Here is a 118,608-nt window from a genome sequence, read left to right on the forward strand (position 1 = left end):
TTCAACTTTAGCTTCTTCAGCATCAGTGGTTGGGGGTAGACTTGGATTACTGTGATATTGAATGGGTTTGTCTTGGAAATGAACCAAGATCATTCTGTCATTTTTCAGATTGCAACCAAGTACAGCATTTTGGACTTTTTTGTTGACTATGATGGCTTCTCCATTTCTTCTAAGGGATTCTTGCCCACAATAGTAGATATAATGGTCATTTGAATTAAATGCGCCCATTCCTGTCCATTTTGGTTCAATGATTCCTAAAATGTCAGTGTTCACTCTTACCATCTCCTGTTTGACCATTTCCAATTTACCTTGATTCATGGACCTAACATTCCAGGTTCCTATGCAGAAGAATTGATGCTTTTGAACTGTGGTGCTGGAGAAGACTCTTGAAAGTCCCTTGGATAGCACGGAGATTAAACCAGTCAATCCTAAAAGAAATCAACCCTGATTATTTACTGGAATGACTGATGTGGAAGGTGAAGCTCCAATACTTTGGCCACCTGATACAAAGAGTTGACTCACTGGAAAAGACCCTGATGCTGGGAAAGACTGAAGGAAGGAGGAGAAGGGGAGGACAGAGGATGAGATGGTTGGATGGCATCACCAACTCAATGGACATGAGTTTGAGCAAACTCCAGGAGATGGTGGAGGACAGGGAAGCCTGGCGATCTGCAGTCCATGGGGTTGCAAGGAGTCAGACACAACTGAACGACTGAACAACAACTCACATTCTACCATATACTTGAAATAATCTCTAGGTCACCGACAACACCTAGTACAATGTAATTACTATGCAAATAGTGGCAGGCCATGTGGCAAATTCAAATTTTGCTTTCTGGAACTTTCTGGGTTTTCAAATATTTTCCACCTGCTATTGGTTGAATTTGGATGCAGAACAATGGATATATCATATATTACATGATAAATGTATAAATCAATTTTCACACAACAACAGAATCATACCACAGGGTTCAAAAGAGAAACTTCAGGAATTGAATTAATCAGATGTGAAAGAGAGAGGGTATTTCAGAATGAGGAACTGGCAGAGAACAGAGGCAGGAAAAGGGGTGGGGAGTTGTAAGAGGGAAACAGGGAGTAGGTCATTTTTGCAATAGCCTATATTTGTAAGAGTGTAGTGGTGCACAAAAGTTAGGTAAAGATGTGGCCAGAATGTGGAGTTTCTTGGAAGCGTTTGTAAACCTTACACTGTAAACGATGAAGTCTTTATATCCACTAGGATTCCTTAGTTTGAGGCAACAAGAAACAACTGCAGCTAACCCAAGTAAAAAGAGAAAGAGACCAAAAAGGAAAAAAAAAAAAAAATAGGGTGATAGATGGAGAGAGAAAAAGAGAGACGGGGGAAGGAGAAAGGGAGTGTGAGAAAGAGAAGAGAAAAACAGAGAAACAAATTCAATAGTTTTGAGATAGGTTATCAAGTAAGTGACCAGCCCAGGAAACTGGTAGTTCTGAGCATCTCAATGATATGAACTGATAGAGCAGCTCTTTAGAGCACTCAGTTCTTAACTTACCTCCTATTTCAGTGTGTCTCCATGCAAGATTCCAGTTTCTAGGACAGTATGGGTAACCTAGGGTTTCCTTAGTGTTTCCCGTTTCCCCTCTGTGACCCGGGAGGCGAGATTCTGCGCTTGCAGCTCAGGATAATACTGGCAGCAGAGGTAGTTTTCCAAAGGAAGGGACGTCGAGCAGATTTTGAAAAACGGAAAAAAAAAAAAAAAAAAAAAAGGTCCAGTCTGGATTCCTGAGGAAGTATGGAATGACTACCATGCAAAACCTAAAAATTCCCTTATTGAAACTAATTCTTCAGACTAGACATCTAGTTAAATTCAGTTCGGTAGCTCAGGCGTGTCTGATTCTTTGCGACCCCACGGACTGCAGCACGCCAGGCCTCCCTGTCCATCACCAACTCCCGGAGCTTACTCAGACTCATGTCCACTGAGTCCGTGATGCCATCCAACCATCTCATCCTCTGTCCTCCCCTTCTCCTCCCGCCTTCCATCTTTCTCAGCACCAGGGTCTTTTCAAATGAGTCAGTTCTTTGCATCAGGTGGCCAAAGTATTCAAGTTTCAGCTTCAGCATCAGTCATTCCAATTAACATTCAGGACTGATTTCCTTTAGGATGAACTGGTTGGATCTCCTTGCTGTCCAAAGGACTCTCAAGAGTCTTCTTCAATACCACAGTTCAAAAGCATCAATTCTTCGGCGCTCAGCTTTCTTTACAGTCCAACTCTCATATCCATACATGATTACTGGAAAAACCATAGCTTTGACTAGAGGGACCTTTGTTGGCATAATAATGTCTCTCTTTTTAATATGCTGTCTGAAAGTGAAATCGCTCAGTTGTGTCCGACTTTTTGCGACCCCATGGACTGTAGCCTACTAGGCTCCTCCGTCCATGGGATTTTCCAGGCAAGGGTACTGGAATGGGTTGTCATTCCTTCTGCAGGGGATCTTCCCGACCCAGGGATGGAACCTGAGTCTCCCGCATTGTAGGCAGACGTTTTTACCATCTGAGCCACCAGGGAAGCCCAATATGCTGTCTGTGTTGGTCATAAATACGTACCAATTTAATTAAACTTCTCGAATCGATTATTTCATCCCAATGAACTAACATTTTCGTTTTCAGTGACCTGACGTTTTTGAGCGTCCTACAACCTTTATCTTCTTAGATAATAATTACTAGATTGGACCCATTACTTTTGCGGTGAAACTGAGATCAACCATTCCTTATGGAAGACCGGCAGAAAATGCTGAAAGAAATATAAGAAAACGACGACACCGCAAGTCCTACAAACTAGCCGAGGGACCCCAAGCTGCAGCGGTCCCTTTCTTGAGTTAACGGTCTAGGTGCCCTGATACTGAGTTACCAGGGTCAGCGAAATCGATTGAGCTACGGGTCCCTAAGGGGTAAGTAGGCCGAACTGCATACTGGAAAATGTAGTTCCGCGAGGGAAGGGACAGAATGGCGAGCGGCGCACACGCGCAAAAGGAGCTCAGGGCAACAAAGACGGCGACGTGCGCGCACGCGCCGGATAAAGTGTCGGGAGGGCTGCGCTTGCGCTCCCGGCCGCCGCTCTGAGCTACCGAACAGCCAAGAGGACAGAGAGAGGGAGGGGCAGGAGCCACCGACCGCCGGAGGAGAAGGGGTTGTGCTCCTGGACGAGCGAGGAGAAAGGGGCGGGGCCGGCGAGCAGCGCGCGGAGGTGCACAGCTCCTGGGACCGGGGCCGCGCGGGGGTCTGTGGCCCTTGCCGTCCCAGTGGCTGCCGCCGTCGCTTGGCCGCCGTCGGTCTGCGGGAGGCGGGTTATGGCGGCGGCGGCAGTGGGAGCTGTGAATGAATTCTCCGGGTGGACGAGGGAAGAAGAAAGGCTCCGGCGGCCCCAGCAGCCCGGTGCCTCCCAGGCCTCCGCCCCCTTGCCTGGCCCGCTCCCGTCCCGCCCCCAAGCCGGCCCCTCCGCCCCAATCGCCGCATAAACGGAACCTGTACTACTTCTCCTACCCGCTGTTTGTAGGCTTCGCGCTGCTGCGCCTGGTCGCCTTCCACCTGGGGCTCCTCTTCGTGTGGCTCTGCCAGCGCTTCTCCCGCGCCCTCATGGCCGCCAAGAGGAGCTCCGGGGCCGCGCCGGCCTCGGCGTCGCCCCCGGCACCGGTGCCAGGCGGGGAGGCCGAGCGCGTCCGAGCGTTCCACAAACAGGCCTTCGAGTACATCTCCGTCGCCCTGCGCATCGATGAGGACGAGAAAGGTAAATGGGGGGCTGGGGGGGAGGGGGCGGCGGCGCCGGGAAGAAAGCGATGCGGCCGAGGGAGGGCAACACCTGCGTCCCTTTCCTGACGGAGCCAGCGGGCGCCCCCGAAACTCATCTGCCCTGCGAGACCGCTTCCTCGGGGTTAGACCCTCATCCTTTATGAGTCTCAACTGAAAAACTCCTCCCCTTTCAAGCACGCTAGCCGCTGACTTTGTTTCAGACGCTAGCCTGCACCTACGTTTCTGTATGACCCGAGTCCCTGTGAGACACCTGGGCGTGCTGACAGTGACAGCTGTCCTGGAGTGACCACACACAGGCTTTCTAGCGCTGTAAACACTGAGTGGCTTGCTCTGAGCCAGGTTTCCAAAAGGTTTTGATACCGAAGAAGCTGTTCCTTGTTACAGGCTTTTAGTGAAAGCAGAGTACTGTCGTGTCAGAAAAAAGAGAACAAATGGTGACTTAATTTTGAAAGGAACAGCTGCATATGATTACAGCTGAATTTGCACTATTTTTTAAGTTTCACGACAGTTATTTTTATCAGTATAATGACTTCTAAGTATTTTCAATAAAATTCTGTTTTAGTATAAAACTTTTGCCCATGGTTGATTTGATTTCATCTAAATGAATATTCCAAGTATTCCATTCAAAATTTCTAAATTGAAATATTGAGTGAATAGGGTTAGTTTATACATACTATTTTACAGTAAAATGTAAAGATTTCTGTTTCTGGATGAAAGCAAGGGTACCACATTCTTCAGATTTATTTAACTTTTTTTTTTTAGTCTTTTTATATGCCAGGCACTATTTTCTTGGCTTTGCATGTGTAATCTGTTTAATCCTCAAAATTACCCCCTGAGGTAAAGATACTGTTGGGCTTCCCTGATAGCTCAGCTGGTAAAGAGAATCCTCCTGCAATGCGGGAGACCTGGGTTCGATCCCTGGATTGGGAAGATCCCCTGGAGAAGGGAAAGGTTACCCGCCCCAGTACTCTGGCCTGGAGAATTCAGGGTCGCAAAGAGTAACACGACTGAGCGACTTTCACTCACTCAATGACAAACTTTTATGGAAGATGATAAATGAAATGATAACATTTTGAAAATCCCTCCTTTCATTTCTAACTCCAGTTTGCTGAGATCTTTTCCCTCTAACTACTCATTTGCATTGTTCATTAGTATAAAAAAAGCAATCTGCAGTTCATTTGTAGTGTCTCCACTACTAACTCCACAAACTGTTCTAGATTTTCAGTTTCATTGAAATCTATTTCCTTTGTGGGCCCTTGGACTGGAAAGTAGGATATAAGGAAGGAGGCAGGTATTCATGGGCTTGGAGTGAAAGGACAGAGAGGAGGCTTCAGAAAGTTGAAGAAAGGAGACACATTTAAGAAAAGAATACTGTGTGTTTTTGGAGGGAAATTTTTTATTAACTACTTTATTTACCACCTTTAAGGAAGATCCAAGATCACCTGAGGAGGATGAAGAAGCATATACTATTACCCCTGTCTAGAGAAGCACTGTTTTATTGCACTATTTTATTATAATAGAGTCCTCTGAAGTTTACTAATCTAGGTCAAAAGTTGAATAGAGGGATATATTTGAGGGTAGATCATTTGTTGTATTTGAAAAGAGAATGCCAGTACACACAAGGAAATTTTGTTAACACTGGGTGATGGGAGTTGGGAGGTAGCAAGAGAGATCAACGAAAACTTAGGCTTTAAAAAAAGGTCCTAGACTCTTAAAATTAAAGAGAAATCAGTTCCATGTGAGGGGTAAGTGATGAAAGTGGAATTCAGACCTTAGATTTCATGCTGGTGATTTATCTTTGGGTATCACATATATGCCTCTATTATATTTAAGTCCTCTTAAAATATTTAAGTATAAATATTTTCAGCATCTATGTACCACATATGTCACTCTTTTTCAGCAGGTAATGTTTCTATTCAAAGGTTTTGCTTTATTTATACTTTAGTTTCTAAAGTGGACATCAGAATAGGCAATGATATGTCTTTAGTTTGAGTTCTACAACTGCTGCATTATATTCCAAAGGAAATTGGTTCAGACTGAAGCAAATTAGTTATATTCATTTTCCTTTAAAAGTGAAGTAAAACTGAGTTTACATTGTTGTGGTTCTCTTTTATTTCAGATTTTCTCTTGAGTATATTGAAATTTTTTATATTTTAACCTTAATTCAGTAGATGCAGGAGTTCACATTTGAGGTCTGTTTGCCTCTCCGGCATCCTTGACAATACAGAACTCAATTCCAGGAGAATTTCATTCTCTCTCTTTCCTCCTGCATCAAAATACATATGAACAAATAGAAATGAATTGAATAGATAGTCTTCACAAGTTTCTAACTCTGTGGTTAGCCCCTGAATCATTAAGGAGCTAGTAACGTCCTGCATTCCCTTTCCTTGATAACTTGACTTAGTTTATAAATATACTGAAAGCCACTTTATTCCAGCAGGTGAAGTGGACTATTTCAGACTGTCATGATATTAGGTAATCGACATATTTGGTGCTTTCAAATAATAAAGGCCAAATAAAATCTTATTTTAACAAAGTAATGTGTAAATGTTGTTTATGTGGTGACTATTTTGAATTTTATTTTTTTATGGCATACTTAACTGTGATGCTGAACTTTCATAAAGGCCTAGATTATCTAAAACCATGCTATTTTTGAATAGAAAAGAACAGCACAGCAGATTCTATTCACCTAATAAAAGATGTGAAGTTTGTTCATTAGAGCATTTATTGAATACCAGTTAATTTGCTCAGCTCTGCATTCTGGATGTTAACTTGAGAGAAAATTACTTCCTCTCCAGTGAGATGTGTTAAGATGTTTCTTATGTGATTAATAAAAGTGTGTATTCTTTAAAAGATGTGTTTATTCTTTCATATATATCCTTCTTTTTTTCCCAAGGAGTTAAATGATTTGTAGATGTTTTATTTATTGTTAAACATTTTGGAAAACTGATAACCTATGATATCAGCTGTATATCTGGAGAAACTGGAATTTAAAGAGTGAACGCACAGTAGCAGAATTAGGAACAGAGTTTAGGTGAACAGATTCATAATTTCACACTTTTATTTTATACTAAGCAGGTTCTCTTGGAGAAGGAAATGGCAACCCACTCCAGTGTTCTTGCCTGGAGAATCCCAGGGACGGGGGAGCCTGGTGGGCCACCGTCTATGGGTTGTACAGAGTCGGACACGACTGAAGCGACGTAGCAGCAGCAGCAAGCAGGTTCTCTATTGTGTAATTCCAAGGGCCCCTTGGATACTTAGGGGAGAAAAGGAGGTTGTAATAGTGGTTCTTCGGATTAACATGAACTAACATGCTTTGCATGGCTCCTACAGGTAGACAGGTAGACAAGCCTGGAATCTCCTGTAATACAGTAGTACAGATTCTCTAGGTGTGGTTCAGTTACCTCAGATATGTAGGACTTGACAGACAGCAAGGGCCCAGTGTGTTGTATGAGAGAGAGAGAGAGTCAGTTTCTCAAGATAAGATAGGTCTGCATGCAGCATCTGTCATCAAGGATAGAAATTTCGAGTCAGTTTATATTTAAAAGAGTTTTTTTTAAACTACTGTATAATTTTATAATTTCATATAAACCAACACTGTTCTTTATTTAAAACACACACAAAATACTTGCTTATCCACATCTATTTTCAGAAGGTGAAGCTAGAGGATAGAAATCAGAAGTATCAGATCTGGAGATCTGGTATATTTTCTTTTACTCTTAAAAACTATGAGACATCAGTTTGAAAGGATTGATTTCAGGCAATTTTTTGGGGCCTCATTTTTGGTTTAAATGATTAGAACAAGGAAAGAATTATTCTGATGGATTGACATTCTGATAATATCATACTTTTCCCAGAGAATAACATTACTTTTTATTAAATATACAATAAACATTTCATATTTCCCTGCAAGAATATGGAGTGACATTTGCACTAAAGCCCAAAAGGCAGCCATTCTTAGGAACTTCCTCCCTTGTTCTGTTTTTAGGGTTTTGTTTTTTTCATTATAGTTTATATCCTTCCTAATGTAAAATACAGTTAACCCTGTAAAACTCACCTGGTAACTAGATTCCTAAGATTATTGTTACTCATCCTGATGACAGTTGTCAGTAAATAAGTATTAAATTACCAAAGAAGGATCTTTCCTAACCCTTTCTGCCTTTTTTCTGCTAGCTTATTCTCTGTGCTCTACCCAGTAATAGTTGGATTTTTCACTCTGGCAAAGTATAGATTCTCTGTTTTTCTACTAATTTTCCTCTCTCTTGACCTATATAATAGTAGTGAAGGTATTAATAAGCTGACCTAGCTTTTTTTTCGGCTCTTGCTTTGTGAATTAACAACTGCTCATGCTTGATACCCTGTAGAATAAAACATCTTTGAGCACGCTCAAACTCAGCAGTTTGTTCTGGTAAATAAGGAAAGAAAAATGTCAAAATTGAGGTTTTCTTGGGACTAGTAAATGTTTTACAGCTATATAGATATAGCATAGACAGATTATGCTTGTTCACATCTTTCTGCTCTTTGGCAGATATTTGATGCTGAAGTGGAGATACTTGGTGCTTAACTGTTGTTGTTCTTAAGTGAATTTTGCCAGGGCCTTTCAGTGAACTATCACTAGAGCACACACCTGTGGCTTAAAAAGTGGCATGTATTACTTATTGTAGCCAGGAGAACACACACCATGGGGAACCATCCCTTACTTACCTCAGGAAAAGGCAACTGGAAAGAATGTACAGAACTTGGGCTTGTGCTCAGTGATTTTTGAGGAGGAGTTATGGAAGCAAGGTTTTGCTCTGGATTGGATGCTTTCAGGAATAGTGGATAATTCTGTAATTAAGTTTCTTAAATTTGATACAGAAGGGGAGACTAGAGTGAGGATGAAGCTATGGTTGGTTGAGAGGCACTCGTTAGCCTGAAGAGAAGGATGTTTGGTGTTTCATGGCTTGGGCAGTATTGATGTTTTGTGTGTGTTTAGACATGATTGCAGAGTAGTCTTATTTTTATCTTCATTCATCATGATTACAGAGTGGACCTGTCTCATGTTCTATGAAATTGTTTATATTAAGTATAACACCAAGGCACAGTTGTAATGTCAAATCATTTCCTTGTTACACTAAGGCTTAGTTGATGGTACTAGCTCCTGGATGTCAGGGGCTGCTTTTTGTTGTCTCAGTTTTGAGGGTCTAATTTCATCCTTTTTAAATTGCAGTGCCTCTTACCCAAGTAGACATTTGAATTCTGACTGTACAGGGTCCTGGGCAAGTTACTTACTACTACACTGAGATAATGTTTGTGAAATACTCAGTACTTGTTCATAATAGATCCTCAGAAAATAGGAACTACTATTATTAATTTTACAGTTCTTTTAAGGTTACAGCCTCTAGAGGTTATGCTTGAACATTGTTAAACCTTGATATCTAGTTTTTATTATCTTCCTTTTAGGAAACAGTGGTCTAAATGTGATTTGGGGAAGAAGGAGAATTATCTAAAGAGTGATATAAAAATATATTTGTTAATTATGACTCTTAGTTCAGAAAAAACAAATCGAAGTCTCTTCTTAGCCTCACTTAGTATCCTAGCTTTTTATTACAAAAGAGATAAAATGAATTTTTTGTTCTTATGTACGTACTCATAGATGAATACAGGCTTTTTTGGGGGATTGCTTGATTGATTTTTGGTTATGCTGGATCTTCATTGCTGCGTGGGCTTTTCTCTAAGTGTGGCCAGTGGGGGCTACTCTCCAGTTGTGGTGCATGGGCTTTTCTCATTGTGGTGACTTCTCGTGTTGCAGAGCACAGGCTCTAGGGAGCTCCGGTTTCAGTAGTTTGAGCACATGGGCTCCGTATTTGTGTCTCCCAGGCTCTAAAGCACAGGCTTAATAGTTGCGGTACAGAGGTTTAGCTGCTCCAAGGCAGGTGGGATCTTACTGGATCAAGGATCGGACTTGTGTATCTTGCATTGACAGATGGAATTTTTGTTTTTTGTGCCGCTGAACCACCTGGGAAGCCCAGAATGCAAGCTCTTGATAGAGAATTTGGGAAATACCGATAATGCACAAAAGTTAAAATTATGCACCATCCATCCATAGTAAATACGAAAGATTTTTTAAAGAAAATAAGTTGAAATTCTTAAGGTTAAAGAAAATGTCCAAAAACTGTAATGATTTCTTTACACAGGGTTGAAAACCTTTCCAGTTAAGTGGGGAAAAAAATAAATCTTCATTTCAGAAATAAACCTTGATATTTGAACATGAAAGCAAATATGGCCTTTTTGCTGAATTAAAACAATAGAAAGGATCCTTTCTGTGATAGTGAACGATGAGAGAATGAACCTGGGAGCTGTCAGTCTGATGCTTCATGGCCTCTATAGTTCATTGTGGATCAGCACACATTAAAATCTACTGTAAGGTCTTTAAAGATTCCTGTTACTTTCAAATGTACACTTGCAGGTTGCTAGCAGAAAATTGTGTAGGAAAATGGATATACTTATTTCCTGGAGTTGTTTGTAGAATGTTGCTTAAGAAGGACTAAATAGATGAGTAAAAACAGTGGGCTTTAAGAGCAAAAATACAACTGTGCATACAGTTCTGCAGTAGAAGGATTTATATTTATCAACAGATTTACTAAGTATGCCAAAAGTAATTTTTAAGTATCTCTTTTATTAAAATATTATCCCATGCCCTGTTTCATTTGATCTTTGCCACAACTTGGAGTTAGTAAAAGAAGTGTCATCTTGTTTTTAGGTAAGGAAACTAAAGCTCAGAGAGATTGGCTGACTTTCCCAAAGTCAGAGAGCTCTTAAATGATGGAGCAAGGACTTAAATCTCTATCTTCTAACTCACATAGTTGCAGACTGACATCCTCTCTACCCAAGCTGCTCTTGTTTTGATCTTCTCAGTGGCAACCTGGGTATTACTAACATGTGAAGAAAAAGATGCAATAGATAATCCACAAATTAGTCCAGTATTCATATCTTCATTTAAAGATGGATATCATCAGTCTTTTTGTTGCTTGTACAATAACACACATCAAAAATTAAAATAATGCACAAATATAGAAAGTGAAAATCTTCTGTAACCTTATCCTTAGATGATTTACTGATAAGTTTCCTGACTTTGTCTAGTTACATAAGCATAAATATTTATTCATTAGAAGAAAATGAATCATGTTGCATAGAAACTCATCTGTAACCTTTTTCACTTAATGTGTAGGGACTCTCCATTTCAAAATACTTAATCTTCCTCTTGTATTTTTTTTTCAGTTTTAAGTACACTTTTATTAAAGTATACATGAAGTACACACTTTGTGTATTGCTTAATGAATTATTAAGCTGAACATAGCAGTTTGAAACCTCACCAGGTCAAAAACTAGAATATTGCTCTGGAAGCCTGCCTTTCTCATCCTCACTTCTGCTCACCACCTTTCCACACCCTGCACAAAGGTATCTTCAGTTCCAATCTTCTTACACCATAAATCAGCTTTATAAATGAAATCATACAGTTGACGTTCTTTTTGTGTATGGCTGCTTTTGCTCAACATTATGCTTGTCAGGGCGCTTCCCTGGTGGCTCAGATGGTTAAGAATCTACCTGCAGTGCAGGAGACCTGGGTCCGATCCCTGGGTCGGGAAGATCCCCTGGAGAAGGGCATGTCAACCCACTCCAATATTCTTGCCTGGAGAATTCCATGGACAGAAGAGCCTGGTGGGCCACAGTCCATGGGGTCACGAAGAGTCAGACACTACTAAGCGACTTTCACTTCACTTCATGCTTGTCATATTAATCTTTGAGGTTACTTTTGGCAGTAATTGTTCATTTTCATTGCTGTATACAAGGGGTCAACAAACTGCCTGTAATGGATCATTTAGTAATTTTTTTTATTGTGGTAAAACATAGATAACAAAACTTGGCATTTTAATGATTTAAAGTGTGGGAATCAGTGGCATTAAATACATTCACAGGGGACTCTCTGGCAGTACAGTGGTTAAGATTCCATGCTTCCACTACAGGACGCATGGTTCGATCCCTGATGAGGAACTAAGATCCTACATGCCACATGGCCAAAAAAAACAAAAGAAAAATACATTCACAGTATTGTGCAACCATTACCACTATCCATTTCTAGAGCTTTACATCCTCCCAAACCAAAACTCAGTACCCATAGAACAATAAGTCCTCATTTCCTCTTCTCTATTCCTCCCTCGCCCCAGTCCCTGATAGCCTCCGTTCTGCGTTCTGTCTGTGATTTCGCCAGTTCTGGGCACCTCATATAAGTGGAATCACATAGTATCTGTCCTTTTGTGTCTGACACTTCACTTAGCATTTCAGCATCTATAAGCAATGCTGAGGCATGTAACAGATTTCATTCCTTTTTTAGTCTGAATAATATTCCATTCTACGTGTATGCCATCTTTTGTTTATCCATTCATCTGCTACTGGATATTTGGGTTGTTTCTATCTATTGTTGATAATGCTGCTCTAGGGACTTCCCTGGTGGTCTAGTGGCTGAAATTCCGTGCTTCCAGTGCAGGCGGCGTGGGTTTAATCACTGGTCTTGGAATTAAGATCTTGTATGCTGTAAGGGGTAGCTAAAAAAATAAATAATAATAATATAAATATTGGTATACAAGTTTCTGAGCCCCTCTTTCAGTGCTTTTGAGTATCCACGTAGGAGTAGACTTGTGGGATCATATGTTAATTATTATGTTTAATTTTTTGAGGGACTGCCAAATTGCTTTCCACAGCAGCCTTGCATTTTTACATTCCCAACACCAATGCACAAGGGGTTTTAATTTCCCCACATTGGTTAGTTTCAAGGTTTGTTTACTTTGTAAAATAATGGCCATGCTATAATTAATGCGAAGCGGTATCACATCATAGTTTTGATTTGCATTTCCATAATGACTTAGGATGTTGAGCATCTTTTCATGTGCTTATTGTCCATTTGCATATCTTCTTGGGAAAAATGTCTATTAAAGTTCTTTGCTCATTTTTGCGTTCATGTTTAAGAATTTATTTATGGCTTCACTGGGTCTTTGTTGCTGCACCTGGGCGTTTTCTAGTTGCAGCAAGTCAGGAGCTGCTCTCTAGTTGTGAGTGGGTGGGCTTCTCATTGCAGTGGTTTCTCTTTTTGCTGAGCATGGGCTCTAGGTGCTCGGACTTCAGTAGTTGCCGTACGTAGGCTCAGTTGTTGTGACTCCCGGTCTCTGGAACACAGGCTCAGTAGTTGTGGTGCATGGGCTTAGCTGTCCCTCAGTGCGTAGGATCTTTGCAGAGCAGGGATTGAACCCATGTCCCCTGCATTGGGAGGAGGATTCTTGACCACCGAACCACCAGGGAAGCCCTCATTTGTCTTGTTGTTGTTGAACCATTGTTCAAGTGCTCTTTCACAACTATTCAACACTCATATATAGGGGGTGTGATCCAGTAAAGCTTTATATAGAAAACCAGGAAGCTGACTGTATTTGACCCTTGGGCCACTGTTGTCCATAGATTATGTAGTTCCTAGATTATGAGCCATACTGTGTATGTAGTTCAGATTACTGGCTAATAGTTTCAGCTACAACTGCAACGATTGATCGTAAGCTTCTGCCATCCCATTCTTCTCTTGATTTGATGTAGTCTTGTTGGTTGGGTTGGAGAAGGCAATGGCACCCCACTCCAGTACTCTTGCCTGGAAAATCCCATGGACGGAGGAGCCTGGTAGGCTACAGTCCATGGGGTCACGAAGAGTCAGACACGACTGAGCTACTTCACTTTTACTTTTCATTTTCATGCATTGGAGAAGGAAATGGCAACCCACTCCAGTGTTCTTGCCTGGAGAATCCCAAGGATGGCAGAGCCTGGTGGGCTGCCATCTATGGGGTCACACAGAGTCGGACACGACTGAAGTGACTTAGCAGCAGCAGTTGGTTGAGTCTGAATGTTATTGGGGCCCATATAGAAGAGAGGGAAATGTATAAGGGAAACCAAGAACTGCTGAAGCATCCTGAAGGCCTTTTGTGTGCTGGAGATCATTCTAAGTTTTGATTTTTCTGCCATGATTTAGTCAAAAGGGGGAATTCCCTGGCAGTCCCATGGATAGGACTTGGTGATTTCACTGCCGGGACCCAAGTTCAGTCACTGGCTGGGGAACTGAAATCCTACAAGCTGTGTGACGTGTCCAAAAAGAAAAAAATAATTAAAAATTTAGTCAATAGGATGGTCATTGAAGGTTATAGGCTGTAGATTCCCCTAACTTAAGGGATTTAAGTGATTTGAATGTTGGTGTCAGTCCGTATGCAAGCTATCCTTTTTCACTGATGCAAGGGCCCAATCAAAATTTAGGAATCTTTGCCACTAATTCTCCTGGGCATGCCCTAGAATTCATTTTTTGTCAACTTAGTTCCATGAGTCTGGTTACATCGCCTTCAGAATCGATGACAGGCTTCCCTGGTAGCTCAGCTAGTAAAGAATCTGCCTGCAAACGTGGAAGACCGTGATTTGATTCCTGGGTCTGAAAGATCTCCTGGTGAAGGGATAGGCTACCCACTCCAGTATTCTTGGGCTTTTCTGGTGACTCAGATGGTAAAGAATCCGCCTGCAATGCAGGAGACTTGGGTTTAGTCTCTTGGTCACATTCTCATTCAGAATTGATGATGGGCTTCCCTGGTAGCTCAACTAGTAACAAATCTGCCTGCAAATGTGGGAGACCGTGATTTGATTCCTGGGTCTGGAAGATCTCCTGGCGAAGGGATAGGGTACCCACTCCAGTATTCTTGGGCTTTTCTGGTGACTCAGATGGTAAAGAATCTGCCTGCAATGCAGGAGACTTGGGTTCGGTCCCTGTGTTGGGAAGATCCTCTGGAGAAGGGAAAGACTACCCACTCCAGTAATCTTGATGGAGAATTCCTTGAACAGAGGAGCCTGACAGGCTACAGTCCATGGGGTCTTAAAGAGTTGGATACGACTGAGCGAGTTTCACTTCACTTAAAGCAGAGAAGTGCCCCAGATGGTAGACTCACCTCTTTGACGTTTCTCTTTTTCATATTTTGGTAATTTTCAAAATAACCATCCTAATGGGTCTGAAATGATCTCTCCTTCCAAATTTTGATAATTTTCACTGTTTTGAAAACTCTATGATCTCTTCAAACGGATGTTTTTAAAATATTTTTCTAGTTTTTCTCTTCTAATCTTATTCTTGTAATTAAAATTTTAGCTCTGGTATTATTATTATTATCCAACACAAAATAAATGTTCTTATATCTAAATGTTAGAGTATTGCACTTTTAATTACTGAGGTATAATTTACATACAGTAAAGTTTTAGGGATCTGTATAGTTCAGTGAGTTTTGACAAACAGTTGTGTAAACTGTCGATACAGTCAGTTATGGAATGTTTTGTCACCCCAGAAGCCCCCTTGGGTCTCTTTCTAGCTGATCCCTTTGCACTCCCCTTTGCTATTGGCAGTCAACAGTCTCATCTGTCACTATAGTTTTGTCATGTAAATGGCATCATACAGTGTGTAGCCTCTTGTGTCAGGCTCTTTTCACTTAGCATGTTTTTGAGATTCATCTCTGTTCCTACATGCATCAGTATTTTGTTCCTTTTTATTGCTGAGTAGTATTCTGTGTATGCTGCTGCTGCTGCTAAGTCACTTCAGTCGTGTCCGACTCTGTGCAACCCCATAGACGCCAGCCCACCAGGCTCCCCCGTCCCTGGGATTCTCCAGGCAAGAACACTGGAGTGGGTTGCCATTTCCTTCTCCAATGCATGAAAGTGAAAAGTGAAAGTGAAGTCGCTCAGTCGTGTCCAACTCCTAGCGACCCCATGGACTGCAGCCTTCCAGGCTCCTCCATCCATGGATTTTCCAGGCAAGAGTACTGGAGTGGGGTGCCATCGCCTTCTCCAATTCTGTGTATGGATGTACTTTAATTTGTTAATCTGTTCACGAAATGGTGGACATCTGGGTTGTTTCCAGTTTTTAGCTTTTATGAATAAAGTTGGTGAATATTCATGCACAGGTCTTTGATGTTTTAATTTGTTAAGGTAAATATGTAGAAGAAGAGCTAGATCATGTGGTAACAATATGTTAATGTTGTGAGAAACAACCAGACTCTTCAAAATGGCCATATGATTTTATAGTCACCCCTGCAAATGTATGAGAAATTCATTATACTTTGTCTTGTAATTTTTTCCATTCAAAATTAAAATCTTGTAGTTTTAATTTGTAGTTCCCTAATAGCTAATGATGTTGAAGATCATTTCTTGTGCTCTCTTCTTTGGTAAAGTATATGTTTTGATATTTTGCACACTATTTTTTAATGACTTTTTAAAATACCATTGTAAGAGTTCTGTGTATATTCTGGTTACAAGACCTTTATTAGACGTATTGTTTGCAAATATTTTCTCCCTGTCAGTTTTTGGCTTGTCTGTATATTGTCAACTCTGTCTTTTGAAGGGCAGGAACTTTTAATTTTTATGAAGTCTGGTTTATCAATTTTTCTTGTTAAGGTTTGTGTTTGGCCTAAAGCCAAGATCACAAAGAATTTTGTCTGCTTTCTTTTATAAATTTTATATTTTTAGGTTTTACATTTGGGTCTATAACCCATTTTAAGTTAATTTTTGTATGTCATGTGAAGCTTTTTTGCTTATAGATACCTGTTATTCCAGTGTCGTTTTTTAAAAAAGCTCTTTCTCCTTTGAATTACCTTGTCATCTTTGTCAAAGTCAGATCAATAATGTCTGTAAGGGTCTATTTCTATATTTCTATTCCATTGATTTATACATCTCTCCTTTCTCCAGTGGTCTTGTACTTTTAGATAAGAGATAATCTATGCATTTTCATTTTCTACTATCATACTGACATCTGAGATTCAAATAAGGCAGTAAATCAACTTCCTATTACCAAAGAATATTAGGTAATTGAGTAATTATTGAGCATGTGAGTTCATTTGTACAGAATCAGTCATTTCACTTGCCTCCATGTAATGTGGTAAAATTCTTAAAAGATTTTGTTCAGATGTTGCCAGTGAGACAGTCATACACTGTTAATAGGAGTATAAGTTGGCACAAGCACTTTCAAAAACCATTTTGTTGATTTCCGGTTAATGGAGAATATGTGATGAACCTATGACTCATCAATTCTACTTCTTAAGCATATATATATATATATATATATATATATATATATACACACACACACACACACACACACACACACACATATATATATACACTCTAGAGAAACTGACACATGTATATAAAGGGACAGGTACAAGACTGTTTACTGTAACATTATTTGAAATACTGGAAAACTGGAAACCTACATATCTTTTCATAGGAAATAGTTAAACTATAGGATAGGATACTATACAGAAGTCAAAATGAATGAATTGGATCTCTGTATGGCTACATAGATCTCAGAAACAATGTATATGTTTAAAATAAAGTGATACAAATAAAATAGGAATAATAGAAAAAATGTACAAGTAAGATAGGCACTCAGTTCTTAATACTGATTTCTGGGAAGGAAAGGAGCATGGACATAGGAAGAGGAGCAACAAAGGGAACTTCTGTTGCATCTGTTAAATTGCACTTTATTTTTAAAATTCTAAGGCAAATGTGACATTATTATCAATATTCCTACCACTCAGAATGCAAACGCTATTTTACTGATTTTTGTAACTTGCTTCTTTTTTAAATTATAAAACCAAAAATGTAAACAGATTCTTTTAACAAAAAACTGGAAAGTAAACACCTACATAGTTTGAATTGACTTAAATGCTTAATAATTTCTTCGTGTGTCATTATCAAGTACTTATCGAGCACTTATTCTGGATCAGACACTGTAAAATACTAATGGCACCATAGTAAGAAAGAAAGTACCCTAAGGGGCCGGATCTAGTTAGTGATTTATTTGAGGGCGGCGGAGGAAGGTGGTCGGAGGTACACACTGGTAAGGGGACAGCATTGCTTTTTTTGAAAAATTTTTAATTTATTTATGGCTGTACTGGGTCTTCATTCTTGAGCAGGCTCTCCTCTAGTTGCGGTGAGTGGGGGCCACCTGCTCGTTGTGGTGCGCAGACTTCTCATCCCGGAGGCTTCTCTTGTTGTGAAGCACGGGCTTTAGGCGCTTGGCCTTCAGTAGTTGCAGCACTTCAGCTCAGTTGTTGCAGCTCCTGAGCTCTACAACACAGGCTCAGTAGATGTGGCGCACAGGCTTAGTGGGTCCACAGCATGTGGGATCTTCCTAGGTCAGGGATCAAACCCGTGTCTCCTGAACTGGCAGGTGGATTCCCCACCACTGAGCCACCAGCGAAGCCCAACAGCATTTCTTAGTTATTGTGTGTGATGTTTATAATAAGACTTCATCTATTCTTTGTTATCAAGAGAGTCATGATATTTTATTGATTTTGACATTTCAAATTACATTGAAGAATAGCATGGGAATTTTTAATTAAATAGGGACATGAATTAGGAAAAACAAAAAGCAGTTCTTATGGATGATTTCCACCTTTGCTTTACTGTATCTCTGTATTAGCCACTTATGAGGCGTTACAGATTCTAGTTCAGTTCAGTTCAGTCACTCAGTCATGTCCGACTCTTTGCAATTCCATGAATTGCAGCATGCCAGGCTTCCGTGTCCATCACCATCTCCCGGAGTTCACTCAGACTCATGTGAGTCCATCGAGTCAGTGATGCCATCCAGCCATCTCATCCTCTGTCGTCCCCTTCTCCTCCTGCCCCCAATCCCTCCCAGCATCAGAGTCTTTTCCAGTGAGTCAACTCTTTGCATCAGGTGGCCAAAGTACTGGAGTTTCAGCGTTAGCATCATTCCTTCCAAAGAAATCCCAGGGCTGATCTCCTTTAGCATGGACTGGCTGGATCTCCTTGTAGTCCAAGGGACTTGCGAGAGTCTTCTCCAACACCACAGTTCAAAAGCATCAATTCTTTGGCGCTCAGCCTTCTTCACAGTCCAACTCTCACATCCATACATGACCACTGGAAAAACCGTAGCCTTGACTAGCAGACCTTTGTTGGCAAAGTAATGTCTCTGCTTTTGAATATGCTATCTAGGTTGGTCATAACTGTCCTTCCAAGGAGTAAGCGTCTTTTAATTTCATTGCTGCAGTCATCATCTGCAGTGATTTTGGAGCCCAAAAAAATAAAGTCTGACACTGTTTCCCCATCTATTTGCCATGAAGTGATGGGACCAGATGCCACAATCTTATATTCTGAATGTTGAGCTTTAATTTTCAAAACCAATGAAATTTGCATATACTTGCTGGACTGGAAGAAGCACAAGCTGGAATCAAGATTGCCATGAGAAATATCAATAACCTCAGATATGCAGATGACTCCACCCTTGTGGCAGAAAGTGAAGAGGAACTCAAAAGCCTCTTGATGAAAGTGAAAGAAGAGAGTGAAAAAGTTGGCTTAAAGCTCAGCATTCAGAAAACGAAGATCATGGCATCCAGTCCCATCACTTCATGGGAAATAGATGGGGAAACAGTGTCAGATTTTATTTTTTGGGGCTCCAAAATCAATGCAGATGGTGACTGCAGCCATGAAATTAAAAGATGCTTACTCCTTGGAAGGAAAGTTATGACCAACCTAGATAGCATATTCAAAAGCAGAGACATTACTTTGCCAACAAAGGTCTGCTAGTCAAGGCTATGGTTTTTCCTGTGGTCATGTATGGATGTGAGAGTTGGACTGTGAAGAAGGCTGAGTGCCGAAGAATTGATGCTTTTGAACTGTGGTGTTGGAGAAGACTCTTGCGAGTCCCTTGGACTGCAAGGAGATCCAATCGGTCCATTCTGAAGGAGATCAGCCCTGGGATTTCTTTGGAAGGAATGATGCTAAAGCTGAAACTCCAGTACTTTGGCCACCTCATGTGAAGAGTTGACTCATTGGAAAAGACTCTGATGCTGGGAGGGATTGGGGGCAGGAGGAGAAGGGGACGACAGAGGATGAGATGGCTGGATGGCATCACTGACTCGATGGAAGTGAGTCTGAGTGAACTCCGGGAGATGGTGATGGACAGGGAGGCCTGGCGTGCGGCGATTCATGGGGTCGCAAAGAGTCGGACACGACTGAGGGACTGAACTGACTGAACTGAACTGTTACCACTTTAAAGAAATATTCTATACATATTTTGATCATGCTGAATTTTTAGGTCCTTTTAGAGCTTAATTTTGAATCAAGAGTAAATGCTGTCATGTTTCAAAGAAAATAGAAATGTGTTAATAAATGGCCACACTTGCGACCTTTTATGCCAGTTCTCATGGTACTGTCATTTGTGAAATAAAAACTAACTCTTGAAAGGATCACCCAACAATGAACATATTACATCATATTTGAATACAATTAGGTTTAACAGTGCTTATTTTTCTCATTATTATTGAAATCATGTTTAAAACCATTTATCTAAAGTAAAATCTTGAGGAGTCAAGTTTATTTCTCTAACACACTATTATAATGGTTTTAAGCATCAATACCATGAGATGATAAACAACAAAAGACTCTCTGCTCTGAAACTGAGAAACATTGAGGTATGTATTCCTCTCATGCAGAGCCACATATTCATTAGAATGCTAAAGTACTGAGAAGTCACAGGATAACAGTTTTCTAGCTTACTTGATCACAACCCCACCCCCTTTTTTCATCCCTGTATCTCCTAAAAAGAGCATGCTTTGGAAAATGTTTAGTGTATTCTTATGTTAGGCTTCCGGAGAAGGAAATGGCATCCCACTCCAGTACTCTTGCCTGGAAAATCCCATGGACGGAGGAGCCTGGAAGGCTGCAATGCATGGGATCGCTGAGGGTCGGACACAACTGAGCGACTGCACTTTCACTTTTCACTTTCATGCATTGAAGAAGGAAATGGCAACCCACTCCAGTGTTCTTGCCTGGAGAATCCCAGGGATGGGGGAGCCTGGTGGGCTGCTGTCCATGGGGTCACACAGAGTCGGACACGACTGAAGTGACTTAGCAGCAGCAGCAGCAGCAGGTTAGGCTTCGCTGGTGGCTCAGACAGTAAAGAATCTGTCTGCAGTCTAGGAGACCCAGATCTTCCGTGGGTCAGGAAGATCCCCTGGAGAAGGAAATGGCAAGTCACTTCAGTATTCTTGCCTGGAGAATCCCATGGACAGAGGAGACTGGTGGGCTACATAGTCCATGGGGTCACACAGAGTCAGACCCAACTAAAGCAACTTAGCGCATGCATACATACACACACACGCACATGATTTATACAAATTATTATTTTTATTTTAAAGTAGGACAAAAGGACCAAGCTGTGGAATGGTATAAGAAAGGTATTGAAGAACTAGAAAAAGGAATAGCCGTCGTAGTTACAGGACAAGGTAAGGTTGTATTTACATTTATTTAGTGGCATCCCAAATTATATTCACATGATTGCCCTGATTTCTGATATGTTTATCTGAATAAAAGTATTTAACAGATTTTTAAATGTTACTGTTACTCTTTCTAGACTTACAGTTAATGCTTTATTACCTGTGCTAAAAATGAAGTTACAACCAAATATGCTTAAACTTGATTACCTATAGCAGTAAGATAAAAAATGGTATATTACTTGTGTCCTCCTTGGAACCACGATTCATGATATTTTAACCCTATTTGTAGCCCTGGCTTTGAAACCTCATTCTTTCCTCGCTGTCAAGGCAGGGAAGGAGTAGTTAATCCACAGATCCCCCTTTTGCACTGTGGGTGATGCTTGACTGTGTGTTAGAATATGAGCTGTAATTTTTTTTTTTATTTACACATGGTCTTTTAAAATCAAAGTAGTTATTTTTCATCTTTTCTGTCACATCAAATTAAAAATCAGAGTCTAATATTACCATTAAATATACAGACAACAATTTCTGCACACATACTGTGTACTGAAGCATCATTTTATGTGCTTCATACTTATCATCTCTCTTAATGTCACCACAGCCCTACACTCTGAAGCTGCTACTGTTATCCTTATTTTTCAGATTAAAAACCTTAAGTGGGAAGAAGTAACTTGCCTGAGATCTCATAGGCATGAAGAGGTAGAGTCAGGATTTGAACTCAGGCAGTCTGGCTTTAAAACCTGTATTATTAAATAAATACTGTGCATGAATGTGTGATATGTGACACTATTAAATGAGTAAAGTACTTCGGCTATCATAGCTCTGATAAATTCAAAAGCAGAAATTATAATACATGGGCTAAGAATCTTAGCCTTAGGGATCAATCCACCCAGTAGATATTTTATCTGGCTGACTGATTCTATAATTTATATCAACTAATCTCCAATAACTACAATGTGTCCAATATTTACCATGATTTTTTCTGTCTCCTTTTTATTTTGACTATTTCTCTAGCTACTGGTCTCCTATATAAAAGAGAGCAGGGAGGTTGGGTCTTGGAGACTTTCATGAGTTTATGAGCATCACTTTATAAATTATGTACAAAAATTTTTGTCAAATGTATAGAAGAAGAGATCAAAGAAAATGAGTTATGAGAAAAATATTTCATTGAATTGAAGATGCCTTCGATTGTACCACTAAGAGAAAAAAATGTCAATTAAACTATTAACACATTCTCTTCTTATCACATACAATTTTAATTTTAACCTTATTCAGTTTGCTGTCTTGATCTTATTTAGTTATAGCTATAATAGAAATATTAATATTTATAACCAAGTTTTTGTATGCAGAGGCAATGACAAGCTATGTTGTGACTGCAGTCTGGCTAATAGCATTAATAGGTTGGCACTGGTGTTAAAACACTTCACAACTTCAGAGATTTTTTAATGTAGGGGAAAAAAATATGTCTCATAAGCCATGAAATCCATGAAATACCACACTAGGTCTGATACTCTCATAAGGAACTATAACTGATTTTTTTTAAGATATTATTTGAAAATGATATTTTCTTAATTTCTTTATAAAGACAATGACTTCTCTTGAGATTAGTTGTTATGATAACTTATCTTGAAGCAGTGTTAGTAGGTAAATGTAGATATTTTAATTATTTTTTTCTACTTTTTCTTTCAGGTGAACAGTGTGAAAGAGCTAGACGCCTTCAGGCTAAAATGATGACTAATTTAGTTATGGCCAAGGACCGTTTACAACTATTAGGTATCAGTTAATGAATTGTATGACTGCAATGAGATACATTTGAAATCTGTGTTTAGTGAAATTCTGAATATAGTTAGAAATAAATCAGTGATCACACTGGATCAATGGTCACACAAGAACACACTTGAAAATATGTTCTAGTCTTTTTTTAACTCATGAATATTTTAAAATACAGAAAAGAGCATATTGAACTAATTATCTATCACTCAACTTTGGTAATTATCAGTTTATCATTGGCCTTGATTCAAGATTGGCAAACTGTAGCCTATGGACTCAGTTCAGTACACTGCCTGTTTTTATAAGTTGACACAAAGCTGCTCTCATTTCTTTGTATATGATCTGATTGCTTTTGTGCTGCAGTGACAGAATTGAGGTGTTGATACAGAGATCATGTAGCCTGCAAAGCCTCTTAATATATAACTTTTGAAAATATTTTAATATTTAGTCTCTGGCTCTTTACAAAAAATGTTTGCAAACCCCAGTTTATATCCCTGCCCACTTTCCCCAGCTTCATATTACTATTTTGAAACTATTTCTTCATATCTTTTTATTTCATTTATAAATATTTTGTATTGTATCTCAGAAGATAAAGATGCTTTAAAAATAAAATTCCCAAAGTGAGAAGAATGTACCTTCTTATGTTTCCCTTCTTTCCTTCTTTCCTGTGTATCATTTTTATTTTTCACTTTGCTTTGTACTTGGAACCTTCAAAACGAAAATTCATTTCATTATAGGTAATGAAGGTAATAATTCCTCCTCCTGAGGAAGCTGTATTAAATGGGGTCATGGACATGACCACCGGGGGGAAAAAATTGCCAAAATACCATTATCACACCTAAAAAAAAAAACAGTTCTTTTAATACAAACAAAAGTAATAGCCAAAAAAGGTCAGTTTCTAGATTTAATATATAATGTGCAGTCAGTATCTCATAATTTAATAACTGCTACTGTTTTTTTATAATTTAATTGTTTGAATCCGGATCTCAAGAAGATCCATACTATATGTCTTTTTTTAATATACACATCTGGTTTTTTCTTTTTCTTGGGATTTATGAACCAAATCTTTGCCACATAGTTTTTCCTGTAGTCTATTTTGCTGCATGTATATCCATGTTATCTTTTAATGTATTCTTATCCTCCCTATAAATTGATATTTGAATATAGAGGCTTAATTGGATTGAAAGTAGACTTTTATTTCTTAATGCTAAGACTGCTTGATAGGTGGTTTGTGTTTATGCATCAGCAGTTCTTAATGATGTTAGCAGCAGTTGACTTGTGCCCAGTGACGCTGTAATTGTCATTCTTTCTGTGTTTATCCATTGGAAAAGGACTATAATGAGACACTTCTCATTTTCTATTTGATGGTATAGGCTTTAAAAATAGGTTACGGTAAATCTACCCTTCAAAGTGGAACTAAAACCCACCCTTGGGGTGGTTGTTTCTATCATCGCTTGAAGTGATACAGATAGTATAGAAACTTGGCAAACAGGCAGACTTTATCTGTTGCTCTGCAACTTTGATAAGTTATTTAAGATGTCTTTTTTATTTCATTTGTAACATGAGGCTGATAGATAATTATTGTCTCACCATATTTGTGACCAATAAATTGTTGAGTAAGCAAGTACTTAGAAATGCTGATTTTTGTTCATCTCCTTACCTGTGTGTATCACCATCACCACCCCTGCTTTTGAGTAGTATATATACATTTGTATTTTATTCATTCAGTCATTCATCCATTCATTCTTATATGGTCTGTTGTGTTTATAAATTTTCCCCCCACATTGTTGAAAAAGAAGCCCTTACTGTTTTCAGATAGCTAATAAGACAGTGTTCCCCTGGCTCCTGTGGCTGACAGGTTCGCCTTCTTAAGCGAGGGTTAGTAGTGTTATAGTACATCAAGGGTTGTTGTAGTAAAATAACTACCTAGTTGTTCTAATTGGTCCTTTCTATGTGTTTTAGCTGTAACACCTTATTGTATATATACAGAGTATCAATATATGGGATGTAGATGGTTTGATTATGGAACATTTTATAACTTGTTTCAAATTGAACAATGGCTGGTTTTTAATCTTTTATTGTAAGTTGTGATATGGTAAAACATTAGAAACAGCTCATCAGTTTGTAGACTTCTCTTTAAATGCAGCTTTGTAATTTCTTATTTGTGTTATTAGAAGAATGGACAAAACGGATATATAATAGTAATATAACATGAAGCTAGGTATTAATATAATTAATATTTGGGTGCTCTTGTTGTCTATTATCAAAAATACGATATGTCCATTCATGAAAGATGTTACTTTAAAAAAGAGAGGGTGGGATAAAAGACATCATCAACATATTCCTGTCTTCTGAGAATGCAGAATTTCTGGGAGTTATATACAAAAGACAGTAAAGAAGTTTGCAAAAGTGCACAGTAGAGTGTATTTGAGTATCATGTGCTATTTAAAAAATGGAGCTTTTCAGAGGTGGGATGGCTGATAGGTACCCAAATAGGATGAAGAATGATATTGGGAGTTCCCCACACAGACTGGTTTGAGAGGATATATCTTCTCTGATGGAGGTGGGGAAGAGTTCCTATGTATAATATATCTTTAATTTAGTCAAAGTGAACCTTAGAGCAAAGGTTAAGTGTAAAACCTGTTATAAATAGAAAGGTAATTTTGGCAGTGACTTCTTGGTATACTTGGCAGTTGCTCTTTTTAAAAAATTTAGCTTTATTCAGTGTCCAGTTATTAAATCTTTACTCTGTACCAGATACAGTGCCAAGGGATATAAACTGAATTTATTTCTTAACTTGGGAAATATTTACTGGGTGGTTATCACATTGTAAGCACTTAGGATATAGACAAGGATCCCTGTGTCATAGAGTTTATATTCTAGCAGGAGGAATAATGACAGTAGGCAATAGACATATAGAATAAACAAGTTATAGCATGTGTTGGATGGTGATAAATACATGGAAAAAAGAAAGCATAAAATACAGTACAAGGGTTTAGGAGTAGCTGAGAGGTGGTCTGAATTTTTAGCTTTAAATAGGATGGTCAGGGTATGCCTCTTTGAGAAGCTGACATCAATTAGTCTTGCAAGTGTCTGGGAGAAGAAAGTCTGCGGAGAAGTAAGAGCTGATGCAAAGCCTTAAGAAAACACATCTGACATGTTTGAGTTTCCTTGGTGACTCAGACAGTAAAGAATATGCCTGCAATGCAGGAGACCTGGGTTCAATCTCTGGGTTGGGAAGACCCCCTTGAGAAGGAAACAGCAACCCACTCCAGTATCCTTGTCTGGAGAATCCTCATGGACAGAGGAGCCTAGTGGGCTACAGTCCACGGGGTGGCAAAGAGTTGGACATGACTGAGCACACAGCTAAGAGACCAGTGCGCCAGAGCAAGGAGAATATAGTAAAGATCGAAGAGCTGATGGTGGAGGTGGGGAGGGGAGGGTCTTGACAACAGGCAGGGTTTTAGAGGGCATGATGAGGATCTGAGCTTTTACCACGTGTGAAGTGGGGTACACTTAGAAGGATTTTTAGGAAAGGAATAACATCATCTGACCTCCGTATAAAAAGGATCCCTGGTTGTGATGTTGCAAGAGTATGAGTAAGACAGCTGTTATGGTAAATTGGGGGGAAATGGAGTCTTGGATTAGGGTGATACCAGGAGTAACCATCAGGTGAATTAGTATTATATTTGAAGGTTGAGCAAACAGATTTACTGATAGATTGGATAAAATATTCTGTTTAAGGCTCTTGTTGATACAGTGGAGGAGGCATAAATAGATAAATCATCACTGCAGGATGGAGATAACGTATGTATTTTGTGGAGATGGGAAAACACGTGTCTGAGAAGTCTTCCTGGAAGAAGTAAAACCTGAAGTGGGGATTTAAAAAGATAAATAAAAGTTATTAATGTTTGGGAGTAAGGATATTCCAGGAGGAACTAACAGCATGAACATAGACTGAGGGACAAGGAAAACCATGGTGCTGATGGAGATGTGAATTTGGGATTGCTCAGGCATGAGAGATGTAGGCAGACCTTGCTGGTCATATCAGGGAGCTTCAGTGCTGATCTGGGGGCAGCAGGAAGCTGCTAAAGGGTTCCCTTCTAAGTAGATCACTGAGATGATTGTGTGGGGGTTGCCCATGAAGGGATCAAGAAGCAAGGTGACTTGTTTCATGTTACATCATTGGTTAATCTATGACCTTTAGTCATTCTAAAAGAAAGCATTAAACTAAGTTTACTTTCTTAAAAAAAAAATAAACTGGAGCAGATTTGCATTAGCTGTGTCCTGCTATTGTATATGTGTACGTTTTCACACATATAAATGTAAACCCTACAAACAAGTTCTGTGATTTTTTATTCTTAGTTTATCAGAACTAAGGATTTGTTTCTGTTTCTTTTTGCTATATAATAATGTTTACGTGACCTTTTTGTAAACATTGAAGAGAATGTTAAAGAGTGTTAATTGATAAATAAGACATTTACAAATCAGTTTTTTCTAATTTATGTCTTTAACCAACACAAATGGTTTCTTTCTCAATATGGTGATTTGATGAGTATTATCTTTGAGAAAAATCAGATGACCTATCTGTTAACTAACAATAATAAAAGGGCTCCAAGGTATATTGTATCAGCCAGTTCTAGGATACAAAAGCTTTGTGCTTTGTGCAGAGAGGGTAGCTGCTATTTAACCTGTCCCAAAGGCATGTGTGTTTGTACCATAAACCAAGCATGGCGCCTGCTTGTCTGACCTTAGCAATTAAAGTTTAAGAGAGTCAGTATATATGTGCTACGTTTCATTGACTTCTTAGTACTGGAGATAAGAATCAGTAATGAGAGACTTCCCTGGCAGTCCAGTGGCTAAGACTCTGTGCTCCCAATGAGGAGGGCCTGGGTTCAATCCCTGGTCAGGGAACTGGATCCCACATGCCTCAACTAAGAGTTCACATGCTGCAGCTAAGATCCTGCAGAGCCAAATAAATAAATGAAAATAAATCATTTAAAAAAAGAATCAGTAATGATAACTTGGGAGTATTTCAATAAAATAGATATGGTCAAAATTCAGCCCTAATATAAATGAAGCCCAGGTACGTCCTTTATGTATTACTTTATTTAATCCTTGAAACCCTTGGAAAACTGATGCTGAAACAAGTTCATACTAGTGAATGAGTGGTGGAGCAAGGTGTTCATCAGTTAGCAATATGGGGTGACTTGACTGGGGAAAGAGTGCAGCAATGAGGTAGGGTGGCAAGAAAATTCAAACCACTACACTTTGGGGCTTCAGGTCCTAGACATAGAGACCCAGATCTTGAGAGGATCACATTGTAATTTGAACTGGGGGGAAGGGGTAGGGTTGATATACTCCTTTAAAATCTTTGATTAATTTAAAAATAGATACTATATGCACATGCCAAAAATTTTGAGAAGTTGGAAAAGCATCCATCCCATACTGTGTCCCAGCCACTCATTTCCCCTCCCCAGAGGCAGCTAGTATTTACCAGTTTCTCTGGGTCTTTTTTAGAGAGAATTTTTATATATTCAAATATACATGTGTGTTTAAATAAATGGTAGGGTACTGTACACACAGTTCTGCAGCTTGCTTATTCCCTTCTGCTTTATTGCATTTCTTTTTTGCTGATGAGATGTCCTTTTTTTTTTAAAAATCTTTCCAGATCCTAGCCAACTCACAGCCCACGTCCTCTGTAAAGTCTTCTTAATGTTCTCTTTCTAACTCTATCCTGTTCTCCCTGTACAATGATTTGGATGTATTAGATATTCAGGAAATGTTTACTGGTGATAGTAGTGTTATAGAATTGCCTTGGGTTACCAAACCTGAATAATGCATATTTTGAACACAGTCATTCACTCGTTTATTTTTGTTGCTGTTTTAATGTCTGAGTTTTTGCTAATTAGTTATGTTGTTAAAGATAATTTTATATAAATGCAAAACCCTTTACTATATAACTTTTTAACACCTTGAATCATTTTTAATTTTCACATAAACATTTTTTATTATGTTGTTTTCTGTTTGTTTATTTTTTTCTTTTTTTACACTCCCCTCTGTTGCATAGAGAAGCTGCAACCAAGTTTGCAATTTTCCAAGTCACAAATGGACGTCTATAATGACAGTACTAACTTGACATGCCGTAATGGACATCTCCAGTCAGGTGGGTTTAGGTTAACTAACATGTCGAATAATAAAGCTTGCATGCAAAGTAGAGTCCTGCTTAACCTGATAATGTTGATTTGATTTTACAGTGATAGATTTGATTGTTTTTTGTTCGCACAGGGCTGTGTAGAAAATACAGCATCCTTGTCATTCATGGTATGTAAACATGTAACAGATAGGTGTAGCCATTCTCAACCTGTTATATATGCATATTTTACAAGTTCCAAGTTTTGAGATGATAAAATGTGAAGGTTCATTTTCCTAAATTATTAAGATGTTCTTTTGTTTCTATTTTATTTTGAGCTTTGGTGTTTTTTCCTATCGGTACCTGTACCAGGTTTTTATAAAGCAGTGTTTTTTGAGACAATAATTTTAATTTTTTGATCATATACCAGTTTTCAATGCATATACATTTCACCTATACAATGAATGAGTATTTAGCTATAACCCCTGTTGGAAAAAGTTTGAAGCTGAGTTCACACAGTAAGGAGAAACATTAGAATACTATTATTTACTATAGGATAAATTTGTTTCCCATAAGTTTTGAGCATCACATCAGCTCCTACAGAAAATTAAATGTTTTTTTGCCTAGTTTTGTTTGGGTGGAAGGAATCTTCATTTCCTAGGTTCTCTGACATCTTGTCTAGTTTTATTGGTAACTTTTTCAGAATTAGTTTTGTGTCCAGTGCTTAAATTTTATTAAAGTAAATATTACTTTGTTCAAACTGTAACAGAAAACTCATAGTATAGACCATAAGAAAACTGCTTTCTCTACTCATATGTAATAAAAAAGTTTAAAGATTTCTTGTTTTTTAAATTTTTATTTAAATCAATTATATATAACTGATTTACAATGTTATATTAGGTCCAGGTGTACAGCATAGTGGATCAGTTATACATATTTCCACTCTTTCTTAGATCCTTTTTCCATATAGGCCATTACAGAATATTGACTAGAGTTCGCTATGCTGTATGTTAAGTTCTTATTAGTTATCTACTTTATACACAGTAGTATGTATATGTCAATCCCAGTCTCTATTTATCCTCCCCGCCCTTACCCCCTGGTAATGACAAGTTTGTTTTCTACATCTGTAACTCAATTTCCATTTTTCCTCCCCTCAAGTTGTCTGATTTTTTTTTTCTTGCTCTCTAGCTTCACATTACAGGTTCTTGCTCTTTTCTGTGCTTTTTAACTAAAAGACCTGCTTTAATATTTCTTTTAATGAAGTTTTGTAGATAGTAAACTCTCTCAGCCTAGTGTCTGAAAATACCCTTGTCCTTACTTGGCTGGTCACTGGAATATAGAATAGATGAAAGTTAACATTGTTTTTTCCTTCAGCATTTTGAGCACACTTGGTTGCTTGCTGACCTTTGTTATTTTTATGAGAAATCTGCTATCATCCTCCAGTTCCTTGTAAAAATTTTTATCCATTTATAATCTTAGAACTGTATATTTTCTGTTTGTAGAAATTCTTCTCCAGTCTCCTTTTTCCCGTTTGAAGTGAGTGATAAATACTTACCACCCTAGATGGATCTTGCTTTTATTCACACTTTGGCTTTTAATTGTCGTTCTCTTTTCTTCCTTGTTTTTCCTATAGGGTCATTATCCTTTAGTTCCTTGAACAAATGGTACAGAATGTTGCGTTTATTTATTGGAAAAGAACCCTTGGTTATTTTACTGTACTTTAAAAAATTTTTTTATTTTTTTCACCGTACCGTGTGGCATATGGGATCTTAGTTTCCCAATCAAGGATTAAACCCATGCCCCGTACACTGGAAGCAAATTCCCTTCTTTAGAGTTTCCTTAAGCTATATTAAGGGATATTATGGCAAAGCAACAATAAGGCTTTTGTCTTTAAGCTAGTCTTTTCTCAAGGCTACTCTAATTTGCTGACTGATTTAACAGTGAACATTTCTATTAATAAACTCTGATGTTTGTTATATAGTATATGAAAATATTATTTAGAAGCAGTGAGATTTGAACATTTAAAGTCTATAATTTATGTAGAAGAGCAGAGTAGGTAGGTCATGTGACCTTTTAGACTTATTAGAAAATATCTTATACTTTATTTATATGTGCATGCATGCGTGCCCAGTCATGTCTGACTCTTTGCCACCCTTGGACTGTAGCTTGCTAGGGTCCATTGACCATAGGATTCTCTAGGCAGGAATACTGAATGAGTAGTCTTCCCGACCCAGGGATCGAACCCACATCTCCTGTGTCTCCTTGCATTGGCAGGTGGATTCTTTACCACTGAGCCACCTGGTAACATAGATACAGCACGAAATACTTGGCATATTAACCACATCTTTATACTCTTTAAATTAAAATTACCTTTTAAAACTCTTTTGGTGGCACAGATTGGATTTTCATACTGTTTTGTAGTCTGAAAAGTTTGGAATGAGGTGCTATTTGTTCCCGCCCCCACCCCCATATAGCCTACCCCTAGTGCCTTTACTACATTTTGTTTCTTTAATTTTTCGCAGCTTTTAAATAAAACAAAACAAGAAAAAAAAATTGGCAGCCTTATTTTCTTGGTACCTTTTTTGTATCCTCCTCCTGTCCCTACAAATAGTTATTTCTTTTTATGACAAATATGTATTTCTTAAAATTATACACCAGGAAAAGGAAAAGGCTAAATACTCATAATCTTGTCCACACCCAGTAACAATCGTTATGAACACTTTAGTATATATTCTGACTGAAGTCTTATTTTGAGATACTGCTGAAATAAAAATAATATTATTAGCTTTCAAATTTGTACTGGTTCTTATATTAACTTTTATAATGTTTAGCCACAATTTTCTGACCATGATGACTTTATTTTTTCCTTGATAGAAAGTGGAGCTGTTCCAAAAAGAAAAGATCCATTAACACATGCTAGTAATTCACTGCCTCGTTCAAAAACAGTTATGAAAACTGGACCCACAGGTCTTTCAGGCCACCATAGAGCACCTAGTTGCAGTGGTTTATCCATGGTTTCTGGCGTGAGACAAGGACCTGGTTCTGCAGCTGCCACTCATAAGGTATTTTGAGACAGTAACTTCAGTTGCTATGCTGTTGCAAACAAAATTTTGAATATGACAATGCTTGCTTAAATTTATTATAAGTGCTTTGTAATACCTTAAGAGAATTGATAAATTTCCACAAAGTTGAATGATTTCTTTTCTTTTTTTTAAATTTAGATTTATAAAAATCTAAGTAGGGACTTCCCTGGTGGTCCAGTAGCTAAAACTCTGCACTGCCAAGCCAGGGGACTTAGGTTCAATCCCTGGTTAGGGATCCTGCATGTCACAACTAAAAGATACCAAATGCTGCAGTGAAAACTCAGTACTGCCAAATAGTAAATAAATACAACTTTTAAAAATAAAAAGAATAAAAAATAAAATCCAAGTAGCAGATGCAACTTGCTACTAAAAAGCAAATCTTTTTTTTTTCTCTATTATCTTTGAAGGAAATCTTTCTAACTAGGTGTTTTTAACAGTAAGTTTCTTTATCCAGTCTGTTTTGTGTATTCTTTATCCAGTCTTTTTGTTTCTAATTTTATTTAATTTCTTTATTTGGCTGTGCCATGAAATGTGGCTTACCATATCAGTTCCCAAATCAGGAACTGAACCCAGGCTTTCAGCAGTGAAAGCAGGGAGTTCCAAGCACTAGACCACCAGGAAATTCCCTATAGATCATTTTAAATTCGTTATTTGTATAATTATGTAAATGTATATAAATGTTTTATAACATTAAACATACATAGAGTTTTGTTACAATTCTAACAAGGATCAAAATTATGTGAGTGTGTTGTCATAGAGCCTTTCTATTTCATAGTAAGTAAATCTCTCTGGATAAAATCTTCTATAAACCCATTTCATGCCAAATGTAGTTCTATAGAGAATGCCATTTTATTTTAGAATAAATATACAATTTGGGGATTTTATATCTATTTTTTGCTACTTTTATTCCTTTAATTCTGTGAACATTAAAGTTAACTCACATGTGAAAATTGCAAACATTATGTTGTGTTTTCACATCAAAATTTTGTGTCCTTCCAAGAGTACACCAAAAACAAGTAGAACAAATAAACCTTCTACCCCTACAACTGCTGCTCGTAAAAAGAAAGACTTGAAGAATTTTAGGAATGTGGACAGCAACCTTGCTAACCTTATAATGAATGAAATTGTGGACAAGTAAGTATTGTCATCTAAAGCACTTTATGGAGTTTAAACATTTTTTATTGGCAAAATATATCATTAGTAAAATGGATAATAAATACCTTGTCTAATTTACATATTTAATTTTTATGATGGTTTTCAGTTACTGTAAATGAGAAAGCCGTTGCTTTACTGATTTAACTATACAGTTTCACTCTTGTTAACATAAAAATGGCTGCATTACATAGAGCTTAGACTTAATATTATAATAACTGAAGAATATGTGTGTAGTTAACTGAAATTCTGTTTCTTAGTGGAACAGCTGTTAAATTTGATGATATAGCTGGTCAAGAACTGGCAAAACAAGCATTGCAAGAAATTGTTATTCTTCCTTCTCTGAGACCTGAGGTAAGGACTTTATATTGTCATTTTCTTATAGCATCATCCATTACTGAATCCATAGTATCAGTAAATAAATGAGCTACACTAGAATGATTAATTCATATAACAGTAGATTTGATTTTTTATTTTTTTAAAAGGAAAAATCATTAGCAGTTGATGTTAACTGTATTGGAAAGGAGATTGACTATAATGGTAACTAATTCCCAATGCTTTTGTAATTAAGTTTATAGGAAAAATAGGTAACAGGCAATAATTTTATATTAAGGTAAGAGAGATTTAAAATTAAAAGACAGCTTTCCCAGGCGGCTGCCGAAGATGGCGGAGGGGCAGGTCCTGGTGCTTGATGGCCAAGGCCATCTTCTGGGCCGCCTGGTGGCCATTGTGGCCAAGCACAATGTTGCAGAAGCACCACAGCGGTGCTTCTGGGCCGGAAGGTTGTGGTCGTGCGCTGTGAGGGCATCAACATTTCTGGCAATTTCTACAGAAATAAGTTGAAATACCTGGCTTTTCTCCGCAAGCGGATGAACACCAACCCCTCCCGTGGCCCCTACCACTTCCGAGCCCCTAGCCGCATCTTCTGGCGGACAGTGCGAGGCATGCTGCCCCACAAGACCAAGCGGGGCCAAGCTGCTCTGGAGCGCCTCAAGGTGTTTGATGGGATCCCACCACCCTATGACAAGAAAAAGCGAATGGTGGTTCCTGCTGCCCTCAAGGTTGTGCGTCTGAAGCCTACTCGCAAGTTTGCCTACCTAGGGCGCCTGGCTCATGAGGTTGGCTGGAAGTACCAGGCAGTAACGGCCACCCTGGAGGAGAAGAGAAAGGAGAAGGCCAAGATCCACTACCGGAAAAAGAAGCAGCTCATGAGGCTACGGGAGCAGGCTGAAAAGAACATCGAGAAGAAAATTGGCAAATTCACAGAGGTCCTCAAGACTCACGGATTCCTAGTCTGAGCCAAATAAAATTGACTGTTTATTCTTTAAAAAAAAAAATTAAATTAAATTAAAAGACAGAAATCATACTGGAGAAAAGAGAAATTAAGATAAGGTTATTTAAAAGAATTATTTTGAAGATATTAAGTGATCAAAGTAAGTGAAGAGCTGATAAGTGATGGGTAGGGGCCTAACCTTCCATCCCATAATTTTTTAACTCACCGAAAAAGTTAGGTAATCTTGCAATTGATAATAAATATTTAATTTTCCATATTTGGTATTGTTTTGGATTTTCACAATTCACAGATTTCATATTTGATGCTGTTCTAAAAAAATTGCAAAAAATAAATCTGAGGATCCAGTCTGGGTCAGCTGTTTCTCTTCCTCCTGAGCTATCAAGTCTTTGTGGACTCGTTTACAAAATCTAGTGAACATAGATGTTATACGGCACGTTATTGTGAATACACTCTTAAACGAATGTGTAAAGGTTGTGTAGCCCTATTTTTCTATAGTCTCTGTCATTCTCATACTGTTTGTAACTCGTGAGCACCAACTATACTGAAATTTATTATTTGTTGATTCTACTTTCTTTTACCTCTTGCTCATTCTAAGAAGCAGTGTGCAGGAAATCACTGGTTTAATATACTAATTGAATATTCTTAATACTCAATAAAATAATAAGAGAATTATTAAGATGGAAAGCATTTGTCTTTATAGTAGCCAGATTTGTCTCTTGTACCACCTCAGGCCACACTTTGAGGAAACATATGATGGTTTGTATTTTGGGCCAACTTTTTCCCTGAGGTTATATATAAGCGTAGTAAATGCAGCAGACTGAGTATTGACCAAAAAAATGCTTGTTGAAAGGATTCATGCAACCGCAGACCTGAAAAGGATCTTAGCAGTCATTTAGTCCATTTGTTGCCAAAGAAACTAGTCCTAAGACCTAAATTTTAGTTAAGTGGTGGATCAGTCTCAAGTATGGGCTTTATTATAAATGATGTGCTTCTTAGGGTACAAAAATATATCTAAAATTGTAAAGGTGCTAAGGAAATACCTGGACTGTGTTAGAAGTCATTCAGCTTTGGCTCTATGCATAGCTTTAAGGAACATTATCTAAAGTGGAGAGTAAGGTCAAACAGCATATGAATTTACATTTATGAATATTTCCATGGTAGGGCCATACTATTTGAAAAATCTGGAATTTCAAAGTTGAATAACCTAAGCTTGGGCGGGGCAGAAGCTTTAGTAAATGTACTAAATTGGAGCTTAAGGAGGAACAACATCTGAGGTAGAGCCAGATCTCAGGATTGGGACCATTTGTCTATCTCTGCATCTGCCAGTTTGAACATTTTTATAATTCCTGTTAAGATTCCCAAGAAAGAGAATATGATTGTCCTAGCTCATCTTTTCATCTTTTCAGTAGACTGTAAAATGGATCATGGGCCAGAGCTTATTTCATAAAGCACCTTTATTGTGCAACAGATCAGCTTTCTTAATTCTCCACAGTGGGGAGCTTGCATGGATCACAATGGGACGTTGTTAGGCTAGATTGGAAAGTTGGGTATGACAGGCATCATGATGAATTTATTCATTTTTTTACAGTGCTAGAATTTTTATTTCATCTTAAAAACACGGAATCATAATTTTGTTTTTGTTCAGTCACTCAGTCATGTCTGACTCTTTTCAATGCCGTGGACTACAGCACGCCAGGCTTCCCTGTCCTTCACCATCTTCCAGAGTTTGTTCAAACTTATATCCATTGAGTTGGTGATACTGTCCAGCTGTCTCGTCTTCTGTCATCCCCTACTCCTCCTGCCTTCAATCTTTCCCAGCATCAGGGTCTTTTCCAGTGCGTCAGTTCTTCACATCTAGTGGCTAAAGTGCTGGAGCTTCAGCATCAGTCCTTCCCATGAATATTTAGGATTGATTTCCTTTAGGATTGACTGGTTTGATCTGCTTGCAGCCCAAGGGACTCTCAAGAGTCTTCTCCAACACCACAGTTCAAAAGCATCAATTTTTCGGTGCTCAGCCTTATTTATGGTCCAGCTCTCACATCCGTATACTGGAAAAACCATAGCTTTGACTATACAGACTGTTGTTGGCAAAGTAATGTCTCTGCTTTTTAATATACTGTCTAGGTTTGTCATAGCGTTTCTTCCAAGGAGCATGTGTCTTTTAATTTCATGGCGGCAGTCACCATCTACAGTGATTTTGGAGCCCAAGAAAATAAAGTCTGTTACTGTTTCCATTGTTTCCCCATCTATTTGCCATGAAGTGATGGGACCTGATGCCATGATCTTAGTTTTTGAATGTTGAGTTTGAAGCCAGCTTTTTCACTCTGCTCTTCCACCTTCATCAAGAGGCTCTTCAGTTCCTCTTCACTTTCTGTTCTTAGGGTGGTGTCATCTGCATATCTGAGGTTATTGATGTTTCTCCCAGCAGTCTTGATTTTGACTTGTGTTTCACCTAACCTGGCATTTTGCATGATGTACTCGACATGTAAGTTAAATAAGCAGGATGACAGTATACAGCCTTGACGTACTCCTTCCCCAATTTTGAACCAGTCCATTGTTCCATTCCAGTTCTAATTGTTGCTTCTTGACCTGCATATAGATTTCTCAGGAGGTAGGTTAAGGTGGTTTGGTATTCCCATCTCATTAAGAATCTTCCACAATTTTTTGTGATCCACACAGTCAAAGGCTTTAGCATAGTTAGTGAAGCAGATGTTTTTCTGGAATAGCCTAGCTTTTTCTATGATCTAATGGACGTTGGCAATTAGATCTCCAGTTCCTCTGCATTTTCTAAATCCAGCCTGTATATCTGGAAGTTCTCAGTTCATGTACTATTGAAACCTAGCTTGAAGGATTTTTGAGCATTACCTTGCTATCATATGAAGTGAGTGCAATAGTGAAGTACTTTGAACATTCTTTGGTATTGCCCTTTGGAATTGAAATGAACACTGACCTTTTCCAGTCCTGTGGCCACTGCTGAATTTTCCATATTTGCTGGCCTATTGAGTGCAGCACTTTAACAGCATCATCTTTTAGGATTTGAAATAGCTCAACTGGAATTCTATCACCTCCACTAACTTTGTTCTTAGTGATGCTTCCTAAGGTCCACTTGACTTCACGTTGTAACTACATTCAGATGGATATATCTTTCCTTTTCTTCTTTTCCTTTCACTTCTTTTCTCAGCTAGTTGTAAGACCTTCTCAACAACAATAATTAAGTTACTGAACACTAAAAGTGGCTTGAATGAGATAAATAATATTAAAAATACATTCTTGAGTTAATTTATTCTCAGAATTACTTAAAGCAAATACTTTAACCTTTGTTCATTCGAGATGGTTTTCAGTAGTTAAATGTATAAGCAAACTATGGTATATCCATGATAATGAAATATTATTCAGCACTAAAAAGAAATGAGCTATCAAGCCATGAAAATACACAGAGGAACATTAAGTACATATTGCTAAATCAAAGAAGACAATCTTAAAAGTCTAATACTGTATGATTCCAACTGGAATAACTATGGAGACAGTAAAAAGATCAGTGGTTGCCAAGCATTCATGGGGAGGACAGGAAGGTTAAATAGATGGTGGAGAAGGCAGTTTTTAGGGTAGTGAAACTGTTCTACATGAAACTAATGGTAAACATTTGACACAAATACTGGACCCTAATGTAAACTATGAACTTGGGTTAATAATAATGTATCAGTATTCATCAGCTGTATTAAATGTGCCATACCAATGCAAGACGTTAATAATAGTGGAAGTGGGGGAGGTGAGGAGTTACATGGAAACTCTGTTCTTTGCATTAAATTTTCTGTAAACCTGAACCCACTCAAATAAAATTTTGTCTCTAAGTTGAATATCAGTTACTTCATATGGTTCAACTTAAAAGTAAACACACTTTCACTGTTCAGTAAAATGTTATCAGTTGAGTCTTCACCCTTCATGCCTGCCGTGCCTGGTGCCCTTGAGTTTGGCAACTATGATTTAATGTCTCTAGAGAAGGAACGGAGAAGGCAATGGCACCCCACTCCAGTACTCTTGCCTGAAAAATCCCATAGACGGAGGAGCCTGGTGGGCTGCAGTCCATGGGGTCGCTAAGAGTCCGACACAACTGAGCGACTTCACTTTCACTTTTCACTTTCATGCATTGGAGAAGGAAATGGCAACCCACTCCAGTGTTCTTGCCTGGAGAATCCCAGGGACAGGGCATCCTGGTGGGCTGCACTATGGGGTCGCACAGAGTCGGACACGACTGAAGTGACTCGGCAGCAGCAGCAGCAGAGAAGGAAGCATCTGCCTCCTTTTGTTGTGGAAGAGCAGTACACGCTGCATGCTCTTGGTCAGGGCAGGAGCATGGTTTCTGTTGTTCCTCACACAGATTTTCAATCAGTCCCCCGTTTTTGGCCAACTGCCTTACTAGTGCTTTCTCTCATACCTGATTCCTCCAATTCCAGAGCTTTTCCAGGGTTTTTTGTTCATGTCAGCTTGCTCCTGGTATCTAGGTATCCCTTCACAAGCAGGCACTTAGTTTTAGCTCCCTCAACTCCATTAAATAATTTACCACACTTTATCAACTCACCATGTACAGAAATTTGTGTCCTCTTTTGTTTCCTTTTGTATTTTTTTTGTTTTGTTTTGAAGATTTATTTCTTTTTTTATTCATTTACTGTTATTTTGGTGACATTTCTAAAAGAAGTGGAGAAACATTCTTTGTTCAGTATGTCTTGTTTAATCAGCCTGCTTTCAGTTTTTTTTAATGTAATTTTAAAATGTTTTTAATTTTTATTGTGGCTGTACTGGGTCTTCACTGCTGCACAAGGGGGCTTTCTTTAGCTGTAGTGAGCGGGGACTACTTTCTATTGTGCACGGGCGTCTCATTGTGGTGGCTTCTCTTATTGTGGAGCACAGGCGCTAGGGCACACAGGGTTCGGTAGTTGCAGCTGGCGGGCTCAGTAGTTGTGGTTCATGGGCAGTTGCCTCACAGCCTGTGGTGTCTTCCCAGGCCTGGGTCTGAACCTGTGTCCGCTGCATTGGCAGGCGGATTCTTAACCACCGGACCACCAGGGAAGCTCAGTTGCTTTCAATTTGTTCAATAAGAATTTGGGTTTATTTCACTTTGTTTTCTTCTGTTTGGGGTAGTTATAGTAATTTATTGATAATATGTTCTCTTTAGAGCTCTGGGCAGCTGTCTTTTGGAGGATGCTACTGATAACAAATAGTACTTTTTAGATAACAAATAATACTCAAAATGTCTGGAAAAAGTGTCTCCAGAATCACAGTTGTGAACTAAAGTATGTATTTTTAAGTTGTTCACAGGGCTTAGGGCTCCTGCCAGAGGACTGTTACTCTTTGGTCCACCTGGAAATGGGAAAACAATGCTGGTAAGAATCCCTTTTAAATTGGCAAGTTCTATTGAGATATTAAGGGTATAATATGAATAAAAGAAACATTTCATTGTCACTGAGTCTGTTGTTTATGGCTTGCCTTTTGTTGTTATATACTTTCTCCCTCTCCCTTCCCTCCCCTCCCCCCACACTGCACACCTTGTGGGATCTTAGTTTTCAGATCAGGGATTGAATCCAGGGTCATGGCAGTGAAAGCACTGAGTTTAACAACTTGACCACCAGGGAACTCCCAGGTTTTAAGCTAGTTTTTAATGATGAAGATAGGGAAAAAACCGTGTATGTTATCTCCAGTATTAGTTTGATACTGGGAACAGTATAATTTTCATTGTTTTCCCAAGTTAAATATTAAAATTTTGCCCTAGAAGAGCTTACCTTACTATATTGAGTATCTTGCTAATCTCTGATTTTTTTTTTTTTTTTTTACTATTTTAGCAGGTTTATTTAAATAAAATAATCAGCCTGATAACAGATTTCTCCCTTTCTTTTTTTCTAATTGAGGCATAACTGACATACAACAGGTTGTTTTTTCTATATCGTTTTGCCAGAAGTTTTTGCTAGGATCTGAATACCTCTTTTCCTGCATGACTCTGCTACAGGGAAAACTAAATAGGGAAAGAGTAACTTTTTCCTTCAGCTGTTTATCTTTCTCTAACCAGATATCTTTTATAACTGGGAAGAGAATAACACACCCTTCTTTTTTTTTCAACCTGTCCCTTTGACATCTCTCTTAGAGAAAAAGAGAGTGAGAAGAAGCACAGCTCCTCCTGCACCTTTTTCTCATTGCTGAGAAGGAAATACATTGATTGCTATTTGTTGGAAATTGTGTTATACCTTATGTTTTTAGGAAATGTTTTCTAGAAATTAAATTGATCACATGTAGTTATCTTTTTAAAGCAATTGAACTAATATATTTACCTTTCTGATTTTTAAAGGCTAAAGCAGTAGCTGCAGAATCTAATGCAACCTTCTTTAATATAAGTGCTGCAAGTTTAACTTCAAAATATGTGAGTGTTCTTTTTCCAGTATTGTCATGCTTTAAGTTACTGTCTAAATGTTACTGTGTTAAGAATAAATGTCAATAACCTTACACAAAGATGTTTTTCTATGAGTTTTATATCTATTACTTACATATTATTTAAATATCTTCTTTTTTTACCCTTCAAAGTAGAAAGTTATGTGCCTTTGTTAGGCTCGTTTAAGTAAAAGTGAAATTTTTCTGTGCGATTTGTTTGTTAGGGTTGTATATTAAAATACCACAGACTAGCTGGCTTGAACAATAGAAATTTGGAGGATAGGAGTACAAGATCAGGTACTCGCAGAGGTCTCAGTTTTGTAAAGTAATTAAAAGTAACTATACAGTGATACTTTTCCTGGTTAAGTTTTGCTTCCTGTGTGAAATTTTACAAGTAAAACTGTTGTTACAGTAGGTTACCTGTATTAGCCTACAACAGAGAACACTGTCCTGGAAGTTAGGAGGTAGGGATGCCAACCTGACTTACATACGGAACTGGCCTTAAGAAAGTATCACTTGAGGTTTTACTTCTTTATAAAGTGTTGTTTTTTTTTTTAATGTATTTTCTTATTTTTGGCTAGGCTGGGTCTTCATTTCCGCATGCAGGCTTTCTCTAGTTGTGGCGAGCAGGGACTACTCTCCTGTTGCAATGCACAGGCTTCTTTTTGTGGTGGCTTGTCTTGTTGCGGAACACAGGCTCAGTAGTTGTATCCCTCAGGCTTAGTTGTTCCTGCAGCATGTGGAATCTTCCCAGATCAGGGTTTGAACCCAGGTTCCCTGCATTGACAGGTGGACTCAACCACTGGATCACCAGGGAAATCTTATAGGGTTGATGTCATAAGAGGTCATCTCTCTCAGTTCCTTCTGGCTCTGGGAATATTTGTTTTGCAGATTCTGAATCTGAGGCTTTTCCTTTTTTTCTTTATAATTTAATTTTCAATAAAAAGTATAGATGCCACCTAGAGGACAAAGTAGTTTTTGTAGTAGATTACCACACACCTCATGACCCTTTCAAAGCATAGATGCTTTGGTGCATAGAATGGCTTTAGTATAGTGTTCAAGCCCCTGATAATGTCTTAAGGAGTGTTCATAGACCACCTGGACCAACTAGAAATGCTTTAACATTTATTGACAGTGATATTGTGAGAATGGATTTTCAAGATGTTTTTAGTAGAGCAAGTTTTGTTTAGGAGAGCACGTTCCAACTTACGTGCTTCTATAAATACGCCCTGCAGCCCATGGCTTACGGAATAGTGCTGCATCCCTCTGTCCTCTGGTGTTCCCTCTTCTCAGTAGTTACATCCCAATAGTTACTCCAGTCTCAAGTCTTAGAAATGCATAGTGAAACAAGACAGAGATATATACATATTTTTTTTTAAGTACTCACCAGATTCTCTTAATAAATAAGTAGTCTATTTACTGGTGTTACAAGGATCAACCAAGAACCCCCCTCACCCCTATTCTTTAAACCAAATCTTTGGTTGCTGCAAAGAAGGGAAGTTAAATTCCTAGGTACTAGATTTTCAGTAGTGAAATTTAAAAAGCTGGAAGGAACAATCTTGCATTTTATTGGTTTAACAGTGTCCAATGCCTTGTTTTAGGTAGGAGAAGGAGAGAAATTGGTGAGAGCTCTTTTTGCCGTGGCTCGAGAACTTCAACCTTCCATAATTTTTATAGGTAAGAACATGTCTTCCAACAGCTTAGTTGAACATTTGTAAAGTTCCCTTCTTCCAAATGTGAGGGAATGATAGGAAAGATTATTCAGAAGTAAAAAGTTTTTTAAAATTTTTAGTTAAGTATAGTTCCAGAAGTAAAAAGTTTTTAAAAAGTATAAGGTTAAAGGCTGTCCAACAAATTGAGTAGGATACATTATATTAATAACCTAATGTATCCTAAATGTATAGTAAACTAGGTTAATCTCAGATAACTCATGTAGCTTGGCTTTTAATTAAAGTTCCATCCTTGTATTTCCTCTAGATGAAGTTGATAGTCTTTTGTGTGAAAGAAGAGAAGGAGAACATGATGCTAGCAGACGTCTAAAAACTGAATTTCTAATAGAATTTGATGGTGTACGTATTGATTATGATATTTTTATGTGGTAGCATTTTAATGTATTTTCCAATTGAATGGCCCAAATTAGAAATAGATATCTTTATTGTGTTTTTCTTTGTTATTACTTTGAAAGTATTGAAAAAATTTTTGACTTATAGGTACAGTCTGCTGGAGATGACAGAGTGCTTGTAATGGGTGCAACCAACAGGCCACAAGAGCTTGATGAAGCTGTTCTCAGGTAGGGAATTCATGTGGAAATGCGCACATTTATTACAGATGTATTTACTCCTTCATTCGTCTCACGTATTTCTTCTCTCTTTCGTTCTCAGTGTAAAGACTAAATTCATTGTTTTCCTCTCTATATCCATCCTCTGGCCTCTTGTTAGTAAACAAAACTTTTGAGGACAGGACCAGCATGATATCAGGAAAACTGTTTTTAACTTTATGGTTTTAGGCAAATTGCTTATTTCTTCTGGGTTGAATTAAAGTATCTTAAAACTCCAAAACTGATTTTTACCCTGCTAACACAGTTCATGGGAGCTGCATTCTCTCTTCTCATGTGTTTGAGCAAATGTGTTCCCTTTTTACTGGGAGGACAGTTTGACTCAACATAAAATTCTTGGACCTCCCGTTCCTTTCCTGAGGAATTTGTAACATTGCCTGTTGTTTCTAGGACTGGATGTTGCAGTGTGAAAGTCTGAAGCCAGCCTGCTTTTATTCACATTTATGGGTTAACCCAGTAGGGTTAGTGTCTAATCTCCTTTCTACTACTACTTTTACTTTTGTGACCTTTGTTTTTGTGGTGGTTTTTGTTTTCTTTTTTATTGCTTTCCTGTTCTTTGCAGTCCCATTTTTCATCTTCTGTTGTCTTACTTCTTTGAATCTTTCTATCTCATTGAGTTCTAATTTCATAGGAGCCTTTTTTTTTTTTCATTAAATTATTTTCTTGGAAAGATATTTGGTCACAGTTTTAATTTGCTTTATGGCAAAATCCTCTTGTGCATGTTCTTCATTTTATGTATTTTATGTTTACTGTATTCTTTCCCCTCTTTTTTTGGTACTGTTTTTTAAAATCAGTCCTATGCTTTTGTCTGTTTTGCCTATTTTATTTGAATAAGGGGAGTTTTCTTGGAGAATGTAATTTTGAAAGGATGTTGTAGAAGAGCTAGAAAACTAAGATAGCAAGGCAAATATCTCGAATTGTCCTATATACCCTGGACTGGTGGGCCGTCTCCCTGACTCACAACAAAGCCCCACCTGGTGAAGAAGTGTACATGTATGTAAATAAGAGATTGGGTCGATTTAGTCTTCTTCAACTGAAAAAGATTTGGCCATTGCAAGACAGCTTGTCCTCTTGCCAGACTGACTGATATCTTCTTACAAAGATGTTGTGTCTTTGAGTTTCTTTGTTCAGTCTCATCTTCCTTGTCATTCTTTTGCTACTGACTAGGGTCACATGGTCTGCAGAGCCAGTCCTCACATGCTTGTTTAAATGTGGGGAGGTTAGTTTTATTGCCCCTCAGAGTGTTCTCTGTTCCCTCTGGAAAACTGCTCTGACAACCGTGTCTGGAATTTGCAGTGGCAGGTCCTGTCTATATTCACCTTTGTCGGTGTAATTTTCACTGCCCTAGGCAGGCCTTCTTCATACATTTTAGTTCTATAAACATTACCTAGTTTGCTGATGATGGAGTTTACGTTTCTGTTTCTGTTGTTCTTGTTGGTTTTAGTTGTTCTCAGTTTCAAGGAGATAGCAGAGATCTGTTTCTTCAACTTCTTATATCAGATATTTTGTTTTAAAGTGTTACTACTGTTAAAAAATACAGGTACATAAATGGTTAATTTAATTCTGACAATACTAAGGATTTTTAAACATTAACTGGAATTTTTTAAAATTTTATTGGAGTACAGTTGATGTACAATGTTCTGTTAGGTTCAGGGTACTGCAGAGTGAGTCAGTTATACACACACATATGTCCAATCTTTTTCAGATTCTTCTCCCATATAGGTCATTACAGAGTATTGGGTGGTCTTCCCTGTGGTATATACAGTAGATCCTTATTAGTTATCTATATTATATATTTAACTAGAATGTTTTAAAAGAGTGACTTTTTACATTGATGACTACTAAAATGTATTCAAATGCCTTGAGCACTATACTTAAAGCTTTGTTTTTGTTATTTGCTGTTTAAATTCAAAACTGTATTTCTGAGATTGCTTGAATCCTTTTTTTAGGCGTTTTACCAAACGGGTTTATGTGTCTTTGCCAAATGAGGAGGTATGTATCCATGTTTGAACTTTTTAATTTTAGGCAGAAACAAGACCTACCATTTAACATTATTAAGTCTTCTAGTACATGGTACAGCTGCATTGGAAAGTTTGGCAGTTTCTTAAAAAGATGAACTTACTGTAAGACTCCACAGGCTTCCCAGGTGGCGCGGTGCTAAAGAATCTGCCTGCCAGTGCAAGAGACGCAGAAGACGCGGTTCAGTCTCTGGGTCAGGAAGATCCCCTGGAGGAGGAAATGGCAACCCACTCCAGTATTCTTGCCTGGAGAATCCCATGGACAGAGGAGCCTGGCAGGCTACAGTCCATAGGGTCACAAAGAGTCGGACACGACTTAGCAACTGAGCATGCATGTAAGACTCCAGAATTTTATTCATAAGAGTCTACTGGAGAAATGAAAACATGTATCTATAAAGACATTTACAAGAATTTTTACAACAGCATTATAAATAATAGCGAAGAACTGCAAAAAAATCTAGTTGTCAGTTGGTGAATAGATAAACAAATGTGCTCATTCCTTTTATTGCTAAATGGTACCATACTATTCCGTATATGGTACTTTCACATACTGTAATATGGATGGACCTCAAAAATATTTTATTAAGTGAGGGATGCCGGATGCAAAAGATTACCTATTATATGATTCCATTTATATGAAGTGTCTAAAAAAAGGCTATTTCTAGAAACATAAAGTAGATGGTGGTTAGCTAAGGCTTTGGGTGGAAGTCAGAATTAATTGCAAACAGACACAGGTGAGCTTCTTGGAGTGATAGAAATGTCCTAAAATTGGATTATGGTGATGGTTGCACAACTCTAATCTTATTAAAAGTCACTGAATTATACGCTTAAAGCGGGTGAGAGTCCATGTTATATGAATCCATACCTTTAAATTGTGGTTGTCTACCTCAGACCCTTAACATCCTTGGTGGTAGCAGCAGCTATTTACTTTGTGCTTTATTTGGATTAGTTTTAACTCTTTTAGGAACTTTCAAAAAATTGTCATTGTCATTTTAATAGATAAGAGTGAGACTGTAAGAGGTAGAGTGTTTTGTGTAAAATCATAGAGCTCCTAAATGAGAGTTAGGGTTTGAACCTAACTCCTGGATATTTTATTAAGCTAACTCTTACGACTGATAATTCTTTAATGTTTCTTTTCAGACACGACTACTTTTATTAAAAAATCTATTATGTAAACAAGGAAGCCCATTGACCCAAAAAGAACTAGCTCAACTTGCTAGGTGAGTGATTTGATTTCGTCTATCCTGCAGCTTTTCTTTATTTTTCAGAAGTCTTTTTCTATTTTGTTTAAAGTAAGCGCATGTCTGAAACAAGTAATTTATCTGAATACTTGTTTCATTCTCTACTTCCTTTATCTTTTCACTTATCTCATTTTCTTATGTATGATACCTAAATTTCAGTTTCTAAATCCTCTGGAAGACATGACCTATTAGCTATTTGCTAATGATGGTATTATATTTTTTAAATAAAGTTGTATTAAAATAATTTTTCAGATGTAAAACATTGCATATTTGCCCTCACCAACAGGTATTTTCACTTAAACTTGTTCTTTTGTATTACACATAATTTTTTTAAACTTTGACATCTTCAAGTTTTTTTTAATAAGTGGTGTATTAAGTAGAAACTGAATATAGGAGATGCACTCATGCATTTTTAGTCATTAGAAAAAACTTAAAAAGTAATTTAAAATGTTCAACAAGAATGTGAATAGCTAGTATTGTTAGTAAAAAACTCTTTGAGTCCCCAGATACCTATGAAAAAAGAACAAATTCAGTACTTGGAAATATTGAGAGCCTTCATTATTCCAGTAAAAAATCTGCTAATAATGTTTCTGCAGTTATTTAACAGAGTACACGATAAGTAAATGTTTTTTTCCTGTTCTATTTTCCTCTTCCTCTTGACTTCCCTACTTCTTAGTTCCCTTTAATAATCTTTTGGCTGCCCAGGAGTTCCCACCGTGGCATCCCATTCAGGTGTACCTCTTTTTGCCAGTGTCTTCTACCCCAGACCCTTCCTTCACCCTGTCTGTCCTATAGGGTGTCCTACAGATGAAGAAATCTTCCTTGATTGCGCCTCATTCCATCAAGGCAGTTCTTGGTCTAGATAGAGACTCATTAATCTATAGAGAAGTAATTGCAGTTATGTGTCAGTTGGCCAGCAATGGTTTATAGATGTAACCTTTCCAGGGCACATGTTTACAACTTAATGGAGTCTCCTGTAGATGCAATATACCTTAATCTAAAGGAATGGTTCTACTTCCTATTGCCATACACAAAGATAAACTCAAAATGGATTAAAGACCTAAATGTAAGACCAGAAACTATAAAACTCTGAGAGGAAAACATAGGCAGAACACTTGACGACATAATAAATCAAAACAAGATCCTCTATGACCCACCTCCTAGAGTAATGGAAATAAAAGCAAAAATAAATAAGTGGGACCAAATTAAATTTAAAAGCTTTTGCATTGCAAGGGAAACTATAAACATGGTGAAAAGAAAAGCCTCAAAATGGGAGAAAATAAAGCAAATGAAACAACTGAAAAAGGATTAATTTCCAAAATATACAAGAAGCTCATACAACTCAATGCCAGAAAAACAAACAACCCAATCAAAAAGTGGGAAAAAGACCCTTAACAGATACTTCTCCAAAGAAGACATACAGATGTCTAACAAACCCAGGAAAAAATGCTTAACGTTGCTCATTATTAGAGAAATGCAAATCAAAACCATGATGAGATACCACCTGACACTGGTCAGAATGGCCCTCATCAAAAAGTCTATAAACAATAAATGCTGGAGAGGGTGTGGAGAAAAGGGAACCGTCTTGCACTGTTGGTGGGAATGTAAATTGATACAGCCACTATGGAAGATGGAATGGCGATTCCTTAAAAAGCTAGGAATAAAACCACCATATGACCCAGCAATCCCACTCCTAGGCATATACCCTGAGGAAATTGAAATTGAAAAAGACACATGTACTCCAGTGTTCATTGCAGCACTATTTACAATAGCTAGAACATCAACAACAGATGAATGGATAAAGAATTTATGGTGCATATATACAATGGAATATTACTCAGCCATAAAAGAGGATGCATTTGGGTAAGTTCTAATGAAGTGGATGAACCTAAAGCCTACTATACAGAGTGAAGTGAGTCAGAGAAATATAAACATCACATACTAACACATATATATGGAATCTAGAAAGATGGTACTGATGAGTTTATTTATAGGGCAGCAGTGGAGAAACAGACATAGAGAACAGACTTATGGACATGGGGTGGGGGAAGAGGAAGAGGGTGAGATGTATGGAAAGAGTAACATGGAAAGTTAACAATACTATATGTGTAAATAGATAGCCAATTGGAATTGGCTGTATAACTCGGGGAACTCGAACAGGGGCTCTGTGACAATCTAGAGGGGTGGGATAGGGAGGGAGATGGGAGGGAGGTTCAAGAGGGAGGGGACATATGTATACCTTTGGCTGATTCATGTTGACATTTGGCAGAGAATAAAATTCTGTAAAGCAATTATCCTTCAATTAAAATAAATTAATTAAAAAATAAAAAGGGATTGATTCTAATGGTGAAAATTTGAGGCATTATAAGGAACCAGTAGGTTGTTTTGTTTTTAGTGAGTGGGCCTTCCTGTGCCCTTAAAAATCAAATCACAGAGCTGTCTGCTTGATGACAAAGGCAAACTAGGGTTTTACCCTCTTATTATGTGGCGATTTTAAATCTGGAAAGGTAAAAATAACTTGTTCTTTCTTCCTTCTTATTCTCAGAATGACCAACGGATACTCAGGCAGTGATCTAACAGCTTTGGCGAAGGATGCAGCACTGGGTCCTATCCGAGGTAGGAGTTCCAGAGCTTGAAACATTTAGAACTGTTTATTACACCATTCAGAAGTTTAAGAAGTCATTATTGAGAGGTCTTTTTTATTCACTGGAAAGCAGTAAAGCTGAATCAGTGGAAAACTTGATTAAAACTTGATATGGAGTTTCTAGACTTAAGGTTAAGTAACCTTTCTGAGAAAAGCTTTAGATTCATTGGCCACACATGCTCTGTAGCATATGCTGCTGCTGCTGCTGTTGCTACTGCTTCTGCTGTTTCTTCTTCCTCTTCCTTTTCCTGCACTTCCATTCTCCTCCTTCCTCCTCTTCTTCCTTCTCCTTATCCTCCTCCTTCCTCCCCCTACCCTTTTTTTTCCCCCCACAACACAGAAAATGTGAAACCATTCTTAGCTCACAGACCATATAAAGACAGTCCATGGATCATTGTACCGTGAGCCTTGTTCTAGACAGCAGATTTTGCAACTTGATAGTAGGTTGGCAGCGAAAAAAAAATAAAAACCCCTCAAGAATAAGAGAGCTTTTTTAAGCAAGTGAAAAAGAATAATAAAGGGAAAATGTTCTTATCTATTTTATGGTTCTTTTCAATTCAGTATTCTAATATCACTTGAAATTAATGTGTGTAAGGAAACTTATATAAATAGATGTTTTTACTTTTATTATTATATGTTATCTTTTGAAAAATTGCAGCAAAGTATATCATTCATTGCTTTGTTTTGATTCAAGGTAATTTGTTGATTCTGAAATACCACATCTATCATTCTTAGGTTATGTTAAACTCAGGGTGATAATCACTTTAGAGTAGATGTTGTCAGCTACTTTTCCACAGGCAGCATGGGAAGTGGATGGGTGATGCTCCCAGGTTTGCACTCAGATTACTGGCTATGATGGCAAAGTAGAACATGGATCATGCAACTTCAGAGTATATCTCTCACGGTCAAACAGACTGCTGCTGCTGCTAAATTGCTTCAGTCGTGTCCGACTCTGTGTGACCCCATAGACGGCAGCCCACCAGGCTTCCCCCGTCCCTGGGATTCTCCAGGCAGGAACACTGGAGTGGGTTGCCATTTCCTTCTCCAATGTACGAAAAGTAAAAAGTGAAGGTGAAGTCGCTCAGTCGTGTCTGACTCTTTGCGACCCCATGGACTGCAGCCTACCAGATTTTCCAGGCAAGAGTACTGGAGTGGGGTGCCATTGCCTTCTCTAGTCAAACAGACTACTGGTTAAGAACCGTTGCTTTGCTGCTGCTGCTGCTAAGTTGCTTCAGTCGTGTCCGACTCTGTGCGACCCCATAGACGGCAGCCCACCAGGCTTCCCCCATCCCTGGGATTCTCCAGGCAAGAACACTGGAGTGGGTTGCCATTTCCTTCTCCAATGCATGAAAGTGAAAAGTGAAAGTGAAGTCGCTCAGTCGTGTCCAACTCTTTGCGACCCCATGGACTGCAGCCTACCAGGCTCCTCCGTCCATGGGATTTTCCAGGCAAGAGTATTGGAGTGGGGTGCCATTGCCTTCTCCGAAGAACTGTTGCTTTAGAGAGTAATAAATATAACCTTGAGAATATATTTTGAAACTCTGGGTAAAGCATTTTAGTCACGCTTTCATTATGTTGGAGGCATAATATCTTGTTCAAATAGTGAACTCAGAAACATTAGCTAATGTATAAATCATTTGTATTTTGGGGATATGTTAGCTGTTATTCTGAAAAAAAAAAAAAAGTTGTTGACTTAAAACAACTAATGACTTTTGTAAAGAAGTTGCATTAAGTTTAGTTTCAGATTTATAGATTCTGTTGTTCTTGAGCAATATACGAAGAAACCGATGCCTTCCTAAGAAAGAGTATTAGTCTAAGCATTTATAAATTGTATGGGCTCTAATTATTAATCTATTTTTCTCTTCATATAATGATTCATGTTGAACATATACTTTTAGATTATTGAACTTTGTTAACTTAAACTTGGAAGTCATTTTTTTCCCTAAGTGGCTCATTTTTATATTTTACAGAACTGAAACCAGAACAAGTGAAGAATATGTCTGCCAGTGAGGTAAACTGTTTTATAATTATCTTTTTTTTTGTCTGGTCCTGTAGATTGCAAAACATATCTTTTGTCTGGATTTTTCCAGTTTGATTAGAAACCAGAAAAAATTACTTTTGCTTCATTTCAAAATATGGAGGACTGTAAAATGACGGTCTCCTTTGGTGTCCTTTGGTAATGCACAAAATATATATAATCATTAAATCATTTTCTGTCAGATCATTATATAAATACTAAACAAAACAAACTTATAGGCAACTTGAGAATTCTGTACATTGTAAAGATGGCTTGTAATAGGTTAACCCCTTGATGTTCTATTCTGTTAGTTTTTCAGTAATGTTTGTTTTCTTTCTTATAAAAGCAATACAATTTCCATTGTAACATAATTTGTTACATCTTAAAAATATGGTAGGTCCCCTTAAGAGATGCTGAAACATTACTTTTAAAAAAATTGCCTGCAAAATATAGAATTGGATATATAGAATAATCATAACTATGCATTCAGACATTTTAAATCAGATTTTAATTATGTAACTTATCTCTCAGAGCTCAGATAGCACCTGAGACATTACTAACCAACCAGAGAGACTTCATTCTTGGCATAGAATAGAGAAGAGAACTCCACTGGAGTTTGAGTGTGAACTCAAAAACAACAACAACAACAAAACCCCCCAGAAACATGGGCTGGAGGATGGCAAGGGGTTTACACATTGCAGAGAGTCCTGTCCAAGTATTAATAGTGAAATCTTAATGTAGAGAATGAGTGTACTTGAATTTGAGTACATTTTGGCAGTCCTTTTTCTTCATGCTTCCAAGTAAATTTGAGGTTATTATCTTCAGGCACCTTGTGCATAGTGGTTAACCAGCTACATTACTAAGAAAGCCTTCACACTTCTTGCAACCACAGCACTTTTCCATTTCAACGGTCTAGTTTACCTGGAGTATGAATGAAGCTTTTTAGGAATAAAGAATTCCACATAACATATATGGTGTTTAGCTATGATTACCTTTAAAATTCACATTTAAAGTATAGTTTCATGTTCCTCTTATCTGACTCATTATTTTGATTCCATGTATTTCTAATTAAATATATATTAGTACTAAGTGTCTTGAGGGCTTTTTTACTTATGTATAAATTATTAACAATATCCCATCTATATATTATTTTTTAAATGTTCTTTTAAAATAAACCTAACATGTGCTTTTCTATCCAAAAAGTAAGCACTGTGCATGAATTCTTTCTTTCCCACACACCACTCTCCCTGCCCTGGACTCAGGACAGGTAAACTTGGTATTTCATGTATATACCCTGGCCCCCCTAGATTAAAATTGAAGAAAGGTCTATTGTGTGACACTTTAGGCCTGTCTTTGTCCCATGAACAGACCATACAGAATGAAGGAGCTAATCAAGGTCATAAGTAATGAACTAAAACCATCAGCTGACAAATAATTGTTAGTAAGAAGTTGTCTACTAATTCCTAATCAACTTCTGAAAAATCCACTGAACCCCATGTCTGCAAGCATTCCTCACTCTGTCTCAAGCGCCTCGGCCCTGGCATTTTCTGTGAATAAGGAATGGCTACCCACTCGTGTTCTTGCCTGGAGAATTCCATAGACAGAGGAGGCCCTGTCCATAGGGTCGCAAAGAGTCAGACATGACTGAGCAGCTGACACTTGCACTTTTTCACTTTCAGCCATTCGGAAGGCCACAAAACCCATAAATGGATGCTTGGATGCACCTTCATTAGTACCTTATACTAGTTCTATGAAAGCAAGTGGGTGGCTGCTTAGGGAATAGGAAAAATTCTTAGGAATCTGTCCGTAATTATTTCATGAGATAAGAAACCTGTCTTCTGTTGATAGTAGATTTATTAACCTTTATGCTTTACCCATCCTGAGAATTATACGTATACCTAAACTTTAACATTTTTCTTCTTCATTGAACAAACTCAATTAAACATGTTCCTATTTTACTTGAAGAATAAATTCAGTCTGTTTTCTTTTTTTAGTAACTCTTCTAGAGTCATGATTTTAAAACAAGGCAATTCTGTGGCAATAGGTGTCTATTACCATATAACAAAACTTGCCACAAATTTTAGCAGCTTAAATGACATGTGTTTATTATCTCACATTTTCACAGAGAAAGGAACATGGGCACAGTTTAGCTGAATCCTCCACTTCAAACTCTCTGAGGGCTGCAGTCAAGGCATTGGTCTAGGGTTTCTTACAAAGCTGTAATCAGGATGTTGTCTGGGGCTATGGTCATTATAAGGCTCAAACTAGAAAGATCTGCTTCCAGGCTCATGTGTTTTTTTGTGTTTTGTTTTTTGCCAGATTAATTTCCCCTTGTGTTGTTGGCCTGAAAGCCTCAGTTTTCTCTGTTTATTGGCTGGAAGCCACCTTCTGTTCCTTGTCATGTAGGCCTCTCCAACATAGTAGTTTGCTTCATCAAAGCCAGTGAGCCAGGAAGAGAATAGAGAGTGCCAGCAGGATGAAAGTCATAGTCTTGATAACCTAATCATAGAAGTCACATCTCATCACTTTTACTGTAGTCTGTGCTTAGGTCCGTCTATACTCAGGAGAAGGGATTACACAAGGGCATATATAACAAGAGATGGAATCATTAGGAGACACAGCAGGAGATACCTGCCACATCTGTAAATCAATTTAATTTTATGTTTAATGGGTCACACTTGGCCAGCAAAAAAATCTGCTTTTATATTAAGATGAGCCCTCTCAACTCTACTTTAGAACTCTGAAAAACATTGTTGCCTTCTGGGAGCAAGGCACACTTGAAATTGCCTATCCCAAGACTAGAATCAGCACCTTTAGGAACCTGGGTTCATTTTAATGGAGAATAATTTAAAGACTGTGTGTAAAAATGCATACTGCTTTCTTTTTGTTAGTTTGGGTGTTAGTCTACTCCAATGACAGCTTAAAAATACTAATTTTTTAAAATATCATGAATTCATTCTAACAGTACATTTATTTCAGTATTACAGTGTAATATATCTACTTGAATTGTATCTTGTATTTTAAAAATATGTAAGCCATTTCATTATTTTAAACTAAATTTTATCTATCTACTTGGCTGTGTTGGGTGTTCATTGTGGCGCGTGGCTCTTCCTTGCATCCTGTGGGATCTTCATGGTGGTGCACAGACTCTCTAGTTGTGGTGTGTGGGCTCAATAGTTGTGGCACATGGGCTCCAGACTACATGGGCTTTAGTAGTTGCTCTGCAGCGTATGGGATCTTAGTTCCCTAACCAGGGATCGAATCTGTGTCCCCTGCATTAAAGGCGGATTCTTAACCTCTGGACCACCAGAGAAGTCCCTAAATTTTAGATAGTACTAAAACTTAAAACTACTGAATTATAAAAAATAACATGATGGTACCTTTTTGTGATCATTCCGCTAATAATGTGTGTCCAGTTACATTGTTAAAGTTTTTGCTTCTAATGTATACTTTTATGCAATTTAATTTTAACCTAATGGTCTTAATATTAATAACTTGGTAAGAGCTTTTAGCTATTAGTCCTGGCTTATGAGTTTATGTTTATAAAGCACTGAAAGTCTGGCAATAGTGAATACTGCATTAACTAAGTGTTAGTCACTTAGTCATGGTCGACTCTTTGCAACCCCATGGACTGTAACTCATCAGGCTCCTCTGTCCATGAAATTCTACTGTATAAGTGTCCATTAAATAACTGACCTGGGTCTCCTGCAGTGCAGGCAGATTCTTTACCGTCTGAGCCACCAGGGAAGCCCTAATTTAAAAATACATAAATACTGAATAATGGCAACCTTTTATAGACATCAAGGAAATCCATTTTATTTTCTTACTGATTTTCTTAATCTATGCAGTGTTGATATTAGGATATGAAGTAGTTAGATTGGGTTTTATAAGAGTAATAAAAAGAATATACTCAATCTAGATGTCTGTCAACAGATGAATGGATAAAGAAATTGTATACATATATACAATGGAATGGGAGAAGGCAATGGCAACCCACTCCAGTACTCTTGCCTGGAGAATCCCATGGACGGAGGAGCCTGGTAGGCTGCAGTCCATGGGGTCGCTAGGACTCGGACACTACTGAACGATTTCACTTTCACTTTTCACTTTCATGCATTGGAGAAGGAAATGGCAACCCACTCCAGTGTTCTTGCCTGGAGAATCCCAGGGACGGGGGAGCCTGGTGGGCTGCCGTCTATGGGGTCGCACAGAGTTGGACACGACTGAAGTGACTTAGCAGCAGCAGCAGCAGCATACGATGGAATATTACTCAGCCATAAAAAGAAACGAATTTGAGTCAGTTCCAGTGAGGTAGATGAACCTAGAGCCTGTTTTACAGAGTTAAATAAGTTAGAAAGAGAATAACAAATACCATGTATTAATATGTACATATGAAATCTAGAAAAATGGTATTGATGAACCTATTTGTAGGGCAGTAATAGAGACATAGACATAGAGAACAGACTTGTGTACCACAGCAGGGGAAGGAGAGGATGGGACAAATTGAGAGAGTAGCATTGAAACATATTCATTCAGTTCAGTTCAGTCGCTCATTCGTGTCCGACTCTTTGTGACCCCATGAATCGCAGCACGCCAGGCCTCCCTGTCCATCACCAACTCCCGGAGTTCACTCAGACTCACGTCCATCGAGTCGGTGATGCCATCCAGCCATCTCATCCTCCGTCGTCCCCTTCTCCTCCTGCCCCCAATCCCTCCCAGCATCAGAGTCTTTTCCAGTGAGGTGGCCAAAGTACTGGAGTTTCAGCTTTAGCATCATTCCTTCCAAAGAACACCCAGGGCTGATCTCCTTTAGAATGGACTGGTTGGATCTCCTTGCAGTCCAAGGGACTCTCAAGAATCTTCTCCAGCACCACAGTTCAAAAGCATCAATTCATCGGTGCTCAGCCTTCTTCACAGTCCTACTCGCACATGCATACATGACCACAGGAAAAACCATAGCCATACGTAAATAGTAGCCAGTGGGAATGTGCTCTATGACGCAGGGAGCTCAACTTGGTGCTAGAGGGCTGCAAGGTGGGAAGGCGGTTCAAGAGGAGGGGACATATGTATACCTATGGCTGATTCATGTTTATGTATGGCAGAAACTAACAACATTGCAAAGCAGTTATCCTCCAATTAAAAATAAATTTTAGGACTTCCCAGGTGGCGCAGTGGATAAGAATCCACCTGCCAATGCAGAGGACATGGGTTTGATCCCTGGCCCAGGAAGATTCCACATGCTGGGGAGCAACTTATCCCGTGTGTCACAACTACTGAAATCTGCATGTTCTAGGGCCTGCAAGAGTGGCCCCCACTCTCCATAACTAGAGAAAGCCCTCACGCACCAATGAAGACCCAGCACAGCCATTATAAAATTTAAAATAAATTTTAAAATGTAAATTAAAAAAAATACAGATAAGTATCAGTTGAAATTTTGTCTCCAGTTCTTAACTTCTTATTTGGGGGCAAAATATACATGTAAATATGTGATAATTTTTAATTGACCACTTTGTGCCAGATTCCATTTTTGTCTTTTAAAAATGCTTAGGTAAAAATTAGGTATTTATTAACTCATTTTTGTTTTATTCTGTATTCTCAAAACCAATTAAAAGTCTCAGAAAATAAGACCAAATTAATATGAAAATGTATTACAAGCAATAATAATAAAATTTTAGACATAAGCATCCTCCATGTTGTATTAAGAGCAATATTTCCTTCAGAGTCCCATGTGCATCTTGTTAACTCCTTTTCCCTTTCTGGGAAATATGAATTTAGCTTAGAGTATGCTTGTGGTGAGTGACACTTTAGAATGTAAAATTTCATGAAACTAGGCAGAAGAAAAATTGGAAGGAGATAACCCAAATAGTGGTTGTATATCTGAGTAGTGGGATTGTGTTTATTTTTTCTGATTGCGAATATTTTGTCTGGTTTTCTGTAATGATTGTGTTTTGTTTTTATAGTGGGAAAATACTGGGATTTAAAATGTTAATACCTAAGAAGCCAAACACATGAAATGAAAGTATATTATTTGGTAGGATTTCTTCAATAGGAAATGTACCTAATATATACTAATATGTAAAATAAGATGATTGGCATTATTTTCTAAGAATACGTCTATATATATTTTAACATTAATAAAGCATTTTTAGCCACCATTGGGTCAGCTATCGTATATGTGATAATCATTTGTATTGTGTGCTTTTTTTTAAATCTAGATGAGAAATATTCGATTATCTGACTTCACCGAATCCTTAAAAAAGATAAAACGCAGTGTGAGCCCTCAAACCTTAGAAGCATACATACGTTGGAACAAGGACTTTGGAGATACCACTGTGTAAGCCTGCAGAATGTTTACTTTTCAAGAGAAAAACATACCATCTTCGATGAATAGTTTTATCAGCTACAGAAAGTCAGCCTAAGTTTACAGGACTTTTCAGTCTTACAATTACTTGTGCACCCCAGAAGATGAACCATAAAATAAATTTAAATAAAGTATACAATGCAAATGGAATATTTTTGTTTAAGGCCTTCTTGGCTTGATGGTCATGGATATCCCAGTGGGCACTGTAAGTCAGAACACAAGAAAAACTGAATCTGGTCTTCTTTACCAACGTAATCGTAATGTAAATAGTAATTTGTATATTATGTTGCAGATGAAAGTATTCCAGAGACGGTGAATGGTAGAAGACACAGAGCCTTTGGTGGTTTGTCTTCTGACATCTTTTCTTAAAATAGTCATTTTTCCTGTTTTCATTTCCTACTATTGTCTTTACTATGGGTGATTAGAATGCCAAACACTCTGTTTCTTTTTTTTTCTTTTTACAAATTGTGTGCCAAATGAAACTTTTTCCTATGTAACAGTAGTAGGAAAAAGAATTTTGAAGGTTTTTCTTCTTCTTCATACATCTACAGACATTAAAAATGTTTTCTTTTCACTTTTTATTTTTTCTATTACCTTTCTACCAAATAATTTGGAGAGCAATACAAAAGCAACAAAACAAAACAAATTTAGTGAAAGGAGAAGGAGAAATTTTGAAGTTTTCAGATACTCTGTCATATAATATGTAGACCAGTCCTCCTGTGATCTGTAGTATTTTTTTTCTAATATGTTTGTCAGAAATCTATTGTAGACTGTTAACTTATTCCTAATGGAATTTATTTTCTGCTAGAATTATTCTAATATTTAAGAAAGCCAATTTTAACCACTATGAAAGTGGTTCCTGTGCAAGAGAAGGGAAATACTGGGAGTGAAGACATTTCTAATTTATTGCTTATTACTTCCTTACTGTTTACAGGATAATTACAAGCCAGTGGATCTACCATGTTTTATTAATCCCTCCAATGAAACTTTAAAAAATTACTGAATTTTTATACATTGCATACATTTTATAGGTTTCTTGTGCTCACTTTGTTAACTAAAAAGTTTTAGTCTGTTAATCTGCCTTTTGTTCCCCAAAAATGTACAGTAATTCCATTTCTTGTTTGTATGTGTGGGTTTTTGTTATAAAAATGTCCTTGTAGGAAGTAGAGACTCATATCAAGGCCTTCTAAATATTGTAATAAAGGCAAATGGATATTTGCCATTAGTTTACTGGTTAAAAGTTTGTTTACAGAAATCGTCTTTGGTGCTTTTATGTAAAATGTCATGGGTGGAAAGAATAATTTTATAGTAGTAACAAAATTTTTTTTTTTTTTTTTAGGAAAAATATCTTTGGTTTTGAGAAAATACATTAACGTTAACTTGCCCCCACTAGATAAGAATTTTATAATGAAGACACCCATACTTCTTAACTTTACTCTTTCTTATCTTAAAGATTTATCTAAATGTAGAAGATGTATGATTATATGCTGTTTATAGCTATAACTTAAATCATGTCTCCTCTAATCATAGAACTCCCTGGATAATAAAAATGAGGGCTGAGATAAATAGAAAAAAAATGTTTAAGCCAAAACCATGATATTTTAGGTCATGAGTAGTATCTTTTTAAGGTCTCAAACATTATAGCATCCATTATAAAATACTGATAATGAAAGATGATGAAAATATACACGATAAGTATGATGAACATCCCAAATTAAAACATTTTCAATAAAGCTCATAAAATTTCATTTTTAAATTTTCATTTGGAAAAAGATTATTGATGAGTGGTAAGTTGTATTAAAAGTCCATGTTCTTTAAACTTACAACTTTTAAACTACAAACTCCTTTAAAATTGTCATAATATTGTATACATTAATTGTAGCTCATTTATTGGGAAAAGTTTTAGATAACAGACTTCACATGTTACATAACAAATTAATATTGTCATAAACATTGAGTCAGAATTATAGTACTGTATGCACATCCATCTATGGAAGTTAATTTCCTGATCAAGTCTGAAATTGAACTTAGTGCTAGAGAACAATTTTCTTTGACTTACATGACCTAAGTTTTATTTTAAGCTGTGTTTCTCTCATAGAAGGGCCATAAAAGTAGAGTAATTATATGGTAGGACATGTAAGGTTTTGGTTTGATCTTTTTCAATAAAGATAGAAGTTGCTGAGGATTTCAGAAATAATATTAGACTTAGATTGTGACCTTGTAGATTTTGCATTGAGCTCTGTGTCATATTATTTAGTAAAAGGTAATGTTTAAACCTTAGTGTGCTTTTCATGTTACTATGGCAGAGTTTTGTAAACTAAATTAAAACTTACTGATGTACTGGACTTTGAGCCAATGGAAAGAATCAGTACTCTTCTTTCCAGATATCTTAAGGGTAAAAGCTTATTCTAAGACAGTCTGCCAAATGGGGTTATTAGGTTTCTGACTTGCAAATATGCTTTGTGCTTGGAAAGAATTGGAGGAAAAGCAGATACTAGAACTCTAATTTAATATACAGCAGTCTTTGTTTATAGTGTAAAATTCATTATATTTTGTACAAAAACTAATTCTTTTGGCAGAATGAACCATTTACAGTTTGTTTTTGGACTTTGAGTCAAAGGATTTTCCTTCAAATACTTGTCTCAGTTTTACTCTGGTCTTTTGTACTTTTCTTCAGAAGAAATGAATTAAAAGATTCAGCTGCATAAGTGAGTTTTTATCCTAATGGATTGGAAATAAATTATAAACTTTATTTTGCCTTTAATTTATTTGAAACTTTTTGAGATTTCAGAGGTTGTAGTCTGGTATTGAAGGAGTAGCTTGTATTGAACCGACTCTTGCCAATAACAATTACAAACTCTGAACAAAATATAAAAAGCTGTGATTAGAAGACTAGAGAACAGTCAAAAATGGGCAAAAACAGCACAAAATCATATACTAGAAGAGATCCACATTAAGTAGGTTTCACCATGAGAGCCACTTGCAGCATCTGCAGTGTGCTTGGAAATAGAATTCAAGGAGAATGTGACTGTCTTGCTTCTAGAACAGTGTGAAATTGGGAGGGAAATTTTGAAAAGGAGAGATCTAAGTCCCAAAATCTGCCTGCAAATTCTTTTCAAAAGCTTGTTGGATTCTGAAATTATACCTGTGCAGTGTGACAGTCAAAAGAATCCAGGAGAAAGCAGTAGTTGAAATCCAGAGTAGTTGTAGCAGTTGCTGGACGAATGGAGTTTGAAATTCAAATTCCAGTAAGAGGCGTCTAGTAAACACTCTGGTTTTCCATTGACACCCTGAAAGGGCCATGGCTTAGGAGGAAGGACAGCATCCTAGAATAAGGGCTGTACTTTAGAACTCTGGGCACAACTGGAAGAAACTCGCTGAAACAAAGCTTAAAATCAGGCTTTCACAACATTAGGGTTATCCATTAGTAATTTAACAGCTATCCAGAATAAAACATTGTTAAAACAGAATCCAGAGCCTTTACAACATATTAATTCACAAAGCCCAGCAAAAATAATAAGCATACAAAGAAAAATTATATGATCCATAATCAACAGAAAATCTATGGAAGCAGAAACACAGATGACTATTTTGGAATTAACAAAATTATTTAACAGCTTTAAAATACATTAAAAAATTTACAAGGGAAAATGATGGATTAATGGATTAGGATTCTTAGCAGAAAAATAGAAACTGAAAAGCAAATAGAAAGTCTGTGACTATAAATTGTGAAATGAATGACAGTGTCTGAAATTTGAAAAATCACTGGGTGGGCTTAACAGTAAACTGGGTACATCAGAGATAAGAAAACAGGAAGGCAGTTAATATAATTATCAAAGTGAAGCACAGAGAAAGAAAGAAACAGATTTCAGACCTGTGGGACAGAATCTGTCTAATGTACATGTACTTTGAGGTCCAAAAGGAGAGGACTGGGAGAGAATGGGGCAACAGAAATATTTGAAGCAGTAATGCCTGGAATTTCCCAAAATTGTTGGAAGACATCAACTTACAGGTCCAAGAAGTTCAGTGAACTCCAAGCAGAATAAATGCAACAAAGATCACATCTGAGTACATCCTTTGCAAAACACACACACATGCACAAAACCAAATCAACTAAATATCAAAAGCAGCCAGCAAAGGGAAATGACATTACACTTGAATAAAGCAAAAATGGTGGGTAACTTTATTTGAAACAGTGGAATCCAGGAAATGATGGAGTGACATTTTTAAAGTATAAAAATTATACAATACTATATAAAAAAAGGTGAACAACGGACCTACTGTGTAGCATAGGAAAGTATATTCAATATCTTACAATAACATACCATCAAAAAGAATCTGAAAGAGAATATAGAACTGAAATCACTTGACTATACACCTGAAACATATGTTGTTCAGTCGATTAATCATGTCTGATTCATTGCGACCCCGTGGACTGCAGCACGACAGGCTTCCCTGTACTTCACCATCTCCCAGCGTTTGCTCAAACTCATGTCCATTGAGTTGATGGTGCCATCCAACCATCTTATCAACAACACTGGAACTCAACTATACATCAATTTAAAAAATGAGTGCAAAAATAAAAGTTAACCTAAAATTTTGTGTTTACTTAGAATGTTCAAAATACATAAAAGTCATTCCAGTTGTACAAAAAGTAAGAGAATTTGGTCTTAGCAGGCTGACATAGGAAATTCTTTAAAATAGACTGTTTTTAAAAATAGTTGTTTTATTTATGTGGCTGCTCCAGGTCTTAGTTGTGGCACTCGGGATCTTGGATCTTGATTGTGGCATGCGATCTAGTTCCCTGACCAGGGATCAAACCTGGGCCCCCTGAATTGGGAGCTCAGAGTCTTAACCACTGGACCACCAGGGGAAGTATCTAAGAAATTCTTTGGGCTGATGAAAAGGAATCCTCCAAAGGAATCCACATCTCCAGGAAGGATTTAAGGACTTTGGAAATGATATTGTTCAGTCGCGCAGTCTTGTCCCACTATTTGCCACCCCATGGACTGAAGCACACCAGGCTTCCCTGTCCATCACCATCTCCCGGAGCTTGCTCAAACTCATGTCCATTGAGTCAGTGATGCCATCCACCCATCTCGACCTCGGTCATCCCCTTCCTCCTGCCTTCAGTCTTTCGCAGCATCAGGGTCTTTTCCAATGAGTCATTTCTTCCCAAAGTGGCCAAAGTATTGGAGCTTCAGCATCAGTCCTTCCCATGAATATTCACAATTGATTTCCTTCAGAATGGACTGGTTGGATCTCCTGGCAGTCCAAGGGACTTTGAAGAGTCTTCTCCAACACCACAGTTCAAAAGCATCAATTCTTTGGTGCTCAGCCTTCTTTATGGTCCAACTCTCACATCCATACATTGCTACTGGAAAAACCTATTTTTGACTATACAGACCTTTGTTGGCAAAGTGATGTCTCTGCTTTTTAATATGCTTTTTAATATGATGTCATAGCTTTTCTTCCAAGGAGCAAGCGTCTTTTAATTTCATGGCTGCAGTCACCATCTGCAGTGATCTGGGGACCCAAGAAAATAGTCTGTCACTGTTTTTGTTTCCCCATCTATATGCCATGAAGTGATGGGACCATATGCCATGATCTTAGTTTTTTGAATGTTGTTTTAAGCCAGCTATTTTATTCTCCTCTTTCACCTTCATCAAGAGGCTCTTTAGTTCTTCTTCACTTTCTCCCATAAGGGTGGAGTCATCTGCGTAGCTGAGGTTATTGATATTTCTCCTGGCAATCTTGATTCCAGCATTTCGCATGATGTACTCTGCATATAAGTTAAATAGGCAGGGTGACGATATACAGCCTTGATGTACTCCTTTCCCAGTTTGGAACCAGTCTGTTGTTGCATGTCCAGTTCTAACTGTTGCTTCTTCACCTGTATACAGGTTTCTCAGGAGGCAGGTAAGGTGGTCTGGTATTCCCATCTCTTTAAGAATTTTCCAGTTTGTTGTGATCCACACAGTCAAAGGCTTTGGCATGGTCATTGAAACAAGTGGATGTTTTTCTGGAATTTTCTTGCTCTTTCTATGATCCAAAGGCTGTTAGCAATTTGATCTCTGGCTCCTCTGCCTTTTCTAAATCCAGTTTGAATATCGAGAAGTTCTTGGTTCCTGTACATTGGAGCCTTACTTGGAGAATTTTGAGCATTACTTTGCTAGCATGTGAGATGAGTGAAATTGTGTGGTAGTTTGAGCATTCTTTGGCATTGCTTTTCTTTGGGATTGGAATGAAAACTGACCTTTTCCAGTCCTGTGGCCACTGCTGAGTTTTCCAAATTTGCAGGCATATTGAGTGCAGCACTTTCGCAGCATCATCTTTTAGGATTTGAAATAGCTCAACAGGAATTCCATCACCTCTGCTAGCTTGTTCATAGTGATGCTTCCTAAGGCCCACTTGACTTTGCACTTCAGGATGTCAGGTTCTAGGTGAGTGATCACACCACCGTGGTTATCTGGGTCATTATCTCTTGTATAGTTCTGTGTATTCTTGCCACCTCTTCTTAATATCTTCTGCTTATGTTAGGTTCATACCATTTCTGTCCTTTATTGTGCCCATCTTTGCATGAAATGTTCCCTTGCTATCTCTAGTATTCTTGAAGAGATCTTTCCCATTCTATTGTTTTTCTGTTTCCTCACATTGATCACTTAGGAAGGCTTTCTCATCTGTCCTTGCTATTCTTTGGAACTCTGCATGCAGATGGGTATATCTTTCCTTTTCTCCTTTGCCTTTTGCTTCTCTTCTTTTCTCAGCTATTTGTAAGGCCTCCTCAGACAACCATTTTGCGTTTTTGCATTTCTTTTTCTTGGGGATGGTTTTGATCACCGCCTCCTATACAATGGGGTTTCCCTTGTGTCAGCTGGTAAAGAATTCACCTTCTATGCAGGAGACCTGGGTTTAATCCCTGGGTTGGGAAGATCCCTCTGAAGAAGGGAAAGGCTACCCACTCCAGTATTCTGGCCTGGAAAATTTTATGGACTGTATCATGGGGTCACAAAGAGTTGGACCCAACTAAGCGACTTTCACTTTCACTTCACTTTTCACTCCTGTAGAATAATACGAACCTCTATCCGTAGTTCACGCAGTCTATCAGCTCTAATCCCTTGAATCTATTTGTCACTTCCACTGTATAATCTTAATGGATTTTATTTAGGTCATACTTGGAAATGATATAACTGTCAGTAAATACAAAAGATAATTTTTCCTTTATGTTTCTAAATACCTATCAGTTTTTTTAAAAAAAGTTTACAGTGTGGTATTTATAATATATGTAGAAGTAAAGTAGATAACAGTAATAGCACAAAGGATGGGAGAGGACAGTAAATGGAATTAGGTTGAAATAAGTTTATTGTACATAAAGTTGTATAGTATTAAGGCAGACTGATGATGGTGCATCTCTTACCCGGCGAAGGAAACAAGGGTATGGCGCAAAGTCCAGAGGAAACCAAAGACTGGCTCTGAAGAGTCCTCTCCCAATAGAGTTACACAGGATGTGCTTAATTCCTCCAGCATTGTTATGACATCTGTGAAAACATTAGGCCTATCCCCGTTAAGCACAGTGAACCATTATCAGTTAGGGAATAACAAATCCAAGTTCCCAGATGCCAACTAAGGGCCAAGCTGGCAAGGCCTTTCAAAGGATAGCAATCTCAGCCCTGCTATTTTGGTTCTTTTCTGCACCGTAGTTCAGGGCAGGCTTTGCAATGAGAAAAGGCAACATATGTGGGGTGTTATAGGCCAAGTGGGATAAGGAGGGTGTCTACAATAATGGACAGTTAGTCTGAGGAAGTTATTTATATGGGTGGGGGCAATCTGGAATGAGGAATAAATTCTCAAGAATAGAGAGAGAGGTGTATATATGGAGGAACGGTGTCAGCACAGATGACAAACTGCTTACATACAGGAGACTTGATCAAACAAGTCAATGTACATTACCTCTATTGGAACCCTGTTTCTCACTGTGGCAGAGAGGAGTTATGAATACAAAAGAATGAAACCTGTATGGTTGGGTTGGAATTGGATTTAAGAATATGAATTCATAATTTAAGACAGATAAAAGTAGATGAAGAAATGTAGATGTAAGTATGTGTCTGTGTGTGTACACATATTCTCAAGTTCTTTGCATTGAGAAAGCCTTGGAGTAACTACACCCCAAAAGCAATGAGCACACATATCACTCCTGTCTTCTAAGTTCTCCACTGTCTGAGTCAGTTCAACCTGCCATATTTTTAGGTGGCTGCTTTTTGTGTGTTTTCTTTGGTACATGGCATGTGGGATCTTAGTCCTGCTGAGCAGGGATCAAACCTGCACCCCCTTCAGAGATAGCATGGAGTCTTAACAACTAGACTGCCAGGAAAGTCCCTTTATTTCCTTCTTTGTGCTTGCTTTTAGTTTAGTTTGCTCTTCTTTTTCTAGTTTCTTAAAGTGGAAGGTTAGGTTGTTGAGATTTTTCTTATTTTTTCAATATAGGCATTTACAGCTATAAATTTTCCTCCAAGGATTGCCTCTGCTGCATCCAGTAAGTTTCAGTATGTTGTTTTAATTTTCATTCATCTCAATGTATTTTCTAAGTTCTCTTGTGATTTCTTAATTGTCCCATTGACTAAGAATATGGTTCTTTTAATTTCCACCAGATGGAAATTGGATGGTGTATTCTAGATGTGTTAGATCTACCAGGTATATAGAGTTGTTCAAGTCTTCAGTTTCACTGTGATCTTTTGTGTAGTTGTTTCCTATGATTTTATACCAATTACTCAATTCCCTGTATTAGAGTCTTCTTTTCTCCTTCTTAAAATACTTTGAGAGATTTCTTTTTACCTCTAAACCATGTTACACTCATCAATAAGGAATTAGTTAACTATACTGATACCCAGGTAGCACAGTGATACCTGCCAATGCCAATGCAGGAGACATGGGTTTGATCTCTGGATCGCGAGTATCCCCTGGAGGAGGAAATGGCAAACCTGCTTCAGTATTCTTGCCTGGAAAATTACTCCATGGAGAGAGGAGCCTGGTGGGCTACAGTCATGGGTTTACAGAGTCAAACTTGACAGTGACTGTACACATCCACACACATGCACAGCACAAACACACAATTGATATTAAGGCACATGCCTATGACTGAATTCTCTAAGGCACTAAAACTATAATATAGAAAAATTAAGACATGAGAAAAAGTCACAGTACATCCTTATATGAAGTAGGCAAACTATAAAGAATATGTACTGTCTGATTTGTTTTGTTAAAATTCAGAAGACTGGAAAGAAACTTCAAGAATCAAAAACGATTTGCTCAGTGTAAGTGAAGCAATAATGTTCTAATTTGCCTTTTCCATGCTAATCTTATCCAAGAGAAGCAAGTACAGGATAGCTGGTAAGGCTTTAAAACTAGGTTGTACAGAATTCCAGCTCCACCCCTGACTGTTGTTTGACCCTGACACACAATTTTCCAAGCAGGAGCTAACAACAGTACCTGTATCAAAGGGGTGCTGTGCTGTGCTTAGCGTTCAGTCCTGTTGGACTCTGTGAGATCATGGACTGTAACCTGCCAGGCTCCTCCATCTATGGGGATTCTCCAGGCAAGAATACTGAGTTGCCATGCCCTCCTCCAGGGGAATCTTCCCAACCTGGGAATCGAACCCAGGTCTCCTGCATTGCGGCAGATTCTTTACCATCTGAGCCACCAGGGGAGCCCAAGAATCCTGGAGTCGGTAGCCTATCCCTTTTCCAGCGGAAGTTGTCTACCCAGGAATCCAACAGGGCTCTCCTGTATTGGCAGACGATTTGTTTACCAACTGAGATACTGGGGAAGCCCGAAAAGATAAGATAAGGATTAAATGAGCTAATACACTTTAAGTCCTTAGTGCCTACTACATAAGTGCTTTAATAAATGTTAGCAATTATCTTCCAACTACAATCCATTCTGCATACTACAGCCAAAATGTAGCAGGTCACTCCGTTGTAAAAAGTGTCCCCTGGCTTCCTGTCTCACTCCGGGGGGTAGAAAAAAAAAAGCAAGCTCTTTAACCCTGATTAGAAATTTCTGCTTGATCTGGGCCCTATTTACCACTTCGATATTCTCATTTCTTCCCCTCAAAGACAACGCTCCAGACACACTACCTAATTTCAGATCTTAAAACACACTTACTTGAGTTTTGCACTACTTATCCTGCCTGCAAAAATCTTCACAAAAAGACTTGTCATTTGAAAGTCAAATTTATTCTTCTTAGAGCTTTCTGTGACTACCTCTTTAAATCAGCGACTCAGGTACTCTCTGTTGCTGCTGCTGCTGCTAAGTCGCTTAGTCGTGTCCGACTCTTTGCAACCCCATGGACTGCAGCCCACCAGGCTCCTCCGTCCATGGGCTTTTCCAGGCAAGAGTACTGGAGTGGGGTGCCATTGCCTTCTCCGCACTTACTCTCTACTATTACCCATCTGGAGAAGGAAATGGCAACCCACTCCAGTAATTATTGCCTGGAAAATCAGATGGACAGAGGAGCCTGGCTGGCTACAGTCCATGGGGTCGCAAGAGTTAGACACGACTTAGCTACTTAACCACGACCACAAGAATATCCTTTTCATGAGAGCGGTACCTGACACACACGTGTTCCATATTCAATTTTTGCTGAATGAATTATACTTCAATGTGTTTTATTTTCCTTTTTAAAGTAAAATCAATCCTATAAAATTTAAGTATTATTTTAGGAATTACTACATAATACTCTGTCACTGGAGAAGGCAATGGCAACCCACTCCAGTACTCCTGCCTGAAAAATCCCATTAGTGGGCCTGAAAAATCCCATTAGTCGGCCTGAGCAACAGCTGCTATGGCAAACTAGGTGGTCTCGGGGTAAGTTTCTCGATCCTGTTTCCTCACTTGAAAATTTGAAAAATGGAAATGTTACCTATTTCATACAGTATTGCAAAAATTAAAAAACACAACATAGGTCAAAGAGCTTCAGGACTCAAAGAAATTTTTCTAGTTACAAACAAACAAATTGCTCCTTAAACCTAAAGACCTCAAATTGCTCCTTAAACCTAAAGACCTCAGCTGGCTGATCTGCACCCAGACCTCCGCCTGCTTGGAAGAGTCGCTCTAGCCGCCGCCTTCGCCTCTATAGAAAGCAGGGGCAGCCGGGAAGTGGGGAGCCGGACCAGGAGGCCAGTGCACGCACTTCCGCCCCCCGCGTCGCTCGCAACCAATCAGCCTCTGATGTCCACGCCCCTTCCGCTCCAGGGAACCACTAGCTCCCAGAGCGTCTTCCGGTGGGAGCTGTGCCGCTCCTTATCATGGTGAGTTGGCCAGGGGAATGGGGGTTTCTTTTGTGATTCTTCTTATTCTCTGTGGTTCCGAAGCGGCCTAGAAATGCTTCAGCTGCCCAGAGGAGGGGTCGTCAGAATTATGCTCGAGGTCCCCGGAAGAAGCCTCTAGCGTCGGAGAAAGTGCCCTCAGAGCTCTGATGCCCCCCTCGCTCCCTCACCCGGTTCCTTTGCCTCTCGGGACACCGGCATCGCTCCAGACCGACTTTTCGGCTCTGATGAGTGTATGACTCCTCCCTGCCGTGATATCCTTGATATAGAAATAAAAGTTTTTGCTGGTGTCAGTAACCCCAACACCGACAAAAGATCTGAAAACAAGTCCACAGCAGCGACCACCGTATTAGTGATGCGTACAGCAGTGATGATAACGTTGCATTAATGAACAGCATGATTAATAGGCTATTGAAGCTGACGCCCCACTCTCCAAATTGGTTTTATTGAGTGCAGATAGCCGGGTACAGCACAACTTTGAGAAGGCCAAAGATTGGCGAAAGTCAAGGTGTCGGTCGTTCCTCTTATTGCAGCTTTTTTGGTGCTTTTGTAGATCCCAGTATACCTTAGGGCTTTAGGAAGGTGGTGTTTAAATTTTGTTAGACAAGTTAGTTATTTTATTCTTTCATAAATCAAGTATATAGTTCTCTGAATTTTATCTAAGGGTAAGCATTGGATTGTGATTTCAGTGTCAAAAGAGGTACACACCATTTTATCAGAAAAATTTATGGATCTCTTATTGATAGCCTGTATATGACAGAACGACCATGTTTCTGTGTCTACGCATTGTCATTCCATTTTTTCCTTGATTGAATATGGTGGAAAAAATGTCTTATTTATCTACTTAAATATTCTCTAAATTTCCTGTAATCTTTCCTTTAAACATGTATAAAATAGGTAAAAGTTTACTCTTTTGGCTGACCAAATAGCCTGTGTTCAACATCAGAACATTCACCACTGTGTAGCAGAATTAAGTTTCTAAAACTTGACCATACCAGTCCCTTGCTTAAAATTCTTCCTTTTTTTTTTTTCTTTAGCCCACAAGCTAAAGACCTGTTTAGTATGGCAAGCAAAGACATCTGTAGTCTAGCTTCTTACCTTTGCAGGTTTTTTTCACGCATACATACATATATCCATATTCCAGCTACCAGGAACAGCTTGGGATTGTGCTCTAAGAATTAGACCTTTGCACTGAATTAATATGTGCTGTTCTATCTGCAAGAATCGTTCTCCATCCCTTACGTGTCCTTTAGTCTCTTTCCTGAGCCTTTCTGTCATGTCTCAAGGTCCTATTAAGTGCCTCCTTTAGGCTCCTGTGAGGCTGCTTTTTACCAGTAGCATCTGTAGCCCTTAGCAGACTGTGTTACGATTGTGTATTTACTTGCTTGTCTTTCTCACTTCTTAGGCTATAAGCTCTTTAAGAGCAGAATCTATGTATTCACTGTCATATTCCCAGAGTCTTTTGTACAGTGCCTGGCCCAGAGGAAGTTTTCAATAAATATCTGTTTCAGAGAATGATGAATAAGTAACCTTGGCAGCAAATTTTTATATTTGAAACATTAGTAATAAGGGAAATACTAGCATTTAAGTTTTATTTTTAAAATTGCCCATTATTCATTTTAATAACATATACTATGTGCAAAGCATAGTGCTGTCTTAGAAAATGTTGGGAAAATATAGCCCTTGTTATTGGTGAAGTTACTGAAAATGAACTTACCATGCAAGATGACAATATGAAGGCTAGCCTGTGGTGAATTACAAAACAAGTGGCATCTAAATAACGTAATATGGCTTCTTGCAGGAAGTGAACCAGTGAACTGAGTACTTTGTCCCTTTATTCCAGTCTCTTAGTCTACTATTCATTACTCTCTTCTGGGTGAGGAAACAGAGAGGTCAGATAACTTGCTAAGTGCTATAGGGCTATTAGTGCCTGGGTTAGACCAGTCTGATCTTTTCACTCTAGAATTATCAATATGATCATGAGACAAGGAGTACACCAATATAGTGGAAATTGAGGAGAGCAGTTTCCTCAATAGTGGAAATTGAGCAAGAGAGAAAATGGAAAGAAACAGGCTAACTCACTGAACACATTGAGTTCCAGGTTGTAAGATTTGGTGTTTATTTTGATAACAGTGGAGAGCCAATATAATTTTAGAAAGAGTGACATTAAGATTAGGGAATTTGTAGTTGTTCCTCTACTATCAGAATGGCATCAGAAATGGACCTCTGCCTTTTAGAAACCTTATTGATTGTCTTAACCTGATATTTAAAGTAACTGAAATAATTTTAAATGAGCTAGAAGTTAGAAGATATTCAAGAATACTAGTAGTAAGCAGAATTTATCTTTGGGACCAAAATATCCCACTCATAATTCTTTTAAGTATGTTTATTAACATTAACATTTAGTAACATCTCGGATAAAAATAGCATATTGTTCCTTTTCAACTGAATTGACTTAGCAGAGCCTTAGGTTATTCACATACACTGATCTTTATTTGGGTATCAAAAAATTTATTGGTAATACCTTTTTCTTGATGCTTTATTTTTACATTTTAAAGTATATCTTTAACTTTTTATTGTGTAAACTTTCAAACATGCAGAAAAGTAGAGAGAATATCATAAAGTCCCCATGTAGCCGTAACTTGGCCTCCACAGTTACCAGCATTTTGCTGTTTTTGTTGTGCCACATTTCTAGCACTCAGCCTATTTTCTGCCTTCGCTGAGTCTCAACATACTGCAACTAATGACATGTCAAACTTAAAGAAATGGAATATATCATTTTATAGCTACCGAGATGTTTCTAAATGCTACCTGTAGGCAAATCATACTTCTGCTTGAATTGGATCTGAAACTTCACATTTTTTATCTGTTAACTCCCATTTCCTCTGCTATCTGTGAAAAGCCAGTGTTTGAGTCAAATTGGCCCACTTTAATGAGATAGAAATGCCTCATTATGGTATAGTGGTATAGTGATTGTGGCCTTTACCATCTAGGAAAATGTTTTGTTAAAGTTGAAATCCAAATATTTAAGTGCATGGCACTTAGTAGTCAAGTTACTGTGTATGACCCATTGAAAATTGTGAAGGATATTTTTTTCTCTAGAAACAATTACTTTACCTTTGTAATAACAAAGATCTTCAGTTTATTGTTCTTGGGTTTTCTTTCTTATACATCCATGAGTTTCTTCAAATGTTCTGTTGTTTTATATTTGAAAACTTAGATTGAGAAGTATAGTAAGGACCCATCTTTGCCTTTTTCCAAATACCATTTATTGAATAACCCATACTTTATCCTACTGATGTTGGATACTACCTTAATTTCAGGCTAATTTCCTATATGTGGTTGAGCTCCTGAGCTCGAGTGGCAAATCCCTCAGTGCTCACCACTGCCGTGTTCTTTCTCTGCTAGTACCGTACTGCATACTAGCAGGGACCTGATCTTTATTTGGGAAGCTAGATAGATGTCACATACTTTGAATGCCTAAGAGAGAAACTCAGAGGTTTGATTCTAGTAATAGTTGCCAAACCTTTCATATATAAAGCTTTAATTAGGTAAATGGTATAATATCTTGGAAATTAGAGCTACTTGGAAACTGCTTTTCCGGTTCAAAATTGCCTAGGCAATCTGTTTTACAGCAGAGGTTTTGGTCCTGAGCTAAAACTCCTAGGTTTGAATTCCTGCTCAGATGTTACTAGCACTGTGTACTTCAGTTCAGTCACTCAGTTGTGTCCGACTCTTTGCGACCCCATGAATCGCAGCACGCCAGGCCTCCCTGTCCATCACCAACTCCCGGAGTTCACTCAGACTCACGTCCATCGAGTCAGTGATGCCATCCAGCCATCTCATCCTCTGTCGTCCCCTTCTCCTCTTGCCCCCAATCCCTCCCAGCATCAGAGTCTTTTCCAATGAGTCAACTTTTTGCATGAGGTGGCCAAAGTACTGGAGTTTCAGCTTCAGCATCATTCCTTCCAAAGAACACCCAGGGCTGATCTCCTTCAGAATGGACTGGTTGGATCTCCTTGCAGTCCAAGGGACTCTCAAGAGTCTTCTCTAACACCACAGTTCAAAAGCATCAATTCTTCGGTGCTCAGCTTTCTTCACAGTCCAACTCTTACATCCATACATGACCACAGGAAAAACCATAGCCTTGACTAGACGGACCTTTGTTGGCAAAGTAATGTCTCTGCTTTTGAATATGCTATCTAGGTTGGTCATAACTTTTCTTCCAAGGAGTAAGCATCTTTTAATTTCATGGCTGCAGTCACCATCTGCAGTGATTTTGGAGCCCCCAAAAATAAAGTCAGCCATTATTTCCACTGTTTCCCCATCTATTTCTCATGAAGTGATGGGACTAGATGCCATGATCTTCGTTTTCTGAATGTTGAGTTTTAAGTGTACTTAGTTTACTAAAAATTATTTCTACCACATAGGTTATTGTGAATCTTAAATAGATAAATACATGTAAGGTGTCTAGAATAATTGCTTGTTGTGTATCAAGTATTCAAGAAATGTTAGTTGTGATTTACTATATCACAGGAGTGCAGAAGCTTAGGTACTTAAATGCTGATTTGTATACTTTTTGTTTACTTTAAAGGGGACAATTCATCTGTTTAGAAAACCACAAAGATCTTTTTTTGGCAAGTTATTACAGGAATTTAGACTTGTAGCAGCTGATCGAAGGGTAAGTTATTTTTATTTCTTAATCCTAATTTTATTTATTGTATCAACAATATTATAAAGTTGAAAAAGGTAATTTTTAAGACAAATATAAATCACTCTCAATTCATCACAGTGTTTTTATTTTTTTTGTTGGATAAGTAATTTGTTAATGTAAAATCACAGCACTTTAGTATACAGTTGTTATGCCTGGGAGGAAACTCAGCTTTTATTAGTTTTTTTTCTGATTTTAAAGAGTTTTGAAGAAAAATTGTTTGGTGATTGCCTTATGTTGTTAGTTTTTTCACAAATTAAGTGGATGTGGTCTGAAGCCATGTTTTCTCATTTTGAATGTAAGGCAGAAAACAGGTTTTTTCATTAAGTTAAACTTTGAGACTATAAAGAAATAATCGGTACCCATTTTGGTCACCAATGTAGACTTTCTAGTTATTATTCTGTTTTCATTGTTCTCATTACTGTCTCATTTATACTGTAAGTTCCTTGAGGGTAGTGACTATGTGTCTCTTGCTCACATTTTTAATAAAAGTATAAAATAAAATTTTAAATAATGCTAGCTTTATGTAACATAATATGCAGAAGCAATAATATTGACCATGTCTTGTGATACTAAAGACTTCTTTTCTTTGTTTTTTACCCTTTTATCTCCTGTTTATAAAACCTTGGGATATAATCAGAAGCCAGTAATTCTAGTATTTGGAAATATTCTCACCTCTAGATGTTAAAGTTCAAGAGCCAAGGGTAGGGAACTAACTCACCTACTTATGTATCTAGTCCATTTAGGATGCTCTCTTGAGAACAGACAGTTATGATGTTGATGGAAAACAGCTCTATTGCAGAAGTAACTTCAGTGAAGCACAGTCCACCACAATAGGTAGTAGGAGCAAAACTGATACAGGAGCACCTGGATTATACAGACAACCTCTATCATAATTTAAATCTGAAGAGATCCACGTGGCTTATCGCTATTCATTACTTCTCCTGTCTTAGTTCTTAGTGATTGCATATTTCATGTGAAAGATCCTTACCTCTCAATTCCTCACCACAAATCTTGTCCTGTGTTCCTCTCAACTGCCCACTCCTATGATCATACCATGCTGCTCCTGCTGTTCAGCTACTAAGTCATGTCTGACACTTTTGTGACCCTGTGAAGCCCACTATATGCCTATGTCCAAGAAATTTCCCAGGCAAAAATACTGGAGTGGATTGCCATTTCCTTCCCCAGGAAATCTTCCTGACTCAGGGATCGAACCCACGAGTCCTGCTTGGCAGGCAGATTCTTTACCACTGAGCCACCAAGGAAGCCTGATCATGCCATACACTTTATCATTCACAATAACTATCTTCCCATTGTCTCAGTTACAAGCATTTTACTCATCAGTAACCGTCTCTTGTCTTTCCAGTCCCCTTCTCTTACCAGGACCTCCTATTCATTGACTCTGCTGTGTTTTCACTGTTTTTTCACGTCTCTTATTGTCAATTGCTTGCTTATCAATTTAGATTCTCTGGTCCATCATTTTCATTTTCTTGCACATGCCTTCAACCCCTTTGTTTCCATCTTCTGTCTATCATACTTTATTGGCAAATCCTCAACTTTATTAAGTCCACTCTACTCTGTACCTCATGCAAGCAACTGAGTGTAGCCTTAAACACAAAACCATACTGACTGGTCTTACTTTGTTTTTTTTTGTTTTTTTTTTAATTTTTTTGGCCACGCCTTGCCACATGTGGGATCTTAGTTTTCCAACCAGAGATTGAACCTGTGCCCTCTTCAGTGGAAGCACAGAGTCTTAACCACTGGTCCACCAGGGAAGCCCCTGGTCTCACTTTAAATTCATGATCAAGTATGCCATTTGCACTGCCCATACTGTATCTTCCTAGTTTATTCAATTTCCCACGTTCTTAAGTGACATTTTCTTTCACTTCTATCCTCGAACTCCCAAAACTTGTTCATCCTCACTCTAACCTGTTGGGTCTGGCTTCCTGTTTCTCTGAAGGAAAAGAAGCAATCAGGAGAAAACTTCTGCACCCTGTCATTAGCACATCTGCCAGCACTCTGCTTTCCCTCCCATTTCTTTGAATGAACTGTCTGATCTGCTCCATAAGGCCAGTCCCTCCATTGTTGCCTTACTCAGAGCCAGGGTTCCTAGGACCATTCCTTCTTCTCTTGCATTGTTGGTCCTTCTTTAATCTTTCTCCTTCTCACATCATAATTACATGCCATAAATACCACTCTCAGCTGCTGCTGCCTTTCTCTGCTTGCTTTTGAAGCAAAACTGTTTAGATTTGTCTTTACTCTCTTTGTTCAGTTTCTCTTCTCACTGTTTCTGTTAAGCAAAACCAGTCTAACTCTAGTCCCCACTTATCCACAGAAACTGCTTTTACAAGTACCTAATAACCTCTGTGTTGCCAAAAGCAATGGTCATCCTCATTTCCCATCTTATTTGGCCTTCAATGGCATTTGAATCAGTCTTCCTCCTTAAAGCATTTTATTCACTTGACTCTGAACTGCCACCCTTGATTTTCCTCCTGCTTACTTCTTGAAAGTGTGAAAGTGTTAGTCACTCAGTCATGTCCGACTCTTTGTGACCCCATGGACTGTAGCCTGCCAGGCTCCTCTATCCATGGGATTCCCTAAGCAAGAATACTGGAGTGGGTTGCTGTGCTCTCCTCCAGGGGATCTTCCTGACCCAGGGTTCGAACCCACATCTCTTATGTCTCCTGGATTGGCAGGCAGGTTCTTTACCACTAGTGCCACCTGAGGGGGCCCACTTACTTCATAGTCTTTATTTTTTAGTCTCCTTTGTTACTTGCCTCCCATCTTTCTGACTTCTGAGTTTGGAGTGCCCAGGACTTACAGAACTCTGGCCTCTCTTGTTTGCCTCATTCCATCTTGGTGAGACTTTGACTACCATATGCTGATGACCCCGTATTTATATCTCAGCCTCTACCTTCTTCCCTACCTCCAATTCCTATATATAATGGCCTTCTCAACATTTTCACCCAAATATCTAATAGCCATCTCAAATTTAGTAAGATCAAACCCGAACTTTGATTTTCTATCACTTCTTCACCAAATGGCTCAGGCCAGAAACCTTGGAGTCACCTTTACCCCTCTCTTTCCTTCACTCCTCACAGCTGTTTTATAAGTAATTGCCAGCTCTGTCCTCGTAGTACCCAGAATCTGACTCTTCTAACAGCCACCTTCAAAGCTCCCATCATCCCCACATGGTTTATTCAAGCACATTCTAATGGTCTTCCTACTTTCATCCTTGCCCCTGTGCAGTATATTCCAGGTTGAGAAGCTGAATGAGCTTTTTAAAATGAAAGCTAAGTCACTGTTCCATCTCATCTGGAATACATCCCAGTTCTTTTCCTGGCATACATGACACTGCTTAATGTAGCCCCAGACTTCTCTCACCTCTCCTGTCTAGCTGTCCTCAGCCCCTCTTTTATCTCAAAGTATTTGCACCGTGGTTTCCGTTTTCTCTCCTAGATGTCTGGATGCTTAGCATCTTCGCCTCTTTCAGATTTCTGGTCACATGTCACCTTATCAGAGAGTTCTTTTCTGACCACCCTATCTAGATGAGCAGCTCTTTAGTATCTTCCATTACTGTGTTCTTACTATGCTTTATTTTTTCTTTCTAGCACTTACCACCACCTGACTTTCTATATTTGCTTCTTGTCTGTCACCCCACCTGGATTATAAGGTCCATGTTTCATTCACTGCTGTATCTCCAGTGCCTCAAATGGTATCTGTTACAAAATAGATACTCAAATGTTTGATTAACAGCTTGATTCGGCATGAGAACGGCGTGTATTACATGCTTTATCTGCCTTTTCTGACTGTTACTGAATCCCTGTCCTGACTAGACCCCTTGTCCTGTCATGTCCTCATTGGGCATACAGTCCCTCGTCCTGTTAACCTGTCATGTCAGTTCTCAAGTTTCTAACATCCCCATGTCACCTGCTCTTCTGGTTTTGCTCCTCCTGGAGGAGGAAGTTCGATAATGGTGTCTCCCATAAATTCATGCTGGGAATTATTGTTCTTCTTTTTGATGCTTCAGTAATGTATTCACCATAACAGCTATTGTGAAGATTTTTTCTGTATTTAAGTTTCCAGTCCTACTTTACCATATGCCTTAGTTTTAGGAAATGGCTTGTTTCTGCCTTAGATTTATAGCCTATTACCTCTGTGCTCTATCACTGTCACTTCTTTCTGCCTTATAATTTCTGTCTCTTGAGTTACCTTCTTATCTTTCTCACTTCTGGTTGTGGTCTTCCTTTCTAGACCTACAGCTTTCATCTGTGTTCTAAAACCATCCTATCCCATACCTTTCCCATACCTTACTTGACCTTATATATTTAAATATATAAATATAAATTATATGTTTAAATTTAAATTATATATTTAAATATAAATTATATATTTAAACTTAACATTTCCAAATAACAACCTTTCCACTATTTCATCTATACTTTGAAACAAGTGTTGGTTTCCCTATGTAGGGATTGGAGCAGAACAAAGTAAAAAACACTTCACTTGATCTCGTCTTCCTTAATTTTTAGAATGCTATTCTTCCTTCCTCTGACTAAATCCTAGCTGTTTCAGATCAGTTCAGTCGCTCAGTCGTGTCCGACTCTTTGCGACCCCATGAATCGCAGCACGCCAGGCCTCCCTGTCCATCACCATCTCCCGGAATTCACTCAAACTCACGTCCATTGAGTTGGTGATGCCATCCAGCCATCTCATCCTCTGTCATCCCCTTCTCCTCTTGCCCCCAATCCCTCCCAGCATCAGAGTCTTTTCCAATGAGTCAACTCTTCACATCAGGTGGCCAAAGTACTGGAGTTTCAGCTTTAGCATCATTCCTTCCAAAGAACACCCAGGGCTGATCTCCTCCAGAATGGACTGGTTGCATCTCCTTGCAGTCCAAGGGACTCTCAAGAGCCTTCTCCAACACCACAGTTCAAAAGCATCAATTCTTTGGTGCTCAGCTTTCTTCACAGTCCAACTCTCATATCCATACATGACCACTGGAAAAACCATAGCTGTTTCAAGGTGTATCTCAAATCCTCCCTTTTCTATGAACTTCTAAACTGCGATAATCTCCTTTTTTTAGCAGTCCTGTTTCTTATGACCTATTTGGTAAATAACCAAGCATTGTTCTGTTTTTGGTGGGTGGATGGGCAGGATAACTTTATTTTGATGTAATTGCAAGCTTAAAGAAAAGTTTTCAGATTAGTATAACGAATTCCCTTATACCCTTTATTCAGATGCATCAGTTGCTTTATATTTTGCCCCATTTGTTTTATCATTGTCTCCATAATACATGTTTATAGAGTCAAAATTATATTCAAATGTCATCGTATTTTCTCAACTATTTGAGAATTTATATGTCAGAATTTATTTTCTCTTGAATAATTCCCCTTCTCGAATTTTTTTAGGTTTATATATTATGATAATAACTTGGTTGATGAATTTTTTGGGAAGTTTTAGAAACTGTAACCCTTCAGTTTTTTAAAACAGGTTGTGCTTATTCCTTTGAATATTAGAGTATGAATCCCCAAACTTGAGTGGACCCAAAGAAGTTTATCGGTGTTGTACAAGTAAGAATGATTTTCCTTTTCACAGTCCTGGAAGATACTGCTCTTTGGTGCAATAAACTTAACATGTACTGGCTTCCTGCTAATGTGGTGCAGTTCCACTAATAGTATAGGTATGTCACTGTTCTTATTTTTATAGTTAATTATTAATTTCACTTTTATTGTTCTCATCTGAAATAAAGGCATGTCTTCCTTGACATGGAATATATTATTCTGAAATATAACTTGAAAGATTTAAATGAGGGAATCTATTCCAAAAGTCCCTTGTTATATTCTGTTTTGGCCGTGTCGCTTGGCATGTGGGATATTAATTCCCCGACCAGGGATTGATCCCCTGCTCCCTGCAGTGGCAGTGCGGAGTCTTAACCACTAGACTGCCAGGGAAGTCCCTCAAAAGCACCTTGTGAACTGTAAGATTTGGTTCAGTTGTTAGGCATTATTTAAAATGAGCTTTTTCAAAAGTTTTAAATCTATTTGAAAAACGGAGGTTTCTTTTTATTTTTTAATTGAGATATAGTTGATCTATGTTATTAGTTTCAGGTGTACAGCATAGTGATTCAGTATTTTTAGAGATTATACTCCACTCAGAATTACTATAGGGACTTCCCTTGGTGAGGAAGCTATATATTAATACATTTGTTTGTTTTATTTTTTAGATTTCATATATAAGTGATACCATGTAGTATTTGTCTTTCCCTGACTTATTTCCCCAAGCAGAATATACTCTAGGGGTTATCCATGTTGCTGCAAATGGCAGAATGCATTCCTTTTTATGGATGAGTAATACTCCTTCCTGCATGTGTGTGTGTTGATGGACCCTTGGGTTGCGTCCATGTCTTGGCTGCTGTAACTAGTGCCTCTGTGAACACTGGGTGCATGTATCTTTGTGAGGTATTTTTAGTGATAGATTAGTTCTTCAATTTATGCAGTGTATAAATAAGATTTTGAGGTTGAGTTTTTCTTAAAAGGTAAAACCTCTTAATATCTTTCTTGTGTTTTTAAAAACCTCTTATATTTTTATGTACCATTATTTGTTGTATTTCCTAACCATGGATTCAGTAACATTTTAATCAGTCTTTCTGTTGTTTTACAGCTTTAACTGCCTATACTTACCTGACCATTTTTGACCTTTTTAGGTAAGTTTTAAAAACTCTCCTTAATGTTTTGAAGCTTATATAGAATTTGTCAATCAACTATACTTCATTTAAAAAAAAAAAGAAAGATGTCCAGAAAACTTCCCCGTTGTTTTACTCCTGACCTTAATTTGTGGTTACATGGGTGGTTTTTTTTTTTCTATTTGTTAAAATGTACATATGTGCTTTACGCACATTGCTGTATAAATGTCCTATTTGGAAAAAAACAGTAAAAATAAAAGAAGAGTTTATTGCACTGAATTTATGAAATTTTCTTTAATTAAAGGAAAGTAATCTGTGAAATTGGAGAAGGAAATGGCAACCCACTCCAGTGTTCTTGCCTGGAGAATCCCAGGGACGGGAAACCTGGTGGGCTGCCGTCTATGGGGTCGCACAGAGTCCGACACAGCTGAAGCGACTTAGCAGCAGTAGCAGCAATCTGTGAAATAAGTAAAATTATCAACATGGATCATGTATACAAATAAAAACAATTAGAAGATATGCTGGAAGAAGATATCCCATTTACATAGCAACAGAAAAATATCCAGACGTTAGGTCAGTTGCCTACCTATAGATGAGTCAGCTACAGGTTCCTGCTAGGGAGCAGGAACATGTAAGAGCATACCAGTTCCCACTGGAACTGTGTAGATGGGAAAAGAAATGAGGGGTATTAATAACTGCAAAGCATGTATGTGATTGTGAGATCGAGAGACAACCTGTCGGCTCCTGCTTTTGGGGACCTTTCTTATTTCCAGTGTGTGTGTGCTTAGTCACTCACTGGTGTCCGACTCTTTGAGACCCATGGACTATAGCCTGCCAGGCTCCTCTGTCCATGGGATTCTCCAGGCCAGAATACTGGAGTGGGTTACCATGCCCTCCTCCAGAGGATCTTCCCAATCCAGAGATAAAACCCAGGTCTCCTGCATTGTAGGCGGATTCTTTACCGTCTGAGCCACCAGGGAAGCCCCATGTTTCCAATAAAGATTGCAAAGTGCTTGGACAATGATGTCTCCAATATCTGTGCCATAGGTGTGTTATAGGATGTCTTTTCATCAGTCACATAACTAAATCTTCTTGATGGATCTAAAACAGATAGTTGTTACCTGAATTTCACACTGTAGTCAATTGTTTTAGAGTGGATTTCCACTATACCTGGAAAGCAACCATAACTTTACCTCATCTAGAATATTGTCAAGGTGTTATTAATATTTAGTTTAACTTTTAACATAGATTAAATAAAGTTTATCAAAGTTGAAATGTTTATGCCTACTACTACTACTAAGTCGCTTCAGTCGTGTCCGACTCTGTGCGACCCCATCGACTGCAGCCTACCAGGCTTCTCCGTCCATGGGATTCTCCAGGCAAGAACACTGGACTGGATTGCCATTTCCTTCTCCAGTTTATGCCTAGAATCAAGTAAATATTCTTAATTATTACTGTGTTATTTTTTGCAGGCTCAGTTATGGAAACCATTTAGGGTGGATAACTTACTGAGTAGAGAAAATATGAGTTTAAAGTATTCTATTTAACTGTCTTAATGGTATATCATAACTTCTTCTGTTTCTCCCCATGTTAAAACTCACATGTTAGGGTGTTTATTGTGATTAGATTATAAATCATTAGAATAATTTGTTGTTAGCCTGTGAACACTGTTAACTTTTAGCAACTTAGGTATTCTGGAAGCCAAATTTCTTTTTGTATGTCCTCTAGCTCTTGTTCTAATGCTGTATTTATTTGCCTTTTTACTTAGTTTGATAACTTGTTTAGTAAGTTACTGGGTGATGATGAGGAAACCTAGCCCTGCCTATTCATTTGGGTAAGTTCAATTTACTATATTTTCTGCTAACTTATTGCTATTAAAATTAGTAGTTAAACTACTAAAGAGCTAGCTTGAATATTTCTATAAAATAAGTATTGCCTGTTTAGTGTGATAGTGATAAATAGTAAAATTAGATTTTAAAAAGTATCTTCTAAGAGGATTCTAGATAAGAAACATAGATGATTAAATTTAAATCATATTAAAGTAAAATGTTCACATTAGGTTCTTTGCTATTTTACAAAACAAATCTTAACATAAAATGTTCATTTTAAGGTCTTTGGTAATTTCTTATTTCAGTTAGAGAAAGTACAAAGGATTTTCGTATATGTATCTTCTAGATGTTAAAGTAAGTGGGGTACACTTTAGCATTAATGCAGTGGTAGAGGTGTATTTTTTCCATAAGACTAGATTTGTGATAGCAACAAACTGACAAAGGTTTTGAGATTTCTGTGTCTATAGTTTAGAAATTGCTGAAAGCTGGAAAATAATCTTTTACATCAGAGGATTTTTTTTTTTAATATTTATTCATTTATTTCACAGTGCCAAGTCTTAGTTGTAGTATGTGGGATCTAGTTTCCTGACCAGGGATCGAACTCAGGGCACCTGCATTGGGGGTGCGGAGTCTTAGCCACTGAATCACCAGGGACGTCCCGGATGTTTTTATTATATTAGGAAGAGAAATGAATTCCTTTCAGATTCAAGGAAAGAACTAGAAAGAAAAATTTAACCTTGGTGAAGAAACTCTTGAACCAAACTTAACCTTTCTTTTCCATACCATTCATTGGGATTATATTCTTTTGAACAAAATCAGGTTTTATTTACTTAAATAATAAGACAGTGAACATGAAATTTTAATGCAAAATGAAAATATTTATGTGTCACTGAAATTTAATAAAGTTGGACTGTTACTATGATAACCATTTGTAGAGAATAGATATCTGTATATGGAAATCTTAACTCTTGAGTCAGGCTTTTGGTGGTGACAGAAATCCAATTCAAACTAATTTGGTGGGAAAATGATAATATACTTTTTCAAAGTGTGGAAAGACTGAGGGTAAGCTGGCACAGGGACACTCAGGACATTGTCTTTCTCTTACCTCAGTGGCCTGCTTTTCTCTGCATGTCAGGTTCGGTTTCTCAGACCATTTTTCTCCACTCTGCTGGAATGATAACTTCTAGCAAGACTTGGAACCTTCTCACCTTCCTCCTAGAGAGGAAAGGACTCTTCCCCAGCTCTAGTTCTGAAAATTAATGAGAAAGAGCTGTTGGTTTTTCCGCCTTGGTATAGATGTTAGTCTTTTTAGTTCAGCTCCTGTGGCCAGGATACAAGGTTTAATAAAGACATGACAGCTCCCATTTTGGTCTCATTGCTTAGAGAATAGGTAACGAGAGAGGAATTAAATATAATTACAGTCAGTTGCATGGCTTGAAGTATCATCTATATCTGATAATTCCAAAATTCAGTTCTGCAGCACTGAGATGTATCTCATGTCAGTGTTCCCTTCATGCCAACTTCACATGGATGCCTAATTGATGTCTTAAATTCAAGCTGAATTTCCTGTTTTGTTTTCTTTCCCCAAAATCTGTTCCTCTGTAGTTTTTCCCATCTTAGTAAATACACAGCCACTTAGTTGCTCAGGCAAAATCCTCGATTATTCTCTCATCACCCACATTTATCCATCCAGAGGTTATGTCAGGATAACTTACAAACACAGCCAGCATCTGCCTCCACCCCCATTTCTGTCTCCAGTACTACCATCCTAACCAAGCTATCTTCATTTCTTGCCTTCATCAACATCCTGTATCCTAATCCTAACTAGTCCACATACTTCACTTTTACCAACCTTGGAGTCCATTCTCTGTGTAGCAACCAGTGTTTGTTTTTTTAAGCCTAAATCATGCTATCATTCTACTCCTTAAAACCATCCAGTTGTTTCCTATCACATTGAGAATAAAATCCTGACTCCTTTCCCTTGTTAATAAAGGCTGTGTATGACTTAGACCCAGCCTACTTCTTTTCAAGTTACCACTGTCATGCACTCTGTCTTTGTGTCTATAATTTGAATATAACTTATTCTTGCTTTAGGATCTTTATACAGACTATTCTCTCTCCTTGAGATGCTCTTCACCTGATTCTTTCAAGATAACCCCAGTTTTGTTATTCCAGTCTTAATATTACCAAGTGCTAATATCATTGAGTGACTGGGCGCAGTCTACAATGAATTCTAAAATAGATCACCTAGTTAGTCTCTTGTCACATCAGGATGGACTACCCTGGTGGCTCAGACGGTAAAAATTCTGCCTGCAATGCAGGACACCCAGGTTCAATCCCTAGGTTGGGAAGATCCCCTAGAAAAGGGAATGGCAACCCACTCCCAGTCTTCTTGCCTGGAGAATTCCATGGACAGAGGAGCCTGGCAGGCTGCAACCCAGTCCATGGGGTTGCAAACAGTCGGACACGACTGAGTGACTAACATTACACATCAGACTACTATAATTCTCTGTATAGAACTTATCAGTTATTTGTTTTTTTGTCTCCCCCTTTAAAATATAAATTTCTTGGTAGCATGGACTGTTATCTTATTCTTTTCTTATATCCTTGTACAGTTTGATGAATTTTAACAGATAAATATACTTGTATAACTACTATCTGGATCATGATATAAACCATTATAAGTTCCCCCAAAGCCTCCATTAATGACTTAAAGTTGAGTCAAATGCCGAGAAAAGTAACCAGTATTCCGATCTGTCATTTCAGATTATTATTGCCAGTTTTGAAATCATATAAATGGGATTGTTATATGTATCATCATATAGCAGTAATTCATTCTTGTTCTTTGCTCTAATATTCCTATATGCCAACATACGTTTATATGTTCAACTATTGAAAGAAATTTAGGTAATTTTTACCTTTTTGTTATTATGAATAAAACTACATATGCTCATTTTGTACTTTTCTTTTGGTATACGTATGTGCTCATTTATGTTGGGCATGTGTCTTTGAGTGAAATTACTGTCATAGGACTTGCATATATTTGTCATTAGAAGATAGGATAATTCCAAGCAGTTCTCTAGAGTGGTTTTGCATTTCTGCTGGCAGTATACATTTCCACTGGCAGTATATCTGAGTTCTAGTTGCTTCAGGTCCTTACCAACTGTTGGTATTGCCTTTTTTTTTAAAGTCATTCTAGGATGTGCAGTGGTATCTCGTTGTAGGTTTAAGTTATTTTCTTGATGAGTATTTGAACACTTTTTCTTATGTTTATTAGCCATTCAGATTACCTCTTTTCTGAAGTGCTTGTTAAAGTGTTTTATCCATTTTTATATTGGGTTGCTCATTTTTTCTTATTGATCCATAGGAATTCTTTCTCTTTCATTCTCTTAAAGCTATCTTCTGATGCATGGAATGTTTTTAATTTCAATGATAAATTCAGTTGATCAGTCTTTTCCTTTACAGTTAGTACTTTCCGTGTACTTGTCAAGAAATCTTGGCCCAAGATCATGAGATACTCTTCACTGTCATTAGGAGTTTTACAATTTGACCTTTCACATATAGGCTTAATCAAACTAGAATTTGCTTTTTGTATATGGTTTGAAGTAGAGGTCAAGGCACATTGGTTTCTATACAGCTATTCAATTTGATAAAACATTAATTGAATCAAGTTTCTTCTTTTTTATTGCTTTTATGTGCTACTTTTTCATTAATCAAGTAACTATGTATATGTTGGTCTGTTTCTGGATTCCCCTTTCTCTTCAAGGTGTATCTGTCTGTCTTTGCATCAGTTCCATACTGTGTTAATTACTGTAGTTTGAAATCTTGCAGTGGAATACTGTAGTGGAAATCTTCCTACTTTGTTCTTTAGACCTTTGCTTTCCTTCACCTTTTGCATTTCTATGTGCACTTTAGTATCTCAACTTATCAATATCTACAGATAATGCTGCATTTACATACTGTTTTTTCATACCCTCTTATAACCCACTTTTCTTCATTTATTTCCTTTCATGTCAGTAAATACATTTGTTATATTTTTAGTAATACATAATGGTCTTTTGTTGATTCCAACATTTTTCCATTACCAATAGCAACGTGATGTATGTCCTTAATTATTTTATTTTTTCCTGAATTTTGTACCTCCTGGAATTAAACCAGCTGATTTGAGGAGAAAAAAGTAATGTGATGAACATCCTTAATTATTTATTATCTTTTCTGAACATAATTACTTCCTCGAGAAATTTTAGTGTATGTACATACTACAAATGTTGAATGCCATTAAACTATGTATACTGGTGAAAACCAAGATAAATAAGACAGCAGTCCATGGCCTCCAGCTGATAGTTTAGGGATAATAAGACATATTCAATTAACTGCAATTATATGTAGATGTGACAGGCAGTATCAATTCAGTTCAGTTGCTCAGTTGTGTGACTCCATGAACCGCAGCACCACAGGCCTCCCTGTCCATCACCAGCTCCCGGAGTCACCCAAACCCATGTCCATTGAGTCGGTGATGTCATCCAACCATCTCATCCTCTGTCGTCCCCTTGTCCTTCTGCCATCAATCTTTGCCAATATCAGGGTCTTTTCAAATGAGTCAGCTCTTCACATCAGGTGGCCAAAGTATTGGAGTTTCAGCTTCAACATCAGTCCTTCCAATGAACACCCAGGACTGATCTCCTTTAGGATGGACTGGTTAGATCTCCTTGCAGTCCAAGGGACTCTCAAGAGTCTTCTCCAACACCACAGTTCAAAAGCATCAATTCTTTGGCGCTCAGCTTTCTTCACAGTCCAACTCTCACATCCATACATGACCACAGGAAAAACCATAGCCTCGACTAGACGGACCTTTGTTGGCAAAGTAATGTCTCTGCTTTTGAATATGCTATCTAAGTTGGTCATAACTTTCCTTCCAAGGAGTAAGCGTCTTTTAATTTCATGGCTGCAGTCACCATCTGCAGTGATTTTGGAGCCCCAAAAAATAAAGTCTGACACTGTTCCACTGTTTCCCCATCTGTTTCCCATGAAGTGATGAGACCAGATGCCATGATCTTAGTTTTCTGAATGTTGAGCTTTAAGCCAACTTTTTCACTCTCCTCTTTATAGTAGTGATTAAAGTCATGAACGCTAGAGCCAGAGTGTCTGAGTTTGGAAATCTGACTCCTCCACTTGCTAGCTATATGACTCTAAACAGTTACTCTTACTCTTGGGCTTCAAGTTCCTTATCTCTTACTTATTTATTTTTTTAAAGAGGGATAGAATAACCCCTCATAAGGATTTAGATGAGGTAATGTGTTAAGTACTTTGACTGGTGTCTAACATAAGATGGGTCAATTAAGTGTTAGCTGTTATTATGATAATGAATATTTCTAGAGAAAAAAAGCCATAAAGAATATATGTTGTATAAATAGGTACTCTTTCTGAAATCTGAGATACTCACTGGTTATTATCATTCTAGAAACTAGATTTTTTTAAACAGTGTTTGGCTTATAGTAGTTACACTTGTAGTGAGTGAGTGAATGTGTTTTATAGATGCTAGTTTATGAATTGAAAAAATTATGCTAATTTAATTAATTTTCCAATTTCAGATTTGAAAGATTAGAAGTCCTGGCTGTATTTGCCTCCACAGTCTTGGCACAGTTGGGAGCTCTCTTTATTTTAAAAGAAAGGTACATTTGTATATGCTGTTTCTGTCTCTGCAAATTCTACCTGTGCTACCTTTGGAAATATGAAAGAATCCAGTGAGACATTCTGGTTAAAAGGGTGTACAAATTAATATGAACAATGCTGGAGATTTGATAGTACAATTTCTTCATGTTTCAGACTTTTCTACCTCTTTATACCCTTCTTTTATTACCTTTGATACTACTAAATCCAGTCATAAGTAGATGTGAATAAAAGGAAGGGATTCAGTCAGACATGTTCAGGTTTGTTAGAGAAAGATTGGACATTGCACCTTGAGTGTCTCTACTAGTAGTCTCATCACTACTAGTAATCAACAGGTCATATTTAAAAGTTTTGTGAATTTATTAGATTAATTATATATTTAATAAAGTTTTTTAACTTAATTCTTTAATACATTAACATTATTTGTTTCTTTTAGTGCAGAACGCTTTTTGGAGCAGCCCGAGATACACACGTAAGATTCTACTTTTGACATACAATATACTATTAAGTTTGATTCCCAGTGATTAATTGGTATATTGTGAAATAGTGATTACTTTGGCCCATACTAGAGTTCAGAGTGTGGTAATATATATTTCACAAGCAAAATCCCAAATCCCAAGACTCCTTCTTTTCACCCTTAACTGTTCCCAAGCCCCTACGTTATACGGAACAAAAAGGCCTCTCTACTTTGATGTCGGGTCCCTCAGTATTTCCAAACCCAGGCGAACATGCTAAACCAGCCCTGTCTTGTCTTCTATAATTTAGATCCCCCAAATTTTTTAGTAGCATCTCTAGAAGAGATGGAAGTGTTATTAGCTGCAACAAAGATGCTAACTGTGTGCATCTGTTCTGATCAGTTTCATTCAGGACAGTTTGACTTAGCCAGCAGACTATAAACCAAATATCTGTAGCATTTCTAAAGATTTATAACAGCAATTACCTGTAAGAAGATACTGTTAATGCTAAGGGTCTTTTTTGGAGGGGTGGGATCGCATGTAAGATGGAGCAACCATATGCAGAACATGGGTCATGAAGCTAGAAACCAAGTTCAAATTCTGACTCTGCAAATACTGAAGCAGACTACTCTGCTCCCTCATCTAGTCTTGCTACATGCTGAAATTACATATTAATATTACCAAGAAAAAAATAACAATGAGTGTTATTCTTTTTAGGGGAAGATTATTAGTTGGTACTTTTGTGGCTCTTTCCTTCAACCTGTTCACAATGCTTTCAATTCGGAATAAACCTTTTGCTTATGTTTCTGAAGGTATGTTTTTGTTTACCATTAATAAAAACCCAATTAATTTCTGATAGCAACAAGTCTTTTGTTTGTTTCATTGATTCATAAATCAATGAGAAAGTGTATCCTGAGGGAAAGAGAGGACTACCTCCCCCTAAAGTTCTAAAGTCTTCAGAAACTTATGAAGCAGAAAATTAAGAAATAGAATCTAACTTTTAAGCTTTAAAATAACATATTCCTTAAAAACAAGCAGAACTGACATATTAAATTACATAAGATAAAAAATTACATTAACCAGATAACATGAATGAAATTTTAAGTGTATAGACTACCTAAGAATGCATTTTAGAAGCATCAGCGTACATATAGTTGATGTGCTCATTGCAAATAATTGTACTTTGTTAATTAGCTTCATTCCCAGGAACTCTCTGGGGCGATGATGGGTGGGCATATATTTGAAAGTAGCCAAATTTTAGTCCTTTTGATAAATTCTTTTACTTTCAAGTCTTTAAAAATTCAGACAGAATTTTCATTTTAGTGGTCTAAAGTATTGACATTTTTCACTAATTTCAGTGTTTTGGAATCCTACTCCCCCACACCAGGTTAACCACTGTTGGATGGCTGGAGGAGTTTTACCTCACTTTACACTGAGATAAAAACAAAAGTGGGCTGTGTACACACACCTACACTTTGAAGGAAAAATAGAGGAAGGTCTTTTTAAGTCTCACTGACTTGAGTACCAAGATAACCAGGGAAAGAAAGCTTTCTGAAATACCCATTCAAGCTTAAACAACTTCCTAAGTGTCCTGAAGTATGAGTTTATTTGTATGAATTAGAGTTTAAGAATTACTGCATAAACTGGAAAATTAAATAATGATATTTATGATCATCAGAATTATTTTGAAAAAACTTTATTAAAATACTATTATGCTCATTCTTGAAATTTTAAGAAGGTACAAAGATTTACAAACTATGTTTCCCTGAAGAGCAGAAAGATACAAGAAGGAAACAGTACTGGTAGTCTCATGAGCCAGAGATAACATCTATTAACATTTCCGTTTTGTTCCTTTATTTTTTTTCTGTGCACATAGGTATGTTTTTTTACAGACTTAGAATTGTATCAGTTAAAAATTTTATGCTTGGCTTTTTTCACTTAACTTTATGTCTTGAATATTGCCTGTCATTAAATAATCTTTGAAAAATAATTTTTGAATGCTTGCATAACATTTTGTCATGAATATTTAGAAAAATTAGTCTATTGTACATTTTCAACTTTTCCTTTTAACTATAACCACCTTTTTCCTATCAGATTTCTTGTATGTATTTCTAATCTTCTCAGAGAAAAAATTATAAAAGGGTTAAAGATACAGTATTTTTTTTAAGTGTTTGATATATATTGCCAAGTTTATTTCCAGAAAAATCATCTAGTTTGTATTTTTATTAGCTGGAAATGAAAGTTTGCAGAAATATCAAGATTTACAACATGAGTTGAAATTTGAGTGAAAAAAAATATTAAAGCACTTTCTGCCAGGCACTGTGCTCAATACTTTACACAGAACCCATTTAATTCTTCCTATAACCATATAAGGTAAATAATTTTATTCTCCCCACTTTACACTGAGGCACTGAGAGATTAAGTCACTTGTCTCAGGCTATATATCTAGTCAAGGGCAGGGTTGAGGTTGAAGCCAAGTATCCTGGCATCAGAGTCTGCTTTAACTGCTTTTCTAGGCCACTTTTTATATGGCTTGCCAATCTTTTCTACATCATGGTGCACATAAATGAGAATTTCTGTAGCACCCTGGGGTAAATGTAAGAGTATGCTTCCACCTGGAGGCTACATGTCCAGGGTCAGTCACTGACTGGCATCTGCATGTAGCCAGATACCTGGCCTCTCTGAAAGCTAAGAGAGTTAGTAATTGGTGGACCTGCAACTCATTCTCAACACACTGGTTAGGAAGCTTTGCTTTGCAGTGTAATAAGCCTTTAAAACTTCAAATTAATAGTAACGATGACATGTGTAAGTTCATTGATTCCATCAGATCAGCTATGTATTGTAGTTGAAACTTCTTTTCATTTAGTATCCTAAAGGCATAAAAAAGAAAAAAGTTCTAGGTATAATGTATCCCTTTGTACTGTTACCTAGTCATCATGAAATTTATTTTTTAAATTTAAGAATCAAGTATTTCTGGTAATCTAATAATTATTTCTGGTAATTTTAATAATTTAAGTATTTTCTTTTTAAAGCTGCAAGTACGAGTTGGCTTCAAGAGCATGTTGCAGATCTTAGTAGAAGGTAAGATGTTTGGGGCTTCATAAAATACATATTTTTAAAGGAATGCACAGGAAACACATCTATTATGGGAACTTAACATTATTCGTTGCTGAGGTTACTATATGAATCTCACAGATCAGATTCTTCTTTTCCCTTCACTTTTTCTTATTTTTTAATTGATGATACAAAAGAGAACTTTACAAGTGAGAGATTTGTTCCCAAATCCTCTTTGTTAAACTATTTATGATACTAAAATACAAGTCATCTTTTATACAGTTTTCATTATTATTACATAAGTTTTGGTAATGAGTACTCTTTTTGTTTGTTTTTTCATAGCTTGTGTGGAATTATTCCAGGACTTAGCAGTATCTTCCTTCCCCGAATGAATCCATTTGTTTTGATTGATCTTGCTGGAGCATTTGCTCTTTGTATTACTTATATGCTAATTGAAATTAAGTAAGTATTTTTTATTGCTCTCAAGTGGATTTCCATTCCTGGGGTCTGATTTTTAAGGGCATTAGGACGCATGCGGATTAAGTTTGTAGCATGTTTATGACCTGTGCGACTTTGGTCAAGTCTCGTCCTCAAGTGTCTTCATCTGAAAAAATTAAGGGGGTTGGATTCAATAAGAAATCTTCACTACAATCTATAATGCAGATGGGAAAGCTATTTAAATTCCCTTCTGCTGGCCAGATGAGTGAAACAGAAGAGGAGAGTAAGAGACTCATAAATCACAGCTACTGTTGCTGAATGAGGAAAGAGGAGTAGATGTGAACCAATTTTTTTTTTAAAGCAAGCCTATTAAGAAATAGTCTTTAGCAAGCTTAAGTTTAATGTTATGACATTATTCTTTGACTCCCTACCCTTTTGCCTACTCTCCTAGGACATCACATACCATTGTTTGTATTTTCTACCTTTGTGTGATTCCTTCACTTTATTTCTAGCCCAGATCTCTATATCTCAAAGCCTGTCTTCTGTTCATGTCCATCTCGACTGAACCTGTTTTCCCCATCCGCTAAACTGCTTTTTTTTTTTTGTATTTCCTGTGAGAGGGACTGCTACCACCATCTGTTCCATTGCATTCTACTTTTTTTTTGTTCATTTTAATTTTATTTATTTATGTATGGCTGCACTGGGTCTTTATTGCTCTGTAGGCTTTTCTCTGATTGTGAGTGGGGGCTAGTTGCGGTGCTCAGGCTACTCACTGCATTGGCATCTCTTGTCGTGGAGCATGGGCTCTAGGGCGCACAGGCTTCAATAGTTGCGGCACATAGGCTCAGTAGCTGTGGTGCATGGTCTTAGTTCTTCTGCAGCATGTGGGATCTTCCTGAATCAGGGATCAAATCCGTGTCTCCTGTGTTGGCAGGCAGATTCTTTACCCCTGAACCACCAGGGAAGCCCTGCTTTCCACTCTTAAATTGTGTAAAAAACATACGTAAAATAAAATTTACCATTTAGCCATTTTCAAGCATACAGTTTAGTATTTTCACAGGCATTTGGTGCATTCACTTTGTTGTACAACCATCATCATGATTCATCTACAGAACTTTTTCATCTTCCCCAGCCGAACCTGTACTCATTAAATAACTTCTACCAATTTGGCCTCCTTCCAGCCCCTGGCAACCACTCTTCCACTTTTGGTCACTATGAAGTATTCTGAGTACTTGATTTAAATGAAATCGTACGTATTTGTCCTTTTGTATCTGGCTTATTTCATTTAGCATAATGTCCTCAAGATCCATCCATGCCAGAAATGGCAGGATTTCCTTCTTAGGACTGAATGATATTCCACTAGTGTACATAGTTGTGTATATATATATATATATATATATATATGCCACACGGGGCCTCCCTGATAGCTCAGTTGGTAAAGAATCCACCTTCAATGCAGGAGACCCCAATTCAATTCCTGGGTTGGGAAGATCCTCTGTAGAAGGGATAGGCTACCCACTCCATTATTCTTGGGCTTCCCTTGTGGCTCAGCTGGTAAAGAATCCGCCTGCAATGCAGGAGACCGGGGTTTGATTCCTGGGTTGGGAAGATCCCCTGGAGAAGGAAAAGGCTACCCACTCCGGTATTCTTGCCTGGAGAATTCCATGGACTATATAGTCCATGGGGTTGCAGAGAGTCGGGCACAACTGAGCAACTTGCACTTTCACTTTCTATATGCCACATTTTCTTTCTCCATTTATCTGTCAACAAGCATGTAGATTGTTTCCGTGTCTTGGCTGTTTTAAATGATAGTCTTATCTCCTACTCTTGTTTAATCTTTCCTTTTTTATCTTTCCCTTCTTCCCATTATGTTCCCTAAATTGAGGCCCTTATCTTCATTTCCTTGACCTAATTAGAATAGTCTCCTGATCTCAAAATTTTTCTTCTCACACATCTTTAGTTACCTGCTATTTTGCTACTGAAGTGATCATTAAAAGTTGCAAATCTAGACATAATATTTTCCTGTTTCAAAATCCTCTCCTTTGTATACCTAACAAAATTAAAAGTTGTTAGTATGATTAAGCCTATATCAACCTTACTAGCCATCCATCTGCCTATACTTAACTGTTCATAGTTTCTTCCCTGCGTTAGGGTTTTCATGCCCTTGCACATGCTGCTGTCACTGTCTACAGTATCCTGCCCCCCTCATCTTGGCCATCTTTGAAGGCTCAGCTCAGATGTCACCTCTTTTTGATTTAGCCTTTCTTGATTATCCTACCCCTGTAGGCTCACTACTTACTCCTTTGTGCAGCCATGATACCCTGTAGGGCTTCTTTGTACTCAAAGTCATTTCTTGTATTTTTCACATGAGTGTTTCCTGTCATTTCAAAGGCAGGAACTATGTCTTTACTCTTGTTTCTATTCCCAGCTGATAGGAAAAAGTGAAAGAGTACATGACTAGCTTGTAACCTTTGGCATTTTTGGTCTCTCTTGTTAATAGAGCTGTGAAGTACTGATGAGCCGTTGTACTAAAGTCACAGTGTTCACTGTAACAGATTCTGAAGAATCTCATCTTATGAAATTCCTGGGGAATCTGACATTTTTTAATACTAATTATTGGAAAGTTAATGTTTACAGCAAATTGATAGAATCACAGATGAATTCATTGGTCTTTATTAGAAATTACTAGTTAAAGGTTTTTATTTGTTGCAGCAGATAAATATATACGACATATTTACAGTTGAGAAGTAGATAAAAGTACATTGTGGGGAAATATATTTTTTTCTTCATCATCTCTCTTCACAGTAATTAACATAATTATTAGTTATTTTCCCTTCAACTTTGGCAAGAAAGGATTTTGAAAACTTTCTTTTTTCCTTTGAGATGCTCTCATTGCAGTAGTGGCCAGCTGTGTTAAAATAGTCCTGTTGCTTGAGATAATTAAAGTTTGGTGGATTAAATTGTAAGAAGCTTAGTGAAGGATACATTTAAGATTTAGAATTGTTTTTTCTTTTTAGTAATTACTTTGCTGTAGACACTGCATCAGCCATTGCCATTGCTCTGATGACGTTTGGCACTATGTATCCCATGAGCGTGTACAGTGGGAAAGTGTTACTCCAGGTAATGGTCATCTTTCAGTATGCATGCTTAAAATTAGCTATGTTCTTTTACCAGATTATAAAAATAAACGTGTTCATCTGCCAGATTATGAAATTTTTAGCTACTGGAGGGTCCTGTTGGAGATGAAGCCAAACAATAACCTCTGAAATTTGTATAGTAAGAACCAGATGAAATTATATTGGTGTACAAAATAGGCACAAATGAGTCTTCATATATTTATATATAAGACAAAAGCATAAATGAGAAACTTTGCCTCTAATAATATTTCAAGTAAAAACAATTAAAATCTCTTTAGATACTTATTTTCCCCTGATAAATGTATTTTGGCTATTATATAATCCAGTTATGATTGTTTTCTTATTTCCTATTCTTGAATTAGTGAGACTTCTAAATTTCAAACTTAAAATCACTCCTTATTGAAACAATAGGAACACCTGTATACAACACCTGACTAGAAAGATGGTTTCCCAGGACTAGATGAATATATAGGCTCTGCTTCTCATTATGCCTTTCCCACATGTACTTTTCTAAAACATATGGGTTGTATCTCCCTCTCGAGAAGCAACAATAACAATTAGTTTACTAGTGCTCTATCTTATACAAAATTTTACTTTCTTAAAGATTTTTTTGTTGATTTGTTGGTCCTTTAAAGCTTATTTGGTTACAGAAATAGCAGCTTCTTTGCAAAATAAGAAATAAGCGTGGGTGGATTTCTGATGTTGCTTTATGAGTGAGTCAGTTGAAACCTCTCTTTCCTAAACCATGTGAAGGCACATGTGAAACAAAGCCAAGGCTGGTATAAAATGCATTTGTTTTTTTTACTGTCAGGACCACTGTTGGAAAATTTTTTCTCTCTCTAGATTCATGTTCTATTTTTTTTTTTTTCCCCCAGACAACACCACCCCATGTTATTGGTCAGTTGGACAAACTTATCAGAGAGGTAAGATGGAATAATAAATAAAATCATTTTAATTTATGATTAGAGAATACAAAGAGTGGGTACAAATAATTTCAGGCTCTTTCTAGAATTTTAGGGAAGTTTATGTAACAGAGTGACAAAAATAGAAAACTTTGACCACTTGCTCAGTCTGGAAGCCAAATTCACTTGAAATAAATGTAGATGGTAATTGTCTAAAGATTACACTATTTGTTATAAGGAGCTGTTAATTGTATGATTCTGTATTCAAATCTGGGCTTCCCAGGTGACTCAGTGGTGAAGAATCCAACTGCCAATGCAGGAGACACAGGAGATGCAGGTTTGATCCCTGGGTCGGGAAGATCCCCTGGAGGAGGATATGGCAACCCACTCCATTCTTGCTGGGGAAATTCCACTGACAGAGGAGGCTATAGTCCATGGGGTCGCAAAGAGTCGGACAAGACTGAGCATGCACACACACAAAGCCTATTCAAACTTAGGATTTTGATTAAATCAGAGGCCACTTTGACATGGTGATTGCTTCACCACATAGTAGGTTTTGATTTTGTATTGTTAGAAAATTCCACTTGTTAACTAATGAAGGAATAAGATAATCAAATTATTTGATTGTTGAGAGTAATTAAAACTATGGATTGTCACTGTCACAGAGGTCACTTTGATCAGTGTAGCTGACCACTTGTCTCAGCTACTGAGTCTATGCCACTGCACCAATGGGCTACACACTGTCCTTGGAATTTCTTTTTGGCTCAAATCCAAATAACATCCTGTGTTGTACAGAAATGTGTTGAAAGAGAATCCAGAGGAAGAAATCATTGAGAAGACAAAGATTCTGATACCTCAAGTACTGGATATAAACATATACTATACTAATAAGATGAAAAGAATTACACACTGTTGAACAAGGTGTGGGTGAGGGAAGTAAAGATCTAATTCTAGAGAGATTGGTGCAGATAAGAAACTGGGGGAAAAAAAAAAACAGAACTTGGCTCAGTATGGAACAAGAAGAAATGATATCTTGAGTGAATGGTCTGGCACTTCTTTTGGCTAATGAGTGTCTTCATGCAGGGTTTGACCATGTCATTCCTAGGTGTAGAGCAAATCCATAAATTGACTGAGTTGTGTTGGATATGTCGAATACAAAAACCCTATTTCTATGTTTTTGATTAGGTATCTACCTTGGATGGAGTTTTGGAAGTCCGAAATGAGCATTTTTGGACCCTAGGTTTTGGCTCATTGGTATGCTTTCTATGTATTACTTTAGTTATATTTTAAAACATAGTTTATAATTTTTAGGCTCTTTACCAGCTCCCTCATGGCCAGCTGGTAAAGAATCTGCCTGCAGTGTGGGAGACCTGGGTTTGATCCCTGGGTTGGGAAGAACCCTTGGAGAAGGGAAAGGCTACCTACTCTGGTATTCTGACCTGGAGAATTCCATGGACTATATATATTACTTTAGTTATAATTTAAAGCATAGTTTATAATTTTTAAAACTAAGGAAAGTGTTTCTTTAAAATTTTTATGGGTCCTTTGATTCCCATTTCTGTTCAATAAAGTAAAATATGTAGATGGATTCAGTAACCTAATTGAGATTAATTAAGGGATTTTTTTTTTTTCTTTCTTTTTTTTCCTTTCAAACTAAATGATCTTAATACTGGGCTATTCAAAAGAGAAAAATCCGTAGTCAGACATTCCTAAATATGAAAATGTTACAAAAGTAAAATGTGCTTTTATTTTCTTTTTTATTACAGTTCTGATTTTGGAGATTTTTGCTGAATATGTTAAAGAGTTATAATAATAGCTGTTTCAGCATAAAATTCCATCTTTTCTAATCCAGTTTTGACCTCATTACCAAAGAGATTTTATTATGGCATGATTTTATTCCTATGTCAGGAATGATGAAGAAAATATAGGAAAGTACTCAGAAAAAAAAATTGAAACAACCATAATCGTATCACGTGAAGAAAACTGCCATTGATTTTTTGGTTTAATACGTACGTACTTAAACTCTTTAGAAAATGAGGTCATGCTGTTTTATAATTTGTTCTTTTCACTTAATATATCATAAACAGTTCTCCATGTTATTAAATATTACTCTTCTACAGTACCAGTTTTAAATAAAAAACAAATAGGATTTGACTTTAGTAACATAGATTTTAGAGGCAGATTAGGGTTGGTACAACAGCTTAATGATATCACTGCTTTGCAGTCTTTAGTTCAGACTTACACTCTTTTAATGGAAAAATGGCTACTTCATCTCTCCCTTCTCCTCTTCCCCTCTCTCACTCATTATTTTGGATATCTAAAATTCATTCTCTAGTAAATTCAATAAATTTTCAGTAAATTTTCTTCAGGGAAAAGGCCCTTGCAAACAATATTCCCTAAATTTTTGCATGTTGAAAACAGTTGTGAACATTACTGAAAATCATTTGGCTGGATATAACATCCTGAGCAGATATTTTCTTGAGTTTCTTACCTCTGGCATAAGAAGTTACTGTGATAAACCCTGAAGACTCATAGTCTTATTTTTTCCCGTTGATATGTGACTTGATCTTTTTACCTCTATGCCTAAAATATTTTTTCAGTCCAGTAATTTTACTAGAATGTGTCTTGGTGTTGAAGGTCAGTTATTTCAGGGATGCAGTATACCTTTCTATAATGTTATTTCAAAAACAGTTCTTTAAAATTTTCAGGAAAGTTTTCTTTAATTAAAGTTCTTAATATTCTCTTCTCTTGCTTTGATTTTCTTCTTTGGAAATGGCTATTATAAGCATGGTGGAGCTTTACCTTTCTTTCATATTTGTTATTTTCTTTCAGTTACTTAGTATCTCAATTTCCTTTGATTTGTAAAACTTCTCTTTTTATCTTTTTTTTTTTTTTTCAATAATATACCTGTATGTTTATTGCTTTTCTAGCTTAATCTTTGTTTCAGAAATTTGGGGAGTGGGCTTGCTGCATGACTTGCCACATCTTAGTTCCCTGACCAGAGATTGAACCCAGGCCCACAGCAGTCAGAGGACCAAGTCCTAACCACTGGACAACTAGGGAATTCCCTGAAAAAAATTTTTTTTCATGTATTTTTAATTGGCACTCCATTTCTAGGATTTCTATTTTGATTTATATTCTTCTTAATCAATTCAAAAATTGATTTGAAAAAGAAAGTCATAGTTCTCATCAGTTTTGTAGGTAAATCTTTCCAATCTTTTATAATCTATTCTGTATTCTCCTTTTTTCTTATAATAACTATGTGTGGGATTTGGATTCAGTTCTTTTCTTTTGCTCCTTTTTATGTGAAATTCGTTTTCCTGAATTTTAAAATAAAAAAATGGTTTAAGGTAGTGTATCTAAATTCATGGTTCTAGACTTCCCTCTTCTGATGAGTCTGTGAAGTGAAAGTTTTTTTCCTCCTGGTTCTGTTCCTCTCCCATTTGTATCTGAACCTTCTTTATCCTCTGTTTCTACTCTGCTGCTCAATTTAGATTCTCTTCCCAGCTGTTTCTTCTTAATATGGGGCTTTGTGCTGGAAGGGAGCTTTGCTTGGTTACTTTTGAGAGCTCACAGGGTCATACTACTCCAGTTCTTCATATCTTGTTGAAGACCCAGTGCATTCACCCGGTACTGAAATGTGTGAAACACCTTCCAGTTCCCGGCTGCCTTTCTCAAATTCACTGTCCTAGATTTCCATGAAGAGCTAGTTACCTATTGTGAGGTTTTTAGGTCAATCAGATGCCCTATTGTATCCTCCTCCACAGATGCTGATACCTTACAGGTCTTACAGTTTGTATTTGGGTTTTCTTAGGGTGTTGTGTTTTTTGTTTTTTTTTTTTTTGGTAGGTGTTGTCCATAGGTATTTGAATTTGCTATTTTAGTTTTTGTTTTTATGGGGATATTTGGGACATTTCAAAAAATGCTACCAATGCTTCTGTCTTTCAAGAATCCTAGCATAATTGATAATGACTGCAGAATTTTACAATATATGAATACACCATATTTTATTTAATCAGTCCTCTAATATATGTTTGTTTGTTTTTTCCTTAGCTGTGCTATGCAGCATGCAGGATCGAGGCCATTTTTTAATTGGGGATGGGGGGTTTTGATGTTGAGTTGAATGAGTTCTTTTATGTCTTCATCAGACATACTGTTTGCAAATATCTTCTCCCATTCAGTAGGCTGCCTTTGATGGTTTCCATCACTGCAAAAGCGTTTTAGTTTTATGAGGTCCCGTTTGCTTATTTTTGCTTCTGTGGCCCTTGCCTGAGGAGACAGATCAAAAAAATATTGCAAAGGCTCATGTCAAGGAGCTTATTACTGCTTGTGTTTTCTTAAGTTTACTTGTGTACATGGTATGAGAAAATGTTCTAGTTTTGTTCTTTTGCATGTAGCTATCCAGTTTTCCCAGCACCACTTGTTGAAGGAACTGTCTCTTCCCCTTTGTATTTTCTGCCTCCTTCATTGTAGACTAATTGACTGTATGTGTGTGGATTTATTTCTGGGTTCTCTGTTCTGTTCCATTGATCTGTGTGTCTGGTTTGTGCCAGTACGGTGCTATTTTGATTACTATAGTTTTTGTAGTATAGTTTCGTCAGCTGCTGCTGCTGCTGTTAAGTCGCTTCAGTCGTGTCCAACTCTGTGCGACCCCATAGACGGAAGCCCACCAGGCTTCCCCCGTCCCTGGGATTCTCTAGGCAAGAACACTGGAGTGGGTTGCCATTTCCTTCTCCAACGCATGAAAGTGAAAAGTGAAAGTGAAGTCATTCAGTCATGCCCGACTCTTAGCGACCCCATGGACTGGAGCCCACCAGGCTCCTCCGTCCATGGGATTTTCCAGGCAAGAGTACTGGAGTGGGGTGCCATTCATTGCCTTCTCCAGTTTTGTCAGGGGAGTGTGTAATTTCCTCAGTTCTGTCTCGCCGCAGCAAAAATTTGAAGCAGTGGACCAGTGTTACAGCTCAGTTACAGCTCTGTTTTATTTGGCAAGCAAAGGAAAATACATCCTCGAGGCGGGAGGATGGGCCAACCCAAAAGAAGAGAGGAGCTCAATTTTGGCTCCTTTTTTATCTTCTTTCTCCTCCCCTTGTACCTGCCCTGTGTAAATTGGGCTAGCCAGGAGGGCTGTTTGTTTCACCTGAGGTCCTCACTCTGGTCCTTGGACCTTCCTTTGTTCTATTTTTGTGGGCTTTTTCCTTTCTTTGTCTTTTAACCACCACTATTTTGGACTCCTTTTTCCTATTCTAGCTACTTAACATTCCCCCCTCAAGAGATGGGAGGCCCAATTCTTTAGGAATAGGGGCATCAAGGTCTCTGTGGCACTTCCTGCTGAGCTGGGACAGTGAGGGGCATTGGGCCTCCCCCTCTTGCTAATCTCAAGCCTCAGAGTCCTTATAGCAGTATCCATCTAAGGGTGAGTGATATTTTCCATGGTCAGGTGTAGTTTTATATATCCTTGTTGAACTGGCACCGCATGTTGTAGCTTGTTGACCTGGGCAGAGACAAAATGGGTTAGACAATTGATAATACATGGAGCAATTATAAGCAGCATCAATATGGTGATAACAGGGATTAGTAGCCAACTCCAAATTCCCCTTTGCCAGAAGGATCCACCAAAGAGGGATTGGAGCCACCCACCCCAGGAACTCTCTAGCTCATTCTTTGAGATTGTGTAGGAGATGTTTTTTTTGAGGACTGTGTTTTTCTTGAGGACTGTGAGACTTTCTTTAACTTAGCTGGAGGTATTTACCCAGAAACAATATGTCTCATTCAAGATGGCTCAAGTCCCTCCTTGTTCAGGGATCAGGAGATCTATCTCCTGTCTGTTTTAGAGTACAACCTCTGCCAAGCTGGCTCTTTAGAGCTGACTTGAGAAATCTTATCCCCAAAAACTTGATTTTGGGGGTGTTTATTAGAATGACCCTCATTTGTAGTTCTGAATAGGTATCTGAGATCTCCCAGGGGCTCACAGGTGTATTGAGTGTCCTCTTCTGTTTTCTTCCACGGCTTGACTCGTGAGTAGTGAATCCAGGAGTCATGTCCTGGTACCTTGACTGCTGTGGGTGTAGAAAGTATTACAGGGTAGGGACCCTTCTGTGTGGGCTGGAGTTGAGCCTTTGGGGACCCATCTTTCCAGACTTTAATTACGACTTGAGTCGCTGGAACATTTAGTGGTGACTCTTTAGAATCTTTTGGGTCCTGGTTGACACCCCACAAAGCATATATCTTATTGGAATTGCCTGATGGCCATGGTATAAGACTAGAGGGTTTAAGCCTCTGGATCTAGGAAGAGGTCACTGACATAAACAAAAGGTCTCCCATATAGCATCTCATAAGAACTAAGACCAGCCTCTTCCTTAGGGGCAATACGGGTGTGGAGAAGAGCTACTGGTAAAACCTCCTTCCATCCCAGGGAGGTCTCCTGGGTTATCTTTTTATCACTGATTTTAAGAATTGGTTGGCTCTTTCTACTTTTTTGAAAACTGAGGCCTCCAGGCACAATAGAGATAATAAGTAATGCCTAATGTTTTAGAGACCCCTTGGGTGACCTTAGAAGTAAATGATGTCCCATTGTCACTTTGTAATGACCTGGGCAGGCCAAATGTCAGAATGATTTCATGGTTGTTTTTTTTTTGCCACCTCCTCAGGCTTCAATCCAACCTGTGACTGTATCTGCTAGTAGATATTTATACCCTTGAGAAACTGGCATCTGGGTGAAGTCCATCTGCCAGCCCTTTCCTGGGTAGGTCCCATGCTGTTGGGACAGGCTGGGCCAGTTGGAGTCTTCACGTTCCTTGGGGGCTGTTTAATTGGCAAGTGGGACAAGAGGAGACCATTTGCCTTATAGTTGTTTGGAGGCCTATTCCTCTGAAGGACCTTTCTAGTAATCTTTGGAGGGCCTTCTCCCCTAAATGAGTGGTGGCATGTAAGGAGTTAACCAAAAAAAGAAGTCCCTCCTTTTGGAACCACCCCATATGATCTTCTTGAAAGCCCTCACTCTTAGCTTTAATAGTCTCACATTCAGTATATGAAGGAGATTCTGGCAAATTAGTCTGTGGAACTAGGGTGGCAACCCCTATTAGGTCATTGTTCTGTAATTAGGTCATTGTTCTATAATGCTGCTCTCTTAGCTGCCTCATTAGCTGCTTGGTTCCCTCGTGCCACTTCTCTGCTCCCTTTTTGGTGTCCTTTACAATGAGAGACTGAAACCCCAGTGGGCAGATGGACTGCCTCCAAGAGCCTAAGGATTTGATCACCATATTTGATTAGGGACCCTCAGATGATCAAGTGGCCTCTTTCTTTCCAAATAGCAGCATGTGCATGTAGCACCAGGAAGGCATAATAGGAGTCTGTAAATGGCTACTCTTTTTCCTTTTCCCAGCTCTAAGCTCGAGTCAGGGCCATGAGCTCAACTAATTGGACTGAAGTTTCTGGTAGCAAAGGTTTGGCCTCTATGGTCTCAACATTGGAGACTACTACATATCCAGCTCTTCTTTTTCCATCCAAGACAAAGCTGCTTCCATCAGTGCACCAGATTTCCTCAGGATTGGTCAGAGGGTCTTCTGACAATCCCTCTCAAGGTTTCCAGGCAAGAGTGGAAGGGGAGACAGTCCTCAGGGGTAGGCAGGAGGGTAGCTGGGTTAAGAATCTCACAAGGGGATGTAGTCAGACCTGGATTTTCCATCAGCACTACTTGGTATCTGAGGATCCTTTGATCAGACATCCATAAATAGCCTCTCCCATTCAGGAGTTGTTTCACTTGGTGGCTGGTAAAAATAGTTTTCCCGCAAAAGAGAGTTTTAAAGCATCTTCTATCAGGACTGCAATAGCTGCAAGATTTCAAAGGCAGGAAGGCCAGCCTCAGGCAGTTGGTTCAAGCCTCTTGGATAAGCAAGCTATAGGCTGGGGCTCAGGTCCCAGTCTTTGAGTTAACATTCCCAAGGCTCTTCCTTCTTTTTCGTGGATGTAAAGTTGGAATGCTTTTTCTAGCTCTGGCAACCTCAAGGCGGGTGCTCGAGTTAAGGCTTGTTTTAGTGTACCCTCTGCCTTCTTTTGACGAGTTCCCCATATCAGTGGGATTGAATCATCCTGTCCCTTCAAGCTTTCATATAAGGGCTGGGCAATTAGACCATAGTTGGGTATCCAGATTCTACAATACCCAGTTAGCCCCAGGAAAGCTCACAATTGTTTTCGAGTTGTGGGGGAGGGCAACTGGAGGATTCCCTGTACTCGGTCAGAGGACAGCCTCCTGTACCCATGTGTAATCTGAACTCCCAGCTAAGTGACCTTTGTCTCAATCATCTGTGCCTTAGCACAGGAGACTTTATATTCCCTCTCTGCCAAAAAGTTTAGATCCTGAATTGCATGTTGGGCATTTTTCTCATCTAGAGAACAGATTAGTAGGTCATCTACATATTGTAGTATTTTCCCATTAAGTCCCAGGTCCAGATCTAGGAGATCCCAGCTAAGAGCCTGCCCAGACAGGTAGGGGCTATCTCTGAACCCCTGAGGTAATACTGTCCAAGTCATGTGTTGGTGTTTTTCTCCTGGAGATTCCCACTGGAAGGTAAAAAGATACTGGGATTCTTTAGGCAGTAGTGTGCAAAAGAATTCATCCTTGAGATGCAAGACTGTAAACCATTTGGCACTGGGTGGGATTTCTCCCAAGATTACATCGGGATTGGGTACTGTGGGATAGAGAGTGACTATAGCTTCATTTATGATCTGGAGATCTTAAACCATTTGCCAGGTCCCATCTTTTTTCTTTACAGGGAGGATTGGGGTGTTACTAATCCACTAATGGCTAATTGGTGGGGACCAATAGCCCACAGGCAAGGAATTTATTTATTTTAGAGGCTGTAGTCCTCGAGCTTCTCTTCTGAAAGGGTATTGTTTCTGGTTTGGAAACCGAGTGGGATCTTGGAGGACAGTGATGTCCTTGGAGTTCAGCTTTGTGGGCTCATACAGGAGTCCCCTGGTCCCACACCTTGTGGTTAATTTTGTCCTCCCATAGTTTTTGGTCTCTCCCTGTTGGAGAGGGTGTAACAGGTTCCTCAGTAGTAACCAGGAACTGTAGGGCTCTAGGGGCTGAAAAGCTTCCCATCACAAGGGTGGTCCCCAGTTTAGTGAGTATATCTCTTCCCAATAAGGGGTTAGGACACAGGGACCACCAGAAACTGGTGGGAAAATATTTGTCCACCCCAGCAACAAAGAAGTGCTCGGGTGAATCTTTTTGTAATTGGTACAGGTTTGGGCGGAGAAGGCTCTGGAGTAGGAGGTCAGGACAGAGTAGGTAGCCCCTGTGTCAACCAAGAGATTCTTGGACCTACCTGCCAATCCAGTTGCACCCTTGGCTCCAGCCCTGTGATGGTTATCTGTGACAGGAGGGCTGGCTGGAGCGGGCCGCTTCAGTCCTGTTGAACCATCATGAGGGAAGGCTTGGCACTTGACCTTGAGGCTCTTGGGTCCTGAGGGCAGTGTGCCGCCCAGTGTCCCAATTGATGGCATTTGTAGCAAGCCATTTTAGGAGACTTGTCAGGATTTGGACACTCTTTGGCCCAATGTCCCGCCTGTCTACAGATTAGGCATTTGCCTCGTGCCTTGTCCTTTAAGGACTCAGAGTTTGCCATAGGGCTTCCCTGGAGGGCAGCCAGAATCTGGGAATGCCTTGTCTCTTTGCTTTTCTCCCTTTCCTGGGCCTTGGCCTCCCTCTCCTGTTGTTCTCTGTTATAAAAGGTATTGGTGGCTAGAGTCTGGTGGCTGGAGTCTGGACCATCTCATTTAAAGAGGCAGCAGAGTCCTGCTGCTGTAGCTCTTGTAACTTTATCCTGATGTCTGATCCACACTGGGACAGGAATTTGTCCTTTAATATCACCTGTTCCTCTTTAAGAGTCTCAGTCCAGATTGGTAAGTGGGGTTCTTGTTGGGCTCCTTAGTTATTGCTGACCCCCAGGCATAGCTGATTACTTTTTGCTGGGCTGCTTTTAGTCCTGCCTTTACACAGATCAGAAAATGATCCTTTTCCCAGATGTGCTCAGGGTCGTTATAATTCCAATTAGGATCTGAAGAAGGAACCACAGTTTCCCCCACTGGGTATTATCGCTTGACATGTGAAGCCCCATAGCATACCTTTGGGCTTCCTTTAAGACCCTAGCATACTCAGGGTCAGATAAAGTTTGACTAAATGTGACCGTGATGTCCTTCCACATCAAGTCAAAGGCCAAGGTAATGTGTTGGAATGTATCACATTCCAATATCTCTATATATTTGCTGGGTCATCTGTATAGCTTCCCAGGTCTTGTTTGATCTGTTTTAGTTTTAAGAGGGAGAAGGGCTTATGGACCTGGACTGGTCCGAATTCTCTAATTTCAACTAAGGGACATACTCAAGTTGGCTTTTGTGGAGGGGGTGCTCCCGGATATGGGGGCACATTTGGATAGAAGGAAGGAGCACCAGGCAACTTGGGAGCCATGGGAGGTGAGCCTTCATAGGGGGCTTCCTTCTCTTGGTTGTCTGTGCCTAACACCATTTGCCTGGTAGGCTCACTTTTAGGCCATACAACAATCCCATACTTAACACAGAGTTCCTTCATATCTCTTGGAAGGAAATTTGGGCATAGGGGATCTCTGTCCATTTCCCTTATGTTTTGCAAAATAAGTCTAGCTGGAGGATGGTGTTGTAATTTAACTCCCATCCTCAGGCCAGTGTTCCTTATCCCCCAGAGGATACCATGGCCACTCAGTGGCACAAAAGAATTTTAAGCGACTTCTCCTTAGAGTTTGAGGATTGGAATAGATTCCAGTTATCAAGAAGGCATCTCAAGGGCGTCTGTCAGGAAGTGGATTGGTTATTTTCCATCTGAAAGACAGTGATGACAGACAGAGGAAAAGAAAAAAAAAACAAAAACCAAAAAACTAATAGTCCTCCTTCTATTTTTATGGGTGGACTTCCTTAGGGGTGAGTCTTTCTGAAGCCTATCCTACTCAGTATTGTTGCAACCTGAGAGCCGGGTGTCCCCAGGTCAGGGTGCAGATCCCCTGCAGGCTGAGTCATGACAGTCTCCTGGAGATCAAATTCCTGGGCAGGTCGAGGCAGGTTGGCCTCCTGAGAATTGGGTCCCTTGGCATTGGTCAAGGCATGTCGACCTCTTGGGACCCCTGAACTGGTGGATCTCCAAGCAGGTTGAGGCATGACAGCCTCCCAGGGACCAAATCCCTAGGCAGGTCGAGGTAGGTCAACCTCGTGGGACACCGAGCTGGGGTTGGGCATCCCCAAGGTCTCCAGCGTGACCAGTGCTGGGTAGGATTAAGGGGTTGTAATCTTAACTCATTACTGGTTTGTCCACTGCAGATGGGAATAGATATCATGATGTAAAGCAATCCAAGCCTGTGCCCTGAGACTGGAAACCTGGTGAAACAGCCATTAGCCTTATCCTCTTATTGCTCTGAGGGAATGTAAGTCACTGGTTTCTTCCCTTAGTCCTCCATAAGAGCAGTTTAGGGTATTTCCAATGGTAAACATTTCAGTGTCATAGATGCACTTTAGGTAATAACAGAAGTAATGACAAAGGAGTGAGTTATCTTGGCCTGTTAGGGGCATTCAGTTCAGTTCAGTCTTTCAGTCATCTCCAACTCTTTGCAACCCCATGAACCACAGCACGCCAGACCTCCCTGTCCATGACAAACTCCCAGAGTCATCCAAACCTATGTCCATCAAGTCAGTGATGCCATCCAACCACTTATCCTCTGTCATCCCCTTCTCCTCCTGCCCTCAATCTTTCCCAGCATCAGGGTCTTTTCAAATGAGTCAGCTCTTTGCATCAGGTGGCCAAACTATTGGAGTTTCAGCTTCAGCACCCGTCCTACCAATGAACACGTAGGACTGATCTTCTTTAGGATGGACTGGATGGATCTCCTTGCAGTCCAAGGGACTCTCAAGAGCCTTCTCCAACACCACAGTTCAAAAGCATCAATTCTTCGGCACTCAGCTTTCTTCACAGTCCAACTCTCACATCCATACATGACCACTGGAAAAACCATAGCCTTGACTAGATGGACCTTTGTTGACAAAGTAATGTTTCTGCTTTTTAATATGCTGTCTAGGTTGGTCATAATTTTCCTTCAAGGAGCAAGCGTCTTTTAATTTCATGGCTGCAGTCACCATCTGTAGTGATGTTGGAGCCCAAGAATATAGTCTCCTACTGTATCCACTGTTTCCCCATCTATTTGCCATGAAGTGATGGGACCAGATGCCATGATCTTAGTTTTCTGAATGTTGAGCTTTAAGCCAACTTTTTCACTCTCCTCTTTCACTTTCATCAAGAGGCTCTTTACTTCTGCGCTTTCTGCCATAAGTGTGGTGTCATCTGCGTATCTGAGGTTATTGATATTTCTCCCAGCAATCTTGATTCCAGCTTGTGCTTCCTCCAGCCCAGCATTTCTCATGATGTACTCTGCATAGAAGTTAAATAAGCAGGGTGACAATATACAGCCTTGACGTACTCCTTTTCCTATTTGGAACCAGTCTGTTGTTCCATATCTAGTTCTAACTGTGGCTTCCTGACCTGCGTATAGGTTTCTCAAGAGACAGGTCAGATGGTCTGGTATTCCCATCTCTTTCAGAATTTTCCACAGTTTATTGTGATCCACACAAAGGCTTTGGCATAGTCAGTAAAGCAGAAATAGATGTTTTTCTGGAACTCTCTTGCTTTCTCGATGATGCAGCAGATGTTGGCAATTTGATCTCTGGTTCCTCTACCTTTTCTAAAACCAGCTTGAACATCTGGAAGTTCACGGTTCACGTACTGCTGAAGCCTGGCTTGGAGAATTTTGAGCATTACTTTGCTAGCGTGTGAGATGAGTGCAATTGTGCGGTAGTTTGAGCATTCTTTGACATTGCCTTTCTTTGGGATTGGAATGAAAACTGACCTTTTCTAGTCCTGTGGCCACTGCTGAGTTTTCCAAATTTGCTGACATACTGAGTGCAGCACTTTCACAGCATCATCTTTCAGGATTTGAAATAGCTCAACTGGAATTCCATCACCTCCACTAGCTTTGTTTGTAGTCATGCTTCCTAAGGCCCACTTGACTTCACATTCCAGGATGTCTGGCTCTAGGTAAGTGATCACACCATCGTGATTATCTGGGTCATGAAGATCTTTTTTGTATAGTTCTTTTGTGTATTCTTGCTATCTCTTCTTAATATCTTCTGCTTCTCTTAGGTCCATATCATTTCTGTCCTTTATTGGGCCCATCTTTGCATGAAATGTTCCCTTGGTATCTCTGATTTTCTTGAAGAGATCTCTGGTCTTTCCCATTCTATTGTTTTCCTCTAATTCTTTGCATTGATAGCTGAGGAATGCTTCCTTATCTGTCCTTGCTATTCTTTGGAACTCTGCATTCAGAGGGGTATATCTTTCCTTTTCTCCTTTGCTTTTCACTTCTCTTCTTTTCACAGCTATTTGTAAGGCCTCCTCAGGCAGCCATTTTGCTTTTTTGCATTTCTTTTTCTTGGGGATGGTCTTGATTCCTGTCTCCTATACAATGTCACGAATCTCCGTCCATAGTTCATCAAGAGTATTTTAATATAAGTGGGATGGAGTTATGTTACCTACAAGGAGGCAGAGTCCTGGCTGTAGGAGTTAGTAAGTTGTTTAAGAACAAATTGATAAGAAGCAATAGACTAGATGTTCCATAAAAGTAGAGTGTAGATTTGATCTGGGGCTATGTTTGTAACTTAGGACAAGGGTGATAAGGATTTGGGCCAGATGGCCTACAGGGCTAACTCCCAAAGTGGCAGACATTGTCCCTGGAAGCCCAATTGCCCTTGAAGGGATACCGCCAACAGATGGACTTCTAGCAGGCACCTGTCACCTAGCCCTAGCCCTAGCAGGTTCACTGAGAGCTGCTGTTGTTGCACATTTTGTAGGAAACATGGAAGATAAAGGCCTGACTATCTAGAGGGATTAGATATTATATAGTATTTCCCTCCCAAGGGCCAGCTATTTTCTGGTTGTCTCTCCCAAAGATAGTAGAGGCAACATTGTGGGTGCAGACAGGGCTCAGGAAAAGAGCATGAAACAGGAGGGAAGGGGGCAGGGCGCAACTTTTGAGAGAATGACGTAGCCCAAGGGCATAACATAAACTGATTAAAATTAAATGGGTCCAAGACAAATTTAACTAAACCTTGATTCTCAATCTGCAAGCTTAATGACACACCCAGAGGCACCAGGACAGTTCCAAGGCACTATCAAAAGACCGAGGAGTGGGTCGTTCTCCAATTGTTAGAATGACCCTCCCTCTTTAGCATAAGAAATCACACACTGGACTGTGCTTCTCTCTGAATCCGAACAAATCTACCTCTTACCTATTGCTGTGTCTCTCACTGAATTTTTTGCAATGAGACATCAAGACCCTGAGCTTCATTAGGTCCTGAAACCAGGCACCCTGGGTTTTGGCTGGGCTTAAGTCCCAGTCGTATATGACTGAGTGACTAAGCATAGCACAGAATCCCTGCCATGTGGGTTTGATTCCCAGTCTTAGGTAAACAGTTTCAAACACAACTTTCAGAAATGGAAAGATGATGACCTACCCAATACTTTGTAAGCAGTGGCATAGATGGAGAGAGGAGCTGAAGGACAGGAGGAAAAAAGCAGTGGGAAAAACATGCCGAGGAATCCCCTTCATAACCTGCTGGAAAATCTGCTAAGTACCTGACCTGTGTTCACAGTTTTCATTGGCCTGATCCTTGGCACAAAAAAGATAAAGGACAGAAGAAACCCCACCCGCTTAGGCAACAGCTACTAAGGTGCAACCGATAGTAGAGCCTTCAGGACACACTGGGGACTAGCCCCTAGCAGAGTCCCTCAGTTGCACCCACTGCCATTCAGGGGATTCGGGGAAACAAGAAATTAGAGATTGTAAAGGAATTTAGATTTTGTTAGCCATATGTCCTTCCAGCCATCGGAGCAAAGACCTCCTTAACCAGAGGTCTTCTGAAATCTGAGACTGAGCTGCTTGAGCTTTCTGTCAAGTTTGTTTTTGCTGTCCTGTTTTCCAGCACGCTAGGCTTCTTGTCACTGCCACTGCGCTGGGTTTTCTTCATGTTCAGCATCCATCACGTGAGTTTTCCCCAAGTTGGGCTTCTGGTGTGCTTGGCCTCCGCCTTGCGGGGACCGAGCCAAGATTGTTTCAGCCAAATTAAATCCAAGTCACGGAGCCAGATATGTTGGGGGAGTGTATAATTTCCTCGGTTCTGTCTCACCACAGCAAAAATTTGAAGCGGCAGACCAGTGTTTCAGCTCAGTTACAGCTCAGTTTAAATGGCAAACCAGTGTTACAGCTTGGTTACAGCTCAGTTTTATTTGGCAAGCAAAGGAAAACACATCCTTGAGATGTGAGGGCCGGCCGACCCAAAAGAAGAGAGGAGCTCAATTTTGGCTCCTCTTTTTATGTTTTTTTCTCCTCCTCCTGAGCCTGCCCTATGTAAATTGGGCTAGCCAGGAGGGCTATTTGTTTCACCTGAGGTTCTTACTCCTGTCCCTGGACCTTCCTTTGTTCTATTTTTTCAGGCTTTTTCCTTTGTTTTTTGGCCACCGCTATTTTGGACTCCTTTTTCCTATTCTAGCTACCTAACAGTTTGAAGGCAGGGGCATAATACCTTTGTTCTTCTTTCTCAAGATTGCTTTGGCTATTTGGGGTCTTTTGTGGTTCTACATAAAATATGGGATTATTTGTTTTAGTTCTGTGAAAAATGTCATGGCTGAATGTGCTTTGGGTAGTGTGGACATTTTAGCAATATTAATTCATCCGGTCCATGAACACAAACTATCTTTCCATTTATTAGTATCATCTTTAGTTTCTTTAATCAGTTTTGTAGTTTCAGAGTATGTGTCTTTTACCTGCTTGGTTAAATTTATTCCTAGATATTTTACTCTTTTTGATTCAACTGTAAATACGATTTTCTTGATTTTTCTTTTTGATGGTTCATTTTAGTATATAGAAACGCAACAGATTTCTCTATATTAGTTTCATATCATGAAACTTTGAATTCATTTATTAGTTCTAATAGTTTTTTGTGTACTCTTTAGGATTTTCTATATATATTATCATGTCTTCTGCAAACAGTAATGATTTTACTTCTTCTCTTCCATTTTGGATGCCTCTTATTCTTATTCTCCTCTGATTGCTGTGGCTAGAATTTACAGTACTATGTTAAATACAAGTGGCAAGAGTGGACATCCTCATCTTGTTCCTGATCCTAGAGGAAAAGCTTTTAGGTTTTCATCATTGAATATGATGTCAGTTATGTGTTTGTCATGCATGTGTGCATGCATGCGTACACACTCAGTCACTGTCATGTCAACCCTTTACAACCCTGAGAACTATAGCTCACCGGGCTCCTCTGTTCATGGAATTACCCAGGCAAGAATATTGGAGTGAGTGGCCATTTTCTTCTCCAGGGGATCTTGTGGACCACATCTCCTGTGTCTCCTGCAGTGGCAGGTGGATTCTTTACCATTACACCACCTGGGAAGCCCCCATGTTTGTCATAAATGGCCTTTATTGTTTTGATGTATGTTCCCTCTATACCAACTTTGTCAAGAGTTTTTATCATGAATGGGTGTTGAATTTTGCCAAATGCTTTTTCTGCATCTATTAAGATGATCATATGATACCATTCTTGATATTTTTGTTTGTTTTAATCAAAATATAATTATTGTATCTACTATTTTATTATCTTTTGAAGACAAGATGTGTAATGACCATTTTATCAAGTTAGTAAACATACTTCTGACTGTCATTCTAATGCCTGGGCTCTGTATCCTCCTGGTAACCTAGGCTAGAAACCTTGAGATTGTCTTTTGATAAGCTCATCTCCCTCATTCATTATTTATATCCAGTTGAAATCAGAGTCTCCCACTTCTAACCCCTGGGATATCATGAAATCATTTGTCCCTCTGTAGTCCCACTATATCTGTCCTATCTTGGCCTCTCCATTCCTAACCTAGACTGTTTTAGTCAGTTCCTAAATAATTAGCAGTTATCCATAACTGTAATTTTTCTGAACTCTGATTATCTTACTTCTGTTGGATTGCTGCAACTAAAACTCCTTATTCATGATTTTTAGAACCCCACAGCTAACCTTTCTTTTTAGCTTTATTACCTAAACTTTCTTTCTTCTTTACATTCTTCCTGTCCTTATTTGCTTCCTCCTTTCCTCCTCCTTTTCTTCCTGTCTTTTCTCTTTCATTTCTTTTCTGCCTCCTGAAACACTGTACTTCTTTTATATAGTAATGTTGCTTATTCTTGCCCAAACATGCCATGTTTTCAAGTGCTGTTGCCCCAGCTTAGAATGCCTGTCTCTACCTTTTGAGATTTCATTTAATCCCCAGCCCTAGATCAGGTGCCATCTTCTTTTGAAGTCTTCCTCAACTGGAATTAATAGCTACCTTCTCTGCCCTTTCAGTGCATTTTTCCATATACTTCATTTGTGTTCTGCCTTCTGTTGCTATATACCTGCCTTCCTCCTACATGGATTTCTTCCTTTTTTTAATATTTTAATGTTATATTTTATTTAGAGTCATAAATTATTTTATTAACTCTTTACATCAACAATTACTACTAAAGTAGTTTTTAAGAAATATCAATAAAATGTTTCTTTCCAATGGAATTTTCAGTAGTATAATTGTAAGCAGTCTTTTTCTTATGATTTTGTCCCTTTTAGGCTGGATCAGTTCACGTGAGAATTCGACGAGATGCCAATGAACAAATGGTTCTTGCTCATGTGACCAACCGGCTGTACACGCTTGTATCTACTCTGACTGTTCAGATATTCAAGGATGATTGGATCAGGCCTGCCTTACTGTCTGGGCCTGTTGCAGCCAATGTCCTAAACTTTACAGATCATCACATAATCCCAATGCCTCCTCTGAAGGGTACTGATGATTCAAACCCTGTCACATCAACTCCAACTAAACCTAGTAGTCCACCTCCAGAATTTTCATTTAACACCCCTGGAAAAAATGTGAGCCCAGTTATTCTTCTAAATACGCAAACAAGACCTTACGGTTTGGGTCTTAATCATGGACACGCACCTTATAGCAGCGTGCTTAATCAAGGACTTGGAGTTCCAGGCATTGGAGCAACCCAAGGATTCAGGACTGGTTTTACAAATATCCCAAGTAGATATGGAACTAACAATAGAATTGGACAACCAAGACCATGATGTACTATAATTTAATTTATTTTTATGAGGAATATTGACTCCTTGAGTTTCAGTTTATTTGGTAATCCACTTTGCATCGACTGTTCAATCATTTACTCTAAATAGTTAGAGAGTAGTAGGCTTGTTCACATTTCATGAAACCAATGAAACTATATTTTTGTAAAACATTTGGGGCAGTGAGAACCTTTTAAATGTTATAGACTTTAAATAGGCTTCCTTTAGAAAGCGTGTTCTCTAAATTTGAATTTTGCTATCTTTGGTTTTGTAGTTGACTGCAGTGTGATATAACATTACCTTTATAAGAGAACCACTTGATGGAGTAGATTTGTCACATTATTAAAAATATAATGCTTTCTTCAGTGAAATTTATAAACTTGCTTCTTGAGTACACATTTTAGGAAAGGAAAAAAATGTCTATTCTAAAAGTAAAAGTCTCTTTTATAGGTTTTCCAAACTTAATTGCTACATTTTTCTTTGAGGTCCTCCTGTGGTATGCAAAGTAAAAGCAAACATTTTTATCAGAAATTTTGAAACATATTTTACTATCTGGCACAGTTAAAAATTTTTAATTATCAGTTTTTTAATAGTTTTTCTCATTAAAAAATTTCAATACATTTGTAAGTGACCCATCAGTCTCACAATGTCTTATTTTGGTTAAATAAACATCTTATCCTTAAGTGATATGCAGTGAAGGAATCCCAATCAGTCTTACATTTAATTAAATACTGAGATAATGATAGATTTTTATCCTTTCTGTCACCTTTTTATTGGTTGACTTTAATTTTTCATTTTATTAACAAAATATCACATATGTGGAATTCCACACAGTGTAGTACTTTTTGATCCTTTTTTCAAAGTTGCATGAACAATTTGAATTTAAATTATATAATTTTTCCAAAACCTAGTGCACCTTAGATTTATAAGTATTGGTTAGATCTGCAGTAGGCAGTTTCTAACTTATTTTGTTCTGCTTTATTGAAAATAGTGAATTGTTAACATTTATAATGAAGTGTGAGAATCATGTAGATTATTTTATTTTTAAATTATTTTCCAAATGCAAATGTTAAGGACTTTCCAACATGGCCAGTATTACTTATAAAAAGTATAACAAGCAACAGTCACAAATTATCTGTGATTTTTTTTTTTTCTCGTTTTATCATGCATTTTATACTTAGGTTTTAAAAATGGATTTTGAGAGTGGATTCAGCTTTTCTAGAATTCAGTACTCCTAGAGATTTGTGACATTTCCAGCCATCAGCAACTATCTAGAGAAGTGTTTGTTTGTTTTTTAATTTGCAACTTTCTTCAATCAACTCATCCTCTTTTAAATATAAGCAACCCTCCCAAATTCCTGTTTCTTTACAGTGGAGTAATAATAAACATCTAAGAAGCCATCTCTGTCAAGTAGAATTGTAGTCACGCTGTGACAGTAAGTGACCAGGTCCCAAGTAACTTTTGCTTGATGAGGAGTTGATTGTTGTCTTTGACATTTGCAGCCCTGTTCAGCCATTTGACCTGCTGAAGAAATAGAGCCCATGCCACCTTGACCGTTGGGGAACATGAAATGTAAATGTGATAAGGCAACCTGTTCCTTGACATTTGTCTTTCATTCTCCAACTATTTCTATACCCATTATTGGTCTACTATTACAGGGTGATTTTTCGTCCATTGATCTCATCTAAATGTGAATTTGGGTCATGCATGAAATCTGAAGAACTGCCTTGTACTGAATGATGATTAAGAGGTATGTGCTGCCACTCTATGCATGTCTTCTCCATCTCCAGGGGATTTTTAAAGTACCCGGGTACTAAACACAGTTCTGTGCAAGGTTAAATGCCTGTTTCCTCAACACTCATTCAGAGATTACATCTGTTCTGTTGTCCTTCCAAAGGTGCTTTGATAACCGACTGCACTACTTGAGAAATTGCATATGGGTTCTTGAAGGGTTGGCTCTACTTGCCGAAATTTGATAATGCCAACTGCTGCAGGTGGCATTGCTCCAGGCATTATTATATAAAGAAGTCTTATTTGCCAACCATTGGATAGGTTCTGGATATGAAAATAAGAAACTTGGCCAGCGTAAGCCTAGATTCAGTAGCCTAACTGGTAAATCTTGCCATGGAGTTACATGAAGCTAGACCAAGAAGCACGTTTGAGTTAAAAACTTGACCCATGGTTTGTGATTAAGAGCAAGTTCCATAGAGTGTGATTAATCTTGTTTGAGAAATTACTGTTTTATATGGAGGAAAACACTGGGCTGGAAGACAAGAGATTTGGATTCCAGTCCTGATGCTGCCACTGTTGAGTAGTTTTATAACCATGGGTAAGTCATTTAACTCCTCTGAGCTTTCTCATCTGTAAAGTTAGGGTGGGGAATGAAGTAGTTGATCTGTAAATTGTCAGCTCTAAAACTGTATTACTAAATCTGCAGAAAATATATCCACTTGTGAAATAGAATATTGTACCAAGAATTTCTTTTTAGTGACTACCTCAACATACAGGCCTAGTGTTACCTATGCCAACACCCAAGCCATTAATTTGAGGTGCCATGAGAACAGAGAGTAAACTAAAGGCTGACATTTGGTTTTTGTGTATTTCAGAGTTGCCTCAACTTAAATCTGTTTAGCTTAAACAGATTTTTCTTAGACTTCTTTCTTTGTGAGGAAGGATTATTTTGGGAGGTGTTGGGGAAAAGATTAGGACAGGGTACTCTTACCTTTCACAGGGTACGAAAGAATGGGATCCATTTTTTCTTCTTTAATCTCTGAAGTCACAGATGGAATTGCATACATGTATCAGCAACTGGTTTAGCTACTCATTCAAGCATCTGATTGAGCTACTCATAAACTGCCAATTTTTTGCTTAACTAAAGATTGCTGATTTTGCGGGGGGAGCCTGATCTGCTTTTTATACAAGAAAATACTTTTACATTCCAAATTGTTTGAATTAAACTATTTGAATAAAGAACATTCGTGAACTTTTCTCTCTGCTTTTAAATAATTTTGGCCTGTTTGTTTCAAGAGCTATTTATTGGTAACTTTATCTCATATTCAGCAAATGCTCGTCAGGAGTATAGTACATACCATGCACTGTACTAAGTAAATGTGCATATAGTATATAAATTTTGGTGACCTGCTATTCTTGAGACTGAAGAGAATACAAGGATAAACAGGAATCCCCTTCAAGTAGCTGATAGAAGTGACCTATTTATCAGTTCAGTTCAGTCGCTCAGTCGAGTCTGACTCTTTGTGACCCCATGGACTGCAGCACGCCAGGTCTCCCTCTCCATCACCAACTCCCGGAGTTTACTCAAACTCATGTCCATTGAGTCGGTGATGCCATCCAACCATCTTATCCTCTGTCTTCTCCTGCCTTCAGTCTTTTCCAGCATCAGGGTCTTTTCAAATGAGTCAGTTCTTCACATCAAGTGGCCAAAGTATTGGAGTTTCAGCTTCAGCATCAGTCCTTCCAATGAATATTCAGGACTGATTTCCTTTAGGATGGACTGATTGGATCTCCTTGCAGTCCAAGGGACTCTCAAGAGTCTTCTCCAACACCACAGTTCAAAGGCATCAATTCTTCAGCGCTCAGCTTTCTTTGTAGTCCAACTCTCACATCCATACATGACCACTGGAAAAACCATGACTTTGACTAGACAGACCTTTGTTGGCAAAATAGTATCTCTGCTTTTTAACATGCTGTCTAGGTTTGTCATAACTTTTCTTCTAAGGAGCAAGTGTCTTTTAATTTTATGGCTGCAGTCACCATCTGCAGTTATTTTGAAGCACAAAAAAAGAAAGTCTCTCACTGTTTCCATTGTTTCCCCATCTATTTGCCATGAAATGATGGGATCTGATGCCATGGTCTTAATTTTCTGAATGTTGAGGTTTAAGCCAACTTTTTCACTCTCTTTCACTTTCATCAAGAGGCTCTTTACTTCTGTGCTTTCTGCCATAAGTATGGTGTCTTCTGTGTATCTGAGGTTATTGATATTTCTCCCAGCAATCTTGATTCCAGCTTGTGCTTCATCCACTCCAACATTTCTCGATGTACTCTGAATATAAGTTAAATAAGCAGGGTGACAATATAAGTTAAATAAGCAGGGTGACGTACTGGAACCAGTACGTTTCCTGATTTAGAACAAGTCTGTTGTTCCATGTCCATTTGTTCTAACTGTTGATTCTTGACCTGCATACAGATTTCTCAGGAGGCAGGTCAGGTGGTCTGGTATTCCCATCTCTTTCAGAATTTTCCACAGTTTGTTGTGATCCACACAGTCAAAAGCTTTGACATAGTCAGTATGCAGAATTAGATATTTTTCTGGAACTCTCATGATTTTTTGATGATCCAGTGGATGTTGGCAATTTGATCTCTGGTTCCTCTGCCTTTTCTAAATCCAGCTTGAACATCAGGAAGTTCACGGTTCACGTACTGTTGAAGCCTGGCTTGGAGAATTTTGAGCATTACTTTGCTAGTGTGTGAAATGAGTGCAGTTGTGCAGTAGTTTGAGCATTCTTTGGCATTGCTTTTCTTTGGGATTGGAATGAAAACTGACCTTTTCCAGTCCTGTGGCCACTGCTGAGTTTTCC

At 38.3% G+C, this 118,608-nt stretch overlaps 2 protein-coding genes, 1 long non-coding RNA gene and 1 pseudogene across 9 annotated transcripts; 3 read left to right on the plus strand and 1 right to left on the minus strand.

Moving 5' to 3' along the window:
* Positions 1 to 3,034: 3,034 nt before the first annotated feature.
* Positions 3,035 to 60,338, plus strand: SPAST (spastin). Of its 4 annotated transcripts, none has more exons than XM_006080579.4 (17): positions 3,037 to 3,762; positions 21,047 to 21,130; positions 22,811 to 22,894; positions 28,962 to 29,057; positions 31,899 to 32,086; positions 33,108 to 33,241; positions 33,520 to 33,613; positions 39,860 to 39,934; positions 40,891 to 40,962; positions 42,572 to 42,647; positions 42,948 to 43,039; positions 43,181 to 43,260; positions 45,255 to 45,297; positions 46,464 to 46,543; positions 49,110 to 49,180; positions 51,179 to 51,219; positions 57,441 to 60,338. In XM_006080579.4, exons 1-17 carry the CDS (start codon positions 3,354 to 3,356, stop codon positions 57,561 to 57,563), a joined length of 1,842 nt encoding a protein of 613 aa, XP_006080641.3. In that variant the 5' UTR covers positions 3,037 to 3,353; the 3' UTR covers positions 57,564 to 60,338. The 4 variants fall into 4 exon arrangements, with proteins under 4 accessions (XP_044781732.2, XP_006080642.3, XP_006080641.3 ...); XM_006080578.4 differs by having other exon boundaries at positions 3,038 to 3,762; positions 21,044 to 21,130; XM_044925797.2 differs by lacking the exon at positions 28,962 to 29,057 and having other exon boundaries at positions 3,035 to 3,762.
* LOC102403451 lies at positions 33,908 to 34,584 on the plus strand (annotated as a pseudogene).
* Positions 60,339 to 60,802: 464 nt separating the features above from the next.
* On the minus strand, positions 60,803 to 68,635 carry LOC123328418. Of its 2 annotated transcripts, none has more exons than XR_006543232.1 (3): positions 68,505 to 68,635; positions 65,004 to 65,124; positions 60,803 to 60,912 (listed from the first exon to the last, which is right to left on the minus strand). It is a non-coding gene; the product is annotated as an uncharacterized LOC123328418 (long non-coding RNA). The 2 variants fall into 2 exon arrangements; XR_006543231.1 differs by lacking the exon at positions 60,803 to 60,912 and adding an exon at positions 62,079 to 62,134.
* Positions 68,636 to 68,760: 125 nt separating this feature from the next.
* On the plus strand, positions 68,761 to 117,000 carry SLC30A6 (solute carrier family 30 member 6). Of its 3 annotated transcripts, XM_006080581.4 has the most exons (14): positions 68,761 to 68,892; positions 73,505 to 73,591; positions 79,220 to 79,304; positions 80,285 to 80,327; positions 82,075 to 82,140; positions 87,727 to 87,807; positions 88,242 to 88,277; positions 88,978 to 89,072; positions 91,293 to 91,341; positions 91,657 to 91,776; positions 94,770 to 94,872; positions 95,765 to 95,812; positions 96,977 to 97,045; positions 113,519 to 117,000. In XM_006080581.4, exons 1-14 carry the CDS (start codon positions 68,890 to 68,892, stop codon positions 114,017 to 114,019), a joined length of 1,386 nt encoding a protein of 461 aa, XP_006080643.3. In that variant the 5' UTR covers positions 68,761 to 68,889; the 3' UTR covers positions 114,020 to 117,000. The 3 variants fall into 3 exon arrangements, with proteins under 3 accessions (XP_006080643.3, XP_006080644.3, XP_025116634.3); XM_006080582.4 differs by lacking the exon at positions 96,977 to 97,045; XM_025260849.3 differs by lacking the exons at positions 68,761 to 68,892; positions 73,505 to 73,591; positions 79,220 to 79,304; positions 80,285 to 80,327; positions 82,075 to 82,140 and having other exon boundaries at positions 87,741 to 87,807; positions 88,247 to 88,277.
* The last annotated feature ends 1,608 nt before the right edge of the window (positions 117,001 to 118,608 follow it).

Source organism: Bubalus bubalis, chromosome 12 (genome assembly GCF_019923935.1).
Source record: "Bubalus bubalis isolate 160015118507 breed Murrah chromosome 12, NDDB_SH_1, whole genome shotgun sequence".
NCBI classification, from domain to species: domain Eukaryota; kingdom Metazoa; phylum Chordata; class Mammalia; order Artiodactyla; family Bovidae; genus Bubalus; species Bubalus bubalis.

Bases quoted from the DNA above. Each gene is read 5' to 3' on its own strand.
- SPAST (XM_006080578.4), top strand. From the start codon at position 3,354: ATGAATTCTCCGGGTGGACGAGGGAAGAAGAAAGGCTCCGGCGGCCCC. The intron at 32,087-33,107 runs GTATTTTGAGAC...TGTCCTTCCAAG, and splicing joins CTGCAGCTGCCACTCATAAG to AGTACACCAAAAACAAGTAG. The intron at 45,298-46,463 runs GTATGTATCCAT...GTTTCTTTTCAG, and splicing joins TGTCTTTGCCAAATGAGGAG to ACACGACTACTTTTATTAAA.
- SLC30A6 (XM_006080581.4), top strand. The intron at 89,073-91,292 runs GTATGTTTTTGT...TTCTTTTTAAAG, and splicing joins TTTTGCTTATGTTTCTGAAG to CTGCAAGTACGAGTTGGCTT. The intron at 95,813-96,976 runs GTAAGATGGAAT...GTTTTTGATTAG, and splicing joins TGGACAAACTTATCAGAGAG to GTATCTACCTTGGATGGAGT.